General features: G+C 52.2%; 6 protein-coding genes and 3 long non-coding RNA genes across 9 annotated transcripts; 5 read left to right on the top strand and 4 right to left on the bottom strand.

Moving 5' to 3' along the window:
- Positions 1 to 11,353: 11,353 nt before the first annotated feature.
- Positions 11,354 to 12,334, top strand: LOC120412075 (olfactory receptor 14J1-like). The gene has a single exon (XM_039572406.1). The coding sequence runs from the start codon at positions 11,576 to 11,578 to the stop codon at positions 12,332 to 12,334; it is 759 nt and encodes a 252-aa protein (XP_039428340.1). The 5' UTR covers positions 11,354 to 11,575.
- A 37,738-nt stretch (positions 12,335 to 50,072) lies between these two features.
- LOC120412077 (zinc finger protein 436-like) lies at positions 50,073 to 51,986 on the bottom strand. The gene is made up of 2 exons (XM_039572408.1): positions 51,834 to 51,986; positions 50,073 to 51,647 (listed from the first exon to the last, which is right to left on the bottom strand). The coding sequence occupies exons 1-2, from the start codon at positions 51,973 to 51,975 to the stop codon at positions 50,473 to 50,475; spliced, it is 1,317 nt and encodes a 438-aa protein (XP_039428342.1). The 5' UTR covers positions 51,976 to 51,986; the 3' UTR covers positions 50,073 to 50,472.
- A 3,137-nt stretch (positions 51,987 to 55,123) lies between these two features.
- LOC120412088 lies at positions 55,124 to 57,980 on the top strand. The gene is made up of 2 exons (XR_005604750.1): positions 55,124 to 55,851; positions 57,776 to 57,980. It is a non-coding gene; the product is annotated as an uncharacterized LOC120412088 (long non-coding RNA).
- A 5,742-nt stretch (positions 57,981 to 63,722) lies between these two features.
- On the top strand, positions 63,723 to 68,011 carry LOC120412078 (zinc finger protein 664-like). The gene is made up of 3 exons (XM_039572409.1): positions 63,723 to 66,016; positions 66,308 to 66,386; positions 66,573 to 68,011. The coding sequence occupies exons 2-3, from the start codon at positions 66,335 to 66,337 to the stop codon at positions 67,742 to 67,744; spliced, it is 1,224 nt and encodes a 407-aa protein (XP_039428343.1). The 5' UTR covers positions 63,723 to 66,016; positions 66,308 to 66,334; the 3' UTR covers positions 67,745 to 68,011.
- A 1,779-nt stretch (positions 68,012 to 69,790) lies between these two features.
- Positions 69,791 to 77,191, top strand: LOC120412087. The gene is made up of 3 exons (XR_005604749.1): positions 69,791 to 70,283; positions 74,042 to 74,043; positions 76,988 to 77,191. It is a non-coding gene; the product is annotated as an uncharacterized LOC120412087 (long non-coding RNA).
- Positions 77,192 to 77,273: 82 nt separating this feature from the next.
- Positions 77,274 to 84,005, bottom strand: LOC120412089 (DLA class I histocompatibility antigen, A9/A9 alpha chain-like). The gene is made up of 4 exons (XM_039572415.1): positions 83,790 to 84,005; positions 82,491 to 82,621; positions 80,507 to 80,781; positions 77,274 to 77,495 (listed from the first exon to the last, which is right to left on the bottom strand). The coding sequence occupies exons 1-4, from the start codon at positions 84,003 to 84,005 to the stop codon at positions 77,446 to 77,448; spliced, it is 672 nt and encodes a 223-aa protein (XP_039428349.1). The 3' UTR covers positions 77,274 to 77,445.
- LOC120412082 (zinc finger protein 572-like) lies at positions 83,918 to 90,362 on the top strand. Its single transcript, XM_039572412.1, has 3 exons — positions 83,918 to 84,022; positions 88,186 to 88,264; positions 88,451 to 90,362. The coding sequence occupies exons 2-3, from the start codon at positions 88,213 to 88,215 to the stop codon at positions 89,116 to 89,118; spliced, it is 720 nt and encodes a 239-aa protein (XP_039428346.1). The 5' UTR covers positions 83,918 to 84,022; positions 88,186 to 88,212; the 3' UTR covers positions 89,119 to 90,362.
- Positions 90,363 to 100,440: 10,078 nt separating this feature from the next.
- On the bottom strand, positions 100,441 to 111,041 carry LOC120412083 (zinc finger protein 418-like). Its single transcript, XM_039572413.1, is given in 5 exon segments — positions 100,441 to 101,748; positions 101,751 to 102,422; positions 108,317 to 109,096; positions 109,684 to 109,762; positions 110,935 to 111,041. Coding segments are annotated over 4 exon segments (1,515 nt in total). The 5' UTR covers positions 109,706 to 109,762; positions 110,935 to 111,041; the 3' UTR covers positions 100,441 to 101,707.
- On the bottom strand, positions 102,503 to 105,472 carry LOC120412084. Its single transcript, XR_005604746.1, has 3 exons — positions 103,728 to 105,472; positions 102,780 to 102,858; positions 102,503 to 102,593 (listed from the first exon to the last, which is right to left on the bottom strand). It is a non-coding gene; the product is annotated as an uncharacterized LOC120412084 (long non-coding RNA).
- Positions 111,042 to 117,376: the final 6,335 nt, after the last annotated feature.

Raw genomic sequence — 117,376 nt, 5'->3', positions numbered from 1 at the left:
GGAAAGACTGTTTGGATTAATTCTGCCTCGAGTACAGACAAACCCACCCATGGGGTTGTCTTTGCTCAGGGACCTGGTTGCACATGGTGGGTAATGCAGAAAGATGGAACAACGCATTGTGTACCACAGGGAGATCTGATTGTTCGGTGAAAACAACACATAGTGTGGAATGCCTGTATACCACTGCTTGCTGAGTGTCACTGTCACTGTTTGTACACAGCTGTATATATGTATATATATGTGTGTGTATGTATTAATGTGTGTGTGTAGAGTTACAATATATTCATTTAGGCATGAGCTTGCCTCTGCGTCCTTTTTGGAGCAGTTCCCACTTTGCCCGGTCAGCTCTGGACGCAGCAGGCTGCGGGGACCAGCCTCCGGAATCTGGGAGACCAGAGGTCTGGCTCGTGGGTCCTTCTACGGGACCGCGGCAATAGAGGCAGGTGGTGGAAGAAGGAGGCAGGCTCAATTGTGGATGAAATCCGGAAGGTTTATTGTGTCTCCGAACAGGGGACCTCGCCCCCCGGGGGTGTCCAGCAATGAGCAACCCTGAACGCGCCTGCCAGGGGTTTTATGGGGGGGTGGCGACAGGGGAGGGATGACAACGGCATCGAATCAGGGAAGGAGAAGGACGGGTCTGCGGGATGAGGGACACACAAGGGAACCTATCTTGGGAAAGGAAGGGAGGGATCCTCCCCCAAGACCAATCACTCGACGCCCCTGCCAGAACTTTCTAGAAGCTTGGGAGGGGTGTCGGAGCGATTGGCAGGGGTCTGGGAGGAGACAAATAGAGAAAGCAGGGTTATGAACATGAAACCAGGAGGGTATAAACTGGGATGGTACAGTAACACAAAACCCAAAGGGGAGACCCGGACTGAACCAAACAAGACACACTCCCACATGAGCTGACAATACGGAATAAGGGGTGGAATGTCTTGGGGTGACTTTATGATGTGTATCCCCTATCGCTGCTCTATGCCCAGAAATTAATTTTGTACTTTTTTTGTGCCTTTAAACTGAGCCTGAGAGGGGGGAGAGGAAAAAACCAAGCAAACTTTTCAAAACAGTTGTTCAAGGACACAGATACATACTCCTCTGCATCCTGCTGCAGCAGCAAGAGCGGAGGAAACACCTTCTTGTTTTTCAGCCCGCTTTTGGCTCCTTTTCTCCGGAGGGAGACAGAGAGTTGAACTTTGTTTTCCTGGGACTTTGGTGTTTTCCCTTCTTCTCTTCTGGACTGTTTCAACATCAGAACACACCAGGAGAATTTTCCACCAAGGCTCTGGAGCTGGGGTCACACCGACCCAGCTCTGAGGAGGAGGAGAGAGACCACACTTACAGAAGGACTCTGAAATCTTCCCAGGTTTCTCTCCACAGTGAGGGATTTTATTATTTAGCATTATTATCCTTTCCCTGTGTGTTTGTTAAATAAATAGTTTTTTATCTCTTTCACTTTCCTCCGAGGAAATTTTTATTTTTCCCCCGAACCTGATGGGTTGTAACCTGCCTTCTATCAGAGGATATTTTACCCTCCAAATTTGTCCAAACCGGCACATAGGGAAATAGAGGGCAAGACCGAGTTGACCGCTGTACTCACCACTGAGAAGATCATATACACCTGCTATGGGTAGCAACCCCATAGGCATGGGAGGTGGGGGTATAAGTTGTACTGGACCTCTGTTACTCCTTTTTTGTCTCTTCCCTTTTGGAGCCCAAGAAGATTCATATCACAAATGCTATCAATCCCTTTACTTTGCTAACACTCAAGGCTCCTTTTTCACTGCTCACACTCATATTGACAGTTACTGTTATGACCCATCCAAATTAGAAACTTGCACGCAAGGCGGGCAAATATATTGGGTTGCAGAAAATTTAGGATTAGGTGGTCAAAGAATTATGGGAAGTGAGTGTCCAAAAGGAGAAAAATGCATTTGCTTTACATTTGCCCTAGGGGGTGGAATCCAGGTCCACGATTTTGTAAAAGAACAAATAGTATACAAAGTGACAAAACAAATACCACAATTTAACCCCAGGTCAACCCCACATGAAGATTTATACACAAAAATCAAATGACAATTAGAAAAGGAAATTGAAACCCCTAGATTGGAGAAAAGATTATTTGTAGATTTGGGAGAAAGAATAAGTAAAGAAAATGTAACTAACTGCTGGGTTTGTGGAGGGGCCTTAATGACAGAAGAATGGCCATGGGAAGGCAGTAGCCTAGGCCCTGTTGAACTCCTTAAATTGAACAGAACAAATATAAAAGGGGAAAACTGGCCAGAAGGATGGATTTTAAGTTCAGCAGTAATAGGAGAAGAGTGCCTCTGGCAAACTGGGAAAAATTTTCTGAAAAAATTAGGAAATACCCCCTGTAAAAAATATAAAGCTACTAATGGGACTTCTACATGGTGGATTCCTGAAGAACCAATGCAGTATTGGGCCCAGAAAAAACTTAAGGGGAAGAGTTGCAAATGTAATACTGAGGTTGAATTTTTCCTGTGTGAAGATGCAGGCAAAAATTCCTATTTTAATATTCCAGAGACATCCAAATTTTGGAAAAACATAAATCAACAGGGTACTGACAATTGGAAAGCACCAGACGGCCTATTTTGGATATGTGGGAAAAGAGCTTACCCAAAACTCCCCCGCAGTGGAAAGGGAGTTGTACTCTGGGAATTATACAACCAGGATTCTTTCTTTTACCAGGACCGGACAGGGATGATTTAGGGGTACCAGTTCATGAGGCCTTAAAACAAAAAACAAGGGCAGCAATTGGAGGATCTCAAAAGTGGGGAAATGAAGAATGGCCCCTGAATGAATACTGGAAAAGTATGGGCCAGCCACCTGGGCACAGGACGGGAGTTGGGGATATCGAACCCCAATTTATATGCTAAATTGTATCATAAGACTCCAAGCAGCTGTGGAAATAATAACAAATAAAACTGCCTTAGCACTGGAATTGATACCAAACCAACAAAAACAAACAAGGGCTGCAGTGTATCAGAATAGACTGGCATTGGACTACCTATTAGCAGAAGAAGGGGGCGTGTGTGGGAAATCAAATCCATCTGATTGCTGCCTGAAAATAGATGATAACGGAGATGCTGTTCTGGATATAGCTAAGGATATCCAAAAAACAGCCTGTGTCCCAGTTCAGAAATGAGAATTGATGCTAAAAGCCAGCTGGTGGGACAATTTATTGGGAACAGAATGGTGGAACAGGCTTTGCTTTTTCCTCCTATGTGCAACAGCGGGTTTATTATTTCTTCCTTGTATGATTCCCTGTTTCATTCGTCTAATCACCAGTGCGGTACAAAGAATGTCACTAGCAGCAATGCCTATGGACCCCAAACTAGCTACATCTGGATCGCACAAAAGATAATGGTGTTAAAGAAACAGAGTAAAACAAAGGATCCTGACCCCTATGAAGAGGCTAAACTGTTTCTTGAAAGGCGTGAGTGTATTAGGTTAAAAATAATTATTGCTCAAGCCAAATGGTTTAATTAAAAGAAGAGGAGGGATTGTGATAAACAGTTAAAATAGCATTGTCTTTTGCGGGCAGTGAAATGGAAGAAATATTATGTATTAGAATAGGTTAGGAAATATTATGTGAAAACATGTTAAGAATAACTTTGCTATGCAGATAGTAACTAGTTAACATTGTAACTGGGGTCAAAGTTACAAGATGCTTATATGGCTTGAGTTATAAGATACCAATATAACCTGAATCATAACTTTCTATACCTATAACCTATATAATCTGAATCATAACCTCCTATACAATGTAATAGCTAGTACAGGGTTAACTAATCGCTTAACAGTTAAATAAATGGAAACGCCAGGTGGATAATTTCAAAAATAGACAAGTTGTAGTGGTTTGGTCCAAAATACTCATTACTGTTTATCTGTTGTGAGATAAGAATTAGGAGAAATGCAAAGCAGGCAACAAACTTGAAAGCATATAAAGAAGTTTGTTAACAAACCTAAAACAAGGAAAAAAATATATATACCACCTTCAGAACTCTCCTCCTCTGCCCACCTTCCTCCCTTCTCCCACTGACAATGTAAAAAGACAACCCTTAAGATGTTCAGTCTGTTTACCACTGCCATAATAACCTTGTTCAGTCCATTTAGGAAGAGGAGTCTCTCTGCTCGCATGTGAGTCCCTTCCCCTGACTTGCAGCTTTTCCCGCAACTGCTTTCGAGGGTCCACTCTTGAAGGTTTTTGGGGTACAATTTTAAGGTTGAGCCGTTCAGAAACAAAAACCAGAGGCCCTTCTCCTTCCCTGGGAGCAAAGGGTCTTCCTCATCTTCATCTTTAGGACTATCTCTGGGAGCATCTCTAGGAGCTGAGGTTTTCTCCTTTCCCATTTGGAGCAAAAGTCCTCATCTGGTCCATCTCTCCCTGTCCAAACTTCTCATGAAATTACAGCAGCGTCAGCATCTGCCTATCTCAGCGCAGGTGCTTTTGCTTATGAGTTGAACATTCCAGCCCCCATATCTTCATGAAATTACAACGGGATACTCTGATACATCATAGCTTTCCAACAGAATTTCAGCTTTAAGCATCTCCTCTTTCTCTTCCCTCAGGTTTTCAACTCTTCACAGCAATAAAAGTGTTAATCTCACCTCGGCCTTGCAGCTGGAATGTCCCTTATCGCTGTTGGTTACCCGACCTCTGCCGGACATCAGTGCCGGTGCTGCTTTGCTGAAAATCTTGGCCGCAGTGGAAGGGGGGTGTTCCAAGCCGCTCTGGCTGCCACAGCCCTGCTGGGGGGGTCATCCTGGAGCTGTGGCCCAGCCCGGCCTGGCCCAAGCAGGGCCTGGGCCTGGCCCACTGGCCCCCACATGGGGCCTGCAGCCACCTGTCCCAGCACTGGAAACAAGAGAGAGCTTGGGGGGAGAGTTTGTCTATTCTTAAGTGTGTATCACAGAGGTGGTCACAACTTTAAGTGGCTTAAAGAATTGTCCATATTCAAACTGGCCAGCTGATAGGTTCTATCAGGTCTCAGAGGAAGCTGTAAGCACCCCTTAGCAAGGACATCCCTTCTAGGACTATGCTTGCTAACCTATGACACAAGTATAGCTAGGTAACAGAAGCAGCAGGATGTACTAATGAGAAGTTGGCAAAAGTGAGGCCAATAAATCACAAAGTAAAGAATTTGAACCAGTTGGATCCAGAAAGACGTAGGAACACCATAACTGCATCGTCCAAAGACAAAGTTGAAAAGTTTGAGATGTGAGGAAGACTCAAGCCTTCATCAAAGAAGACCCCCAGAGAACTGCACTGTTGCATAAAGGTCTTGTTGCCTTTGTAAAATTGTGGCTCAGGCCTGTTACTTTGGCTAAATAGAAAAGGACGGTGGGAAAGGGACACAGCTGAATTAAGAGTAGAAAAGCATACTGCATGACTGTTGCATGTGGTGACTGGTTAGCCGGTGGTGCAAGGGACAAAGATAACCTACTGGTAAGACAGTCCCTAGTACCAGAGATTCCTCCCCAGATTAGGGTGAGAAAAGAAGCGTCTCCCAGGATGCTCTGTTCCGCTATGTTAATGTACCCCAGTTCCACTTCCCTGGTTGGCTGTTGGCTTCTCCACCCCTTGTTACCTTATATGTTCCTGCCTTAGAAGGTTCTCCACTCCGGGTTCCCCCCATTGGCCTTTGCCCCTCCCCACTCCCCCCAGAGCTTCCCCTGTTGGCTCCCATTCCCTAGTCCCACCTTTGTACCACCCCCATGCCCTCAGGTCATTGGTCCCTGATGCTCACCTGTCTTGGTTGATGTCTGCTAAGGAAGGCAGAAGCCTCCCTTGGGAATGGCAGATGCAACCTCCTTTCCCTCGGAGTTATTGTAATTTTGAAATCAAGGGGCTTTTAGGCAAAGATGTGGGAAATAGGAATAACAGTTCTTTACTATTATATATATAACCAGTTAAACAAACAACAGTAACTATGGCAGTAACAGCAAACCATCACAAACCCAGTCCCAGCCTTCTCGGCTGTCAGGCCCTTTCCCCTCGGGTGCAGTTCCGCTCGCAGCCGGCAGGGGCGCTGGCGGCTCCCGGTGAACAGGGCAGGTGCGATGATTTCCCCGCTTGGGGAGCACGCAGCCTCTGGTGGCCTGGGATCCCGGGAAGGGATGGAAGAAAGAAGCTTCACAAACCCCTGGGCAGCTGATCCTAGTGTCCGGCCGGACCCTTAGGAACAGCAGGTTGGAACAGCAGGCTGGAATGGCAGGCTGGAATGGCAGGGATGAGCACAAATTCCCGGGTGGCAGACGCAACGTATCCAAATGGGGAACCCCTCCGGAGGTCTGGGCAGGCAGATCGAGCAGGGCTACAACATAGCGAAGGGCTCAAAGCAATGGCGGGGCAGGGCGGCCACGGCCCGGCTCCGAGTGCAGCAGGGAAGGGCAGCTTGGGATCCCGGGGCTTCTCCAGCAGAAAGGAAAAGCAGCCGAAGAAAGCAGACTCCCTCTCTGTCCGAACGCTGGAGACCAAACTGCCCACACACACCCAGGTGAAACAAAAAGAGCACCCAGCTCTTTTGTTTTTCTTAAGTACCTAGCCATTTGTCTCCCAGCAAAATGCATGGGCAAAATTCCTTTAACAGAAAAAAAACCCAGGAGAGCTCCTAAAACCCCAACATTGCCCCACTTCTGTACTTAAACCCGGACTCTCCACTGTTGTCTTTGTCCCTGGATCCCTTCACGGTGGCTTCAATAAACCTCTGTCTGTGGAACTCTACATGGAGACAATTTCCAGCTCTTTGCCATTGACTCATTTACTGGACCTATCCGTGTGTTTGTGCATGTATACGTGTGGTAGTCCTGCCGAGCGGCTTCACTTTGGAGATGTTTTGGAAGGTTGCGGCATCGTGCTCCGGCACTGCAAAGCCGAGCTCGGCTAGTGACAGTCGCGTGTTCACATTGTGGTGTGTGGTGGCTGGTTGAATTATGTTTGTCATGCTTTAAAACTATGTAAACTGATAACTAGATAAGTGCTTAAAAAGGCCAGGTTTTTGCAACAATGGGCTCTCTTTTGCACCTGCCTGGGGAATCTGCATCACTCATTATTGCAACACCTCATTATCATAATACGCATGCTCTAAAAAGGCAGATTGGGGGAGGAGCTATGTCAATTCCGCCTTTAAAAATGTAAATTAGTTCTCAGAAAAACTATGCATATGCATTGTGGTTTATTAATATGCATAATTTTAAAGCATGTGAATGGGAAATTTGCATAAGTATGTGTGCTTTTGGCTATAAGCCACGCACCCAGCACTGTGATTTTGCTTTAAGTGACCTTTGTCCACTATTGTCCCTTATTAAATTTATAAAACCCTAAAAAGAAGAGTGGGCTTCGTTTCTCACACAAGGGATGGAACAGCACACACTGCTGAAAGATTCCAGCTGCTCTCAGGGCACACAGAAAGCTGAAACTGTTAATCTTGGATATTTGGTGGTCAATGTCAGCTTTCAATAAAGGCTTTTAGGTCTGTTCATAAACTTCTTTATATTCTTTCAAGTTTGGTGCCTGCTTTGCGTTTCTCCTAATTCTTATCTCACAGAAGATAAACAGTAATGAGTATTTTAGACCAAACCACTACAATGCCTTAAATTGATATTTCCAGGGCTGGTGACAGTCTTTTAAACCCAGCCTTCTGCCTGACCTCTCTGCTGTTGTAGTTCTATGGACAGAGGTTGTTGTCTTTTACCCCTTCCCATGGGCAGGCCAGTGTTCAGCCATCTCCAGGACAGCAGGGCCCTACCCCATGTCGCTGTGACCTGGGGAGACAAAAACCCTCACTCCAAATGTCCCCCCTTACTCCTTCTTCCCAGGCATTTGGCCCTGGCAGTGGGGTTTGCTGCTGGTTGCTGCAAGAAAAAGGAGACCCCTGTGACACTGTGAAGCACATGGAACCAAGGGGCCATTGTGACACAGCAGGGCCTTGTGGAACCAAGGAGTCCAAAGGTCTCAAACATTTTCTGCATGGTTCTGCCTTAGGCAAGGGGAACCTCACTATGGCAGCTTGGGCACACCCTTGAGGAGTGTGCCTGATTGTAATGGGGAAACTCAGGAGTTTTAGATTGCTTCAGAAAAAAGAAGAAAACCCCTCTTTGCCTGCGTGCAGCCAGTTCTCCAAGCAAAGCAGGTCCCAGGTGAGTGAAGAGAGACAGGATGGGGTTGGGAATGTGGCGCAAGGTGAAATACAGATTTAAAAGAAACATATTTTAGTTATAGGCTAGATGTGTTGAAATTAGAATAAGAAGGAATTTGGGCCCAGCTAGAGTTAATTAAAATAGTTAAGAGAGCTGGACCTGAAACGGTTTTCAAGATGTTAGTAATTGATTACTAAATAATTGATGATCTGTCATTTGTATGTTTGTTTAGCTGTGCTTAGAACGAGGAACAGAAACATTGATAAATTGGTCTAGGGAACAAGGTCAATTACCAATTTTCTCCCTCTGTGAGAACATATTCAAAAGTCATGCAAGAAGAAATTTGGAGGCCACGAAAGTAATTAGGATTGTTATTACACTGAAGTAATTAGGATTGTTAGGAAAGGCGAAAAAGGTCAAAATGAGGGAGATGAGCTTACTTCATCTATCTGGGACCACTGACCCAATTTGAGACCACTGACTCAATTCAGAGCACACACTATGCATGCTTTAATAACATTTAAGCTCATTTCCATACGAAGTGGAGAATGGGAGGTGTTAAGGTTATGAATATGCATTTGTATTTTGGATATTCATAATTTTTGTAAATAAAAAGCTTTGTGTTTGCTTGTATCGGGGCTCTGCATCTTAGGGAGCTATCCCACGCAGTGCCTGGTGCCAAATAAAAGATACACTTTCTAACTATAAACTGTTAGAGAGTTTTTGTCCGTCTCAGTTGGATATCAATACTAGATTGATATTCATATTTTAAAAACTCAAAGGTTGTCCACACTGGGTCAGACCTCAAGGCACAGCTTCTCTGACCAGGCCAGACCTCCTGAGGAGAGACCCTGCATCAATACCAATCACAGAATGCTGCAATCACCTCTCCTCTAAAGAGAAATTTAGTAAAATACACCCTTTAAAATAGGAATGTGGATTTATTAGAAGCTATTCGAAATATTTCTCCATAACTGGAGTAGGAAATCTTCCTAATCAACTGCACCAGACCAGAGGGAAATCAAGGCAGAGCCAGGGTTTGTCAAGACTTGCTTGGTCCTAATGAGCCCCGTGGTGCATTTGGTGCTGAGCCCTGGAACCTCAGGGCCAGAGAGGAGATTGCACAAACCTTTCCAGGAGTCAAAGTCAGGGGAAACACCCAAAGTGTCTCAAAGTGTGGATGCTAGCAAGGGCTGGCAGAGGAATTTTCCTGTGAAAATTTCGTTCTCATGAGAGGGCAGTTAGAGAAATCCAGCTTCTCAAAGCTTCTCTGTGAAAGCTTTTGCTCTCATGAGAACTGGATGGACAACAGTTTGAGAGAATGTAAACCATTTTTACACCTGCAAGTTGTTATGAGAAATGTGAAAATTATTTTCCTTCTTTAAGAATAATATTTGGAAATGGGTGTATTACTGCTCAACCGATCACCTTGAGAGGTGGCGGGTCAATGGGCCAATCATGTAATTTCTCTTTGCGAACCATGCTATAAAAGGTACGGGTGATTAAATGAGGCCACTTCGGCCACACAAGTCTGACCTGGACTTATGTCATGATTTTCACCATCTCCATAAGGATAACAGTGACATCGAAGCATTAATGGGTCCCACTGAGGTCCATCCCTAACACATCATGGTGTCTTTGGAGGAGAGAACTGGAGGCCAGGATTGCACAAAAACCTCTCAGAGACTCAGTGTGGAAAGGAAAATCCAAAGTACCTTAAAATCCTTGAGTATCTCAGAGCATTAATGAGCCCCACTGAGTGTCAATACAAAGCTCTCAAGGGACTCGTTAAAGCAGATAATTGGAGGCCTTGATTGCACAAACCTCTCATAGTGTTGGTAACAAAAGGGGAACACCAAGTACTTAAAAAACAGAAGTACCTTGAAGCTGTAATGAGCCCCACTGAGTGTTGTTACTGACAAAGGCTCTCCAGGGACTAATGAAAGCAGATAATTGGAGGCCAGGATTGCACAAGGCTCTCAGACACTCCCAGGCAAAAGCCAAAGCCAAAGTCCTTTGGAAAACCTGCAGTCCCTGGGAGCATTAAGGAGCCCCCAGGGCCATTCCTGATCAAGGCTCCCCAGGGACTCCTTCCAGCAGATCCCTGAGGCCACTGGGATGTGGGGGGATGCTGAGGGCAGGACAAGGGGGGTGACAGTGCCCAGCCTTGCTGGGGCTGTGCCAGGAGGCCCCGGTGCCTCAGGACAAGGTGTCTCCTCCCAGCCCTTGGTGGCCCAGACGCTGCTGTGCCCCAGGGCACCAAGACTTGGCTTCTCTTTGTCCCCCCCTGTCATCCCTGCCTCCAGTTCTCTGCTCTGACTGCAGCCTGGGGACACTTTCTCAGTCGTGTCCCTCACTGGGACCCATTAACGGTATCAGGATCTTTGGAGTTTGAATCTGACTCAGAATTCTTGAGAGGTTTCTTCATCTCCCTCTCAGGGACTGATGTTCAGGGCCTCAGCACCAAAGCCCCGAGAGGGTCATTCCAGTCCTTGTGCTGTGTCTGTGCTGCTGTGGGGCTGTGGGCAAAGCAGTCCATGGGAAAGGGGAATGAGCTGAGCCTCCCTCCCTGAGATACCATCGTGGGCACACCCAGGGCTCTCCTGCTGTGTCCTTCCAAGCTCTGAGCTGCCCTCCTGGGTGCAAATCTGTGCCAGAGCCTCTCGGAGTCCCCTGAATGTCCCCCGGGGAAGTGCAGAGATGCCACAGCTGAGGAAATGCTGCTGGGTTTGCCAAGGGCAGCGTGAGTGTCCCTGGCAGAAGGGGGTGCTGAGCCCTTGCTCAGAGACCTTTAGAGAGGGTGAGACATTCAGGGATGCCTCTGCTCTGGGCAGGCTCTGGTTTATCCCAGGGTGAGCCGGGAGTGTGATTGTGCTCTGATTGCAGCCAAAGGGGCAAGCCCAGGGCAGTTGGGAACAAGCCCATGCAGCCCCTCAGCTTGCCCTGAGCCACAGGGAATCCTTTGCCTCTCACCTCTCTCAGTGGCAAACGTGGAGTGCAGCAGAAATGCTGGGGATTTCTGACCCCAGAGAATCAGGAATGATGTGTGGGTAGGAAAACATTTCCTAAAACTCACTCCTGCCATCCCTGTCCTGTGGAACGGAGAGTAAAACTGCTACCAAGCCTTTCTAGGAGGGATTGCACTGACAAATCCTGACTCTCCAGCCTTGTCCCTCTGCCACACGGCCACAAACCCAGGGCAGCGGGGCAGGGATGGCTCCTCGAGAGCCCCCACGCTCAGGCCTGGCTGCTCCTGGCACACTCAGACAGCACAAGGGGAGCTCAGGCAGGGCCCTGGGTGAAGGTTTTCCCAGAGCAGGAACAAGGGTGGGGGAGTCCCAGCAGGACAGTGTGCAGGGAATGGCACAGGTTTGGCTCCAAGCAGCCTGTCCTGACTTGTCACTGGCCTTTCTCCATGAACAGGTGCCCATGGCCAGACACAGCAATGTCCAACAGCAGCTCCATCAGCCCCTTCCTCCTGCTGCCATTGGCAGACACGCGGCAGCTGCAGCTCCTGCACTTCTGCCTCTTCCTGGGCATCTCCCTGGCTGCCCTCCTGGGCAACGGCCTCATCATCAGCGCCGGAGCCTGCGGCCAGCACCTGCACAGCCCCATGTTCTTCTTCCTGCTCAGCCTGGCCCTCACCAACCTGGGCTCCAGCTGCACCACTGTCCCCAAGGCCATGCACAATTCCCTCTGGGGCACCAGGCACATCTCCTACACAGCATGTGCTGCTCAGGTTTTCCTCTTTGTCTTTTTCGTTTCAGCAGAGCTTGCCCTCCTGACATGCTACGACCGCTACGTGTCCATCTGCAAAGCCCTGCACTACGGGACCCTCCTGGGCAGCAGAGCTTGTGCCCACATGGCAGCAGCTGCCTGGGCCCACATGGCAGCAGCTGCCTGGGCCAGTGCCTTTCTCTACGCTCTCATGCACACGGCCAATACATTTTCCCTGCCCCTGTGCCAGGGCAATGCCCTGGGCCAGTTCTTCTGTGAAATCCCACACATCCTCAAGCTCTCTTGCCCTAAATCTGACCTCAGGGAACTTGGGCTCCTTGCTGTTAGTGCAGGGTTAGCCAGCATGTCAGCCCAAGCATTACTTTCTGTTATGAAACCTGGCAATTTAGTGCAGCTTCAGGTATGCAAAATGAATGCACCCGAGGCTGAGTATTAATCAGTGGCCAAATTCAAAGCTACCTGAGATCCACTCAATAAACCTGTCGAACAGAAACAGCGTACTGAACTTCCTGCAGCACTCATTGTGCTTCAGGAGTCAATTTCCAAGGTGAATTCAACTCGGGGTCCCCCTTTTAAAATTCCAAAAAGTGAGGATAGCTGTGCTGTGGTTAGCCCTGAAGTGATACCCAGCAACTTCTGAGCATCATTCAAAGCCTTAATAGAAGCTGAGAATTGCACCTCTTAATGTTGCATTCTAATCCAGAATTCTGACTCCTAAGTATTTCCAAGGAGATGTATCTGCATCTTTCCTTGGAACTCTGGAAGCATTGAAAAAACAGGAAGCTGCACTAGATAAAGCCATAGCAAACATGGTGAAATAGGAGGGACTAAAGACTGAAAAAAAGCCCGCAAAGGGGATGGCTGGAGAGCCTGTCCACCTCAATAAATCCAACAAAGGTCTAACAAAGCAGCCAAAGCAGTGTTCATGGTTCAAAAGGAGAGGCCCTGAAAGTTCTCAGTGACTACGAGAAGCCACAACTTTCTCCAATTCAGATAGAGATGAATACTCACAAGAAGAATCCTTACAGCATGACTGGAGTCTAAGATGCCTATTGCAGCTGTGTAAAATCCACCCTGGCTGAATCCCAGGTGCTCCAAGGTAGTACAGCAGGCCTGTGTCAGGGGAGCTATGCCCTGGGGAAACATTTGACTCCCCTTTGCACTCCTGGTCAAATTCCCTAAACATATTAGAGGTTGACCATTAGCATGAAATACAGACTGGCAGTATTCTGCAACATGACCCATCCTGCCGCATCTTCTGCAGAGAATAACCCTGTTCTCTGTGTTTCTCTGCTTTCTAATTTGATTTGGAATACTCTTAACACTAGGCCTCTTTTGTCCTAAATGTTTCCAATCAAAACATTCAGGTTTATCCATCTGACCTGAATTGAAAAAAACCTGTTGCACAGGAAAAACCTGGACCCTCCCATCTGTGTTATTATCACTACTTTGTTTCATTGTTGCATTGCATTTGTGGGCTCGCTTCTTGCACTTAGGCTCTGTTACACAATCCTGCCGCGAAGCAAGTGTTAGCGTGGCAACGCTGCTCACCCCTCCGGCCAGGAGAGTGCCCGACTGGGAGATTGGCATGTCGGCCCTGGGCCAGAAGGCGTGGCCGTGCCCCACCGTACAGCCGAGGCTGCCACTGCTGCTTTCGGCCATGCCAGAGCTGGACCAGCAGGCGGGGCCGTGCCAGAGCTCGGAGCCTCGGGGGGCAGGGTGGCAGGGGGTGAAACCCTGAAGGCTGGAATTCGGGCGGCGCCCGGAGCCTGGGACCGTGCGGCTCCAGTCCACCGCCGCTTCCGCGGAGGAGTGGGGATTTCGGCAGCCGGCAGCACAGGCACAATTGGCTCCGCTCCCATCTCCCACGGCGCAGGCTCCAGGGGCGCAGACGCCAATCCCCCAGCTTCCGCCCGCACTGGCTCTGGGGCCGGGGGCGAGGCAGTGCCAGAGCCCAGAACCTCGGCGTCTAGATCAGCGGAGGCCGCAACAGGGGCTGGGTCTGCTGTCCTGCTGTATGCACCGCAGCAGCTGACTCTGACGCTTGTGCGGCCGACTCCAGCGCTGTGCATGGAATGTCCAGTACTGCAGCCGAGCCTGGCACTGGGACTAGGTGTACCGGTGCTTGTGCCAGCCCGGCAATAACTGCTGCTTCCATTTTCTCTGGCAGTGCCGCGAGTTCTGCTCTTATGTCATGAAAAACTGCTAAAATCCGTTCCCCCATAGAGACAGAAATCGGGGAACTTGGCTCCTTCGCCTGAGCCGGGAGCTCCCCAGTCATCAGCGCATGCTCATAATAGGCCAAAACTATAGAATCTTGTGCGGGACCGAAATTCACAGGATACAGGACTGCAGGGGAACGGGGAGGCATGGCCGTGCCCAGAACAGACCCGAGCAGTCCCTGTAATAGCGGCACAGGCAGCTGTAGCATGGCGGGCAGCGATGCTAAGCCCACTGAAGCCGCGCCCGGGGCTGCGGTGGGTGCTGGACCCACCTGGCAAGCGAGTGGCGGCGGATTGGCCACCGGAGCAGCGAATTCTGCTGAAACGGCCACCACTGTGACTCCTCCAGGCCCCTCCCCTCCTCCCCCCCCGCTGGACGGCGATGGTGGAGCTGAGGGCTGTGCCGATCTGGAGGGCATGGGATCTCCCAGAACAAAACACGAAAGACAGTCCGTTCCGTCCGTGGTCGGAGAATGTTCCCAGGACACAGAATTAAGCAGTCCTTTCCCTTTTCCTCCATCTGCGATAAAATTGTCAGCTCCCAGGAGCGTTATCGCAGATTTTAAGACAGAGAGTACTTCATTCACGTCTTTATGTCCCATCTTTGCAGTCCATGGTTCTGTCTCACAGCTTCAGTGAAGGAGAAGCGGCGCACGTCCCATGTCTCCATAGGTCCGATGTTCGATCAGAAGGCACCAGACCCTCTAAAGTCCAAGTGGTTGTATATGCGTCAGATGAGCACCAGATGCTTTTGGTACCCATCAGCTGCGACACCAGACCCTCTAAGGTCCGGTTTCGGTACTCACTCCGTTCCATCCAAGACCTTCTAAGTCGGTGCGGTTGCCGTACACGTCGGTTGGTCACCAGACGTGCATGTCGATCGGTCACCAGATGTAGTACACGTCACGGGTCACCAGATGTCGCTGTTATCCCCAGAGAACGGCGGAATCATGCATAGGTCTAGGTCAAATTATATGGCCAAAGCAAAGCTAAGACCTCATTTAATGAATAGCTCATCTTTTATAGTGTAGTTTGCAATGAAGAAATTACATAATTGGCTTATTCACTCTGTGGATACAAAAATGCTGTTAGCAAGAATTTTCTTGCTTCTTTCTAAGCCCATGGGATACTTTTCTCTCTCATGAAGAGATTAGCAGAAGTTCTATAAACTGTGAACACCTGTGACCTTGTAGAACTATGTTTATGGTACAGTAGAAAAATATTTTGGCAATGGATGTTTAGGATTTCTAGCCGATCCAGCCAGGGGTTGGCTGATCCTTTGTCCAATTAGACTATGAAGAAAAAAGTCTAGAAAAAAGTTTGTCAAATAATTAAATAAATCAATCTTGCTGCACAATTCCTGCCTGCTGGATCTCTCTCCTCTCCTCCCTACGGCTGCAGGATACAGTAATATTTGGTGATCCCGACGTGATCTGCACGCTGCAACATGTCCATCATGCTGCGAGCCAAACCGAATTTCTTTAGAAGTACAGTGTTCCCTTCCCCGCCCTGGACCGGGATGTCTGACAGGACTGAGAAAATGGTGAACAGCGGCTTAAAAACCGACATTGTGTTAACGGTCTGGAAAAGTGTTTTCAGTATAATGCGCACCTCCATTCCTGAAAACTCACTTTGTGAGTTATTAGACTGGGCTGCCCTGCATGGCATTTCCCTGGACAGAGACACCGCCCTGGATTTTGGGCTGTGGCAGGAGCTCAGCTGTGCTATCTGGCGCGACCTTCCATCTGAGGATCCATCAGTGCTAGAATTATTACGCACATGGCAGTTCTTATTTAACCTGCTGATAGACCTTGACTATGGCAGCATGGCTGGCTCACTTGTCTCGGTGGTGGAGCTCCCGGCATTATCCGCTGGCGCAGTGCCAGTGCTCCAACTGCCAACAGAGCTGAGACATGCAACAGAAGCAGCAGATGCGGCGGCCGTACCCCAGCCGGCAGCAGCGCTGGGCACGACAGCAGCACAGGGGCCAGCAGCGGCTCCGAACACTGCTGTGGCACAGGAGACACCTATCTGGTGCTGGAGCGGCTGCAGCACCAGAGACAGCCGGAGCAGCTCCAGCACCAGATCAGTTGAACCCAGCCGAGGTCGTGTCCCGGAAACAGGCTGCAGTTCAAACCACAGCGCAACCAGCTGCAGCCTGGCTGCCAGTTTCTCTTCTGGTCAGTCCATTCCTCCTGGCCCGCCTTTGTTCGTTCACGGTTCCTCAAAGTTGCCTTTAACTGATGATTCATTGTTGGGCAGTGAGACAGAGGAGGCTTTGGTCCCAAGTCATAAAGCAGCTGTAGCCGGGAGGCAAAAGAAAAGGCTGCTCCGGTCTCACCCCTGGACCTTCCCGGACGGCACTGTGACAGTGTGTCTGAGACACTACAACTGTTTCTGGGAGTCACTTAAGATGTGGGCTCTGGAGGAGGGGAATCAGGATTTATTAGAAACACTAGGGATGCCAAGCAGAGTTGAAGATCCTGAGAGTAATTGGGAAGCTGTTACACTGCATCCAACGGCTGTGCCAGTAGTTCAGGATAGTAGTGACACCCTGAAAGGGGAGATCCAAGCTTTCCCAAAGTATAAGATGTCTTGGTTTTGAAAGACAGGTGTCTGCTGAGGAAGGCAGGAGCCTCCCTTGAAGTGGCAGATGCAACCCCCCTTCCCTCTGAGTTATTATAATTTTGAAATCAAGGGCTTTTAGGCAAAGATATGGGAAATAGGAATAACAGTTCTTTACTATTATATATCTATATGTGTATAACCAGTCAAACAAACAACAATAACTATGGCAGTAACAGCAAACCATCACAAACCCAGTGCCAGCCTTCTCGGCTGTCAGGCCCTTTCCCCTCGGGTGCAGTTCCGCTCGCAGCCGGCAGGGGCGCTGGCGGCTCCCGGTGAGCAGGGCAGGTGCGATGGTTCCCCGCGGCTGCAGGGGGCGCTCCGGAGCGAGCTTGGGGAGCACGCGGCACTGGTGCCCTGGGATCCCGGGGAGGGATGGAACAAAGGCTTCACAAACCCCTGGGCAGCTGATCGTGGTGTCCGGCCGGAGCCTCGGGAACAGCAGGCTGGAGCGGCAGGGACGAGCACAAATCCCGGGTGGCAGATGAGATGTATCCAAACTGCAGAGCTGCAGTGGGAACCCCCCAGAGGTCTAGGCAGGCAGGATGAGCAGGGCTACAACGTAACAAAGGCTCGAAGCAACAGCGGGGGCAGGGCAGCCACGCCCGGCTCCCAGCTGGGCAGGGAAGGCAGGCTTGGGATCCTGGGGTTTCTCCGGCAGAAGGAAAAGCAGCCAAAGAAGCAGCCTCCCTCTCCGTCCACACGCCGGGGACTGACTGACCACACACCCAGGTGAAACAAAAGAGTAGCCAGATGAACCCCTCCCTTAATGGCTAGGTCTTTTGTTTTTCTGAAGTACCCAGAAATTTGTCCCCCTAGTAAGATGTATAGGGAAAATTCCTTTAACAGAAAAAACCCCAGGAGAACTCCTAAAACCCCAACAATCGGGAAACTTCCACTGGGGTGCAAGGAGGGGGAATTGCTCTCCGATGCAGTCGCTCCCCCAGAGGGTGGCACAGGTACAGGCACAGGCCTACTCAGCCACCCTAGAGACAGCACCCAGGGATCAGACAGTTTTGACATCCACACCGCAGCAGCAGTCAGACTCTAGTGGTATTTATAAGGTTCCCTTGGACGCATATGGACTCTTAGCCCAGGGATCCAGTGCGATGCTGGTGGGAAAACATGATGTTACCCATCAAGGAATCTTAGTGCACTCAGGAGTTATTGATGCTGACTTTAAAGGTCAGATTCATGCTATGGTCTCCACGCAAAAACCCCTTGTCACTATTCCTGAAAAGACCTGCCTTGCTAACTTAGTGCCTTTTAAGTCTTGTGTCCCCAGCATAGAAAAACAAATTCATGGAAATAGCGGCAGTGGATCTACAGGACTTCCGCAGGCCTTCTGGACCAAAGGCCACAGATGACATGTACCCTGATCCTGCTGAACGCCCATCGGCCCCGGATTCAGCTTCGAGGTTTGATTGGTACGGGTGCTGATGTAACTATCATCTCCTTCTCTGCACGGCCTGCCTCATGGCCTTTAGCTCCTGTGGGATCGGCCATTGCAGGAGTAAGAAGAACCACACAGAGCTATTTAAGCAAATAGCCTATGATGGTGAGGGACCCAAAAAGATGCACAGCTACAATTAGGCCTTATGATACTACCACTTCCCTTAACCTTTGGGGGCCAGATGTGTTGGGAGTTTGGGGAGTACAAATTGGGATAAAATTTTAATAGGGGTCACTGTGTGTAAGGGCGCACAGTATCCTAGAAGGAGAGATCTAAATGGCAGGTGCTGAAGGGCCATGAGTCAGGCTCTGCTCAGTTAGTTGACTTAAGGGCTGTTACCATGGCTTCTCAACGATTCTCACAGGAACCTTTGAATTTGGTTACTGACTTCTCACATAGCAGATATAACCCAACGCTCAGATTGTTCATTTCTGAAGGAGGTGAACAATGCGGCTCTGTTTTCACTGTTGCAAACCTTGTGGTCTGCAATTCAGGCTCGAGTGCATCCGCATTACATTCTGCACATTCGAAGCCACACCAGTTTACCAGGTTTTCTAACAGAAGGCAATGCCAGGGCTGACATGCTGGCCAACCCAGCGTGGGTAGGGCCTCAGCCAGACAAAATTGCACAAGCCAAGGCATCGCACGGTTTCTTCCATCAAAGTGCACATACCCTGCAGAAGCAGTTTCATTTAACGCCAACCGAGGCGCGCGACATTGTCAGCGCTTGTGCTGACTGTCACGGACTCGCTGTGCCTTTGCCAGCAGGGATAAACCCCAGAGGGCTAAAAGCCTTGCAGATTTAACAAATGGATGTAACTCACATCCCAGAATTTGGTTGGCTAAAATATGTGCACGTGTCTATTGACACTTTCTCCTCGGCTATGTGAGCTACTGCTCACACTGGAGAGAAGGGCCGTGATGTCATTGCCCATTGGAAATTGGCTTTCTCAGTCCTGGGCGTGCCAGCTTCTGTGAAAACCGATAATGGTCCTGCCTACGCCTCGGAGAAGACGCGGCAGTTTTACACCTATGGGGTGTAGACCATACCTTTGGTATCCCACATTCTCCTACTGGCCAAGCCATTTTAGAATGTGCTCATGGCACTTTGAAGCATGTTTTGGGCAAACAGAAAAGGGGAATGCATGGAGAAACCCCACAGAGCCTACTAGCAAAAGCTTTGTATACAATTAATCACCTTACAGTACCACAAAATTCAAATAATCCTGTTATTCTGAATCATTTTCTCTCATTGCAGTCTGCAGGCAACACACAACTGCCCCGGGCAAAAGTCTGGGTACGGAATTTACTCACTAACCAGTGGGAAGGGCCCGCATGAGCTTATCGTTTTGGGGTCGTGGGTATGCTTGCGTTTCCACAGATACTGGGCTACGGTGGCTACCTTCAAAATGCGTTCGCCCTGACCTACGGCACCAGAGGCAGAACAGGCAACCTCCAAATGATGACCAGAATGCCAACCATCCAAATGGCGACCAGAATGTGGATCATCAGCCTAATGACTCTTCTGATGATGACCAGGATGTCGACCATCAGGCAGATGGTCCTTCTACAAGCAGAGACTGAACTTTAAATTTCTTGTTATGGAGTCAGATAGTTAAAGCCTTAAGGACATATTTAGAATTAATAACTGATGTAGTTATTAATAGTAGGGTTGTTATCTTATAAAACAAAAAGGGGGAATTGTAGGTACAAAAATGCTGTTAGTGAGGACTTCTTGTTATTTTTCTAAGTCCGTGAGAGACTTTTCTCTCTCACAGAAGAGGTAGCAGGGAATGTAAACAACCAAGCCACCTGCAACCTTGGAAAGTCTTGTTTATGGTATAGTAGAAAATATTTTGATAATGGATGTTTTAGGATTTTGGCCAATCACCCCCAAGGGGTGGCTGGTCCTTTGTCCAATTAGACTATGAAGAAAAAAGTCTATAAAAGAGTTTGTAAAATAAATAAATCAATCTTGCTGCACAATTCCTGCCTGCTGGATCTTCTCGTCCTCCTCCTCCCTATGGCTGTGGGACACGGTGATATACTGTAGGAACCAGGCCTGCAGTAATACCCTGGGGACAAGAGGAGAAGACTGGGGACTGTCACTTCCGATGGAAGGAGAGAGAGTTCCACATTTTGACTGAGCCCCACGAGGGCCAGTACAAGGTGAGACCCCAAGCAGTGGAAGCTCAGCTCCCCATGGCAGGCACAGCCGTGGACTGGAGATCCCCACGGGCTCAGAGGACACACAGAGGTGGGGAACAGGGTAGGTTACATCCCTGTGCCATGGTGGCCCTGTCCCCAGCTCCATGTGCCTCTGCTCCCCCTCACACATGGCTGCAGGTGTCAGAGACCCCTGGACAGGGTGGGAGGGGTGTCAGAGTGGGGGGTACCTTGGAATAGCCCACGTGGGTTGTGGGGTGGGGGGCACAGGAGGGTCTGTGGGCAGGCGGGTACCTGGGTGCACGGGCCCCTGGGATCACTCTGGCCGTCCCACACTGCCCGTGGTGCCCTGCCCCCACCTGAGCATGTGGGGGCACCTGTGAGGGACAGGGGTGACTCAGAATGTCTCACAGCGGGGCCTGCTGGAACACAGGAGACCATAGTGAGGTTAGGTAGCCCCATTGATCCAAGGGGCCAGTGTGACACAGAGGAGCCTCATGGAACCCAAGGGACCAGAGAAAGGCTATGGAACCTCATGGAACCATGGCTCCACTATGACACGAGAGGGCCTAATGGAGCTCAGGAGACCACAGTGAGGTTATGGAACCTCATGGAAGAAGGGCTCCAGTATGACACAACAGGTCCTCATGGAACACAATAGTCCATGGTGAGGTTGTTAAACTTCAAGGATCCAAGACTCTAAGGTGACACTGAGTGGTCTCATGAAACACAAGAGACAAAAGTGAGGTTCTGGAACCTCATGGAACCACAGCTCAAATGTCCCACAGCAGGGCCTCATGGAAAACAGGAGACTAGAGTGAGATTTCAGAACCTCATGGAGCCGAGAGTCCAGTGTGACAGATGGACCAGATGTGTCCAGATGGACCTAATTGTACTCAGAAGACCATTCTGACAAAATGGAACTTCATGGAACCAAGGCTCTAAAGTGAAAGAGCAGGGCCTCATGGAACACAGGAGACCATAGTGAGGTTACAGAATCTTATGGAACCAAGGCTCCAGTGAGACACAGCGGGGCCTAATAAAACACTGGAATCCACTGTGACTCTATGGAATCTCATGGAACCCAGGCTTCAAAGTGACACAGTGGGGCATCATGTAACCCAAGGGACCATTGTGAGGTATTGAAACCTCAGGGAACCAAGGCTCTGATGTGACACAGCAGAGCTTAATGGAGCACAGGACACCAGAGTGAGGTCATAGAACTTCATGGGACCATGGATTCAATATTACCCCACGTGGTCTCATGGAACCCAAGAGACCATAGTGAGATATTGGAAACTAATGGAATAAAGGCTCCAGTGTGAGCGACACACTGTGACTCTATGGAATCTCATAGAACTTAGGTTCAAATGTGACACAGCGGTGCATCATGTAACCCAAGGGACAAGAGTGAAGTTATGGAACATCATGGTACCAAGACTCCAGTGTGACACAGTGGGGCCTAATGGAGCTCAGGAGACCACAGTGAGGTTTTGAACCTCATGGAACCAAGGCTCTAAAGTGACACAGTGTCACTGTTGAGACAGGCACGACACATAAAGACCCCAGAACAGTTCCAGGCAAAAAACCATTTATTCTACGAAGTCAGTGTCATTTATATGCTTTTGTATGTTTATCACTCATGTCACTTATCCATTGGTCACTTAACTACTACAACAGACTTATTGGCTATTATTTAACTGTAATAGACCATTATTGTTTCTATGAAGCATAAGCATCCTAAGCATTCTCAACATTCAGAAAAACACCAGGTGCAAGTTTGTTGCTGTTCTCTCTCTGTAGTGTTTAGATTTCTTGCTTCTGTTTCTCACAGGTACAAACAGATTGTGCTAACATCAATGTCGGAACAAGACAGGCTTGCTGACCTGCTGTTAATTCCCACAACACAGCATGGTCTCATGGAACCCAACAGACCATAGTGAGGTTCTGGAACCTCATGGAACTGCAGCTCAAATGTCTCACAGCGTGGCCTCATAGATCACAGGACACCATTGTGAAGCTATGGAACATCATGGAACCAAGAGTCCAGTGTGACAGAGAGGGGCCTAAATGAACTCAGGAGACCATTGTGATGAAATGAAACTTCATGGAACCAAGGCTCTGATGTGACACAGTGGGGCCTATAGGAGCTCAGGAGACCATAGTGAGGTCACAGAACCTCATGGAACCGCAAATCTCAAATGTCTCACAGCGGGGCAACACAGAACACAGGAGAGCATAGGAAGGCTATGGAATCTTATGGAACCAAGGCTCTGATGTGACACAGGGAGGCCTAATTGAACACAGGAGTCCATTGTGACTCTATGGAATCTCATGGAACCAAGGCTCCAGTGTGACACAGTGGGGAATCATGGAATAAAAGAAACCACAGTTAGCTTCTGGAACCCAGTGGAACCAGGGTTCTAATGTGACTCAGAGGATCCTCATGGAATCTAAGATGCCATAGTCATGGTATGGTACCTCATGGAACCAAGGATCCAGTGTGAGACAGTGTGAGGTCTGAATGCACCTCATGAGTAAATCCAGAGTGAGGTTATGGAACCTCATAACCTCAACAAAGGCTCTAAAGTGACACAGCATGGTCTCATGGAACCCAAGGGACCATAGTGAGGTTCTGGAACTTCATGGAACTGCAGCTCAAATATCTCACAGCAGGGCCTCATGGAACGCAGGAGACCATAGTGAGGTTATGGAACCTTGTGGAACCAAGGCTCCAATGTGGCACAGTGGTGCATCATGTCACCCAAGATACCATAGTGAGATTATGGAACCCATGGAACCAAGGCTCCACTACCTTACAGCAGGACCTAATGGAGCTCAGGAGACCACAGTGAGGTTATGGAACCTCATGGAACCAAAGATCTAAAGTGACACTGATGTGCTGGGCATAGGGGGGGGTGGAAAGAGCGTCACGTCCATCCCGATCGCGTCCCACCAGAGCTGCTCCAGGGGATGCCATGCGAACGAACTTGGACACACTCTGACACACCGTAGGAGGTGGATACTCACTGCCACACACACACACAGAGCCTGACAGCTTCTGCAGCATCGCCCAGGACAGAGAGGTGGGAGGGGTCCTTTGTACAGAGTTCCATACAAAGGGGTTTATTGAGGTCCCTGCCTGAAGGGATCCAGGGACAAAGAACACAGAATACTGCAAGGTCCAGGGTTTTATCTGGATCGGCACCAGGGGAGGGGCAGAACATCAGAGCCTATTCTTTGGGGACCAGGGGGTGGAGAGGGAGTGGGGTGACAGGACAGTGACCAGTGGGAAAGGCAAGGGGTGGAACAAGAGGCCCGGGAACCAGTGGGGTATCAAGGAAAGGAGAACTGTCTAGAACATGAACGTAAAAAGGGTAAAAGGGGGGTGGTCTTAGACCGCTGAGCCTGCCCACCAGTGGACCTCCACTGTTCTGAGGCTCTGTGGCTTCCTGGTCATTCCTGCAGTGGATTCAACCAATGCAACATCTCTCCCTTCTTTACTTAAAAAGAAGGCTTTTCCCACAGCCCTCAACAAAAAACTCTTAAGATAACTAAAAAGAAATAGAACCAGAAAAATGATCAAAATAACCCATAGGATAGTTTTAATATCAAGGCCACCCAACTTGACAGTCCTCACTTCCCCAGGAGTCCATCAAACCATCTGCCTACATACTTCTTTAGGTTTTTTATGTGCTCCTGCATCTTCCGGATCATCCCATGGATGCTCTGGCTGTGCGAGGAACGGTTGAAACAACAGAGTCCCTCAAACTCCTCCCAGCCGTGGCTGTGTGCCAGTAACAGGAAGTCAATTGCAGCCCTATTCTGGAGCATGGCTTGCCTGGTGGTTTCCTCGTCTTTGAGGAGCTGGCTGAGTGCACTCAATGTTAAATTGGCTTGCTTGCCAAGCCAGCACTCAAGGTGACCAATATCACCTAAGGCCTTGGCCCTATTCTTTCCATGGAAGGAATAAGGATGCCGTGGCCTTTTATGTATGAGACCAAGAGACAATTTCACTATTACAATTTTCATCCAATTGTTGAATGGATCTTTTTTTGAGGGCCAATTGATTTCTGTTACACCAATTGATAATTTGTGTTTTGTTGGGTGCTAGCAGGGTAAGCTTTCCAAGAGTGCACAGCCCTCCTTGAAGACGGAAGGGATTCCAGCCCAAACCCTGTCTCTGCAAATAAGAAACACTCCCTGGGGGAGCACTCTGGGTTTGACAGTGGACGCCAACAGTGTGGAGCTGGTGTAATTGCACCAGTAGGCAGCATCATACTCTCTTTTTGTGGGGTTGACATCTTTGGTGTAACTCATTTTGTGATGTGCTGATTTGAGCCATTCGGAGTTGGTTAATTTGTATCCAAATCGGACACAATAAGGGGATTTGGAGGACCCCAGTAAGGCCAATTCTTGGGGCTCCTCTGGTGCATGTGGCAGTATCTGCATCCACTGGTCCCAGGTGTCCACCAGGTTGGGCCTCTTAGCAGCAAAGGGGTAGTCATTGGGCTGGAGGGGGATCCCCACCAGGCAGGTGGACAATGGGTCTTCCACACCAGTCATTGAAAGGCACGTAGGGTCTTGGTTAATGGCCTTGGCCAACATGACCCAAACGTTGGCCTTTGGCTGCAGGACGATCCACGCAACGACATCTGGTGATATGATGCAGGAGATTATAATGAGGTGGAGGTAGGTCTCCATCCTGGTGGAATGGGGTTTTCTGGGCAGGCTCCTCTGTGGGATTGTAAATAAAGCAAACATAAATCAGAATCAAAAGCATTAAAAACCTTACAACTTGTTGGTTCCACTTTTAACTTTTCCTTCTTCTCCTCTCTTTCCCCCCTCTTCAAAAAAAAAGGTAAGTAAGGGGCTTAGGGTAAGTGAGGGATCATGGGGTGGGGAAACACATGAGGGAAGGCAACGAGGGCACACTGTCTGGAGGTGGCGTGAGTTAGTTGTTGCTGTGGCCTGTCTGCTTGCGCCGACGTCTCCTCCAGGCAGCACTTGTCTCATCTTGCTGTTGTGCAGTATCTTGTGTTTGTCTCTGCTCTCCTCAGGGGTTGTCGCTGATGGTCCTAGGTAAGGCTTTACATTTCTGCCCAGCAGCCACTTCAATCCTTTAGGGGTGGAAACACACACATACCCCCTTACCCAGGTAATGAGCTGGAAAGGGCCCTGGATCTGATGGCTCTCAGGGTTTTTGATCAATGCCGGTGGTTGCTCCTTTAATTTGGCTTGGGTCAAGTTAGTAAAATGCTGGAATATGGGGGGGGTTGGCTCTGAGAATGAGTTATTCAAAAAGTTTATTGTGAAAGGAGCCTTACAGAGTTTCACAATGGGAGAGTTAACCTCTGTTACTCCACATTGTTGATCAAGGACCCTCTTGATGGTTTGATGGGCCCTTTTGACAATGGACTGTCCTGAGGGGGAATGAGGAATGCCCATGGTGTGCCGGATGCCCCCATGTGCTAAAAAATTTTTGCAGTTGTTTTGAAATATAAGCAGGACCATTGTCCGTTTTAACTTATATGGGCATGTCCAGGGTGGCAAATGCAAGGAGAAAATGTTTGGTGACTTCTTTTGCCTTTTCTCCTGCATAGGCAGATGCAAACATGGCCCCTGAGAAGGTGTCGATGGAGATGTGCACATATTTAAGTCTCCTGAATTGGGGAATGTGTGTCACATCGGTTTGCCAGAGTTCACAGCTACCTACGCCTCGGGGGTTTACCCCTAAGCCTAATGATGGGACCTGGTAGCTCTGGCAGCTTGGACATGTCGCCACATTCGTCCTCGCTTGATCCCTGTGGAGATCAAACATCCTGATGAGGGCGGGAGCATTCTGGTGGAAAAATTGGTGGCTCAATTTTGCCTGTTGGAAAGTGTCAGGTACATTGGGTGTTAGTATCAGCATTGCCAGAGCCTCAGCTCTCCTGTTCCCTTCAGCGATGGGACCTGGGAGATCATTGTGTGACCGCACATGCATCACATGGAAAGGTTGCTCTTGGTGGAAAAGGAGATAGACCAGTTTAGAGCGCAACTGGTACAGCTTTGGATTTGCAACCTCCTTCAACAAGGTATGCTCCGCTCTGGCAATTACTCCAGCCACATAGGCCGAATCTGTGACCAGATTGAAGGGTGGAACCTCTCAAAAGCTCTAACCACGGCTGCCAATTCTGCAATTTGTGGTGAGCCTTCCATCACTTGGACATCAGACTCCCACACCTGAGTCCGAGGATCCCGCCAAGTCATCCTGAGCCATCGGTACAAACAGTTAGAGCCTTGAGCGGGGTTTTGCTTTGCAGTTGTTTTGGGGCCAAATTGAAAGCTGTGTTAAACAACTATGTTTGGGCTTGTGAATTGAGATTTGGCCTGGGTAGCTGTCCCAGAGCGAACTGGAGGTGCTCATTGGTCTGGAGCAAATGTTCCAAATCACCAATGGTCAATGGTACATGAATGCACGTGAAGTCGCACCCAGCAAGGGTACAGAGGTGAGCTCTGGCTCCCATAATTAAGTGAGCCATCAATTCCTGTGGCGTGGTGATGGTCTTGGATGGCTGGTGTGATGGGAAGATCCACTCTATGATCAAGAGAGGGTCTTTCTGTGATGCGTCCCTGTTGGGGTTTTAGTTTAGTCTTAGGGTTTTTTTCCCTGTTAAAGGAATTTTCTCCCATATGCATGTTGCTAGGGGACAAATAGCTGTACTTAAGAAAGACAAAAAGGGGAGTGGGGCGGGCCTGGCTACTCCTTTGTCTACACCTGGGTGTGGGGTCAGTTCGCTCTGAGCGTCCGGAGAGAGAAGCTGCAGAGAAAGGAGCTGCTGCTTCTTTCTTTTTGGCCGTTCTTTCTTCCTGCTGGAAACAACGCCGGGACCCCAAAAGCCGCTTTCCCTGCCCTGCTGGAGACCGGGCATTGGCTGCCCTGCCCCGCTGCTGCTTCGAGCTTTCGCTACGCTGTAGCCCTGCTCGCCCTGCCTGCCTGGCCCTCCGTGGGTTCTCCCATCTGGATACATCTCGCCTGCCACCCGGGATTTGCGTCCGTCCCTGCCGTTCCAGCCTGCTGTTCCGAGAGCCCGGGATCGGCTGCCCAGGGGTTTGTGAAGCCTTTGTTCCATCCTTCCCCGGGATCCCAGGGCACCAGAGCCGCGGGTTTCCCGAGCTCGCTCCGGAGCGCCCCCTGCAGCCGCGAGGGAACCATCGCACCTGCCCTGCTCACCGGGAGCCGCCAGCGCCCCTGCCGGCTGTGAGCAAAACTGCACCCGAGGGGAAATAGCCTGACAGCCGAGAAGGCTGGGACTGGGTTTGTGATTGCTGTTACTGCCATAGTTGTTGTTGTTTTTGTTTGACTGGTTATATACATATATATATATATATATAGTAAAGAACTGTTATTCCTATTTCCCACATCTTCGCCTAAAGGCTCTTGATTTCAAAATATAATAACTTGGAGGGAAAAGGGGTTATATCTGCCACTTCAAGGGGGGCCTCTGCCTTCCTTAGCAGACACCTGTCTTTCAAAACCGAGACAGTCCCACTAAAAAATAAGTCTGTGGTAATGTGGTGAGTTACCCAGGAAGATGAAAATGAAGGGTAACCTCAGGTCTGTCCAGTGGGCCTGTCGAGAGGACAGGGCGAGCTGCACCTTACCAATGGCATCCCGGGCCTCCACAGTGACGGTTTGTAATGAGTCCAGGTCCTCTCATCCCTTCAGGGGATCGAGGGAGCGAGGTCCACCGTCATAACACCCAGCAGGGGACGGACTCAGTTGATGCAACCACAGAGCTGATGGAGGTCTTGCAGGGTCCTTGGGTCATCCCAGATGGTCAGCTGCTGGGGTACAATGGTCTGTTCACTGATGTGGAGTCCCAGGTAGGTCCATGGGCAGATGTGCTGGATCTTCTCAGGATGAATCTCGAATCCTGCCTTCTCAATGGCATGGACAGTCTTTTCCAATGTCAAGTCCAGTAGGGCTTCCTCTGGTTCACAGATCAGGGTGTCATTCATATAGTGGAGGATCATCGATTTTGGAAATGCTTTCCAAACGGGGGACAGGACATGAGCAACGTACCACTGGCAGATGGTAGGAGAGCTCTTCATGCCATGTGGCAGAACTTGCCAGTGGTACTTGCGCATAGGGGCTTGCCGGTTTATAGATGGAATGCAAATGGCAAATCGGGGGGCATCACATGGGTGTAGGGGGATATTGAAAAAACAATCATTGAGGTCAATTACAGCGTACTTCCATTGCTGAGGCAGCATCGAGGGCAAGGGTAAGCCAGGTTCCAGGGGACCCATATCTTCAATGACCACATTGATTTTTCTGAAGTCATGGAGGAGCCTCCACCTGTCCCTGCCTGGCTTCTTTAGCACAAAGACAGGGGAGTTCCAAGGGCTATTAGATGGTATAAGACCCTTGGAAAGCTGCTCTTCCATGAGAGACTCGAGAGTGCTCAGTTTCTCCTGGGATAGGGGCCACTGGTCCATCCAGATGGGGGTATCCGTCTTCCAGGTGAGTTGTGGGGTGGTGCACTCCACAGTGACCCCGACTAAAAATCCCAGAATGGTGGTGGGATTTCAAGTCAAGTCCCCTATTACCTCAGGGCTGAGCCCTCTGGTATATCACCATGTCCCGCAGCCATAGGGAGGAGGAGGAGAGAAGATCCAGCAGGCAGGAATTGTGCAGCAAGATTGATTTATTTAATTATTTTACAAACTCTTTTATAGACTTTTTTCTTCATAGTTGTCGCGGGTTCGGTTTGTAACCGGGCGGAAACATCAATTTAGTGTAGCGGTTTGGTCCAAAATACTCATTACTGTTTATCTGCTGTGAGATAATGTTGCAGTGGGGATACTGCAACATGCATATATCAAACCAGGAGTCCCATGGAAAGGAAATATATAGGACAGATTCTTGATAGCTGTTTCAGAAGAGATGTTTATTTCTCCAGCCGCATGGCCGGAGCTCTGCAGAGGAACTCTCCCAGTCACAGGACCAAGGGTCCTTCTGCCCGTGCAGGGGAACACAAACCAACCAATGGGGAACGAGGCTGAGCAGGGGCAGGGAAACCCCGTGTCTGTCCCCTCAGGGCCCCTCTCCCAGGGCTACATGGCAGGGGAGGGACCCCAACAAGATAAGAATTAGGAGAAATGCAAAGCAGGCACCAAACTTGAAAGAATATAAACAAGTTTATGAACAGACCTAAAAGAGGGGAAAAAAATTATACTACCTTCAGAACTCTCCTCCTCCCCCCACCTTCTTCCCTTCTCCCACTGACAATGTGAAAAGACAAGATGTTCAGTCTGTTTACCATTTCCATAATAACCTTGTTCAGTCCATCTAGAAAGAGGAGTCTCTTCTTGTTCATGCTATGAAAACAGTATCACAACGAGACAGCCGCCTACTTCCAAATATTGTTCAGTCCATTTAGGAAGAGGAGTCTCTCTGCTCGCGATGTGAGTCCCTTCCCCTGACTTGCAGCTTTTCCCGCAACTGCTTTCATGGGTCCACTCTGGAAGTTTTATGGGGTACAATTTTAAGGTTGAGCCGTTCAGAAACAAAAGCCAGAGGCCCTTCTCCTTCCCTGGGAGCAAAGGGTCTTCCTCATCTTCATCTTTAGGACTATTTCTGGGAGCATCTCTAGGAACTGAGGTTTTCTCCTTTCCCGTTTGGAGCAAAAGTCCTCATCAGGTTCATCTCTCCCTGTCTAAACTTCTCATGAAATTACAGCTGTGTCAGCACCTGCCTATCTCAGTGCAGGTGCTTTTGCTTACGAGTTGAACACTCCACCCCCCAGATCTTCATGAAATTACAACGGGATACTCTGATATATCATAGCTTCACAACAGAGTTTCAGCTTTAAGCATCTCCTCTCTCTCTTCCCTAGGGTTTTCAGCTCTTCACAGCAATAAAAGTGTTAATCTCACCTTGGCCTTGCAGCTTTGCAGCTGGAATGTTGAATTTTTCTTATCGCAGTGGAGAGGGGGGAGAGCCAAGCCGCTCCAGCTGCCCACAGCAAGGCAGTGGGGGGGTGGTTCCATGGCTGGAACAGGTCCATCGGCTCCAGGATGGCCATGGCCCAGCCCGGCCTGGCCCAAGCAGGGCCTGGCCGGACCCGCTGGCCCCCACACGGGGCCCGCAGCCACCTGTCCCAGCTCCGGAAACGAGAGAGAGCTTGGAGGGGAAGTTTGCCTATTCTTAAATGTGGATCACAGAGGTGGTCACAACTTTAAGTGGCTTAGAGAATTGTCCATATTCAAACTGGCCAGCTGATAGGTTCTATCAGTTCCCAGAGGAAACTGTAAGCACCCCTTAGCAAGGACATCCCTTCCGGGACTATGCTTGCTAACCTATGACAATAGTCTAATTGGACAAAGGATCAGCCACCCCTTGGGGTGATTGGCTAAAATCCTAAAACATCCATTGTCAAAATATTTTTCTACTGTACTATAAACAAGACTTTTCAAGGCTGCAGGTGGCTGGGTCGTTTACATACTCTGCTACCTCTTCTGTGAGAGAGAAAAGTCTCTCACAGACTTAGAAAATAGCAAGAAGATCCTTGCTAGCAGCATTTTTGTATCTACAGTCCCCCATTGGGATAAAAGGTCCCTGCCCCACAACATAAACCCTGAATTGATGACTGTCTGGGCCCTTGATGACAATGTTATTAGTGCTCTGCATGGAAGCTGCCAACCCCCCTATCCCAGTGACCCTCCTGTTTACTGGCTTCAAGCCCCATTCGTCTGACCACTCAGCACTGGAGACCCCAGTGATATCAGCTCCAGTGTCGACCATTCCAGTCAGGGTGGCCGTGGAGTCCCCATTGCGCAGTCTGCAGTTTATAGTTGGTTTTTCCTGTCCCACTATTTCCGCCCATCATATGGACGGTGTCCTGTGGCACCGGAGATAGTCTTTTGGGATCAAAACTGCCTGTGTGACCACCTGTCTTTAGAGAGGAACCATAGCGGGTTCTGTCAGTAGACCAGAATGGTGATGTCACCATCCCTTAACCCCAGGGATGACAACTAACTCAGGTGGGCCTCACACAGAACCTCCCATCACCAAAAGGTCATAGTCAATGCCTGTAGATAAGTCAATCTTTGCAGTGATCTGCCACTGAGCCTTGGTGGTGAAGTGAATTGAAGAGGCACTCACCAGGGGAATACGCTTTCCTGCTCCCCTTCACTGTGATATCCTGGCACAGTCACACTGGATAGCAGGGCGGGGGGGGGAAACGGCTTGTAGATTTTTGTCCTCGTGCAGGGCCGTCCTGCACTCTAGCACCTGTTTCCCTGGTTTCCCTGGTGGTGCCATCAGCACTTGTGGCAGTCTGTAACGGGGGGCTTGGAAACTGGGTTAGATCTTTTGGGGTCCCAGCAGTCCTTAACAAAGTGTCCCAAGCCCCCACAATTGTAGCAGCGGGGCTTGTTCTTAAAGTCTTTGTTGATGGCCAAAGCCCCCACCACTCCTCCCATGTGTGCTGGCGAAGGTGTTGTTTCTGTGGTTGCCAGCTTTGTACAGATCTCAATCATCTGATCGAGAGTCAGTGTTGGGTCCAGCAGGAGGGCCCTTAACACCTGCTGGCAACACTCACTGGTGTTTGCTCTTGCCAAAACACAGAGCAGCTCTCACTGGGCCTCTATGTTTTCAACTTGCCTTCCCATCGACTCTTAATTGATCAATGAATTTAATGGAGGTCTCTCTTGGGGCCTGCTTAACGTGGGAGAAGCTCACCGAGGGGGTGACATCAGTGGGACTGAGCAACAATACTCGCTCAGCCATTTTCTTTAGGTCTCCCAGGATTGGCTCTGGCAATTGGAGGGCCTGGTTTTGGGGTATTTCCAGGTTACCTTCACCACAAAGGTGTTCCATAGTTAGATGGTTCCTGGTGGGATCCCTCTGATAGCATGAGAGGAGATCCCAGTGTAATCTCCTCCATGTCCTTTCCCACAGCAGGTATTCTGCTGGGGAAAGGAGACACGACATGATGGTTTTGATGTCTTGTGGAACCAGGGTGTTGGTGGTGAAGGTAGCCTGTACTAGGCTTTTAAAACAGGGGGATTCCCTCCCAAACTCCTTGCCTGCCTTGCACAGCTCCTTTAGATGTGTGTATGGGAATGGCTCCCATTGAGGGTTCCATGCCCTGTTATACAAAACTGGGGCAGCCATAAATCCCCCTTCTCCACCCACCTCCCAGTTCTTGCCACTCCTACTTCCGGCCCCAGGAGCCTGGAAACTGGAAGGGCCAGCGTGGGAACCTGGAGTGGGTTGGTTCCCAGGGGCGGGGCCACCAATGGAGGGGGCAGGAACTTGGGTGGAGCCCGTAGCCAGAAAGGGATTCCCAGAGACAGGGAGGGACCCAATGCGATTACACCCATCGTTGTCACAGGGGGCGGAGACAAGGAGGGGCTGCATATTTCAGCGGGAAAATGGGACAGGGAAGGGTACAAAATGGCGGATCTGGCACGCAGTCGGTGCCATTTTGTGGAGCCACCGGGGGGAGCACAACTGGGAAAGAAGGCATCGGCTGAAAGGTATGGGGAGAGCTCAGGGCGGCATGGCCAGTGCTGTCCTGAAAAGGGTGCTGAGGGGACCTAAAGGGGTCAGAGGGACGGTAGCCCTTCTGCACCAGGTGGTGGGCTACACCTGATCCCCCCAGAAAGGGGTTAGTGGCATGAGGGGCACAGGGAGAGGACAGAGACAGAGGGGCAACTTCAACAAAGGGACTCAAACTACCCGACGCTCCCAACTCGTTCCCTGCATCCTTCCCAGCTTTATAAATTAAAGCAAACAGAGGAAAAGACTTTCCCACCAAATCATCCCCATTTCTTTTAAAACCTGTTGACTTCTCCCCCACTTTGTCCCAGAAATCAAGCAATTTAACTGATTTAACTGACACATTAGAAAAAAAATGAAAGATCCACTGCACAAAATGTTTAAAAAGACCTTTAGAAAACTTAAATTTTCCTGCTTTAAGGGAACCCACAACTTGGATGTACACCTCCCTTTGGGGACAGGACAGCTTAGCACTCATCTTACCCAAAAAAACCCCTCACCCACTACCGAAAGGAAGGGGAAAAAAACCCTCAAAGGTGTCTCATGGAGCTCACCAAAATGCTGAGTCTCTGATTCTGAAGCTCGCACGGGAACAAAAGAAGCTCTCGGCAGGGTCCTCCAACTTCGACTGGTCCCTCTCCCCAAGAGGGGTATCAGTGGTCACTCAGAACAGGTCTGATAAAAGTTGGATCTGTCTTTGGAGGTGCAGCTGCCTCGAATGCGAATTCCTGACAGCCTCTGGCTGTCAGGTACACTTTCTGAGACTCTCCTCAGAGGTCCTGTTCAGACGCCACGTGATGCAATGCATGAGTAGGGGGGGTGGAAAGAGCGTCATGTCCGTCCTGATTGCGTCTTGGAGCAGCTCAGGGGATGCTGCACAAACGCACTCAGACACACTCTGACACACCTGTTGGGGTTTTAGGAGTTCTTCTATTTTCTTTTACTCTTAAAAGAATTTTCCCCATATATGTTGCCAGGTGGACAAATTACTGGGTGCTTAAGAAAAACAAAAGACCTGGCCACAGTGGGAGGGTTCCAGCTGGCTACACTCTTTCACCTCGGATTTTCTGGTGTAGGGTGGCAGATGCTGCAAGATTTGAACTGGAAAAAGGAGTCAGGTACAGCCCCTGGCTGGCTGGTGTTCTTGGCGTTCAGAGGGAGAGGAGGGCTACTGTCATTGTGAAGGGAGTTTCGTCGCTGCTGCAGGCTTCTGCTTTTGGCTGCCTTCCTTGTACCATGAGTGGATCTTGCTCGCTGGAGTGGCTGTTGCACTGGGACCCTAACACCCCACCTTACCAAAAGAGGGATTCCTTTCACTCAGGTGCCTCAGGGAAAAACCCCAGGATGCCAAGCCCACCTTTCCCTGCCCCGCTGGGAGCCAGGCCACAGCTGCTCTGCCTCTGCCGTTTCTTCGAGCCTTTGCTACTCTGTAGCTCCGCATGCTCTGCCTGCTGAGACCTCCTGGGGTTCCCGCTGCAGCTCCCAAGTTTGATACATCTCTCCTGCCGCCCAGGATTTGTGCTCGTCCCTGCTGTTCCAGCCTGCTGTTCCTGAGGGTCCAGCCGGGCACTGGGATCAGCTGCCCATGGGGTTTGTGAAGCCTTTGTTCCATCCCTTCCCAGAATCCCAAGCTGCCATTGCCACGTGCTCCCCGAGCTCGCTCCGGAGCGCCCCCTGCAGCCGCAGGGGAAACAATCGCACCTGCCCTGCTCACCGGGAGCCGCCAGCGCCCCTGCCGGCTGCGAGCGGAACTGCACCAAAGCAGAAAGTGCCTGCAGCCGAGAAGGCTGGCACTGGGTTTGTGGTTCTGTTTGTTACTGCCATAGTTATTGTTGTTTGTTTGCCTTGTAATACATATATATATATATATAAAAGTAAAGAACTGTTATTGCTATTCCTCATATCTTTGCCTGAAAGTCCCTTAATTTCAAAATTATAATTTGGAGGAAAGGAGTTTGCATTTTCCATTATAAGGGAGGCTCCTGCCTTCCTTGGCAGACACTTGTCTTTCAAACCAAGACAACCCCTTAGTAGGTGGATACTCGCTGCCACTCACACACACACACAGTTGGATAGCTCCTGCAGTGTTGTTGGGGACAAAGAGGCAGGAGAGGTCCTTTGTATGGAGTTCTGAGGGGTTTATTGGGGTCCCTGCTCAAAGGGAACCAGGGACAAAGAACACTGAGGGGTCCGGGATTTGATCCAGATTGGCACCGGGGGTGGGCATAACATCAAGGAACCTATCATCTGGGGGCCAGGGGGTGGAGAGGACGTGGGGTGACAGGACAGTGACCACTGGGGAAGGCGAGGGGTGAAACAAGGGAACTGGGAGCCAAGGAAAGGAGATCTAGAACATGGACTTAAAAGGGGTGAAAGGGGGTGGTCTTAGACCTCTGAGCCTGCCCACCAGCGGTCCTCCACTGTTTTGGGGTCCTGAGGCTCTCTGGCCAATCCTGTGGTGGACTCAACCACTGCAACAGATGGCGACTGGGCCCAGGTGACCACACTCCTCCCATTGGCCACACCCACCTTCAATTGGCCACACCCACCTCCTATGACCACACCCTCAATGACCACACCCACACAATGACCACATCCACAATGACTGCAGCCCCACTGACCACTCCCATTAACCACACAGATTGACCACACTCCACTGACCACACCCCCTTTATTACCACACCCTCACTGCCCAAACCCTCTCTAATGACCGCACACCCATTGAGCACCACCTTGGACCACCACGATTAACTACACCCAATTATCACACCTTACCTAATGACCACACCCACCCCAATGACCACACCCACTTGGTCCACATGCCCAATGACCACCCCCATTGACCACACCCTAAATGATCACACCCAAAAGACAACAGCCCTCCCATTCCCCATACCCCACTGATCACCCCCATTGATCACACCTCAATGTCCATACTCCAGTGACCACCCTCACTGACCACCCAGATTGACCACACCCCACTGACCACCCCCATTGACCCCAACCCAGTGACCGCACCTCTTTGTTACCACCCCCTCACTGCCCAAACCCTCCCTAATGACCACACACCCATTGACTACACCCCTCCCATTGACCACACCCCTCCCATTGACCACACTCACCCTATTGACCACACCCACTCAATGACCACACCCATCCCAATGACCACACCCCATCGACCACACTGTCTTTATATTCTCACCCTCACTGACCAAACCAACCCCACTGACCACACCCAGCACTCTGTGACCAGACCCCTCCCATTGACCACATCCACCATCAATTGACCACACCTGTGGATACAATATTGCTGCTAGCAAGAATTTTCTTGCTTCTTTCTAAGCCCATAGGATACTTTCCTCTCTCATGAAGAGATTAGCAGAAGTTCTATAAACTATGAATACCTGCGACCTTGTAGACTTATGTTTATGGTACAGTAGAAAAATATTTTGACAGTGGATGTTTAGGATTTCTAGCCAATCCAGCCAGGGGTTGGCTGATCCTTTGTCCAATTAGACTATGAAGAAAAAAGTCTAGAAAAGAGTTTCTAGAAGAATTAAATAAATCAATCTTGCTCCACAATTTGTGCCTTTTGGATCTTCTCTCCTCCTTATGGCTGCGAGATACAGTAATACACACCCACCTCAGTGACCACACCCATCCAACTGACCACCCCCTTACATTGATCACCACTACAATGACCACACCCCAATGCCCACACCCACCTCCTATGACCATCCCCTCCCCAATGACCACACCCCTTTATTACCACACCATCAATGACCACACCCTCCTTAATGGCCACTCCTACCCCAATGGCCATCATCCAACTGACCACGCCCCTTCCATTGGCCACACCGCAATGTCCACACCCCCATTGACCACACTGTAATGATCACACACACTCCATTGCCCAAACCCACTGACTACACCCCCATTATCCACACCCACCCCAATGACCACACCCCCATTGACCACGCCCCTCCCATTGACCACCCTCAATGACCACACCTTCACTGACCACACCTTCACTGACCACACTGTAATGGACACACCCACCCCACTGACCACACCCACTGACCACACTCCCATTAACCATACCCATCTCAATGACTACACCCCACTGACTACACACCTCCCATTGACCACGCCCACCAATTGACCACACACTCCCCAATGACCACACCCCTCCCATTGACAGCACCCTCAATGATCACACCCCACTGGCCACACGCCAGTGGCCACACCCTTCCTGTTTACCCCAGCCCTACCCTCCCAGCCTGTCCTCCTCCTGTCCCCTCCCTCAGATGCTCCAGACGGCTGCGAATCCCGAATTTCCCTCACCTGCCTCATCCCTTCCCCCTCTGGCCACGCCCAACATTGCTTCCGGTTTGAGGGCAACTGGGCCGGACTGACCACACTCCTCTCATTGACCACACCTGTCCAATTGACCACACCCACCTCCTATGACCACAGCCTAAATGACCACTCAGACACAATGACCACAGCCCCATTGACCACCCCCATTAACCACACACATTGACCACACCCCACTGACCATACCCCAGTATTGACCACACCCTCAATGCCCACAACTTCCCCAATGACCAAACCCTCATTGACTACACCCCTCCCACTGATCACAACTCCACTCACCACCCCCATTGACCACATCCCTATGACCACACCCAATCTCCTCACCACCATTGACCACCCTCAATTAGCACACTTCCATTGACCACACTGCAATGACCGCACCCACACTATTGACCACAGCCCGATGACCACAGCTCCATTGACCACCACCATTACCCACACACATTGACCACTTCCCACTGACCACACTCTCAATACCCACACCCACCTCAATGACCACACACCCATATTGACCACATCCACCTCATTTACCACACCCCCTGTAACGGTATCCCACAGTGGTAGGGAGAAGAGAGAGACAGCAGTCAGGAATCATGCAGCAAGATTGTTTTATTTCATTATTTTATGAACTATTTTATAGACTTTTTTCTTCATAGTCTAATTGGTCAAAGGATCAGCCACCCCTTGGGGTGATTGGCTAAAATCCTAAGACATCCGTTGCCAAAATATTTTTCTACTGTACTATAAACATAGGTTTGCAAGGTCATAAGTGCTCATAGTTTATAGAACTCTACTACTATCTTCTGTGAGAGAGAAAAATGTCGCATGGGACTGGAAAAAAGCAAGAAAAAATTCTTGCTAGCAGCATATTTGTACCCACACACACCCAATTGACCATCGCCCAATGACCACACCCCTTTATTACCACACCCTCACTGACCACACCCTCCTTAATGACCACTCCAACCCCGATGACCATACCCCATCCACCTCACCACACCCCTCCCACTGACCACACCCCCAATGACCACACCCCACTGACCACCCACATTGACCACCCTCAATGGCCACACCTCAAATGACCACACTGTAAAGACCACACCCACTCCATTGCCCACACCCATTGAGCACACCCCCATTACCCACACCCACCCCAGTGACCACACCCCTTCCATTGACCACACCCCACCAATCACAACCACATTGACCACAACCCTCCCACTGACCACATGCCATTGACCCCGTCCAAAAAACACCCCCAAAAATAATCCCAAAAAACCCAAAAATACCCTCAAAGAAACCCCAAAAATACCCCCAAAACCCACAAAAATAACCCCAACCCCCCCCAAAAATAACCCCAAAAAACCACAAAAACCCCCCAAAAAAACCCCAAAAAAATACCCCCAAAATAACCCAAAAAACCACCCCAAAATAACCCCAAAAAAAACCCCAAAATAACCCAAAAACCCACCAAAACACCCCCCAAAATCACCCAAAAAAACACCCCAAAAATGGGCAAAACCAGCCCAAAATGGCGGACGGACACTCGGGGAGGGGCCGGTGACAAAAAAACCCACAAAAAGCCCCCCAAAACCCCCCAAAATACTCCAAAAATATTCCAAAAATACCCCCCAAAAACTCCACTATGTTTATTATCACCCCCTTACTTCCCAAACCCTCCCTAATGACCACACAGCCACTGATCACACCCCTCCCAGTTTCCTCACCCACCCCACTGAGCACTCCCACTCAATGACCACACCCATCCCAAAGACCACACCCCATTGACCACACCCCCTTTATATTCACACCCTCACTGACCAAAAACAACCCAAATGACCACACCCAGCCTCATGACCACACCCAACCCCATGACCACACCCACTGAAATGACATTTATCTCAATGACCATAGCTCCACTGACCACAGCCACACATATGACCACACATTCCATGATCACACCTCCTTTTTTGCCACATCCTCACTGACCACACCCACCTCAAAGCCAACACCCCTCCCATTGACCACACCCCACTGACCACACCCCCTTTAGATTCACACCCTCACTGACCAAAACCAACCCCAATGATGACATCCAGCACTCTGTAACCAGACCTCTCCCATTGACCACACCCCTCTCATTGGCCATGCCCCACCCCATTGCCCATGCCCACAGGATGACCACACCCCCATTTACCATACGCATCCCTATGACCACACCCAACCTGATGACCACACCCAACCCAATGACCATGCCCACTCAAATGACACCTATCTAAATGACCACAGCCCCACTGACCACAGCCACACAAATGACCAGACCCTCCATGATGACACCCCCTTATTGCCACACCCTCACTGACCACACCCATCCCGAAGGCAACACCCCTCCCATTGACCACACTCCAGTGACCACACCCTTTTGTTACCACACCCTCACTGACCACACTCTTCATAATGACCACACCCACCCAGTGTGCACACCCACCCCAGTGTGCACACCCCTCCCATTAACCACTACCTCCCCAATGACCACACCCCACTGACCACACCTCATTGACCACACCCCACCAACTCCCCTCCCTCAGTGCTCTGGATGGCTCCAAATCCCGAATTTCCCTCACCTGCCTCGTCCCCTCCCCCTCCGGCCACACCCAGCACCGCTTCAGGTTTGAGGGCGACTGGGACCAAGTCACCGCACTCCTCTCATTGACCACACCCCTCCCATGGAGTACATTCACCTTCAATTGACCACACACACCTCTTATGACCACAATGACCCACCTCAATGACCAGCCCTATCCCATTGACCGCCCCCTTACATTGACCACACCACTACAATGACTACATCCCCATTAACCACACCAACCTATGACCACACCCTCAATGGCCACACCCCCACAATGACCACATCCTTAATGACCACAGACCTATTGACCACCACCACTACCCACACACATTGACCAAAACCCAATGACCACACCCCCATATTAACCACACCCCAATGACAACACTCCCTTTATTACTACATCCTCAGTGACCACACCCCCTAAATTATCACTCCCACCCTAATGATCATACCCAATCCAACTGACTAAACGCCTCCCATTGACTGCACCTCCATTGACCACACCCCCACTTACCACTCCCATATTGTCCACACTCTCCCTAATGACCACGTGCAGCCAAGTGATCGCACCCACATTGACCACCCTCAACGACTACACCTCCATTGACCATACCGTAATGACCACACCCACCCCATTGCCCACACCTACTGACCACACCCTCAATGACCACACCCACATAACGACCACACCCTCAATGACCACAGCCCTATCGACCACCCCCATTAACCACACACATTGACCACTCCCCACTGACAGCACCCCCATATTGACCACACTCTCAATGCCCACATCCACCCCAAGGGCCACACACCCATTTGACGATCCCCATTGTCCACCATCATGGACCAGCCCAATTGAACACCCTCTAAGACCACACCTCCATTGGCCACTCCCCCCATTGACCACACTGACCCCACTGACCACCCCCATTGAACACCCTCAATGACCACACCCCAATGCCCACACCCCTATTGACCACTCTCAATGGCCACACCTCCATTGACCATACAGGAATGACCACACCCACCCCACTGACCACACCCTGATGCCCACACCCCCATTGATCAGCCCCATTAACTACACGCATTGACCACCCTCTGAAGACCACACTCCCGTATTGACCACACCCACCCCAATGATGACACCCCAATACTGACCACACCCACCCCATTTACCACACCCCCTTTATTAACACTCTCACTGAGCACACCCTTGATGCCCACAGCCCCACTGACCGCCCATATTGACTACCCCCATGGACCACCCCCAATGACCACTCCCCACTGACAACACCCCCATTGAGCACCTTGATTTACCACATCCACTTGGATCACCCCAGTGACCACATCCATTGACCACACCTCCATACTGACCACATGCAGCTCCAATGACTACACTCTCATATTGTCCACACCCACCCTAATGACCATGTGCAGTATAGAATATCACATGTTCCACTTGTCAGAGGAAATAATTTCAAGAGAAGGGGCTATGTAACTAATCTGATTTATTGCTTAAAATAACAAAATGCATCAGTCGAGGCATGAGATTTTACAATACCTCCAAATAATGGCGATTAGTCACAAGATTTAAAGTTACATCATAATTTATAATTTTCTAATCCAATAGGCACTTAAAACAATACTTTATTTTGGATTTATGACCTATCACCTGGGGCACTTCTCACTGCAATGCAGCTGTGTCTTGACCAATAACTTCTCATGCCACGTACACACAGATGTCTCTATTATACCATCTACATTCTTAACCTATATAAAATCACACTATTATATTTAAAACCCTCCACCAGAACACCCAGCGTACATTTTTACTTAAAACTATCGGAACACAGGCTTGTGATCCTTTTGCTTAAGATCTATAAACCTCTGTCAATTAAGCCAGACCTAGTCTCTTCCAGGGCTGTAAATCAAAACATCCTTTAAATGCAAGAGTTTCTACTCCTGTCTCCCACAGTGCAGCCCAATGACCACACCCCAATTGACCATACCGTAATAACCACACCCCACCCCATTGCCCACACCCATTGACCACACCCCAATGCCCACACACACGTGTATCGACCACACCGCAAGGACCACCACCCTTTATTACCCCACCCTTTATTACCACACCTTCCTAAATGGCCACTCCCACCCGAATGATCATACCCCATCCAATTGACCACACCCCTCCCATTGACTGCACCCCATTGACTACACCCCAGTGCCCACACCCCATTGACCAAAACTGCATTGACCACAATGACCACACCCACTCCAATGCCCACACCCACTGACCACATCCCCATTAATCACACCCACCCCAGTGACCACACTCCCAATGGCCACACCCTCACTTACCACACCCACCAATTGACCACACACTTGCTACTGACCACACCCCTCCCATTGACTGCACCCCAATGCCCACATCCCCATTGACCACCCCGTTGACCACACCCCACTGACCATACCCTTCCTGCGTCCCCCCAGCCCCTCCTCCCCAGCCCATCCTCCTCCTATCCCATCCATTGGACACTCCGGATGGCTCCAGGTCCTGGATTTCCCTCACCTGCCTCGTCCCCTCCCCCTCCAGCCACACCCGGTACCGCTTCTGGTTCAACAGCGACCTGGCATGAGTGACCACACCCACCTTCAATTGATCACACCCACCTCATGACCACACCCATCCCATTGACCACCCCCTTATATTGACCATCTCCACCCCAATGACCACACCTCCATTAACCACACCCACCTCCTATGACCACACCCTCACTGACCACACCCACACATGACCACATCCTCAATGACCACAGTCCCATTGACCACCCCCATTAACCACACACATTGACCACACCCCCATATTGACGACAGCTCAATGACCACAACCCCTTTATTACCACACCCCCTTTATTACCACACCCTACCTGACCACACCCTCCTTAATGACCACTCCCACCCCAATGACCATACCCCATCCAACTGACCATACACCTCCCATTGACTGCACCTCCATTGACCAAACCTCACTGACCAAACCCCCTTGACTACACCCCAATGCCCACACTCCAATGACCACACCTCCATTGACCACAACCATTGACTGCACCCCACTGACCACATCCTCCCTAATGACCACATCCCCATTGACCATATCCTGATTGACCACACCCCCTTTATTACCACACTCTCACTGATCACACCCTCAGTGCCCACACCTCCACTGACTACACCCATTTACCACATCCCCTTGGACCACCCCAATGACCACATCCATTGACCACACCTCCATATTGACTACATGCAGCCCAATGACCAAACCCCATTGACCACACTGTAATGCCCATACCCACCCCATTGACCACACCCCTCCCATTTACCACACCCCTTCCACTGACCACACTCCTCCCATAGATCACGCCCTACCTGTTGGCAATTGAAGCATGGACCCAGACAGGCAGGGGATCTGAATCATTTATTCAAAGGAATGAGCTGCTTTTATACACTTTTCTAAGGTGCAGTATTTCCTTATATGGTAATCCTCACTACCCTGTGACCTATCCCGTGTTGCCACATCAGCAGCACACTTCCTTCTATGGGATGATCACTCACTGTTCACCCGTCCGTCAGCTCCCGGCAGGCTCCTCTCCATAGGGGTCTGCCATGTGGCACCTTCTCCCCACAGGGTCTGGTGGAGACAAGCTTCTCTGTGCTGCCATGTGCTCCTTTGTGCTTCCATGTGCCTCTGCAGGCAGGTCTTACAGCTCACAACCCAATTCTATCTTATTTCTCCCCATAAATCCCCCTTTTTTGTTTTATACAAGTAAGAATTATGAAACAAAACACTTCTAACATTAGAACATGTTTGGCCCACTGCCCAAACCAAATAAGCTGTTACAGTGAATAAGTTACAGTGAATAAACAGATTGAACTTTGAGGAGCAACGTAAATTTGTCTAAAACTTTTTCTATCCCTCAGAGTCTGCAACTGCTGGGAGGTCCTGTTTCACACGGAAGATTCAGAAAGTCTTTCCCAGGCAAAACTTCCAAATTTACTTTGAAAGAGGGTCCAGCTTTGAAAAGATCAAATCAACAAGTCAAAGTGACTTGATTACACTTTTAGAGCAGAAACAACTGGGTTTGATGGTATAATCTCCAGTATACCAGGGCTAGGGCTTGGCCAGAGCCTTAAACCTCGACCGAGAGGGTTTCCCTAAAATACTTATAAAATTGCCTAAAAACCTTATTAATATCAGTTAGGAACATGACTTCAGGAGAGTTTATGTTCCCCACAAGCTGATTATGAAGCTGGAGTACCCAAGGCTGGTCGGACCACTCTTGCAGGTAGCCATCTTGGACTGGAATCTGTGGAAACACAAGCATATCCTCACCCCCAGGTTATCAATGGAAAGGGGCCTTCCCATTTTCCACATTCAAGATTCTTAATGAGTACCTCAGCTTTTTTTAAGTGAGCTTGTGAACCTGAAAAAATGTCAATGCTAACATGTACGTATTTTTAAGCCTCCCAAATTCCACAACGTGGGTAACATCCATTTGCCATAGCCGGCAACAAGAGAGCCCCCAGGGGTTTATCCCCACGCCCAATGCTGGAAGTTGATATTGTTGGCAATTAGGGCATGTCACCACTACCGCTCTTGTTTGATCTCTCTTTAATCCAAATATTCTCATTAGAGCAGGAACATTCTGATGAAAGAAATGGTGGCTCAATTTAGCCTGTTCCAAGGTATTTGGTAAGTTAGGGATTTGGACAGGCATCGCCAGAGCATCTGCTCTCCGATTCCCCTCTGTGATTGGTCCAGGTAGGTCAGCATGTGATCTTACATGCAGGACATAAAAGGGGTGCTCTCGGTGGGAGACCAAGTATATTAACTGTGAGAGTAGCCCAGGTAAGTGTGGATTTGCAACCTCCTTTAATAAGGCGTGTTCTGCCCTGGCAATTATTCCAGTCATGTAAGCCGAATCTGTCACCACATTAAATGGTTACTTGAACCTCTCAAAGGCCCTGATGGCAGCTGCCAGTTGTGCCACGTGCGGAGAACCGTCCACTACTTTAACATCCCACTCTTGGGTCAGAGGATCCCGCCAAGTCATCACCGACTCCTGGGATGATCCAGAGCCATCTGTGAACACAGTCAGGGTAAAATTCCCTTTAAGGGGACTTGTCCAGGGCGAATTGGAGGTGCTCATTTTTCTGTAACAAATGTTCTAAGTCACCAATCATTAATGGAAGGTGTATGCATGTAAAATCGCATCCCGCAAGGGTACAGAGGCGAGCTCTGGCCTTGATGATCAATTGAGCCATACATTCCTGCGGCGTTGTTATGCTCTTAGATGGTTGATGTGGCAGAAAGACCCACTCTGTAATAAGAAGAGGATCCTTCTGCACCACGTCCCATTGGAAAATGAGGGAAGGGTAGTGTGGTGTCTTACACAAAATGATCAGATTATAGGGTAAGTCTGGTCTAGTCTGGTGTGCTTGCTTCAAGGCTAAGGCTAGCTGTACCTTACTGATTGCCTCCCGGGCCTCTGCGGTGACAGTCCAGGGAGAGTCAAGGTCCTCGCAGCCCCTTAGCAGCTGGAAAAAAGGTGTGAAGTCCTCCATCATGAGTCCCAGCAAAAGACGGACCCAATTGATGGACCCACAGAGTTGATGGAAATCTCTTAGGGTCCTCGGGTTGTCTCGAATGGTAATCTTCTGGGACACGACGGTCTTTTCCCCGATGCGAAGACTCAGATAGGTCAATGGGGTGGTACACTGTATCTTGTCAGGGTGTATCTCAAAGCCCTTTTCCTTGATGGCATGAATGGTGTAGTTTAATGTCTTTTTCAGTTGGTCTTCATTGGGTGCGCAGATCAAGATATCATCCATGTAGTGAAGGATGATTGCTCTAGGAAATGTTTTGCAGATTGCGGATAGGACTTCCGCTATGTACCACTGGCAGATGGTTGGGGACTTCTTCATGCCTTGCAGCAAGACTCGCCAGTGGTACCTGCGCATAGGGACTTGCCGGTTGATAGACGGGACAGAGAAGGCAAACCGGGGAGTGTCACACGGATGAAGAGGGATTCTGAAAAAACAGTCTTTAATATTGATGACAGATACTGGCCAATGCTGGAGGAGCATAGAGGGCAATGGCATGCCTGGTTGGAGGGGACCCATGTCCTCAATCACCTCATTGATTTTTCTGAGGTCATGGAGGAGCCTTCACCTGTCTTTGCCTGGTTTTTTAAGTACAAAAACAGGGGAGTTCCAAGGGCTATTCGATGGAACTATATTGCCTTTGGCCCTCCTCCACTAGGGACTCAAGGGTGCTTAATTTTTCCCGGATCAAGGGCCACTGGTCAACGCACACCGAAGTGTCGGTTTTCCAATTTAGGCGTGGGGTATCGCACCCCGCAGTGGCCCCTACTGAAAATCCCAGGGTGAGGGAATCTCAAGGCGAGTCCCCCATTGGGACAATAGGTCCCGTCCCCACAGGGTAAGGCCAGTGTCAATGATAAACGGTCCGACTGACGCAATGTATTTGCCCAGACCCTCGATAAGAATATTATCAATGCTCTGCTCAGCAGCAGCTGTCCTCCCAATGCTGGTGACTCTCCCACCTGCCAGTTTCATTCTCCATCCCTGGGGTGATTCTGTTCTAGAGACAACCGTCACATCGGCCCCCGTGTCTACCGTGCCGGACAAGCTGACGATGTCTTTGTCATTGCGCAGGCAGCAGTTGGTGGTGGGTTTGTTCCATCCCACGAGTTCCGTCCACCACACGGAAGGTGTTCTGCAGCACCTGGATAGTCCTTAGGAACGATGATAGCTTGAGCAACCACCTGTCCTTCAGCTAGGAAGAAGGGTGGGTTGCAACAAGATGCAAAAAATGTAACAGTCCCGTCCGAGTCAATTTCCTGAACACTGGGTTCAATGTAAAGTTCTTGTGGACCCCATATGGGATCAGTCATAACCAAGAGCTCTGCATTTGCTGGAACTAAAAAAGCCCGTTTGGTCACAATTTGTCTCTGAACCTGCTTTTTAAAGTGGATGGAGGAAGCACTCACCAGGGAAACCTGTCATTCTAGTTCCCACCTTTTCAAGACTTTCTCGTTGTCAAAGCTAGCAGGCTTGGGGAGCTCAGCCATTAATTTTGTGTCATCGCACGGTGCCACTCCGCACTCTGCTTCTGGTTTCCCTGGTTGTATTGTTGGTGTTGACAGTGTCTGCACGCTGAGCACTTAGAGCAGTCTGCAGGAACAGGCTCAGAAGGTTTATTAGGTGTGGGGAATTGGTGAAAACTTTGAGGCTTAGGACAGATTTTTGCAAAGTGGCCAGGGCTTCCACAATTAAAGCAATTGTGTGTGTCTCTGCAGCCCGATGGAAGGTTCCCTGGCCGGGAATTCTCCATAGCTTCCACTACACCCCCCAGCTTATTTGGATGGTGGCAGTGTCCAAAGGGACCAGCTTCATACACGCCTTGATCACGTGATCAAGGGTGGGAGGCGAGTCCAGGGGGAGCGCCCTCAACACCAATTGGCAGGCTTCACTGGCGTTTGTTTTAGCCAGAGTGCTGAGCAGCTCTTCCTGGGCCTCAATGTTGTTAACTTGCCTCACCACAGCTTCCCGGAGCCTGTTCAGAAACTTAACAAATGACACTTGGGGAGCCTGTTTGATGTGTGTAAAGCTGGCCATGGGGGTCAGGGATAAGGCCCATTCTGCTGCGATTTTTATGTCACTCAGGATCAGCTCAGGAAGGTTCACAGCCTGATCCTGGGGCTTTGAAAGCTGACCCTCGCCACACAACTGGTCCATCGTGAGATGTGCCTTAGCAGGATCCCTTTGGTATGTCAAAAGGAGATCCCTAAGCTGCTTTTTCCAAGTCCCCTCCCATAGGAGGTACTCAGCCGGGGAAAAGGATGCATGACATAATTGTTTTTATATCCTGCAAAACCAGAGCATTGGTGGTGAAGGTAGCTTGGATTAAGCCTTTTGAAGTAAGGGGACTCCCACCCAAATTCCTTGCCAGCTTTACACAGCTCCTTCAGGTGGGCATATGGAAATGGTTCCCACTGGGAATTCCCAGTCCTGTTGTACAAGACCGGGAAAGTGAAAACTGCACCTTCCCCGCCCTGGTTCCGGCCTTTGTCACTCCCACTTCTGGCCCCAGGAGCATGGGAACCAGAAGAGGTGGCATGGGAACTGGAAACTGGTAAGGGGCAGGGCTGCCAATGGAAGGGGTGGGGAGTTGGGTAGAATCCATGACCAGAAAGGGATTCTCGGTGAAAGGGGAGGGTTGTGGAACGGTTACACTCAACGATGCAAGGGGCGCAGGGGAGGGGTCCGAAGGAAGGGCACCTATCACTGCAAGGGGTGGAACAAGGGAGGAGCTGTGGTTTTCGGCGGGAATGATGGGGCAGGACGGGGACAAAATGGCGGGCCTGGCCACGAGGCCGGCGTCATTTTGTGAACAGTCTTGGGGGGACGGTGCACTCACTGTCACGGAAAGAGAACCGGGGAGACCAAGAGGAGTCAGGGAGACGGTGGCAACCCTGCACCGCAAGGTGGGCTACACCTCCTGATTCCCCCAGAAACGGGTTAAAGAGATTAGGAACATGGGGATAGGGTAGAGGCGGATGGGGAACATTCCAAAAGGGATTAGGACTTTTACAAACACCCAAGCTACTCCCCATATTTCTAACTGTAAATCGAAACCAGTAAAGGAAAAAACTTCCCCACAGAACGATCCGCGTTTCTCCCCAACACCGACAATCTCTTCCCAACTCTATCCCAAAAACTTAACATCTTAACCGACTCAATTGTCACATTTAGAAAGTATAAAAAAATCCAGTGAACAAAGTGTTTAAGAAGCCCCTTAGAAAACTTATATTTGCCCGCTTTTAGGGAACCCTCAGCTTAGAGGAATACCTCCTGTTGGGGCCGGGATAGACTCGCTCCCATCTCCCCAAAACTACCTCACCCACCACCAAAAGGAAAGGGACAAATGAACAAAATGGCCCTGCCAGGCGCTACTCACCAGTCTCAAAGCATCGGCAGGAAAAAAGGCTTTTCACAGTAGTCCTCTGGCCTAGCCGATCCTCTTTAACTCAGAGGGTTGCTGGCCATCCCTCGGAGGACGCTTAATAAAACTGAAGCGCCTACTCAGGGAAGCAGCTGACCTGAGGCGAACACTCAGCGATTTTTCGACTGCCAAGGACACACTCCACAGGAACCTTGGGGTGAGGTCCCTGTTCGGGCGCCACTATGACACACTCTGGCCTGTTGGTGTGGGGGGCCACCACGTCCTTCCTGGAGAGCGTCCTGGCTGGGGCTGCTTCCACTAGTATCCCGGATACTCAGCTTCAGCACGACAGCACCAGGCTCTGCTCACAGAAGCCTCACGCCAACATGAGCCCTGATGGATATCGAGTCACGTCGCCAGAGATAAAGAGGCGAGATAGGCCTTTTGTGTAGATTCCAATGAGGTTTATTCCAAAACACACGCAGGAGGGTCCAGTGACAAAATGGTCCTGACAGAGGAGGGTTCAAGGATTTTTTTTTTTATTTATTTTTTTTTATTTTTCGGGGTTTTGGGTGCAGGCAGAGTGCCAGAAACCAATCAGATGAGGGCTAGATGGAGGAGAGAACCTGGAGTGACAGGGGAACAACAAACCAGGGAAGGGGGGAGGCAGAAATAGGGACAGAGAACAATGGGGTGTCGAGGAGCAGAGAAACTTCCAGAACATTATACATATTAACTAGGGGGCACACATATTCAATGGGATCTACACAGAACTAGGCGGAGGGCCAACTGGCCAACCATAAAACAATTTACATACCACAGTAAAGGACTGTGGGAACTCTCCATAACCCAGGGAGAGATTCTACACTTCGGTACCAGCCCACCGTGAGTCCAATGTTGCCCTGGCCCTTCTTGGCTCCCTGGTTACCTCAGCAGCTGCTGCTACCATCATCACACCCAAAACACCCCTCAGGAACAGGGGATAACCCAAATGCCCTCAGATGTGGGGGATAACCAGAAAGGAGATTCCCCCCAGCCTCATCATCCCCAGCCTCCAGCTCTTCATTCCAAACCCCTGCCGCCCCCCCCCATTACTCACCCCCCGCCCCCCCCCCCCATGTACCTCTCACTCCATCCAGACCCTCTGAATGCCATCTAACCCCTCCAGGGGATTTTGAGGGGGCTGTAGGGTCAAGTAATTTTGGAATATGACTGAGCCATTTGGAGTGGGAACTGAACATTTTTCACTGGGATCCAGTGGTTTTGAGGTGACAGATTGATGCCTCTCATCTTCTGGAGTGCAAAGCAATGGAGAAACTCTTCCATATCCCCTCAGAACCCCCAAATCCTCCTAAACATTATCCTCCCTGGTGCCTATGGGGATTCAGAAGGATATGGAGACAACCCACCAGATGTCTTCCCAACATGGATACAGCGAATGTGGGTCCTTCGGTGGGGGATGAAGTTGGACCAGCGGACGAAGCTCTTCCCACACTCAGGGCACTCGCAGGGCTTCACTTACCGGTGCTTCTGTTGGTGTCTGGTCAAGGCTGAGCTCTGGGTGAAGCTCTTGCCACACTCAGGACACTCGTAGAGCCCCTCCCCAGTGTGGATCTTCTGGTGGCAGATGAGGTTGTATCTCTGGCTGAAGCTCTTCCCACACTCAGGACACCCATAGGGCCTCTCCCCAGTGTGGGTGAGCCTGTGCCTGATGAAGTGGGGGCTGCGTTTGAAGCCCTTCCCACATTCGGGGCAGCGGAAGGGCCTGTCCTCTGTGTGAAGCTGCTGGTGCTTGAGGAGACTGGAGCTGGTCTGAAACCTCTTCCCACACTCGGGACACTCGTAGGGCCCCTCCCCAGTGTGGATGCGCCGGTGCCTGACAAGGTGGGAGTTGCGGTTGAAGCTCTTCCTGCAGTCGGGGCAGCGGAAAGGCCGCTCCCCTGTGTGAGTCCGCTGGTGCAGGAGGAGATGAGAGCTCGTCTGAAACCTCTTCCCACACTCAGGACACTCGTAGGGCCTCTCCCCGGTGTGGCTCCTCTGGTGGATGATCAGCTCAGAGCTCTGTCTGAAGCTCTGCCCACATTCCCCACACTCATAGGGCCTCTCCCCAGTGTGGAGCCTCTGGTGGACAGTCAGGCTGGATCTGTGCCTGAAGCTCTTCCCACATTCCAGGCACTCATACGGCCTCTCCCTAGTGTGGGTTCTCTGGTGGATGATCAGGCTGGAGCTTTCTCTGAAGCTCTTCCCACATTCCCCACACTCGTAGGGCCATTCCCCAGTGTGGATCATCTGGTGGCGAAGCAGGCCAGAACTGCCTCTGAAGCTCTTCCCACATTCCTGGCAATCGTAGGGCCGTTCCCCAGTGTGGATCCTCTGGTGGAGGATCAGGTGGGAGCTCCGGCTGAAGCTCTTCCCACATTCCAAGCACTTGTGGGGCTTCTCTCCAGTTTGAAGCTGCTCATGGACCACCAGGTCTGATCTCTGGCTGGATCTCTGGTCGCCTTCCCAGCACAGGGTGGGTCTTTCCTCCTCACAGCTCCCTGGGCAGCGTTTGCAGCCTCTCCTCCTAAGGGATCTCTGGGGCTTTTCCTCCCCGTTGGATTCCTGCGCCATGGAGCCGCTCAAAACGGCCTCTCCCACCAGGTTCTGCCGCGGGGATTTGTCCTCCCTGGGCTCCATCCTCAGCTCCTTGTCTAGGGGAGGAAGGACAAGGAGAGGATGGCATTTGCCTACGTGCCACAGGGAAGGGCAAGGAGATCCCCCCAGTCCATCCCCGACAGGACGGAATTGGCAGCGGGGTTGTCCTGCAGCCGGGGGTGATGCTGGGCTGGGAGATGGAGCAGAAAAGAGGGGGAAAGGGGCAGGGACTTCCTCCTCACCTGCCTGAGGGTCCCGCGGCATCTTCCTCTTCCTCACAGCTTCCTCCTCCATTTGGCAAAGGTTTGGGAATGGGAAATCCTGGCTTGGGGAAAAACAAGGGATGAGCATGTTAAATTTGAATGTCCCCCTGCTCAATTCCATCTCTACAAGTCACCGGGCATCTGGGGTCCAGAAAAACCTCCCAAACACCAAGATTCAGCCCTGAAAAAGCCTCACAGGAGTTCCCTCTCTCTAGTCTCCCTGCTCTGGTGTTTGGATGTTCCCCCCTGTCCCAGCTGCTGGGGGTCACACTTGTCTTGGGGGGTCCCCATCTACTTGGTCCCCGCCCTCCGCAGGCTGCTGGGAGTCCAGGAATCCAAAAAGCTCCACCTTAGGCTCCCCACTTAGCGATGCTGGGGGTTATGGGGTCCAAGGGGTCCTTCTCCCCTTATTCTCTGCTTCAGGGTGCAGGGGGTCCAAGGAGTTCCCCTCCCCCTCTCCAGGCTGTTGAGGGTCCCACGAAACATGGCACTGCCCCCTCTCTGGGCTCTCCCCTCTCTGGGCTCCCCACTTTGGGGTCCTGGGGGTCACAGGGGTCTGCTCCTCCAGACTGCCAGGGCTCCCCTGGTCCTGGTACCACCCCTCTCTGCTGCCCCCACTCTGGGGGTCCTCAAGTTCCCCCCTCTAGCTTTCCCGGGGTCCCGCAGCCCCCTGGCTGCGGGCTGGAGTTGGCCGTGCCTGACCCAGGCAGACCCAACCCCCACTGCGAGGGAGACTCCACATCCCCCTGCCCGCTGCCAGAGCTCTGCTGGCACCACCACCAGGACCCCTCAAAAATACCTCCTGGGGATCCCCCCCAATGTCCCTGCAAGGAGCATTTTCTTCTCAGCTTTGGAGTTCTCCATACTCCAAACATCCCCCCCAAAAAAACCCAATCCAGGGACCACCAGGATATCTGGGCCGAGCTCCCCCTCCCCGGGCACCTGCGGGATGAGGGAGCAATGCTCCCTTGGGTGGGGGGCTGCAAATTCAGGGAGCGCTCAGCCTTGTGCTTCCTTCTCCTTTTCTTCATCCTCCCTTGTCCCTCCTCTTCATCCTCCTCCCTCTCCTCCTCACCCATCCCTCCTCCTCCATAATCCCACCTCCTTCTCCTACTTCCATCCCTTCTCCTGCTCCTTCTTCATCCCTCCTCTCCCGCCCCTCCTCCTCCTCTCCCCAGGACACCCTGGGTCCCCCATTCCCGAGCCCCTCGCAGCCCGCGGGAGCAGCGGGGATGGAGCCGGGACAGGTCGGGATGGGCAGCGCGGGGCTCTCGGCTGCTCCCACCCGCTGGGGGCGGGGCAACCCGGCCCGGGGAAAGGAGAGGGAAACTGGGAACATTGGGGGCTGCACATCCAAACTGGGCCTTACTGGGGACCCTGGGTGGGGACTTGCAGCCCTTGGGGCTCCTCTTGGAGCCTGGAGAGCCTGGAGAGGGCTGGGGGATCCCAGGAGTGGCATCACTGGCAGTCACTGCTTTGCACTCGGGTAACTGGAACCTTACTGGGGAAACTGGGTGGGACTGGGAATGACTACAAGCATGCTGAGGCCAACTGATATGTACTGGGAGTGTCTGTAACCATACTGGGATTGACTGGAACCGCACTGGGAGCAACCAGGACCATGCTGGGGAGAAATGGGACCATGCTGGGGGCTACTGGGAGCAAGTGGGAGTGACTGGGTCTGAACTGGGGACAACCGGGCACGACTGGGACCATGCTGGGAGGGACTGGGATCATATGGGGAGTGACTGGGACTATACTAGGGGCAACTGGGTTCAACTGGAACCACACTGGAAGATCATGGGAGGAGCTGTGCCCATGCTGCAGTCATACTGGGATCCTACTGGAACTGGCTGGGATCATACTGGCAGTGACTGGAATAGTACTGGGGGTATCTGAGAATGACTGCAATCATACTGGAATCAGACTGGGAGTGACTGGAAAGGTGCTGGCCGTGACTGGAACCATACTGGAGGTGACTGGGAGCAACAGAGACAACGCTGGGAACAAATGGGGTCATATTTGGAGTGACTGGATTCATACTGGGAGCAGCTGAGCCCACACTGGCAATGAGAGGGAGTCACTCTGGGCATGACTGAAATAATACGGGGAGTATCTGGGAGTGACTGGCATCATACTGGGGGTGACTGTAACCATGCTGGGGATGACTTGGTGCAACTGGGATCATACTGGAAGTGGTAGGAAGTGACTGGGATCATACTGGCATTGAGAGGGAGCAGTTGGGATCACATTTGGGGTAACTGGGATCATACTGGGAGTATGGGACAACACTTTGGAAACTGCCAGAAACTGGCACCACGCTGGAAGCAACTGAGAGTAACTGGGAAAGACTGGGATCATTCTGAGGTAACTAGAACCATACTGGGGCAACTCGGAGTGCCTGGGAATGACTACAAGCATGCTGAGGGCAACTGGGATATACTGGGAGTGTCTGTAACCATACTGGGGGTGACTGGAACCACACTGGGAACAGCTGGGATCATGCTGGGGGGAAATGAGACCATGCTGGGGGCACCTGGGAGCAACTGGATCTATGCTGGGGGCAACTGGGCGTGACTGGGACTATTCTAGGGGCAACTGGGATCATACTGGGAGGAACTGGGAACAACTGGAACTATGATGGGGGCAACTGGGATCATACTGGAATCACAGTGGGTCCATGCTGGGTGAGACTGGGATCATACTGAGGGTGACTGGAATCATACTGGGATTGACTGGGAGTGGCTGTGAGCAACTGGAATCATGCTGAAAGCAACTGGGAAGAAGTAGGAAGGACTGGGAGTGAATGGGATATACTGGGAGAGACAGGGAGTCACAGGGATCCTACTGGAGGCTACTGGGCTCATGCTGGCACTGACAGGCAGCAACTGGGAGCACACTGGGGGCCACTGGCATCATACTGGAAGTGACTGGGATCATCCTGGGATTATAGTGGGTGTCAACGGACCCTGACTGGGAGCTACTAGGCCCGTGCTGAGAGCCTACTGGGGATGCACTGGGATCAGACTGGGAGGAACTGGGAATGATAGGATGCATGCTGGTGACAACTGGGATGTACTGGCAGTGACTGGGATAAATCTGGGGGCAACTGATCCATGCTGAGGTAACTGGGAGTGCCTGGGAATGACCACAAGAATGTTCAGGGCAACTGGGATATACTGGGAGTGTCTGAGACCATGCGGGTGGTGACTGGGACCACACTGGGAGTGACTGGGAATGTGCTGGGGGAAACTGGGACCACACTGGGGGCAACTGGGGGCAACTGGGAGCAACTGGGAGTGACTGGGTGCATGCTGGGGGTGACTGGAAGCAACTGGGCTTCTGCTGTGATGAACTGGGATGATGCTGGAAGTGACTGGGATCAGACTGGCAGTGAGTGCGACTACACTGAGGCTGACTGGGAGTGGTTGTAAGCAAATGCGATCATGCTGGGAGGAACTGGGAGTGACTGGAAAAAAAGTGAGGGTGAAAGAGAGCCACTGGAACCTGTAGGGGGCAACTGGTTCATACTGGCAGTGACTGGGAGCACACTGGGGTCATATTTGGATCCTATTGGGAGTGACTGGACTAATACTGGGAGTATCTGAGAGTGACTGGGAAACGCAGCATGCATATCATCCCCCATACTGGGGGTGACAGCAACAGGGAGCATGCTGGGAGCAAATGGCATCATACTGGGACTGACTGGGTTGATCTAGGAAGCAACTGGAACCATGGTGGAGGCAACTGGGCCCATACTGGGAGTGACTGGAAATAACTGCGATTATACTGTGACCATACTGGGAGTGCTGGCATGTGACTAGGATCATACTGGAGGTTATTGGGTTCATATTGGTGTTGAAAGGGAGCAATTGGGATCACACTTTGGCTACTGGGAGCAACTGAGAGCAACTGGGATCATTCTGCAAGCAAACTGGAGTAACTGGGAAGGACTGGATGTATGCTGGAGGCAACTGGGATATACTGGGCATGACTGGTATGATACTGGGATGACAAACACCTTCCTGGGACCACTGGGAGTGTCTGGGAATGACTACGGACATGCTGAGGGCAACTGGGATATACTGGGAGTGTGTGTAACCATACTGGGGGTGGCTGAGGATACACTGGGAGCGACTGGGATTAACTGGGATTTACAGAGCCTTCCCTGGGACAGCTGGAAGTGATCCCCCCATTCCCCCGCCCTCCCTCGGGCACTGCCGCATCTCCCAACCTGCACCACTGGGATCTGCCCGGAGCAGCGCGATGGCTCCAGCGCTGGGGCTGGGGGCTCCTGGGGCGGCGAGGGGGGAGTGGGACCTTGGCCCCCCCGGGAGCCCCCTGAACCCGTTATCCTCCACAGGGACCCCCCTAAATCCCTTATTGCCTGACATCAGGACCCCTCTGCTCCCCTTTTCCTGGCTCTCCCATGTCTCCCAGCCTCAGACTTCCTGTGTTCTGGATCCTGGGATGCCCTGGAATGCCTCGGACCCCCATTCCTGCCTTTCCCAGCCCCGAGCCCCACCTTTCTGCAAAACCGGAGACCCCCTGTACTCCCCTTCCTGGATGTGGCAGGTGTCCCCCCCCATTATCCCCCTATTCTGGGAAACCCTGGACTCCCCTGTCCTGGGCACAGGTGTACTAGTTTGAAAACAAACCAGTGGGAGGCACCAAGTCAGAATAACAATTTAATGGCGAAATTAAAGAAAAGGAATAAAAGTAGAAGAAAACACTGGTTCAAACTGACAGAGTCAAGATACAACCTGACACCTTGTTAGTCAGGGGGGTGGTAGCAGTCTGGTTGAATGGTGGCTGCAGTCCTCTGAAGCAGTGATCCTGTAGAAAAAGGGTCTGCTCTTCCTCAGAAGGTCCAGTGGTGGCTGTGTAGCTCCTGTCCTCTGGAAATCCAGTGGGAAGGGTTGTCTCTGGTGTTCAGAGTCCCAGATTATATCCAGGATGGAATGCTTGGTTCCTCCCTCTGGGTGGAGCATCTCACAATGGGGTAATGAGACATGAGGCCAGGTGTTGATGAGGCTCATTAACAGAAGATAGTCCAGAGGGAGTTATCTCTGTGTCAGGCGGCAGGACAACGATGGGCCATTAACAGCAAGATAGTCTGGGGGGAGGAGGCAAGGAAACACTGCCCCACCTGATTTCAACAACTCACGAGGATGGTGATAGAATACACTGCAACCCAGGACAACAGGGGCCCCCTGGAACTCCCTTCTACCTCTCCCAGTCCCTGCACTCCCCTTTCCTTGACCCTGAGACCCCCCTGGACTCCCATTCCTGAGAACCGAGATGCCCTTTTACCCCTTTGCCTGGCACTGAGACCCCCCTGCACCCCCTTATCCGGCACCAACGCAGCCTTTTCCTGGCCACCCCCCTCTCCCAGCCCCCAGACCCACCCTTTTCCTTGACCAGGGACATTGGGATGGCCAGACCTGGGATATTTGGATAGCCAGATCCAGGATACTGGGACAACTAGACCCAGGATACTGGGACAACTAGACCCAGGATACTGGGACAGCCAGACCCAGGATATTGGGACAGCCAGACCCAGGATATTGGGACAGCCAGACCCGGAATATTGGTACAGCCAGACCTGGGATATTGGGATAGCCAGACCACAGATATTTGGACAGCCAGACCCAGGATACTGGGATAGCCCGACCTGAGACATTGGGATGGCCAGACCCGGCTCAAGGAGAGGAACCAGCACGTGGCCAACAGTGACGTGGAGACAAGGCCAGTACAACCAGAGTGGGGGGAGCTGGGGGCTGGGCTGGGATCTGTGGGAATGGGGTGGATCTCTAGGGGTGGGATCTGTGGGAGAGGGATGGGATCTGTGGGCCTGGCATAGGAATCCAGGGAGCTGCAAGGGACACGATTCCATGGGTCCGTTCTCTCCTCATTCCCAGGTCTCCCCACGGTGCAGGTGGTTTCCAGCTGTGACCTCCTGTCCAACGGAGCGTCCATGGATCCCACTGGCATGGCTACGATGGGTGGGATTTCATCTCCTTCTGTTGGGGTTTTAAGAGATCTAGTTTTTTTTCTGTTGAAGGAATTTTCCCCCATTCTGTTACTAAGACAATAAATCGCTGGGTGCTTAAGAGAAGACAAAAAGGGCTTGGCCACTCTTTTGTTTCACCTGGGTGTGGGTTCAGTTCGCTCTCAGTGTCCAGAGAGAGAAGCTGGAGAGAAAGGAGCTGCTGGTTCCTTTTTCTCGGTTGTTTTTTCTTTCTGCTGGAAACAATGCCGGGATCCCAAAGCCGCTTTCCCTGCCCTGCTGGAGGCCAGGCTGTGGCTGCCCTGCCCCGCTGCTGCTTCGAGCCTTCGCTGCATTGTAGCCATGCTCGCCCTGCCTGCCCAGACCTCGGGGGAGTTTCCCGTTTGGATACACCTCGTCTGCCATCTGGGATTTGTGCTTGTGCCTGCCATTCCAGCCTGCCGTTCCAGCCTGCTGTTCCTGAGAGTCCGGGATCGGCTGCCCAGGGGTTTGTGAAGCCTTTGTTCCATCCCTTCCTGGGATCCCAGGGCACCAGTGCCGCGTGTTTCCCGAGCTCGCTCCGGAGCGCCCCCTGCAGCCGCGAGGGAACCATCGCACCTGCCCTGCTCACCGGGAGACGCCAGCGCCCCTGCCGGCTGCGAGCGGAACTGCACCCGAGGGGAAAGGGCCTGACAGCCGAGAAGGCTGGGACTGGGTTTGTGATTGCTGTTACTGCCAGAGTTGTTGTTGTTTTGTTTGACTGGTTATATACATATATATATATATAGTAAAGAACTGTTATTCCTATTTCCCACATCTTTGCCTAAAGGCCCTTGATTTCAAAATATAATAACTCAGAGGGAAAAGGGGTTATATCTGCCACTTCAAGGGAGGCTTCTGCCTTCCTTAGCAGACACCTGTCTTTCAAAACCAAGACAGAGACAGAGGAGGCTTTGGCCCCAGGGTGTAATGCCGCTGTACCGGGCAGCGAAAGAAAAGGCTGCTCCGGTCTCGCCCCTGGACCTTCCCGGACTGCACTGTGACAGTGCATCTGACCCACTACAACCGTTTCTGGGAGTCACTTAAGATGCAGGCTCTGGAGGAAGGCGATTGGGATTTATTGGAAACACTGGGGATGCCATGCAGAGTTGAAGATCCTGAGAGTAATCGGGAAGCTGTTACACTGCATCCACAGGCTGCACCAGTAGTTCAGGATGGTAGTGACACCCTGAAAGGGGAGATCCGAGCTTTCCCAGTGTATAAGGCTCTCCCAAATTCAGGCCAGCATGATAAGCATGAGGTAATTGCCTGGAAGGTTGCACAGGGTCTGCAATCCAAGGTTACACAACATGGGCTAGGTTCTGCTGAGGTTATGCAAATGATAAGGGTGATAAACATGGATTTGCTTGCTCCATTTGATATCAGGCACAAAATTCAAATAATCCTGTTATTCTGAATCATTTTCTCTCATTGCAGTCTGCAGGCAACACACAACTGCCCCGGGCAAAAGTCTGGGTACGGAATTTACTCACTAACCAGTGGGAAGGCCCGCATGAGCTTATCGTTTGGGGTCGTGGGTATGCTTGCGTTTCCACAGATACTGGGCTACGGTGGCTACCTTTCAACGTGTTCACCCTGACCTGCGGCACCAGAGGCAGAACAGGCAACCTCCAAATGATGACCAGAACGCCAACCATCCAAATGGTGACCAGAACGTAGATCATCAGCCTAATGACTCTTCTGACGATGATCAGGATGTCAACCATCAGGCAGATGGTCCTTCCACAAGCAGAGACTGAACTTTAAATTTCTTGTTATGGAGTCAGATAGTTAAAGCCCTGTAGTGGCTTGGTCTAAAATACTCATTACTGTTTATCTTCTGTGAGATAAGAATTAGGAGAAATGCAAAGCAGGCACCAAACTTGAAAGAATATAAAGAAGTTTATTAACAGACCTAAAAGAGGCGAAAAAAAAAATTATACCACCTTCAGAACTCTCCTCCTCCCCCCACCTTCCTCCCTTCTCCCACTGACAATGTAAAAAGACAACCCTTAAGATGTTCAGTCTGTTTATCACTTCCATAATAACCTTGTTCAGTCCATTTGGAAAGAAAGTCTCTTGTTGCTCGTGCTATGAAAACAGCATCACAACGAGACAGCTGCCCACTTCCAAATATTGTTCAGTCCATTTAGGAAGAGGTCTCTCTGCTGGCATGTGAGTCCCTTCCCCCGACTTGCAGCTTTTAGAGGTCACACACAGATAGCAATTGGTTTTCCCGCAACTGCTTTCGTGGGTCCACTCTTGAAGGTTTTTGGGGTATAATTTTAAGGTTGAGCCGTTCAGAAACAAAAACAGAGGCCCTTCTCCTTCCCCTGGAGCAAAGGGTCTTCCTCATCTTCATCGTTAAGACTATCTCTGGGAGCATCTCTAGGAACTGAGGTTTCTCCTTTCCCGTTTGGAGCAAAAGTCATCTGGTCCATCTCTCCCTGTCCAAACTTCTCATGAAATTACAGCTGCATCAGCATCTGCCTATCTCAGCGCAGGTGCTTTCGCTTACAAGTTCAGCACTCCACCCCCCATATCTTTCTGAAATTACGACGGGATACTCTGATATATCAGAGCTTCACAACAGAATTTCAGCTTTAAACATCTCCTCTCTCTCTTCCCTCAGGTTTTCAGCTCTTCACAGCAATAAAAGTGTTACTCTCACCTCGGCCTTGCAGCTGGAATGTGGCTTATTGCTGTTGGTCACCTGACCTCTGCCGGACAGTGGTGCCGCTCTGCTGAAATCTTGGCCGCAGTGGAGGGGGGTGGTTCCAAGCCGCTCTGGCTGCCCACAGCCCTGCTGGGGGGGTCATCCTGGAGCCGTGGCCCGGCCTGGCCTGGCCCAAGCAGGGCCTGGGCCTGGCCCACTGGGCCCCGCTCGGGCCCCGCAGCCACCTGCCCCAGAGCCGGAAATGAGAGAGAGCTTAGGGGGGAGTTTGTCTGTTCTTAAGTGTGGATCACAGAGGCGGTCACAACTTTAAGTGGCTTAAAGAATTGTCCATATTCAAACTGGCCAGCTGATAGGTTCTATCAGGTCCCAGAGGAAACTGTAAGCACCCCTTAGCAAGGACATCCCTTCTGCGACTATGCTTGCTAACCTATGACAAGCCCTTAAGGCTATATTTAGAATCTATAACTGATGTAAATTTCTATTTAGGATTAATACCTTGTAGAATTGTTACCTTAAAAAACAAAAAAAGGGGGATTGTGGATAAAAATATGCAGCTAGCAAGAATTTTTCTTGCTTCTTTCCAGTCTCATGAGATATTTTTCTCTCTCATGGAAGATATTAGTAGAGGTCTATAAGCTATGAACTCCTACGACCTTGCAAAACTTTGTTTATAGTACAGTAGAAAAATATTTTGACAATGGATGTTTTAGGATTTTAGCTGATCACCCCAAGGGGTGGTTGATCCTTTGACCAATTAGACTATGAATAAAAAAGTCTATAAAAGAGTTTGTAAAATAATTAAATAAGGGACTCTTGCTGCACAATGCCTGCTTGCTGGATCTCTCCTCTCCTCCCTACCACTGTGGGACACCGTGATAAGCCATAGAGGTGACTGCTGCGAAAAGCTGCTGGAAGCTTTCACCGTGTCCGACAGAGCCAATCCCTGATGGCTCTGAAAATGGACATGCTGCTGGCCAAAACTGGGCCAATGAGAGAGGCTGGTGACACCTCTGTGATAACAGATTTAAGAAGAAAATCACAACAAAGTGGGCATGCACAGTTTTTTCCTAGCCAGAGAAGAGGAGGAGGTGAGAACATGTGAGGGAAACCACATGGAGACACCAGAGTCAGTGGAGAAGGAGGGGCAGGAGGTGCTCCAAGTGCTGGAGCCGAGATTCTTCTGCAGGCTGTGGTGAAGACAATGGTGAAGAAGCTGTGCCCCTGCAGCCGATTGGGACCCATGGGGGATGCAGAGATCCACCTGCAGCCCATGGGAATCCAAGGGAGATGGAGAGATCCACCCACAGCCTCTGGAGATCCATGGGGGATGCAGAGATCCATCCACAGCCCATGGAGGAGGTGCCCATGCCAGTGCACGTGGATGCCTGAAGGTGGCTGTGCTCCAGTGGGTGACCCAGTGAAGAGAGGGGGCCCTGCTCCCAAGCTGGAGCAGCCTGTCCTTGGAGGACTGAACCCCATGGAAGAGTGACCAACACCGCAGCAGTTTTGGGAGGAGCGTGTGCCCATGGGAGGGACTCACGCTGCAGCAGGTTTGGCAGGACTGCTGCCCGTTAGAGTGGACCCATGCTGAACAAGTTCATGGAGAACTGTTTCCTGTGGGAGGGACTCCAGGGTGCAGCCGGGGAACGACTCCTCTCCCTGAGGAGAGGAAGGAAACCTCAGGTGACAAACTGAGCAAACCCCCAACGCCCTTTCCCCTGCGCTGTCGGTGGGAAGGAAGGAGGGCTTGGGGAAAAAAGGTGTTAATTTAAGGGCTCATTTTACTTCTCATTATCCTGCTCTGATTTTGTCAGTAATAAACTCACTTTGTACCTCTAAGCTGAGCCTGTTTTGCCCTTGGAGTGTTTTCTCCCAGCCCTTCATTACATTGTTCTCTCCTCTGCCCAGCTGTGGCAGGGGAGGGTCAGTGAGTGACTCTCATGGGTGCCTGGAGCAGGGCCAGTGCCCAACCATGACAGGCACTCATGGCCCTGCTGTGCCCAGAGCCCTGGGTGGGACCTGGATTGACTCCAGGTTTATTCCAAACCCAGGGAAAGGGTTGTTTACCATGACAAAATCTGGCCTGAAAGCGTCCCACCGTGTGCAGTTCCCATTGCTCCAGGATCCCGTTAAAACTCATCCCTGGGCTGGAAAACCCTTTCCAGGCATTAATTGTTCCCAGTATCCAAGTTGACCCTGGCCTGGCACAGCTGGAGGCCGTTCCCTCTCATCCCATCCCTCATTCCCTGGGAGCAGAGCCCAATCCCAGCTGGCTCCAACCTTTCCAGGTTCCAGCCAGGAACTCTCCCGTGGGTGCTGGGGCTGAGCTGTCGCTGCTCCCAGGGCACATCCTGGGACTGAGGTGGAAAATACATCAATGGCTCAGAGAGAGGAGAAAGGAAATCTGGAGACTGTGCTCTTGTGCCTTACAAATTTATTGGAAAACGGAAAAATTCTTCAGGAATTTGAACTCTTTTCTATTCAACCTATTGTGTATTCATGTTTTTATATCCTATACTGCAATATAAATATACAATTTGTGTAGCAATGGGGAACAAAGACAACAGACTCCCTTGTATGTCCCAAGAAGATCTGTTTATTGACAAAAATCACCCCCTCTTTACACCCTTAATCTCAACTGAACACAACCAAAATCAAACCAAACTTAACAGCAGAAGGGCACAGTCATGACACACATGGACAGTGCCTCTTTCAAGGGCCAAAAAGCCATTTATTAAACAAAGCAGCCCCTTTTATACACCTTTTGTATGTTCTCATTCGTGTTACAGATTCATTGGCTGCTAAACTATTACAATAGACACATTGGCTATTACTAACTACAACATACTACCATTGGCTACCAATGGCAAAAGCATTCAAGCATTCCGAAAAACAACAGGTGCAGATATGTTGCTGTTTTTCTCCTTCTATTGTTTAACTTTCATGCTTCTGTTGACACTACATTCTCATGGGTAAAAATTAATTGTTTTTCTTCTCACGGACTTTTCTCATGGTCCTTCTCTAGCACGAGTAATAGGCCTGAGAAATAATTTTAAAAAGGCAAAAAGGCCTTCAATTTATAAGGTTTTACTTAAATGTGACAGATCCAGTTGCTCCCAGGTGCCCCCAGCATGGTCCCAGTTGTCCCCAGCATGGTCCCAGCTGTTCCCAGTGTGGTTCCAGTCACCCCCAGTATGGTTACAGACACTCCCAGTATATCCCAGTTGCCCTCAGCATGCTTGTAGTCATTCCCAGGCACTCCCAGTTGCCCCAGTAAGGTTCCAGTTACCTCAGAATGATCCCAGTCTTTCCCAGTTACTCCCAGTTGCTTCCAGCATGATCCCAGTTTCTGGCAGTTTCCCAAAGTGTTGTCCCAGTTGCTCCCAGTATGAATCCAGTTGCCCCAGTTGTGGTCTCAGTCCCCTCAGCATGGTTCCTGCACCTTCCAGTTGATCCCAGCTGCTCCCAATGTGTCCACATTTTCCTCCCAACATGGGCCCAGGAGCTCCCAGTAACCCCCAGTCAGGTTCCATTCACACCTGCTGTAATCCCAGTGGCTCCCAGGATGATCCCAGTAGGACCCGTAGTCACTGCCAGTATGGTCCAGTCACTTCCAGTATGGTCCCAGTGTCCCCAAATGTGATCCCAACTGCTCCCTCTCAATGCCAGTATGATCCCAGTTGCACCCAGTCACCCCCAGTATGGTTACAGTCACCCCCAGTATGACACCAGTCACTCCCAGATACTCCTTGTATTATTCCAGTCATGCCCAGAGTGACTCCCTCTCACTGCCAGTGTGGGCCCAGTTGCTCCCAGTATGAATCCAGTCACTCCAAATATGATCCCATTTGTTCCCAGCATGGTCTCTGTTGCTCTCAGTCACCTCCAGTATGGTTCCAGTCACGGCCAGCACCTTTCCAGTCACTCCCAGTCTGATTCCAGTATGATTGCAGTCACTCTCAGATACCCCCAGTACTATTCCAGTCACTGCCAGTATGATCCCAGCCAGTTCCAGTAGGATCCCAGTATGACTGCGGCATGGGCACAGCTCCTCCCATGATCTTCCAGTGTGGTTCCAGTTGAACCCAGTTGCCCCTAGTATAGTCCCAGTCACTCCCCATATGATCCCAGTGTCTCCCAGCATGGTCCCAGTCATGCCCAGTTGCCCCCAGTTCAGACCCAGTCACTCCCACTTGCTCCCAGTAGCCCCCAGCATGGTCCCATTTCTCCCCAGCATGGTCCTGGTTGCTCCCAGTGTGGTCCCAGTAAATCCCAGTATGGTTACGGATACTCCCAGTATATCCCAGTTGGCCTCAGCATGCTTGTAGTCATTCCCAGTCCCAGCCCAGTTGCCCCAGTAAGGTTCCAGTTACCCCAGTACAAAGCAGTGACTGCCAGTGATGCCACTCTTGGGATCCCCCAGCCCTCTCTGCGTTCCCCCTCCCGGCTCTCCAGGCTCCCGAGAGGAGCCCCAAGGGCTGCAAGTCCCCACCCAGGGTCCCCAGCAAGGCCCAGTTTGGATGTGCAGCCGCCAGTGTTCCCAGTTTCCCTCTCCTTTCCCCGGGCCGGGATCCCCCGCCCCCAGCGGGTGGGAGCAGTCGAGAGCCCCGCGCTGCCCATCCCGACCTGTCCCGGCTCCATCCCCGCTGCTCCCGCGGGCTGCGAGGGACTTGGGAACGGGGGACCCAGGGTGTGGCTGGTCCTGGGGTGAGGAGGAGGAGGGATTGGGGAGGAGGAATGAAGAAGGAGAGCAAGAAGGGATGGGAGTGGGAGAAGGAGGTGGGAGGAGGAAGAGGTGGGACAAGGGAGGATCAAGTAAAGGGGAAGGAAGAACGAGGTTGAGTGCTCCCTGAATTTGCAGCCCCCCACCCGTGGGAGCATTGCCCCCCCATCTCGCAGGTGCCTGGGAAGGGGGAGCTCAGCCCAGATATCCTGGGGGGTCCCTGGATTGGGTTTTTTTGGGAGGAGCGGATGTTTGGAGTATGAAGAACTCCAAAGCTGAGCCGCAAATGCCCCTTGCAGGGACATTGGGGGTCCCCAGGAGGTGTTTTTGAGTGGTCTTGGTGGTGGTACCAGCAGAGCCCTGGCAGCGGGCAGGGGGTTGGGTCTGCCCCGGGTCAGGCACGGCCAATTCCCATCCAGCGCCAGGGGGCTGCAGGACCCCCCAGGAGAGGCAGAGGGGGAACTTCGGGAGCCCCCAGAGATGGGAGAGCAGAGAGAGGCAGTACCTGGACCAGAGGAGCCCCGGCAGTCTGGAGGAGCGAACCCCTGTGACCCCCAGGGCCCCAAAGTAGGGAACCCAGAGAGGGGGGAGTGCTGCCAGTCACGGGACCCTCAACAGCCTGGAGAGGGGGAGGGGGGACTCCTTGGACCCCCTGCACCCCGAAGCAGAGAATAAGGGGAGAAGGATCCCTCGGACCCCATAACCCCCAGCATCCCTAAGTGGGGAGACCAAAGGTGAGAGCTTTTTGGATTCTTGGATTCCCAGCAGCCTGGGGAGGCCAGGGACCAAGTAGATGGGGGACCCCAAGACAAGCGTGACCCCTGGCAGCTGGGACAGGGGGGAATCCCCAAATATCAGAGTGGTGGGACTAGAGAGGGGGAACTCCTGTGAGGCTTTTTCAGGGCTGAATGTTGGTGTTTGGGAGGTTTTTCTGGACCCCAGATTCCCGGTGACTTGTAGAGATGGACTTGGGCAGGGGGACATTCAAACTTAACATGCTCATCCCTTGTTTTTCCCCAAACCAGGATTTCCCATTCCCAAACCTTTGCCAAATGGAGAAGGGGACTGTGAGGAAGAGGAAGATGCCCCGGAACACCCAGGCAGGTGAGGAGGAAGTCCCTGCCCGTTTCCCCCTCTCTCCTGCTCCATCTCCCAGCCCAGCATCGCCCCCGGCTGCAGGACAACCCCGCTGCCGACGCCGTCCTGCCGGGCACGGACTGGGGGGATCTCCTTCCCCTTCCCTGTGGCACAGAGGCAAATCCCATCCTCTCTTTGTCCTTCCTCCCCCAGACAAGGAGAGGACAGAGCCCAGGGAGGACAAATCCCCACAGCAGAACCTGGTGGAAGAGGCCGTTTTGAGCGGCTCCATGGCGCAGGAATCCAATGGGGAGGAAAAGCCCCAGAGATCCCTTAGGAGGAGGGGCTGCAAACGCAGCCCAGGGAGCTGTGAGGAGGAAAGACCCACCCTGTGCCAGGAAAGCGGCCAGACATCCAGCCAGAGATCAGACCTGGTGGTCCATGAGCAGCTTCAAACTGAGGAGAAGCCCCATAAGTGCTTGGAATGTGGGAAGAGCTTCAGCCGGAGCTCCCACCTGATCCTCCACCAGAGGATCCACACTGGGGAACGTCCCTATGAGTGTGGTGAATGTGGGAAGAGCTTCAGCACGAGCTCCAGCCTGATCCGCCACCAGATGATCCACACCGGGGAACGGCCCTACGAGTGTGGGGAATGTGGGAAAAGCTTCAGCCACAGCTCCAGCCTGATCATCCACCAGAGGAGCCACACTGGGGAGAGGCCCTACAAGTGCCTGGAGTGTGGGAAGAGCTTCAGGCACAGATACAGCCTGACTCTCCACCAGAGGTTCCACACTGGGGAGAGGCTCTATGAGTGTGGGGAATGTGGGCAGAGCTTCAGACAGAGCTCTGAGCTGATCATCCACCAGAGGAGCCACACCGGGGAGAGGCCCTACGAGTGTCCTGAGTGTGGGAAGAGGTTTCATACCAGCTCCCATCTCCTCCTTCACCAGCGGACGCACACGGGGGAACGGCCCTATGAGTGTCCTGCGTGTGGGAAGGGCTTCAGAGACAGCTCTGACCTTATCTACCACCAGAAGATCCACACTGGGCAGAGGCCTTATGAGTGTCCCGAATGTGGGAAGAGGTTTCAGATGAGCTCCGAGCTCCTCAAGCACCAGCGGATTCACACAGAGGAGCGACTGTTCCACTGCCCCGACTGTGGGCAGGGATTCAACACCAACGCCCACCTCATCAGGCACCAGCGCATCCATACCGGGGAGAGGCCCTACGAGTGTCCTGAGTGTGGGAAGAGCTTCACCGAGAGATACAAACTTATCTACCACCAGAAGATCCACACCGGGGAGAGGCCCTACAAGTGTCCTGAGTGTGGGAAGAGCTTCATCCAGAGCTCTCACTTGAACAGACACCAATGGAGCCACCGGTAAGTAAAGCCCTGCAAGTGCCCCGAGTGTGGGAAGAGCTTCGTCCGCTGGTCCAACTTCATCCCCCACCGAAGGACTCACATTCCCTCTATCCATGTTGGGAAGACACCTGGCTGGTTGTCTCCATATCCTTCTGAATCTCCACAGTCACCAGGGAGGATGATATTTTGGAGGTTCTGAGGGGAGATGGTGTTGGAGAGGATGAAAGTTTGGTAAGAAAGTTTCACAGATATGTAGGCTTGGCAGAAAGATCTCTGAATGTAGAAACTGGGGATGAGATAGAAATGAAAGCAAGTTTTGCTATAGAGTAAAAGATGTTTTGCTGAAACACTAACCACTGAATAACTGAGAAGGCAAAGGTTGGAGATGAGTTGGAAGGAGATTTTTATGATTAGGACAAAGGTATGTGACTACAAACAAAGACATGTTTTTCACCAAGTAAATAAGTCTCAAGAAGAGCATAAGTAAATAGAAAACATATCTTTACAAAAAAGAGAGATATGGCAGGCAAACAAGAAATGTCGATTTAGCAAGAAGAGAGGTCAGAGAATTTCCCATTGTAAGCTTAAATTGTTACTTACTTACTCTTGTGATTGGATAATAATGACTATAATATGGTGATGGTAGTAGCTATGATAGGCTATAGGCAAATGTAGAGGTATTGTGTGTGGTGCTTATTGGTTGTTATGTATTAAGCTACTCAGCAAAGAAAAGTATCTGATGCTTTCTAACTTGAACAGAAAGTGGCTTCAGGTATGCCTACAGCTGGAGCTGGCAGCTGTAGGGCTGGCTCTGGATACCCACTCCCTGAAACGCTGTAACTTTGCCTATGCAATAAACAGCTTTCAAGAGAGCCACCTGAAGTCCAGACATCCTTCATGAACCTTTCTTGAATAAGATGGAAGAGTTTTCTCCATCTCTTTGCACTCCAGAAGATGAGAGGCCTCGATCTGTCACCTCAAAACCAGTGAATCCCACTAAAAAATGTTAAGCTCCCACTCCAAATGGCTCAGTCACATTCCAAAAGTACTTGACCCTACAGCCCCCTCAAAATCCCCAGGAGGGGCTGGATGGGCATTCAGAGGGTCTGGACAGAGTGGGAGGTACACTGGGGGGGTGGCCAGTGGGAGGGGGGCAGGGGTTTGGAATGAAGAGCTGAAGGCTGGGGATGATGAGGCTGGGGGGAATCTCCTTTCTGGGTATCCCCCACATCTGAGGGCATTTGGTTTATCCCCTGTTCCTGAGGAGGGGATACAGGGAGACAAGGGATGACACGTGGCTCTGGCACTTGGAGTGGACACCACAGGGAGGGACATGGGGAGCCCATTTTGGGGAAGATCCTGCTGCTTTCTGCCAATTTTGGGGGCTAGAAATGGCTTTTGGAGTTTTTCTGCTAATTTCAGGAAACTGAGGTGACACCCCCTCCTCATTCTGTGACTGTGAGGAGACCCCATTTTGGGGAGGATCCTGCTGCTTTCCCCCAACCTGGGGCAGGGATATAAATGGCTTGTGGGCTCCGTGCCTCATTTTGGGGGTTGGGGTGACCCCACGGTTCCACCGGTGTCTGAGGGAGGGTTATAACTCTCAGTTTTGGTGGTTATAAGCAGCTTGTGGGGGTCCCACGTTTGAGGGAGGCCCCCAGCCCCCACCCCAAAGCAGCCTTTGGCCAATCAGGGCATGCAGCGATGATGACTCAGCAGTTGCCATGGAGATGTGCAGGTGCCAGAGACCACAACACTTTTAAGCCAATCAGAAAATGCACAAAACAATTTTTACTCAGTCAGAGCTTTTCTCACCGATGACTCCTGCATTGGTTTGGCACAGCCTGGTTTTTGGTGGCGGGGGGGCCACAGAGGTGGCTCCTGTGAGATGCTGCTGGAAGCTTCCACCATGTCCAGCAGCGCCAATCCCCGATGGCTCTGAAGATGGACATGCTGCTGGCCAAAACTGGGCCAATGAGAGAGGCTGGTAATGCCTCTGGGATAACAGATTTAAGAAGAAAACCAAAACAAAGTCACAGTTTTGGCTTCTGGTCAGAGAAGAGGAGGAGGTGAGTATGTGTGAGGGAAACAACATGGAGGGACCAAGGTCAGTGGAGAAGGTGGGGGAGGAGGTGCTCCTGATATGCAGAAAAGACTCCACTACTGGAATTAGAAGTAAAGTAGGTATGTTTATTCCAGCGCTGGGACGCATGGGGGATAGTTCCTCCAAAGTCACACATGCCGACAGCTGCATTCAGCTTGGTATATATCAGGTTACAAGTTCCATATTCATTGAGTTTCCCAATACATCTATACATATTCATTACCTAGCCCCGCCTAGCCTCGCCTCATATTACAGTGATCCCAAAAGCCATTTACATCCGTGTTGTGCTTGCGCAGTGTTGTCTGGTGGTCATAGGCAGGGGTCTCTGGGTTGAAATAAGAGTCTTCCTCAGATGAAGTAAAGGGTCTTCCTCATCCTGAACTTTTCACCTTGCTTCCATGTGCATGCTCTTTATGTCCCTGGCCCAAGTCTAAACTTCAAGACTGGTTTGAGTTAGGTTAAAAACAGGATCTTTGGTCAAGATTCCTTCCCTTTATCAATAGTCCACTATCTTCTCATCTTGCTTTGGTAGGCACAATAAGTGTTGAGCAAGCTGTATGCATTGCTTTTAACAAAAAACTTCTTAGTAAATCATTTAACCTCTGCTTCCCCATCCCCCCTGATTCAGTTCCCCCTTTGCTATATAGTAAATTCTTTTACTAATACATGAATTCTTTTGCTAATAATGATTTTTTTTTTATGATAAGCATCCCTCAATGCCTTTCCATGTGCATTTGACAAAGTAGTTAAAACTGATAACCTTTTTAGTACTCTATAGTTCCAAACAAGCAACATAATAGACAACACAAGGCAGGCACTAACCAAAAGTAATAAGACAATTATGGGGTGACATTACATATTTAGAATGCCAGTTGCGGTAGGTGACCACCCAAAAAGCGAGTCCCACCAGTTATGACTTGTATCTTGTTTTACTCTTTGCAAGATTCTGCTTATTTCTTGTGTTTCATGGTGGATGGTGACTAAGGTCTTTTTCCTGTTTCTTTGGATTTCTCTTAAAATCTCAATTAGGTCTTGATGTTTCATTAATTGCTTTATTAATGTGAGGTCCATCCCAATAGGTGTCAGTAGCAATTTATGGTATATGGTGTAGTTAGACCTTATCAATTGATGAGACACAACCAGTGCTAAATACAAAAAGTCACACCTAACAATCTTGGTAAAATCACAAATACAAAAATTAGAGTGATTCCTGGCAGCTACATTTATATTATTGTCATCTATCATCATAAAAGTGTGGATAGTTCTTAAGCACACACAACCTTGACCAATATATACAAGTATGGGGTATGCCCAGCCACTGCCCTGGAGGGACGTCTGCTGAGATAAGGAGATCGCCTAAACCTCCCAGCAGAACGTCCCTGGAAAGGGAACTACTCTTCAGTTATGGCGAGAAGAAGACAAACCCAGAATCCTCTGGGAGACCCTATGCAGATCCTTTGTAGCCCATTGGCCTTTACCCTCTGACACCCACCCCTGTACCCCTATAAAGCTAGCCCCTGCCCCTGCAAGGGCAGAGAGAGAGCCCGTCCCTGGCCTCCCCTTCGCTGGAGTACAGAACAATAAAGCTACCTTCGTGCGGAACAGCTACACGGGCCTCTTGTCTCTCTCCCTGGTCTGGCTGCCTGGGAGGCTGCCCTGCAGAGCTGAGCTGAAATCACGAGCTGACAATCACTAAAGAGCTGACAGCTTCTGCACGGGCCCTCCTAGCTAGCAGCTGAGGGAAGACACTGGGCCTCGGGAAGGCAATTCCTTTTGGGACCATCTCTCTGGACTGGTCACAGCTTCCTCAGTCAGAGCTACTGACCCCACACCAGCTGTCATAACTGGTGCCCGAGCAGCCATTGTACCCCAGACCTCCAAGGGACTCCTGGCCTGAGCTGCGTCTTGACCACGCCAAGACAGAACCAGCCGTTCATGTGCTGATCCTCTGAAAAAAGGACCTATGTTGTAGCAGGGCCTTTTGGAGGTGGACAGTTTGAGACCCTTGCCTCTCTCATCTGGGACAGAAATCCCTGAGGATCGAACTGGCCAGACCACACCCCCAGCAGACTTTTTTTTGGACTTCAACAGGAGACAGCCCCACCAGAAGACGGGATTTGTAAGTTTAAAATCGGGCTCTCCTCTCTTTCTTGCGCGCAATACTTTTAAGTTTTTTTTTTCTCTTTTTCTGCTGAGGGAGGAACTTAAATGGGAAATAGGCAAGCTAAACCCAGCCTTTCCCAATCTGAGAGAGACCTAGACCCCTTTCTTCTAACCCTTCTCTTAAAATCCAACTTTAAATTCTCTAAAGGTGTTCTTTCTAAGAAAAATCTCAAATCTTTCACTAATTGGATATCTTGAAATTTTCCTGATGCCACCACAGACTCTGTCCTTTCTGATCCGTTCTGGGCCAAAGTGGGGAAGAAACTCTATTCCTCTCAAGCCACGGGAAACCTCTCTGTTTCCAAATTCATTCCTTTATTTCATTTAATGGTTAAAACGTGTCGTGCGACTAACCCACCTCAGCCAAACCCGTTCTCTGCCCTTCCCCCCTCCCACCCTGTGGATAATTTAGGATAGAGGGGGGGGAAATGTAGGAGATTAGGGTGGAGATTTGTGAGCAGAACGATCCCCGATCCCTAAGCGACTGATTTGTGTGAGTAAACCCTGGAAACTTTGGATTCCTCTTCTTGGTTTTGTTTTGCTATTCCATATCTAAACTATGGAGGAACTGTGGGAAGACTCTTGGCTCTCAGAGCCGCATATGGACATTTATCTTAAACTTAAAATGATTCTTGAACAACGATTTGTAAATTTTAGCTTGATTCAAGCTCAAAAAGAACTGAAACACTTCCTGGCATGGTTGTTTAAGAACTTTTTCTATGTTTCTTGGGATTTAATTCTTACGAAGGACTTTTGGAAGGCCGTTTGGACCCAGTTAAATTTTGAGTCAAAATATATGCCGATGGAAGAATATTTTCATTAATATTATTTAGTTACCGAGACTGTTGAGCAATGTCAGCTGTGTCCTGGCGAAGGGAAGCCTGGCTCAGGGACCGTGCGACCCAGGCCACGTGCACCGAGTGCTCTGTGAGCAGCAGCGAGGCAGTTCCCGCGTGCGGGCAGAGCCAAGCGAGCCGCAGTGTCGGCAGCGGAGCGAGGCGTGGCGGGACCCGGCGGTGCCCGCCCGGCCCTGCGCAGCGCGTGGTGGAGCGAGCCCCGGGAACGTCCGACCGAGAGGGGCGGCACATGGGCGGTGGCTGGCGGTGGTGGCGGTGGAGTGGAGCCGCGCCCAGCCGAAACGCGCGCTGGAGCAGGGCGCGGGGGGGTCGTCGCTTGGGGGCCCGGCCGAGACGTGGGTACAGCGCCCGGCAGCAGCAGCGAAGCTGCGACCAGAGGAGGCGACGCACGGAGAACGGAGCGGCCCGGCCCGGCCCACGCAGCCCCGAACGCGACCCTGGGAAGACCGCGCAAGCCCCAGCAGCTCTGACAATTCCAACTCGGGAGCGACCGAAAGAGAGAGCAAAGATGCAGCGAGACAGAAAACAGCAGCCACTCGAAAAAAGGAAAAAATCATAGTAGCTAAGATCTTAGGGATAGTAAAATGGTATAATGTTAAGCAAAATTATGGTTTTATAACAAGGTGTGACAACCAGCAAGACATATTCGTGCATAGAACTGCTATTAAAAAGAATAACCCTGAAAAATGCATCCCAAGCTTGGGAGATGGAGAGGTGGTGGAATTCAAAACTGTACTAGGGAGAAAAGGGTTACAAGCATCGCAGGTCACTGGGCCTGATGGTGTTCCTGTAAAAGGCAGTATCTATGCAAAAAATCGTAGTCATGTTAGACAGTATCTCCATTGTAAGTCCCCCCTACAGTCTCCCTTTCCTAATCCCACCTTTCCCTTTTACCCTATGTCCTATTACCCCCAGTGTATTCCCAATCCGTTTTTTCATCCATGGTTTCCCTCACAAAACCATGCTTTTGCCAATTGTTTCCCCAAAAATCCCTTTCCAATGCTGAGGGGGGGATGAAAAGGGGGAGGGAAGAAATTAAACCCTCTCCTGCCTCAGTTTCCCCACAAAGCATGCCCGGAGAGTTCTGTCTCCCTTCTGTCAGCCCTAAGATGTTCCACAGAATCTGTTTAGACATTTAAAGGCTCAGGAGGGTGGCTTGTTTTGTTTTGAAACTGTTCTTGTTATGTTTATCCAGTTGTTTTCATTCTCCTTTTATTAAAATAAAACGGGTGAGGTGTTGGGGTCTCCTCCCCCGCTGTGTAGCCCTGGGAGAGGGGCCCTGAGGGCACAGACACGGGGTTTCCCTGCCCCTGCTCAGCCTCGTTCCCATTGGTTGGTTTGTGTTCCCCTGCGCGGGCAGAAGGACCCTTGGTCCCGTGACTGGAACAGTTCCTCGGCAGAGCCATGGCCATGCGGCTGGAGAAATAAACGTCTCTGAAACAGCTATCAAGAATCTGTCTGTCCACATATATTTCCTTTCCATGGGACTCCTGGTTTGATATATGCATGTTGCAGTATCCCCACTGCAACATCTGGCCGGACCCTCAGGAACAGCAGGCTGGAATGGCAGCAGGCTGGAATGGCAGGGACGAGCACAAATCCCAGATGGCAGATGAGGTGTATCCAAACGGGAAACTCCCCCGAGGTCTGGGCAGGCAGGGCGAGCACGGCTACAACGTAGCGAAGGCTTGAAGCAACAGCAGGGCAGGGCGCCCACAGCCCAGCTCCCAGCTGGGCAGGGAAGGTGGGCTTTGGGATCCCGGGGCTTCTCCAGCAGAAGGAAAAGCGGCTGAAGAAAGCAGCCTCCCTCTCTGTCCGAACGCCTAGACCGATTCCCCCACACACTCGGGTGAAAACAAAAGAGTAGCCAGATGTGCCCCATTCTGTAGCCAGCTCTTTTGGTTTTTTAAGTACCCAGCCATTTTCTCCCCCAGCAACAGGTATGGGCAAAATTCCTTTAACAGAAGAAAAACCAGGAGAGCTCCTAAAACCTCAACACTGGCAGAAGAACAGTGCCATCTCCTCTTACAAATTTTACACTGTATTAGTACCTACGCAACATGCCACCCTCTTGCTGAACAAAAAATTCTAATGCATCCACAAAAACAAGTTATTCCATTGTTGCAATGACTGCCACTGACCACTGCCCAGGCTAGCCCTTGCAGTGTGCAACAGGAGTGGGGAGCAGCTGGAGGCTCTTGGCTTTAAAGCTGCTCCTCAGGAGTTCAGCTCTGCTCAGGGGAGCTGAAACTCCAGGCACAGTGGCTGTCAGCAGTCCGGATGAGGGAGAGGATAAAAAGTAGCAGGGAGGCTTGCCACAGGGGGTAATCTAAGTTTATTGGAGGCAACTCACAGGAGACAAGCCCAGAACAGCTCCGGGGAACATCTTATAAAGGGAGGTGTTACAATGGGGATGGCTTAACAGGGGACCAATAGAAATCTCTAAGGGAGGGATATGAACGAGGATAGACATTTCCCTGGGCCAATAGCCTCAAGGGGAGGAGGGAAAGGGATCACATGCCCCAATGGGGCCTCAAGGTTTAGGGGATTTCCAAAGGGGGAGGTAACCAAAGGGGTAGGGTCCCGGGGGATTGATGAGGACCATATAAGGGTAAACTGGGAGGTTTCAGGTGATGGACACTGAACCTTCAGGAACAACAGGAGGGGTTTGGGTGATTGATAGGGAAAGAGCTAGAACAAGGGGAGGAGAACAACCATGTAGGGAGCACCGGGGGAGCGGCTTGGGTCTGGGGCAAACCAACTGGGAATAGGAGTGGGGAAGGTAGGGATGAACCATCGGGGTACAGAAAACATATATAAAAATACAATAAAGGTATCGCATCACCACATTCCATGTATTCTTTCAAAACCTAAATCCTCTGCCACTGGTTGTTCTCAGTCTAAAGTTACTAATCTTCCTGCTGAGGTTCTGTATATTCCCTCTAAAGGAACTCGTTTGCCTCTCCTCTCCATCCAATGTTTTATCGGATTTACAAATTCCCAAGAATCAAGACCAAACCACTGAGGGAGAGGGGTTCTTCTAACCTCTTGCCTAGCAACAATTCTAATTCTATTAGCACAAAAATCAATAATCTAGCATCGCTCCAAACAAATGTTTCAATACAACATGCTCAAACAACACACGGCAACATACACATCTCCGATCTACAAACAAATAGGCGAGCTAATATAAAAGCAGTCCAATAACAACCAATATCCAAAAGACATATAAGCAACACAACACTCAAACCAGCTACTAGTAGCCAAAATATTCATAACACTCACTTGTAATAACTTCAGGGTCCTGCTTATATTTTCCCCAATACAGTCATCAACAAGTTCTGGCGGAATCACCCGATCTGCTCTCAGGATCGCTAGCAGCCGCTGTATCGGTTGGCGATTCTTCTTGCCGGCTCCCATAGCCGGGTGCCTTTCCCAGCTCCCGTAGCTGGCTGCTTGCAAGCCTCACCTTTACCCACACGGGACTACGCTGTGCACGGGACGTCTCCTCGCATCTTACCAGGAGCCCTGGCCACGCGTACGACTTACAGGCATCCTAAATCCAGAACACACTGTTTATCCGCACTCCCAGCAGGTTGTTTGCCCCACAGTGAGCGAGCTGAGGGGCGGAGTTCCTCCAGGAAAGCCCTGGGGCACGCCTCGGACGTTCACTCCTCAGCCAATCCTGCAGCCGGACAGAGTTCCTCCCGCCGGCTCGCCAAAATGATGAGTGGAGAAGACTCCACTACTGGAATAAGTAGTAAAGTAGGTATGTTTATTCCAGCGCTGGGACGCATGGGGATAATTCCTCCAAAGTCATGCGTGCCGACAGCTGCATTCAGCTTGGTATTTATCGGGTTACAAGTTCCATATTCATTGAGTTTCCCAATACACCTATACATATTCACTACCTAGCCCCGCCTAGCCTCGCTTTGTATTACAATGAGCCCAAAAGTCATTTATGTCTGCGCTGCACTTGTGCAGTGTTGTCTGGTGGTTGTGGGCAGGGGTCTCCGGAATGAAATAAGAGTCTTCCTCAGATGAAGTAAAGGGTCTTCCTCATCCTGAACTTTTCACCTTGCTTCCATGTGCATGCTCTTTATGTCCCTGGCCCAAGTCTAAACTTCAAGACTGGTTTGAGTTAGGTTAAAAACAGGATCTTTGGTCAAGATTCCTTCCCTCTATCAATAGTCTCATATCTTCTCATCCTGTTTTGGTAGGCACAATAAGTGTTGAGCAAGCGGTATGCATTGCTTCTAACAAACAACGTCTTAGCAAATCATTTAACCTCTGCCTCCCCATCCCCCCTGATTTCCTCCAGGCTCCGGCGCTGAGATTCCTCTGCAGGCCGTGGTGATGAGCATGGTGAAGCAGCCCCTGGGGATCCACGGGGGATGCAGTAATCAACCCACAGCCCAGGGCGGAGGTGCTCACACCGGAGTAGGTGGATACCTGGAGGAGGCTGTGATCCAGCGAAAGCCCCAGTGGAGAGAGGGGGTGTCGTGTTCCACTGTGGGGAACTGTGAGGAGTTCTTTTAAAAATGGATGGTCGGGAAGGGAATGGAACCAAACAAGGCAAATATTGTCACTGAGAACCGTTTATAGACAACAAAAGGAGAAGGAAAAGGAGCTGCCTGAGCAGAAGATGGCTAGAAGAGACAGAAAAGAAGAAAGGAAAATGGAAAAAGAGTGGGGGAGAGGGGAGAGAGGGGACAGAGAGAAAAAGAGGGTGTTGAGCAGCAGCAAGTCAGGGCAGTGCTGTTGGCGCCCAGGTGGGGGGCCGTGCACGCTGCCTGCCTGTGGCCGGGCCGGGTCCGACCGAGCCCGCGCAGCTCCTGGAGGGGGGCAGCTGCACAGGCACGGCTCCCGCGGCAACGGCCCTGGACACGCGGTGAGGGGGTGCTCGGACAGGAGGACCAGGAGCCTGGACAGGGTCGCAGTGAGTGCCGGGATTGGCGCGGCAGGGGGGGCAGTGATGGCTGGATCAGGGCGGCAGGGCGGGATTCAGGCCGCCCAGGGAGGAAGGCAGGGCGAAGCAGCGAGGCAGCGCTCATGGGACACAGGAAAGCAGGACATGTGTGAGGGCAGCAGAGCCAGAAGGCAGGCTCGGGCCAGGATGTTATAAACAGTGAAGGGAGATGTTGGTTTTCGTATTTGGAGTTACTGATTCAAGGGGTTAAAGAGTTAATTACCAAGTTTAATACTGTTAAAGTTCTCTGATTTCAGGTTGGAAAATGACTGGGAGTTGAGAGTGATGGTTAGAGTTAGATTGTATGTTAGGATGCTTTAGTGTTCAGTATGTTTTTACTGTTGAATTGTCAATGATTAAAATAAAACAAAATGGCTGATGGGAATAACTTTCCGGAATCTTCTTGGGGGTGGGGAGTGTGCAAGTGCCAGTCAAAACCACCAGAATGTGTCACTCAGGCTGGGGCCCCTCCTTTAGGCAACAACTGGGCATGCTCCAGAGGGATGAGCTGGCCCCTATGGGCAGGCATGAGGGAGGGACCAAACCAACCCGGCCCCTGACTGGACAAATGTGTCCAGATACCCTGATTGACACTGGGAGGGGAGAACAGGCCTTGCACAAGCCCCGAGGGTTGTGCCTTTGGCTAACCCACATAGCCAAATGCCAAATACTGCTCTCCTTTGTTTTGTAGGCAGGCAGCTTCCCACTTGGGGTCTGTAGTTGTCAATTATTAAATTTTTGTTAATAAAACCCTTTCAACTTTTGAATTGGCTCATTGTTTTTCACACAGGCAGCGGGCAGTAGCGAGGCCTCCCGAGCAAGCAGCAGTGAGCCCTGACGCAGTTGGGTTTTATACTCCCCCGGCCCCTCCCAAAGGCTGCCTGAGGACAGGGAACCATTGGCCCAGTCCAACTTTCCTGGGCCGTCCATTGGTGGAGACCTCTCCGCGACCTGACTGGAGAAGCCCCTCCACAGTGTCTCCTACTGCCTTCCTCGTGTGGGGTGTTGCCAGGCCAAGGCTCCCCAGAGATGAGGCTTCCCCCACTCGTGGCTGCCTCCTGCAAGTGGCAGGTGTACGCTCCCTGCCCCCGCATGCCTCTGAAAACCCTGACAGCCAGAGTTGAGGCAACCTAAAATGGCTGAACTCAAACTGAATTGGCTCCTCACAGAGGGCCCTGCTCCCAGGCTGGAGCAGCCTGGCCTTGGAGGATTGCACCCTGGAACCTTACAGGAGCTTACTGGTGGCTGTGACTGGGAATGACTATGAGCAAGCTGAGGGCAACTGGGCTATACTGGGAGTGTCTGTAACCACACTGGGGATAACTGGGAACACACTGAGAGCGACTGAGAGTGACTAGGTCTACACTGGGGGCAACTGGAATAGACTGGGACCATGCTGAGGGAGACTGGGATCCTACCGGACACATACTGGGATCATACACGGAATGACTGGCTCTGTGCTAGGGGCAACTGGGAGCAACTGGGATCATACTGGAAGTGACTAGGAGCATCCTGAGGGCAACTGGGATATACAGGGAGTGACTGGAATCATGCTGGAAGCTACTGGGAGTGACCGGGATCATAGAGGAACCATAAAGGAAGTTACTGGAATAATACTAGGAGTATCTGGGAGTGACTGGGATCATACTGGGAGTTACTGGGACTATGCTGGGAGCAAATGGCATTGTACTGAGGGTGACTGGATTCATACTGGAATCATACTGGGGAGGACTGGAGCCACAGTGGGAATGACTGGGATCATACTGGGAGAAACTGGGACTTTACTGGGAGTGCTGGGAACTATACTAAGGGTGAATGGGAACACCTGGGACCATGCTGGGATCATAGTGGGAGTGACCAGGGTCATACTGGGATCATACTGAGTGTAACTGAAAATGACTGGGATCATACTGGGGAGTGAGCTGGAACCATACTGGGGTGACTGGGAGCCACAGGGCTCATGCTGGGAGTTACCTGGGCCCCCGGGTGGAACTGGGGGAACTGGCCCAGCTGGGGCTCAGGGTTGTTCTCCCCCAGGGCTGCTGCCACCCCCGGCCCCACAGAGCCGAGGGACACGGGACAGCCGAGGGACAGGGGACAGCCGAGGGACACGGGACAGCCAGGGAACACGGCCTGGCCCAGGGACACTGTGCTCCAGCACTCTGGGCTGTTGTGGCCGGGGCGTTGCCCTTGGGCTCCCAGGACAGGCAGAGGGGGCAGAATCCCCTCCAGGAGCTGTTGTTGGCTCGAAGCTTTGGTGTTGGACATTCCCGCGGAGCCACCTGCAGTGGCCGGAGCCCGGGCGGTGCCCGGTGCCACCAAAGCCGCTCCGTCAGTGCCCTCCTGCCCCGGGCAGGGCAGAGAACACCGAAGGAAAGGCCCGAGCTCGGCTCGGGGCAGGGAGAGGGCACTCCCCTGGCGCTGCCAGGGGCACCACAGACCCGGCCTGGGGAAAAGATTGGGATTTATGTCCCACTGAATTGCAGCAGGGATTTGATTGGACATAAATTCCAGTCATTTCCCCATGGAATTCCCATGGCAGTGGGCTGGGGGGGAGATCCGTCCATGGAATTCCCACCTGACTGGGATGAGAGTGAGATCCATCCATGGAAATTCCATGGGAATTCCTGCATTCCCAGGTCCACCCTTCCTGAATCCCACATTCCCATAGGAATTCCCCTCCACACCCACCTTTGTGCTCCAGAGCCTCCCAGCCACATCTGATGTATTTTGGGAGCTCTTCCACACAGGTGTGTCCCAGGTAATGCTTCATCTGCTCTGCCAGGATCCCTTTGGATTCCCAGCACCTCTGGGGGATCCGGGTGGCACCGTCGGACACCGCAAAGCTCCCGGATCCCAGCTGGAAGGAGATGAAATCCCACCCGTCGTAGCCGTGCCGCTGGGATCCATGGACGCTCCGTTGGACAGGAGGTCGCAGCTGGAAACCACCTGCACCGTGGGGAGACCTGGGAACGAGGAGAGAACGGACCCATGGAGTCGTGTCCCAGCCCCACGGAGCCCCTTGCAGCTCCCTGGATTCCTATGCCAGGCACGCAGATCCCATGCCACTCCCACAGATCCCATTCCCACAGATCCCAGCCCAGCCCCCGGCTCCCCCCACTCCCCCCGCTCTGGTTGTACCGGCCCCGTCTCCAGGTCACTGTCGGCCACGTGCCGGTTCCTCTCCTTGAGCTGGGTCTGGCTATCCCAGTATCCCAGGTCTGGCTATCCCAGTATCCTGGGTCTGGCTATCCCAGTAACCCGGGTCTGGCTATCCCAGTATCCTGGGTCTGGCTATCCCAGTATCCCAGGTCTGGCTATCCCAATATCCCGGCTCGGCTCCCGCTCCCATCCCCGTGCCTGCAGCTCCATCCGGCCCCGCTCGCTGTGGCAGCGCTCGGAGGGGGTCCCGTCCACGTCCCCGTGATCAGGGACTGGGGGACCCCCGGGCCGGGCCCTGACAGCGCCACTTCCAGGTACTGCAGGGAGTGGAGAACTGGGGGGACACAGAGATCTGGGGGGTGGGAGTTTGGGGATCCAGGGGGTCCACAGGTCAAGGAGAGGAGGGACTTGAAGAGCTGGGAGAGCTGGGAAAGAGGGTCAAGTGCTCAGAGTCAAGGAAAGGGGATGCAGGGACTGGGAGAGGTGGGATGGGGTGTCCAGGGAATTCTGTGCCCAGGAAAGGGGATGCCAGGGGCCCTCAGTGTGAGGGAAGGAGGGTCTGGGGGCTGGGAAATACAGGAATGGGGGCCCAGGGGTCCCAGGGTCAGGGAAAATGGTGGGTCTGGGGGCTGGGAGAGGCAGGGTGGCCAGGAAAAGGTTGTGTTGGTGCCGGATAAGGGGGCGCAGGGAGGTCCCAGCGCCAGGGAAATGGGTAAAAGGGCATCCTGGTTCTCAGGCATGGGGGTCCAGGGCAGTCTCAGGGTCAAGGAAAGGGGAGTGCAGGGACTGGGAGAGGTACAAGGGAGTTCCAGGGGGTCCCTGTGCCCAGGAAAGGGGAGTCCGCAGTTTCCCAGAAAAGGGGGGTGACAGGGTGGGGACACCCGGCATGTCCGGGAAGGGGAGTTCAGGCGGTCTCCGGTTTTGCAGAAAGGTGGGGCTGGTGGCTGGGAAAGGCAGGAATGGGGGTCCAAGGAGCTCCACAGTGTCCCAGCACCAAGAACACGGGAGTTTGGGATGGTGGGAGACATGGGATGGCCGTAAAAAGGGGAGCAGGGGGGTCCTGATGTCCGGCAATAGGGGATTCAGGGTGGTCCCTATGGAGGATAAGGCAGTTAAGGGGGGTCCCATTCCCGGGAATGGGGGTTATGGGGGTCCCGTTCCCAGGAATGGCTGTTCAGGGGGGTCCCAGGGGGTGCCGAGGTCCCACTCCCTCCTCGCCACCGCAGGAGCCCCCAGCCCCAGCGCTGGAGCCATCAAACTGCTCTGGGCAGATCCCGGCAGTGCAGGTTGGGAGAAGTGGCCGTGCCTGAGGGAGGGCGGGGGAACGGGGGGATCACTTCCAGCTGTCCCAGGGAAGGCTCTGTAAATCCCAGTTAATCCCAGTCGCTCCCAGTGTGTTCCCAGCCACCCCCAGTATGGTTACACACACTCCCAGTATATCCCAGCATGTTCGCAGCCATTCCCAGATGCTCCCAGTGGCCCCAGTAAGGTGTTTATTATCCCAGTATCATACCATTCACACCCAGTATAGCCCAGTTGCCTCCAGCATGCACCCAGTCCTTCCCAGTTACTCCAGTTTGCTTGCAGCATGATCCCAGTTTCTCTCAGTTGCTCCCAGTAGCCAAAAGTGTGACCCCAGTTGCTCTATTTCAACACCAAAATGATCCCAGTCACCTCCAGTATGATCCCAGTCACATGCCAGCACTCCCAGTATGGTCCCAGTTTCATCCCAGTTATTTCCAGTACTCCCAGTATGGACCCAGTTGCCTCCACCATGGTTCCAGTTGCTTCTTAGATCAACCCAGTCAGTCCCAGTATGATGCAATATGCTCCCAGTTGCCTCCACCATGGTTCCAGTAGCTTCCTAGATCAACCCAGTCAGTCCCAGAATGATGCCATTTGCTCCCAGTTGCTCCCAGTCACCCCCAGTATGGGGGATGATATGCATGCTGTGTTCCCAGTCACTCTCAGATACTCCCAGTATTAGTCCAGTCACTCCCAATAGGATCCAAATATGACCCCAGTGTGCTCCCAGTCACTGCCAGTATGAACCAGTTGCCCCCCACAGATTCCAGTGGCTCTCTTTCACCCTCACTTTTTTTCCAGTCACTCCCAGTTACTCCAAATTCCTCCCAGTAGCTTCCAGCATGATCCCATTTGCTCACAACCCCTCCCAGTCAGCCTCAGTGTAGTCGCACTCACTGCCAGTCTGATCCCAGTCACCTCCAGCATTATCCCAGTTCATCACAGTAGAAGCCCAGTTGCTTCCAATCACCCCCAGCATGCACCCAGTCACTCCCAGTTGCTCCTAGCATGATCCCAGTTGCTCCCAGCTGCTCCCAGTCACCCTCAGCATGATTCCAGTCACTCCCAGTGTATCCCATTTGCTCCCAGCATGGTCTCAATTGTCCCCCGCAGGTGTCCCAGTATGATCCCCGTATGATTCCAGTCTCCCTCAGTGTGATTGCAGACTCCCCTGGCATGGGCCCAGCTACTCCCAGTATGATGTCAGTACGATCCCAGTACAGCCCAGTCACTGCCAGTATGATGTCAGTACGATCCCAGTACAAAGCAGTCACTGCCAGTGATGCCACTCCTGGGATCCCCCAGCTCTCTCTGCGTTCCCCCTCCCGGCTCTCCAGGCTCCGAGAGGAGCCCCAATGGCTGCAAGTCCCCACCCAGGGTCCCCAGCAAGGCCCAGTTTGGATGTGCAGCCCCCAATGTTCCCAGTTTCCCTCTCCTTTCCCCGGGCCGGGATCCCCCGCCCCCAGCGGGTGGGAGCAGCCGAGAGCCCCGCGCTGCCCATCCCGACCTGTCCCGGCTCCATCCCCGCTGCTCCCGCGGGCTGCGAGGGGCTCGGCAACGGGGGAGGGGGAAGGGGAGGAGGAGGAGGCGGAGGTGGGATTGGGGAGAGGCGGGAGGAGGAGGAGGAGGAGGGAGGAAGAGGCGGAGCGGCAGCGGGAAGCTGGAGGAGAGGAGGAAGCGCTCGGCTCCAGCGCTCGCTGAACTCGCAGCCCCCCGGGACCATCGCCCCCCGTCCCGCAGGTGCCCGGGGAGGGGGAGCTCGCCCCAAATGTCCCGGGGGGTCCCTGGGTTTGGGGTTTTTTGGGGGGATGTTTGGAGCTTGCGGGACTCCAAAGCCGAGCCGCAGATGCCCTCGGGGGGACATCGTGGGGTCCCGGGAGGTGTTTTTGGGGGTGGCGGTGGCGGTGGCGGCAGAGCCCCGGCGGGGGCGGGGGGATGCGGGTCCCCCCGCGGTGGGGGTTGGGCTTCCCGGGCCGGGCCCTCCGAGCTCTGCCGGGGCCCCGTGGGGACCGCGCGGGGGCGGGGGGACCCCGGTTTTGGGGAGCCCCGGGAGCCGCGGCTTCCCTAAGCGGGACCCCGGAGAGAGGAGAGCCCCAGAAGCCCAAAGCGGGGAGCCCGAGAGGGGGGACCCCTGGGATTGGCGGGACCCCGGCGGGGGGGTCTGGGGGCTGCAGGGGCGGCACGGCCGGGAAAGGGGCTCGGGGGTCCCGGGGCCGGGAAATGGCTGCTCCCAGTATGAGCCCAGTTCCCTCCCCGAGTGGTTCCAGTTTCCTCATCAGTCCCAGTATGAGCCCAGTCAGTCCCAGTATGATCCTGGTCACTTCCCCTCACTCCCTGTAGGATCTCTTGCTCCCAGTATGAACCCAGTCACTCCCAGTCATTCCCCGTTATGATGCAATTTGCCCCCAGCATGGTCCCAGTTGCTCCCAGTTCCTCTCACTTCTGTCCAGTGTGTTCCCAGTTCCCCATTTGCACTTAGCATAGTCCCAGTCACTCCCAGTATGATGCCAGTCTCTCCCAGCAGGGCCCCAGTCACTCACATTTGCCCCCAGTATGGTCCCAGTTGCCCCCAGCACATTCCCAGTCACTCCCAGTGTGGTCCCAGTCACCACCCGCATGGTCTCAGACACTCCCAGTATATCCCAGTTGCCCTGAACATTCTTGTGGTCATTCCCAGGCACTCCCAGTTACCTCAGCATGGTTCAGCTGCTCCCAGTATTATCCCAGTCACTGCCCGTGCATTCCAGTTGTCACCAGCATGCATCCTATCATTCCCAGTTACTCCCAGTCTGATCCCAGTGTATCCCCAGTAGGTTCTCAGTATGGGCCTGGTAGCTCCCAGTAACGCCCAGTCAGGGTCCATTGACACCCACTATAATCCCAGTATGATCCCAGTCACTTCCAGTATGATGCCAGTGGCCCCCAGTGTGCTCCCAGTTGTTGCCTGCCAGTGCCAGCATGAGCCCAGTAGCCTCCAGTAGAATCCCTGTGACTCCCTGTCTCTCCCAGTATATCCCAGTCACCCCCAGCATGCTCCCAGTCCTTCCCACTTCTTCCCAGTTGCTTTCAGCATGATTCCAGTTGCTCACAGCCACTCCCAGTCAATCCCAGTATGATTCCAGTCACCCTCAGTATGATCCCAGTCTCACCCAGCATGGACCCACTGTGATTCCAGTATGATCCCAGTTGCCCCCAGCATAGTTCCAGTTGTTCCCGGTTCCTCCCAGTATGATCCCAGTTGCCCCTAGAATAGTCCCAGTCACGCCCAGTTGCCCCCAGCATAGATCCAGTTGCTCCCAGGTGCCTCCAGCATAGTCCCAGTTGTCCCCAGCATGGTCCCAGCTGTTCCCAGTGTGTTTCCAGTAAGCCCCAGTATGGTTACAGACACTCCCAGTATATCCCAGTTGGCCTCAGCATGCTTGTAGTCATTCCCAGGCACTCCCAGTTGCCCCAGTAAGGTTCCAGTTACCTCAGAACGATCCCAGTCTTTCCCAGTTACTTCCAGGGTCTTCCAGCATGATCCCAGTTTCTGTCAGTTTCCCAAAGTGTAGTCCCAGTTGCTCCCAGTATGATGCCAGTTGTGGTCTCAGTCCCCTCAGCATGGTTCCAGTACCTTCCAGCTGATCCCAGCTGCTCCCAATGTGTCCACATTTTCCTCCCAACATGGGCCCAGTAGCTCTCAGTAACCCCAGTCAGGATCTGTTCACACGTGCTGTAATTCCAGTGGCTCCCAGCATGATCCCAGTAGGACCCGTAGTCACTGTCAGTCTGGTTCCAGTCTTTCCCAGTATGATCCCAGTTGCCCTAAACATGATCCCAACGGCTCCCTCTCAATGCCAGTATGATCCCAGATACTTCCTGCCACTTCCAGTATGATCCCAGTTGCACCTAGTGACCCCCAGTATGATCCCAGTTGCACTCAGTCCCCCTCCAGTATGGTTACAGTCACCCCCAGTATGACACCAGTCACTCCCAGATACTCCCAGTATTATTTTAGTCATGCCCAGAGTGACTCCCTCTCACTGCCAGTGTGGGCCCAGTTGCTCCCAGTATGAATCCAGTCACTCCCAGTTACTCCAAATATGATCCCATTTGTTCCCAGCATGGTCTCTGTTGCTCTCAGTCACCTCCAGTATGGTTCCAGTCACGGCCAGCACCTTTCCGGTCACTCCCAGTCTGATTCCAGTATGATTGCAGTCACTCTCAGATACCCCCAGTACTATTCCAGTCACTGCCAGTATGATCCCAGCCAGTTCCAGTAGGATCCCAGTATGACTGCGGCATGGGCACAGCTGCTCCCATGATCTTCCAGTGTGGTTCCAGTTGAACCCATTTGCCCCCAGTTCAGACCCAGTCACTCCCACTTGCTCCCAGTAGCCCCCAGCATGGTCCATTTCTCCCCAGCATAGCCCTGGTTGTTCCCATTGTGGTTCCAGACAATCCCCGTATGGTTCCAGATGATCCCATTATATCCCAGTTGGCCTCAGCATGCTTGTAGTCATTCCCAGTCCCATCCAGTTTCCCCAGTAAGGTTCCAGTTACCCCAGTACAAAGCAGTCACTGCCAGTGATGCCACTCCTGGGATCCCCCAGCCCTATCTGCGTTCCCCCTCCCGGCTCTCCAGGCTCCGAGAGGAGCCCCAAGGGCTGCAAGTCCCCACCCAGGGTCCCCAGCAAGGCCCAGTTTGGATGTGCAGCCCCCAATGTTCCCAGTTTCCCTCTCCTTTCCCCGGGCCGGGTTCCCCCGCCCCCAGCGGGTGGGAGCAGCCGAGAGCCCCGCGCTGCCCATCCCGACCTGTCCCGGCTCCATCCCCGCTGCTCCCGCGGGCTGCGAGGGGCTCGGGAACGGGGGACCCAGTGTGTCGCTGGTCCTGGGGGAAAGAGAAGGAGGGATGGGAGAGGAGGAGCGAGAGGAGGAAGAAGAGCAGGGACAAGGGAGGATCAAGAAAAGGAGAAGGAAGAATGAAGTTTAGCGCTCTCAGAATTTGCAGCCCTCGACCTGTGGGAGCATCACCCCCCCATCCCGCAGGTGCATGGGGAGGGGGAGCTCAGCCCAAATATCCTGGGGCATCCCTGGGTTGGGTTTTTTTGGGGGGGGATGTTTGGAGAATGAAGAAATCCAAAGCTGAGCACACAATGTCCCTTGCAGGGACATTGGGGGGTCCCCAGGAGGTGTTTTTGGGGGGTCCTGGTGGTGGTGCCAGCAGAGCTCTGGCAGCGGGCAGGGGGATGTGGGGTCCCTCCCGCAGTGGTGGTTGGGTCTGCCCCGGGTCAGGCATGGCCAACTCCAGCCCAGAGCCAGGGGGCTGCGGGACCCCCCGGGAGAGCCGGAGCGGGCAACCTGGGGACCCCCAGAGATGGGAGAGCAGAGAGGGGCAGTACCGGGACCATGGGAGCCCCGGCAGTCTGGAGGAGCGAACCCCTGTGACCCCCAGGACCCCAAAGTGGGGAGCCCAGAGAGGGGGGGGGCGCCGCCATTCGCGGGACCCTCAACAGCCTGGAGAGGGGGAGGGGGGGCTCCTTGGACCCCCTGCACCCCGAAGCAGAGAATAAGGGGAGAAGGATCCCTTGGACCCCATAATCCCCAGCATCCCTAAGTGGGGAGCCCAAGGTGGAGCTTTTTGGATTCCTGGACTCCCAGCAGCCTGGGGAGGGCAGGGACCAAGTAGATGGGGAACCCCCAAGACAAGTGTGACCCCCAGCAGCTGGGACAGGGGGGATCCCCCGAACACCAGAGTGGGGAGACTAGAGAGAGGGAACTCCTGTGAGGCTTTTTCAGGGCTGAATCTTGGTGTTTGGGAGGTTTTTCTGGACCCCAGATGCCCAGTTACTTGTAGAGATGGACTTGGGCAGGGGGACATTCAGATTCAACGTGCTCACGCCTTGTTTTTCCCTCCAAACCAGGATTTCCCATTCCCAACCCTTGGCCAGATGGAGGAGGAGGCTGTGAGGAAGAGGAAGATGCCCTGGAACACCCAGGCAGGTGAGGAGGAAGTCCCTGCCCCTTTCCCCCTCTCTCCTGCTCCATCTCCCAGCCCAGCATCGCCCCCGGCTGCAGGACAACCCCGCTGCCGACGCCGTCCTGCTGGGCACGGACTGGGGGGATCTCCTTCCCCTTCCCTGTGGCACGGAGGCAAATGCCATCCTCTCCTTGTCCTTCCTCCCCCAGATAAGGAGAGGACGGAGCCCAGGGAGGACAAATCCCCACGGCAGAACCTGGTGGAAGAGGCCGTTTTGAGCGGCTCCACGGTGCAGGAATCCAATGGGGAGGAAAAGCCCCAGAGATCCGGCGGGAGGAGGGGCTGCAAACGCTGCCCAGGGAGCTGTGAGGAGGAAAGACCCACCCTGTGCCAGGAAGGCGGCTGGAGATCCAACCAGAGCTCAAACCTGGTGGTCCATGAGCAGCTTCAAACTGGGGAGAAGCCCCACAAGTGCTTGGAATGTGGGAAGAGCTTCAGCTGGAGATCCCACCTGATCCGCCACCAGATGATCCACACTGGGGAACAGCCCTACGAGTGTGGGGAATGTGGGAAGAGCTTCAGCCAGAGCTCCAACCTGATTGTCCACCAGAGAAGCCACACTGGGGAGAGGCCCTACGAGTGTCCCGAGTGTGAGAAGAGGTTTCAGACCACCTCCGAGCTCCTCAAGCACCAGCGGACTCACACAGATGAGAGGCCCTTCCGCTGCCGTGACTGTGGGAAGGGCTTCAACCGCAACTCCCACCTCATCAGGCACCGGCACATCCACACTGGGAAGAGGCTCTACAAGTGTCCTGAGTGTGGCAAGAGCTTCACACAGAGCTCTAACTTGACCAGACACCAACAGAGGCACTGGTAAGTGAAGCCCTGCGAGTGCCCCGACTGCAGAAGAGCTTCGTGCACTGCTCCAACTTCATCCCCCACTGAAGGACCCACATTCCCTGTATCCATGTTGGGAAGACACCTGGCTGGTTGTCTCCATATCCTTCTGGATCCCCATAGGCACCAGGGATGATGATGTTTGGGAGGATTTGGGGGTTCTCAGGGGAGACGGAAGAGTTTTCTCCATCACTTTGTACTCCAGAAGATGAGAGGCCCTGATCTGTCACCTCAAAACCCCTGAATCCCAGTGAAAAATGTTCAGTTCCCACTCCAAATGGCTCAGTCACATTTCAAAAGTACTTGACCCTACAGCCCCCTCAAAATCCCCAGGAGGGGCTGGATGGGCATTCAGAGGGTCTGGACGGAGTGGGAGGTACGTTGTGGAGGGGTGGGCAATGGGAGAGGGGCAGGGGTTTGGAATGAAGAGCTGGAGGCTGGGGATGATGAGGCTGGGGGGAATCTCCTTTCTGGGTATCCCCCACATCTGAGGGCATTTGGTTTATCCCCAGTTCCTGAGGGGTTTTTTGGGTACCCCCCGATCCTGAGGAGGGGATACAGGGAGACAAGGGATGACATGTGGCTCCGACACTTGGAGTGGGCACCACAGGGAGGGACACGGGGAGCCCATTTAGGGGAAGATCCTGCTGCTTTCTGCCAATTTTGGGGGCTAGAAATGGCTTTTGGAGTTTTTCTGCTAATTTCAGGAAACTGAGGTGACACCCCTTCCTCATTTTGTGATGGTGAGGAGACCCCATTTTGGGGAGGATCCTGCTGCTTTCCCCCAACCTGGGGCAGGGATATAAATGGCTTGTGGGCCCCGTGCCTCATTTTCGGGGGTTGGGGTGACCCCACGGTTCCACCGGTGTCTGAGGGAGGGCTATAACTCTCAGTTTTGGTGGTTATAAGCAGCTTGTGGGGGTCCCACATTTGTCAGAGGCTCCCAGCCCCCACCCCAAAGCAGCCTTTGGCCAATCAGGGCATGCGGCAGTGATGACTCAGCAGTTGCCATGGAGATGTGCAGGTGCCAGAGACCACAACACTTTTAAGCCAATCAGAAAATGCACAAAACAATTTTTACTCAGTCAGAGCTTTTCTCACCGATGACTCCTGTACTGGTTTTGTACAGCCTTGTTTTTGGTGGTGAGGGGGCCACAGAGGTGGCTCCTGTGAGATGCTGCTGGAAGCTTCCACCATGTCCAGCAGCGCCAATCCCCGATGGCTCTGAAGATGGACATGCTGCTGGCCAAAACTGGGCCAATGAGAGAGGCTGGTAATGCCTCTGGGATAACAGATTTAAGAAGAAAATCAAAACAAAGTCACAGTTTTGGCTTCTGGTCAGAGAAGAGGAGGAGGTGAGTATGTGTGAGGGAAACAACATGGAAGGACCAAGGTCAGTGGAGAAGGTGGGGGAGGAGGTGCTCCAGGTGCCAGAGCTGAGATTCCTCTGCAGGCTGTGGTGAAGAGCATGGGGAAGCAGCCCCTGGGCATCCACGGGGGATGCAGAGATCCACCCACAGCCTGGGGGGAAGGTGCTCACACCGGAGCAGGTGGATGCCTGGAGGAGGCTGTGATCCAGTGAAAGACCCAGTGGAGAGAGGGCCCTGCTCCCAGCCTGGAGCAGCCTGGCCTTGGAGGACTGCACCCTGTGGAAGACAGACCCACGGCGCAGCAGTTTTGGGAGGACTGTGTGCCCGTGGGAGGGGCTCACGCTGCAGCAGGTACAGTGTGGCTGCTGCTCATGACAGTGGGCCCATGGTGGAGAAGTTCACGGAGAACTGTCTCCCGTCGGAGGGAGCCCACGGCCTCACAGGGGAAGGAGTCCTCTCCCGGAGCAGCAGAAGGAAGTCTCGGTGATGAACTGACCAAACCCCCGTGCCCTGTCTCCCTGCGCTGTCGGTGGGAAGGAGGGAGGGGCTGGGGGGAAAGGTGTTTTAAGGGCTTATTTTACTTCTCATTATCCTACTCTGATTCTGTTAGTAATCAATTCACTTTGCAACTTTAAATTGAGCCTGTTTCACCCTTGAAGTGTTTTCACCCAGTCCTCACCTCACTCATGAACCCTTCATTAATTTTTTTTCCCTTTTTCCTCCTCCGCCCAGCTGTGGCAAGGGGGGTGGTGAGCGAGCGACTCTTTTGGGTTCCTGGCGTTGGGCCAGTGTCAAACCAGGACACCATTGTGACACTTCAAGGCATCATGGAACCAAGGGGCCATTGTGACACTGTGGAGCCCCATGGAAGCAAGGGTCCCTTTTGACACAGTTACCAAAAATCAGTTAAAATATAAACCCCCTCCTTAACACCAAGGTAGCATTTAGAAGCAGCATTCTTTATTTGGCTGGATGCACAAGGGGATAGTTCTTCCAGAATACCGTGCATGGTGAGTACTGGAGAGTTCCTGTTTATAGACTGTATTTTGCATACATATTCAGTGATTGTCCCAGAATAAACATTCATATGATAATCATTTCCCTGAAATCCTTAACATATTTTCCTTCCCCTTTAAGCATCTGTTCTTCTGCCCTGGGGGTCTCTTTGGGGGTCCCTGGTGGTCGCTGACCCCAAAGCCAGCCCTGACTGCCCGGTGAACTGGTGAAAGTTGGCACACCTGGGCTGGTTGCTGCCTACAGAATCAGCCTTGTGCGGTTCCATGGCCAGTGGCTTTTGGAGAAGAAGCATTGCATGAACCCACCAGGTGCAAACGGTTTTTCATCTGGAAAATTTTCCCCCCTTGGAGGGTTGTGAAACTTCACTTCCCTTCAAGCCTTCGTAAGCCTCACTCTGCTCCTTTACTCACATCCCACGAGTTCCTCAGTTGCTTTCACAACCATGTTCTTTACACAGCTTAAAACAAGTGTCATACTCACAATTATTGCTATGATCCCAAATATACCTTGCAAAAGTGAGGCAAACCAAGCATATAGAATCCAAGTCCTTTAAATATTTTATTCAACCTGTTACTTTCTAATCCTGCCCTTAATTCCCTGCTGGATGATTTTATCCTCTCTACCCAATCATCCAACCCAGCATCACATTTGGAATGTGCACACAACAAGTGCTGCTGTTTCAGTTCAAGAATCCACATACTCCCTGTCCATGTAGCAGCAATAGGGCTAAAGCCAATCTGCTCTGGAAGGTCATTTTAGCTGTGGCTGGCAATTGTTCCTTTAGTTCAGCAAACCCCAAAGGAGCTGCATTCACTAAAGTTTCCATCTGCAGAGCCCAATGGTGTGTGGCTGCTCTGTTCCTAAATGCAGATCTTTGTGGAGCAGTGGTGGATTCTAAAATCCATCCCGCTGTAGTTCCCGCACTGGGATGTTTCCAAGTTCCATCCCCTTTAACCTTTCCCCACAGTCGGGTTCCCAGTGGTGACTCCTTGCACGAGGGACGGAACATTCATACCCCCAGTGTCCATGGTGCTCCTGATTCTCCCAGGGGCAAACGTGTGCTCCAAATTCCATCACTTCCCACCCATCCTGGGGCTCCTAAGGATCTGACCGTGTCCTGCTGACACTCTGTGCCTCTCCAAGGCTCGTTGTTTGTTGGCTGAGCCCAGGTGTCCCTGAGAAAGGCAGAATCATTTCTACAAACACAGCCCAGCCTCAGAGCCTGGGCCACAGCCAGGAGCCGCTGGATCTCAGCATTCCAAACAGCTCAAGTGTCTGTCCCAGGGCAATCCCACTTTTCCTTTGTCCTGGGATCCTTTGGCCTTGACCTTGTTAAATCAGGATATTTTGTACCCATCTGTAAGGGGTCCTGTGGGAGGCCTGGGCTCCCTTCCCAGCCCAAACACCACTGAACTGGCTGGAAACATTCCCATTGTCCTGTCTGAGGGTGATTCCATACTGCTGGAATTTGACAGCCCCAGGGGGTATCAGTGCAATCTGTCAGATGATAAATATTTCCAGCGATTATTTCCAGATCCAGTTTTGAGATATTACAATTCTCAAGAGTACCATTCTTATGTGTCCATGGCAAGGAATATTCTCCTTCCATCCCTGTCCAGGTGCCCTGGGTGCTATTTCCTTCCCACCCATGTTCCCAGATTTTTGTCAAATTGCTGACTGAAGCTCCCCACAGAACTGGATTTTCTGCAGAAGTTGGTGTTGGCAAACAAGCTGTTAGAGAAGTTATATTCGCTAATCTGTCAAAATCTTGCAGTTATTTGAAAACCACATTTCTCTTCCCAGAGATTAACAACATCGTTTCTGTTATTATTATAATAAATATGCATTAATCATCATCTTCACTGATATCTGGCAAATAGTATCACTCTAGAAAATCATATTCTATACCCAAAACAATCAATAGGATTTATGTCTCGTAGCAGTAAAACAGCAACACAAATTACTCCCCAAGAACTAAAAATAAAAACCTAAGGGGTATCAGTCAGTTTTCTTTCCACTGTGTTTAATGTGTGGGTGCTGGTTTTACCCGCGTGTGATGAATCCAGGGTTCGATTCCTGCCACCCTGAGTGCAGTGTAGGTTACCAAGAGGACTTGGAAAGGTCCTTTCCACTTTTCCTTCAAGGGTTCAGGGTTCCAAGTCTTCACATACAGAAAAACCCCAGGCTGGAATGGATGAACAGGGCATCCAAAGCAACTGGTCCTGACAGGGTTATAAACAGAGTCCAGCAAGAGTTTTTCCTAAAGCAACCAAGTATAGATTTAAATGTTTCTCCCTTTGAATGGGTTTCTCCTGGAACTGATGGTGTTTGGTATGACCGTTCCTACAGCAATTCATGGGGACTTATTTTGGTTTGTGATTGGCTGAATTCTGACTCACAAAAGAGCCAGAGGAAGGGTCTGTGCCCATTTTAAAGAGGTTTCTTGGCACATTTTACTCATTTGTCTCTTCAAAGTCTGATTCATCCTTTCCACTTTCCCACTCACCTCTGGTCACCAAGGGCTGTGTCAGTCCCGTTTTATACCCAGGGTTTTGCTCAGCTGGGGCACCAAGTCTGCTATAAAATGGGGGCCTCTCTCTGAAGATAGCCCAAGTGGCCCCCAAATCTCAGTATGATTTCTTTAAGCATAATTTGTACCACTTCCCTGGATTTATTGGTGTGGCAGGGAAAGGCCTCTGGCCATCCCGAAAATGGATCTGCCAATAGCAAAAGATACCGGTCCCCATTTTGTCTGGGTAACACAGAGAAATCGATTTGCCAATGACTTCCAAGAGAATTTCCCCGTTTAACTATTCCAGAAGGTGGTGATGCCTTAGGTTTTAACTTTTATATTTTTCAAATCCTGCGCTGCCTAGTGTGTAACTCTGAAGTTTCATGTGGCCTGTTAGCTGCTGTTCACTCATGCTGGTTAGACATAACAAACCTCTCTAGGTTTCCACCTCAAGGACACCAGCCCCCAAAATGTGTAAACTAAAAAGCCTCTGAAAGGGGACAAACCTATGGTAATTACATCATGAACTGAGGTTATAATTGGACAATTAACCCTTATATGCACATGAACCAAACTTGTAAAAGTGTGAAGAACTCATGACCTCTGGGGTCCATCTTGGGTGTGGCCTTTTGACTCCCCAGCGGGTACCTTGAAGGCCCTTCAAATAAATACCGACCTTTATTCCCTTATTCTTGTCTGGTCTCTGTTTATAGGTGGCCACCCCAGGCAGCAGTGGCCTTTTCTTATTTTTGGGATTGTTTTTTAAACAAATTAAACATTTCACTGTTACCAGCAATTTCAGTCATTCCCACTCTAAGCACAGAATTTCAGAGATTAGATATCATAGCCTCAGTTCCTCAACGGGTTTTGGTGTGGGTTTTTTCCTTTCTTCTCTTCATTACAAAAGGTAATCCCTCCATCTCTCTGATTCTTAGCGGCTTTTTAATATATTTGCTACACTTTGATTTTTGCAGGGTTCCACTCCCCTCCCACTCGGTTTGGGGGTCTCACCCCATCTTTTACCCCCCCTTCTCCCCTTTCCGATCTACCAGCCCCACCCCCTGCACCCCCTACTCACTCTGGAGCTCTGCGCCCGTGGCTGGGGGTGCTCCCAGCACCACCAGTGCCACCAGTGCAGCCCCAGCTGCCTGCACACGCCCCATCCCCAGCGCCAGGTGGTGCCGACAGACCCAAAGCATCCACGCTGTGCCCTGAGGAGGTCCCCAAAGTGGCCCCGCGCCACAAGGCATTGGGAGCACCAGTCTGCCTGGAAACTGGGGAGCTGTCGGGGTTTGACAGTGGCCCAATGCCAGGCACCCACCAGAGCTGCTCGCTCACCCTCCCCTGCCACAGCTGGGCAGAGGAGGGAAAAAAATTAACGAAGGGTTCATGCGCTGAGATAAGGACTGGGAGAAACACTTCAAAGGCTAAACAGGCTCAATTTAAAGTTGCAAAGTGAATTGATTGCTAACAGAATCAGAGTAGGATAATGAGAAGTAAAATAAGCCCTTAGAACACCTTCCCCCCCAGCCCCTCCCTCCTTCCCACCAACAGAGCAGGGAGACAGGACCAGGGGGTTTGGTCAGTTCATCACCGAGACTTCCTTCTGCTGCTCTGGGAGAGGAGTCCATCCCCTGTGAGGCCGTGGGGTCCCAAGATCTGTCTTGGTTTGAAAGACAGATGTCTGGCAAGGAAGGCAGGAGCATCCCTTGAAATGAAAAAAAAAAATGCAACCCCCCTACCCTCCAAATTACTATAATTTTGAAATTAAGGGGCTTTCAGGTAAAGGTATGAGGAACAGGAATAACAGTTCTTTACTATTATATATGTATATAACCAGTCAAACAAACAACAACAACTCTGGCAGTAACAGCAAACACAAACCCAGTCCCAGCCTTCTCGGCTGTCAGGCCCTTTCCCCCGGTGCAGTTCCGCTCGCAGCCGGCAGGGGCGCTGGCGGCTCCCGGTGAGCAGGGCAGGTGCGATGGTTCCCCCGCGGCTGCAGGGGGCGCTCCGGAGCGAGCTCGGGGAGCACGCGGCACTGGTGCCCTGGGATCCCGGGAAGGGATGGGACAAAGGCTTCACAAACCCCTGGGCAGCCGATCCCGGTGTCCGGCCGGACCCTCAGAAACAGCAGGCTGGAACGGCAGGGACGAGTACAAATCCCAGGTGGCAGACGAGATGGATCAAACTCTGGAGCTGCAGTGGAACCCCCGGAGGTCTTGGCAGGCAGGGCATGCGTGGCTACAGAATAGCGAAGGCTCCAACGCAACAGTGGGGACAGGGCGGCTGCAGCCCGGCTCCCAGCAGGGCAGGGAAAGGTGGGCTTGGGATCCCGGGGTTTCTCCGGTAGAAGGAAGGCAGCCAAAAAAAACAGAAGCTGGCAGTGCTTCTGCAGAATTCCTTCCAGCCTCTCCATCAGAACGCCAAGAAAGCAAACAGCTCACAAGCCCAGGTGAAAAGAGAGTAGCCCGTTGGACCCCTTCCCTCAGTTGCCAGGTCTTTTGTTTCTCCCAAGCACCCAGCAATTTGCCACCCTGGCAACATATATGGGAAAAATTCCTCAAGAGAAAAAAGAAAACAGAAGGGGAACTCCCCAAAACCCCAACATTATCCACCCGGAATTTTTCCCATACTAACATGTTACATCAAACTTAACCGTTTTAACCATATAAATACATGCATCACCCAAATTATATACATATACATATATACATGCAGATACTGATAGGAGTACAAAGCCATGGGTAGTTCACCCTAAAACAAGGTCCCCTTGAGGTAAGCATCGGGTCTCTCCATCCTTTTGCATCACTCACCAGGTGCAACCTGGTCCCTGAGCAAAAACAACCCCACGGATGGATTTGTCTTTGCTCGAGGCAGAATTAACCCAAACAGTTTTTCCAAAGCATACCACTCGTGTGCCACTGGAACCTTATCCCTGTCTGTTGTTTGTAGGGGTTCAGATTGGGCAGGGCCTGCTTGGCTGGTGGAGCCTCAGGTGTTAATTAACCAGGGGGCTCTTGCTAAATGCACCTACCAGTTTTTGAAAGTCCCCCCACCCAGTGCTTTCAAGGTGGTTTTAAGCAGTCCATTACACCGCTCAACCTTCCCAGCTGCTGGTGCATGGTAAGGGATGTGGTACACCCACTCTATGCCATGTTCTCTAGCCCAGGTGTTGATAAGGCTGTTCTTGAAATGAGTCCCATTGTCAGACTCGATTCTCTCAGGGGTGCCATGCCTCCAAAGGACTTGCTTTTCAAGGCCCAGGATGGTGTTCCGGGCAGTAGCATGAGGCACAGGGTAGGTCTCCAGCCATCCAGTGGTGGCTTCTACCATTGTGAGCACACAGCGCTTGCCTTGGTGGGTTTGAGGCAGTGTGATGTAATCAATCTGCCAGGCCTCCCCATACTTGTATTTGGACCATCGCCCACCGTACCACAGGGGCTTCACCCGCTTGGCCTGCTTGATCGCAGCGCATGTCTCACAGTCATGGATCACCTGGGAGATACTGCCCATGGTTAGATCCACCCCTCGATCTCGTGCCCACTTATAGGTGGCATCTCTGCCTTGATGGCCTGAGGCATCATGGGCCCATCGAGCTAGGAACAACTCTCCTTTATGTTGCCAATCCAAGTCTATCTGGGACACCTCTATTTTTGCAGCCTGATCTACCTGTTTGTTGTAACAATGTTCTTCATCAGCCCAACTCTTGGGGACATGGGCATCTACATGACGGACTTTCGCAGGTAGCTTCTCTACCCGAGTGGCAATGCCTTTCCACTCCTCAGCAGCCCAGACTGGTTTTCCTCTATGCTGCCAGTGGGCCTTCTTCCACATAGTGCTGCCTAACAAGGTTCCTATATCCAGCACAAAAAAATTAAGTTACCCAGGAACTGTTATTCCTTTTTCACCCCTTTCTCTTAATGCCCTCAGGCCCCAAATTGGGCACTATGATCTGTCTGGGTTTCAAAGACAGGTGTCTGCCAAGAAAGGCAGGAGTCTCCTTTGAAATGAAAAAATGCAACTCCCTTCCCTCCGAATTATTATAATTTTGAAATTAAGGGGCTTTCAGGCAAAGATATGAGGAACAGCAATAACAGTTCTTTAATATTATATATATATGTTATAAATGTATTGTGATGTTGGCTTTTTGCATGTTAAATAATTGTTATTAATGTATTGTGATGTTGGCTTTTTGTATGTTCCTTAATGTTAGAAAAACTTTTCCTAGGTTCTGTAATGTAATACATGATATAGAATGTCTATTGTTTATGTAGTCAATTTAGAAAAGATAGGCAGAGAAAGTCTTCACATTTCTGGAGTATCTTATCAGAGAAGAAAAACCAGAAACCAGAGAGAGAAGAATTTATGGAGGGAGCAGAGATGGAATGGAGCCAAGGAGGAAGATAAGGCTGATGGGATGATACACAGAAACTCCAAAGACTTTATGAATCATGCGTGATTGTGATGAATATGCAATAAGAGATGTACTTTTAAAGACGATCTTTTGGATGTAGAGGTGTGCCTTTGGATCTCTGCCAAAGCACCCGGCTGTAATGCCCTTTTTGCTGTTGTCTCCTAATTGTCCCTTTTATTAAACTTTTCTTAAAATTTTACTAAGAGTGAACCTCGTTTTTCACATATATAACAAGTCAAACAAACAACATCTATGGCAGTAACAGTAAACAGAACCACAAACCCAGTGCCAGCCTTCTCAGCTGTCTGGCCCTTTCCCCTTTGGTGCAGTTACGGCTGCAGCCCAGCTCCCAGCGGGGCAGGGAAAGGCGGGCTTGGGATCTTGGGGTTTCTCCAGTAGAAGGAAGGCAGCTGAAAAAACCCAGCAGCCTGCAGTGCTCATGAATTCTTTCCAGCCTCTCTCTCTGTCCAAATGCGGAGAACTAGCTTCCCGCAAGCCCAGGTGAAAAAGAGTAGCCCCTGGGACCCCTCCCTCAATGGCCAAGTCTTTTGTTTCTCCCAAGCACCCAGCAATTTGTCAGCTCGGAAACATATATGGGGAAAATTCCTCAAGGGAAAAAAGAAAACAGAAGGGGAGCTCCCAAAACCCCAACAAAGAGTGAAACAGGCTCAACTTAAATCAGAGGAGGATAATGAGAAATAAAATAAGCCCTTAGAACACTTCCCCCTCCCCCCCCAACTCCTCCCTCCTTCCCACCGACAGCGCAGGGAAACAGGGTACAGGGGTTTGGTCCTTCCTCTGTGAGGTTGTGGGCTCCCTCCCACGGGAGACAGTTCTCCGTGAACTTCTCCAGCATGGGCCCACTGTCACAAGCAGCAGCCACACCGCACCTGCTGCAGTGTGAAGCCCTCCCACGGGCACAGAGTCCTCCCAAAACTGCTGCGCCGTGGGTCTGTCTTCCACAGGGTGCAGTCCGCCAAGTCTGGGAGCAGGGCCCTCTCTCTCTCCACTGGGTGTTTCGCTGGATCACAGCCAGGCATCCACCTGCTCTGGCACGGGCACCTCCCCTCACGGGTGAGGGTGGATCTCTGCATCCCCTGTGGATCCCCAGGGGCTCCTTCACCACAGCCTGCAGAGGAATCTCAGCTCTGGCACCTGGAGCACCTCCTCCCCCACCTTCTCCACTGACCTTGGTCCCTCCATGTTGTTTCCCTCACACATTCTCACCTCCTCCTCTTCTCTGACCAGAAGCCAAAACTGTGACTTTGTTTTGATTTTCTTCTTAAATCTGTTATCCCAGAGGCATTACCAGCCTCTCTCATTGGCCCAGTTTTGGCCAGCAGCATGTCCATCTTCAGAGCCATCGGGGATTGGCGCTGCTGGACATGGTGGAAGCTTCCAGCAGCATCTCACAGGAGTCACCTCTGTGGCCCCCTCACCACCAAAAACAAGGCTGTACAAAACCAGTACAGGAGTCATCGGTGAGAAAAGCTCTGAGTAAAAATTGTTTTGTGCATTTTCTGATTGGTTTAAAAGTGTTATGGTCTCTGGCACCTGCACATCTCCACGTCTTGGGGTGACCTTATGATGTGTATCCCCCATCAGAGGATATATTTCTAAATTTGGCCAAACCAGAACACCATAGCAACTGCTGAGTCATCACCGCCGCACGCTCCTATTGGCCAAAGGCTGCTTTGGGGTGGGAGCTGGTGGCCTCCCTCAAACGTGGGACCCCCACAAGCTGCTTATAACCACCAAAACTGGGAGTTATAGCCCTCCCTCAGACACCGGTGGAACCATGGGGTCACCCCAACCCCCCAAAATGAGGCATGGGGCCCACAAGCCATTTATATCCCTGCCCCAGGTTGGTGGAAAGCAGCAGGATCCTCCCCAAAACGGCGTCTCCTCACTGTCAGAAAATGAGGAGGAAGTGTCACCTCAGCTTCCTGAATTAGCGGTGTGATAAACGAGATAGTCCAATCAAAATTAATAAAGAAATAAAATTTATTATTCGGCCGAAATATCAGTCTCAAAAGCCAAGATCGAGAAAAGTAGCACCGAACCCAGGATCGGAGCTGGGTGAACATGCATAGATCTGACCTCTATCACATCAGACCTCCCAAGTTCATGCCAGCTGCCTTGTCCGGGTTATTTTTATACGATTTTTGGGGAGTGTTCAAGTCCAGTCCATTCTTCTCGTTCTTTAACATATTCATTAAGTTCTTCTTTCACAGTGCAAGGCTGGACAAAGGATCTTCTAGATGTGATGAATTTCCACTCTTCGGTGATGAATTTGTCTGTCTTCGATTCCTGGAACCCTCAATGGAGTTCCCGGAATGTCCAATTCCTTATCGGCTGAGGTGTAGATACCAGAAGATAGTGATCAAGTCATCATAGTGTTAATGTCCCGGTGATAAGATCCTACCCCACCTGGGGTGGAATCCTCACTTATTGATTACTTCTGTGGTGAAAGAACTTCCTTTTCAACTGCTCCAGTGTTGTAAAATTTTCCTCTCAGCCAGGCTGGTGGGGGGCTTTGAAGCTCTGGCTCTGTATAGTTTTATTACAGTTCATTTTTATACGTAACAGCACGAATTACAGACTTCATTTATAACAGCGGGAAAACTCCAAAAGCCATTTCTAGCCCCCAAAATTGTCAGAAAGCAGCAGGACCTTCCCCTAAATGGGCTCCCCATGTCCCTCCCTGTGGTGCCCACTCCAAGTGTCGGAGCCACATGTCATCCCTTGTCTCCCTGTATCCCCTCCTCAGGATCGGGGGGTACCCAAAAAACCCCTCAGGAACTGGGGATAAACCAAATGCCCTCAGATGTGGGGGATACCACACAGAAAGGAGATTCCCCCCGGCCTTCAGCTCTTCATTCCAAACCCCTGCCCCCCTCCCATTGCCCATCCCCCACCATGTACCTCCCACTCCATCCAGACCCTCTGAATGCCCATCCAGCCCCTCCTGAAGATTATGAGGGGGCTGTAGGGTCAAGTACTTTTGGAATGTGACTGAGCCATTTGGAGTGGGAACTGAACAGTTTTCAGTGGAATTCGGTGGTTGTGAGGTGACAGATCAAGGCCTCTCATCTTCTGGAGTGCAAAGCAATTGAGAAAACTCCTCCATCTCCCCTCAGAACCCCCAAATCCTCCCAAATATCATCATCCCTGGTGCCTATGGGGATTCAGAAGGATATGGAGACAACCAGCCAGGTGGCTTCCCAACATGGATACAGGGAATGTGGGTCCTTCAGTGGAGGATGAAGTTGGAGCAGCGGACGAAGCTCTTCTGCAGTCGGGGCACTCGCAGGGCTTCACTTACTGGTGCTTCTGTTGGTGTCTGGTCAAGTTAGAGCTCTGTGTGAAGCTCTTGCCACACTTGGGACACTCATAGGGCCTCTCCCCGGTGTGGATGCGCTGGTGGCTGACAAGAATGGAGTTGTATTTGAAGCCCTTCCTGCAGTCGGGACAGCGGAAGGGTCTCTCCTCTGTGTGAATCCGCTGGTGCAGGAGGAGATGGCCGCTGGTCGTAAACCTCTTCCCACACTCAGTACACTCATAGGGCCTCTCCCCAGTGTGGGTCCTCTGGTGGCGGATCAGGCTGGAGCCGTGGCTGAAGCTTTTCCCACATTCCCGACACTCATAGGGCCTCTCCCCGGTGTGGATCATCTGGTGGAGGATCAGGTTGAAGCTCCGGCTGAAGCACTTCCCACACTCCCCACACTTGTAGGGCCTCTCCCCAGTGTGGATCATCTGGTGGCGGATCAGCTCAGAGCTGTCTCTGAAGCTCTTCCCACATTCCCCACACTCGTAGGGCCGTTCCCCAGTGTGGATCATCTGGTGGCGGATCAGGTGAGATCTCCAGCTGAAGCTCTTCCCACATTCCAAGCACTTGTGGGGCTTCTCCCTGGTTTGAAGATGCTCATGAACCACCAGGTCTGAGCTCTGGCTGGATCTCCGGCCGCCTTCCTCCTTGGACCTCCCTGGGCTGCGTTTGCAGCCCCTCCTCCCGCCGGATCTCTGGGGCTTTTCCTCCCCGTTGGATTCCTGCACCATGGAGCCGCTCAAAACGGCCTCTTCCACCAGGTTCTGCTGTGGGGATTTGTCCTCCCTGGGCTCCATCCTCAGCTCCTTGTCTGGGGGAGGAAGGACAAGGAGAGGATGGCATTTGCCTCTGTGCCAGAGGGAAGGGGAAGGAGATCCCCCCAGTCTGTCCCCGGCAGGACGGCGTCGGCAGCGGGGTTGTCCTGCAGCCAGGGGCGATGCTGGGCTGGGAGATGGAGCAGGAGAGAGGGGGAAAGGGGCAGGGACTTCCTCCTCACCTGCCTGGGGGTCCTGCGGCATCTTCCTCTTCCTCACAGCCTCCTCCTCCATCTGGCCAAGGGTTGGGAATGGGAAATCCTGGTTTGGGGAAAAACAAGGGAGAAGCACGTTGAGTCTGAATGTCCCCCTGCCCAAGTCCATCTCTACAAGTCACCGGGCATCTGGGGTCCAGAAAAACCTCCCAAACACCAACATTCAGCCCTGAAAAAGCCTCACAGGAATTCCACCTCTCTAGTCCCACCACTCTGATGTTGGGGGGTTCCCCCCGTCCCAGCTGCTGGGGATCACGCTTCTATTGGGGTCCCCCATCTACTTGGTCCCTGCCCTCCCCAGGCTGCTGGGAGTCCAGGAATCCAAAAAGCTCCACCTTTGGTCTCCCCACTTAGGGATGCTGGGGGTTATGGGGTCCAAGGGATCCTTCTCCCCTTATTCTCTGCTTCGGGGTGCAGGGGGTCCAAGGAGTCCCCCCTCCCCCTCTCCAGGCTGTTGAGGGTCCCGTGACTGGCAGCACTCCCCCCTCTCTGGGCTCCCCACTTTGGGGTCCTGGGGGTCACAGGGGTTCGCTCCTCCAGACTGCCGGGGCTCCCATGGTCCCGGTACTGCCCCTCTCTGCTCTCCCATCTCTGGGGGTCCTCAAGTTCCCCCCTTCGGCTCTCCTGGGGGGTCCCGCAGCCCCCTGGTTCCAGGCTGGAGTTGGCCATGCCTGACCTGGGCAGACCCAACCACCACCGCGGGAGGGACCCCACATCCCCCTGCCCGCTGCCAGAGCTCTGCTGGCACCACCACCAGGACCCCCCAAAAACACCTCCTGGGGACCCCCCAATGTCCCTGCAAGGGGCATTGTGTGCTCAGCTTTGGAGTTCTCCATACTCCAAACTTCTCCCCCAAAAAAACCCAACCCAGGGACGCCCCAGGATATCTGGGCTGAGCTCCCCCTCCCCGGGCACCTGCGGGATGGGGGGCGATACTCCCACGGGTGGGGGGCTGTGAATTCAGGGAGTGCTCGACCTCATGCTTCCTTCTCCTTTTCTTCATCCTCCCTTGTCCCACCTCTTCCTCCTCCTCCCGCCCCAGGACCAGTGACACCCTGGGTCCCCCGTTCCCGAGCCCCTCGCAGCCCGCGGGAGCAGCGGGGATGGAGCCGGGACAGGTCGGGATGGGCAGCGCGGGGCTCTCGGCTGCTCCCACCCGCTGGGGGCGGGGGAACCCGGCCCGGGGAAAGGAGAGGGAAACTGGGAAAACTGGGGGCTGCACATCCAAACTGGGCCTTGCTGGGGACCCTGGGTGGGGACTTGCAGCCCTTGGGGCTCCTCTGGGGAGCCTGGAGAGCCGGGAGGGGGGAACGCAGAGAGGGCTGGGGGATCCCAGGAGTGGCACCACTGGCAGTCACTGCTTTGTACTGGGGTAACTGGAACCTTACTGGGGACACTGGGTGGGACTGGGAATGACTACAAGCATGCTGAGGCCAACTGGGATATACTGGGAGTGTCAGTAACCATACTGGGATTTACTGGGACCACACTGGGAGCAACCAGGACCATGCTGGGGAGAAATGGGACCATGCTGGGGGCTACTGGGAGCAAGTGGGAGCAACTGGGTCTGAACTGGGGGCAACTGGGCACGACTGGGACAATGCTGGGAGGGACTGGGATCATATGGGGAGAGACAGGGACTATACTAGGGGCAACTGGGTTCATCTGGAACCACACTGGAAGATCATGGGAGGAGCTGTGCCCATGCCGCAGTCATACTGGGATCCTACTGGAACTGGAACTGGCTGGGATCATACTGGCAGTGACTGGAATAGTACTGGGGGTATCGGAGAGTGACTGCGATCATACTGGAATCAGACTGGGAGTGACTGGAAAGGTGCTGGCCATGACTGGAACGGTGCTGGCCATGACTGGAACCATACTGGAGGTGACTGGGAGCAACAGAGACCACACAGGGAGCAAATGGGATCATATTTGGAGTAACTGGGAGCAACTGGGCCCACACTGGCAGTGAGAGGGAGTCACTCTGGGCATGACTGAAATAATAATGGGAGTATCTGGGAGTGACTGGGGACATACTGGGGGTGACTGGGTGCAACTGGGATCATACTGGAAGTGGCAGGAAGTGACTGGGATCATACTGGCATTGAGAGGGAGCAGTTGGGATCACATTTGGGGTAACTGGGATCATACTGGGAGAGACTGGAACCAGACTGACAGTGACTATGGGTCCTACTGGGATCCTTCTGAGGTAACTAGAACCTTACTGGGCAACTGGGAGTGCCTGGGAATGACTACAAGCATGCTGAGGCCAACTGGGTTATACTGGGAGTGTCTGTAACCACACTGGGGCTTACTGGAAACACACTGGGAACAGCTGGGACCATGCTGGGAATAACTGGGACTACGCTGGAGGCACCTGGGAGCAACTGGATCTATGCTGGGGGCAACTGGGCGTGACTGGGACTATTCTAGGGGCAACTGGGATCATACTGGGAGGAACCGGGAACACCTGGAACTATGCTGGAGGCAAGTGGGATCATACTGGAATTACGGTGGGAGCAGCTGGGTGAGACTGGGATCATACTGAGGGTGACTGGAATCATCCTGGGTTTGACTGGGAATGGCTGTGAGCAACTGCAATCATGCTGAAAGCAACTGGGAAGAAGTAGGAAGGACTGGGAGCATGCTGGGGGTGACTGGGTGCATGCTGACGGGAACTGGGATGTACTGGGAGTGTCTGTAACCATACTGGGGGTGACTGGGAACACACGGAGAGCAACTGGGACTAACTTGAATCAGGGGGATGGGGAAGCAGAGGTTAAATGATTTGCTAAGAAGTTGTTTGTTAGAAGCAATGCATACAGCTTGCCCAACACTTATTGTGCCTACCAAAACAGGATGAGAAGATATGAGACTATTGATAAGGCAAAGGAATCTTGACCAAAGATCCTAGTTTTAATCTAAAACTAACTCAAACCAGTCTTGAAGTTTGGACTTAGGCCAGGGACATAAAGAGCATGCGCAGGGAGGAAAGGTGAAAAGTTCAGGATGAGGAAGACCCTTTACTTCATCTGAGGAAGACTCTTATTTCATCTTAGAGACCCCTGCCCACAACCACCAGACAACACTGCGCAAGCACAACGCGGATGTAAATGGCTTTTGGGCTCATTGTAATACAAAGCGAGGCTAGGCAATGAATATGTATAGACATATTGGGAAACTCAATGAATATGGAACTTGTAACCCGATAAATACCAAGCTGAATGCAGCTGTCGGCACGCATGACTTTGGAGGAGCTATCACCCATGTGTCCCAGCGCTGGAATAAACATACCTACTTTACTACTTATTCCAGTAGTGGAGTCTTTTCTGCTCATCACCAGTCTCTCTCAGTATATCCCAGTTGCCTCCAGCATGCACCCGTCATTCGCAGTTGCTCCCAGTAGCCCTCAGTGCAGTCCCAGTCGCTCCCAGTATTTCCATGTCCGTGCTCCCAGCGCTGCTCCCAGCCCTGATCCGTGGGGATGGGAATGTCCCGCTCCCTTCCCGGGGCAGGCTCACACCTGAGCCAGGTGTGCAGGGCAGGACCTTGCCCTGAGCCCAAGCCCTGTCCCCCCTGCAGGATCTGCTTCCCATCAGCCTCTTCCTCCTGCGGCCCCAAGCCCAGCTCGGTGCTGAACGAAGGGCGCTGGGCCGGGGTCATCCCCCAGCAGGGGCTGTGCACCCCCTCTGCCCCCTCCCCAAATTCCCTCCCGGGGCAGCAGGGGCTGGCTCAGGAGCCCTGTGGGCAGGGAAAAGGGGGTGACACCGGGATGGGGGGGGCACACACGCTCTGGGGGGACACACACAGCCCCTGGGGACCCCCCTCACCTTCTCCTGCAGTGCCAGGAGGATGAACCCCAACATGGAGCCCCCAACCCCCATCGGCAGCATCTTGGGGGGTGGGGTCTGGTGGCAGCTTTGGGGATCTGGGGGGGAGGTCACAACTGCCCTAAAACCCCCTCCCAGCCCCACAGCCACTCCCAGACCCCTCAAACCACCCCACAGCTCCCAGCCAGGACTCCCCCAACCACTCCCTGCAATAGAAATGGCCCCAAAAGCCACAAAATCCCCTTCCCATCTCCCCCAACACCCACCCAAATTCTCTCCAAGCCACACAGCCCTGCCAACACCCCAAAACTCCCTCACAGACCCTGCCAAACCCCTTCCCAGCACCACAAATGCACCCAAGAGCCGCAAAAGCTCCTCCCAGTCCTCCCAGGAGCCACTAAAACCCCTCCCAGCCCCCATGGCACTGACCAGGACAGGCTGGTGGACAGGAACATCCCCAGCCGGGAGCAGCTCAGGCACTTCAGCAGCGATTTGGGCACTTTGTGGGGGACACCCTGGATGGGCAGACCCAGGCCAGGGACTGGGACAGACAACCGGAATTCCTGGAGAGCAGATGGGCTCAGGCGGAAACGTTCTGCCGGAACAACTCTAATCATGGCCCCATCTGCCTGGTTGGGCTGCTCCACAACACCCAAATCCTCCCAAAAAATCCTGTGAACCAACCCCAAATTCACCCCCAAATCCCAGTAAAATGGTGCAGTTTCAGATCTCTTTAATTTTTTTACTTTTACCTCAGTTCTGGGTGTTTCAGTGGGATAGACATGGAAATTACTTAGGTTGGAAAAGATGTCCAAGATCATCCAGCATTGCTTGATGCCACGAGAAGAAACAACTGGACAGACCAGGTGACATTTTTTAGGGTGTAAAGTTAAAAAATCACCTCTTCCCAATGAATTTCCAATGTCGATCTGAGTCCCAATGGATGTTCCTGCCCCTGCCTTCGTCCAGGTGCCTACGGGGTGTGGAGGGCTGGGAGCCCTTGCCACAAGAGCCTCTGCTCTCCCTTGGAGAAGAGAGGCCTGAGGGCAAGACAATCTTCCCCAGAGATAAGCAACCTTCCTCTAGGTCGTGGTGACAAAGTGAACCACCCCCAGTATGCCTTGTTTCTATATGGTAATACCCAGTACCCAGTTGGCTAGTTGGTTTCTACCCCACCCCCTGCCTACCCCATATAACCTCTGCCCCCTAGCCCTGATGTAGGGAGGCTTGTCCCTGGCCTTCCCTTCACAGGGACTGCTGGACAACAAAGGCTACCTCTGTGGAACTGCTGTACATGGCTCCTGTCTCTCTATCCCCGAGTTCGCCTTGGGTGATTTTACAAAGAGCTGAATCACAAGAGCTGGAATCACTTGTAGCTGAGAAATTGCTACACTTGCTGAAATCACTTGTTGCCCAGGGAAGGCGGCCACTGCCCCTGGAAGAGTTGTTCCTTGCAGGACACTCTTTCTAGGAAGGTCGTGGCACACCGGGTTGTTCACCCCTGGCCTCCTTTGGAAGAAACAACAGGAGGAGGATCCAGGAGGATCTAGAGACCACCAGCCAGGCGTTTTCCCAACATGGATCACCGGCAATGTGGGTCACCAGGGCTCTTCCCAATTTGGGTTCCCTGATGAAGGATGAAGTTGGAGCAGCAGGAAAAGCTCCTCCCGCAGTCAGGGCACTCACAGGGCTTTGCTTACCAGTGCCGCCGTTGGTGTTGGGTCAAGGCTGAGCTATGCCTGAAGCTCTTCCCACACTCAGGACATTCATAGGGCCTCTCCCCGGTGTGGATGCGCCGGTGGATGATGAGGTGGGAATTGTCCTTGAAGCCCTTCCTGCAGTCGGGGCAGCGGAAGGGTCTCTCCTCTGTGTGTATACGCTGATGCTTGAGGAGATCTGAGCTGGTCTGAAACCTCTTCCCACACTCGGGACACTCATAGGGCCTCTCCCCAGTGTGGATCTTCTGGTGGGAGATGAGGCTGGACCTCTGGCTGAAGCTCTTCCCACATTCCAAGCACATGTACGGGCGTTCCCCTGTGTGAAGGCGCTGGTGGACCACTAGGTCAGAGCTCTGGCTGAAGCTCTTCCCACATTCCCCGCACTCGTAGGGCCGTTCCCCAGTGTGGATCATCTGGTGGCGGATCAGGTGAGATCTCCAGCTGAAGCTCTTCCCACATTCCAAGCACTTGTGGGGCTTCTCCCTGTCATGAAGTTGCTCATGGACCACCAGGTCTGAGCTCTGGCTGGATCTCCGGCCACCTTCCCAGCACAGGGTGAGTCTTTCCTCCTCAGAGCTCCCTGGGCTGCGTTTGCAGCCCCTCCTCATGGGGGACCTCCAGGGCTTTTCCTCCCCGTTGGATTCCTGCGCCGTGGAGCTGCTCCTGCTGGCCTCTTCCACCAGGTTCTGCCGTGGGGATTTGTCCTCTTTGGTCCCTGTGTGCAGCTCATCCCCTGGGGGAGGAGGGAAGAAGGAGGGGAAGGGAAAAAGAGAGGAAGGAAGAAAGAGAGGAAGAAGAAGGAATGAGCGAGTCAAAGGAACAAGGAGAGGAGGGATAGAGGAGACAAAGGAAGGAAGAAGGAGCAGGAAGAGGTAGAGGAAAGAAGTGAGGAAGGCAGAAGAAGGAAGAAGGGGAGGAATGAAAAAGGAGGACGAAGGAAAAGAGAGAACAAAGAGAAGGAAGAAGGGGAAGGAGAAATGAGAGGAAGAAATGAGGAAAAGGAAGTCAGAGGAAGGAGGATGAAGAAAAAGGAGGAAGGAGAGACAGGAAAGAGAAGGAACCAGGAGAAGGAACAAGGAGAGGAAGGAAAAAGCAGAAGAAAGGGGAGGGAGAAACACGAAGAAGGGAGAAGGAAGAAAGAAGGAGATGACGGAGATTTGCCTCTGTGACAGAGGAAGGAGGACGACACCCCCCCCCCCCCGCCCAGTCCGTGCCCGGCAGGACGGCGTCGGCAGCGGGGCTGTCCTGCAGCCGGGGGCGATGCTGGGCTGGGAGATGGAGCAGGAGAGAGGGGGAAAGGGGCACTGACTTCCTCCTCACCTGCCTGGGGCTCCTGGGGCATCTTCCTCTTCCTCACAGCCTCCTCCTCCCTTTGGCAAAGGTTTGGGAATGAGAAATCCTGGTTTGGAGGGAAAAAACAAGATGTGAGTGTGCTGGATTGGAGATTCCTCCTGCCCAAGTCCATCTCTAGAAGTCACTGGGCATCCTCTATAAAAGCCTCCAAAACACTAAGACACAGCCCCCAAAACCCCAATATTCAGCCAAAAAACCCTCTAAAATAGGAAGTTCAGCTCCAAAAACTACAAACCACCAAGATTTAGCTCAAAAAACAACCAAAATACCAAGGTTCACCCTCCAAAAACTTCAAAAGATCAACATTCTTCGAAAGAAAAATCTCCCAGGAGTTCCCCCTCTCTGGTCTCTCCACTTCGGTGTTTCAGTGGTCCCGCTTATCCCAGGCTGCTGGGGGTCCTCCGTTTATTGGAGATCCCCACTCTGGGATGCCAAGCGTCCTGAGAATCCCAGAGGTCTCCCCGATTTGGGAGTTCTGGTGGTCGCTCTTCTCTGGGCTGCTGAGGGTCCAGTGGGTCCCCCCTGCCTCTCCGTGGTCCCCCTGCTTAGGGATACCGGGGGTTTTGGGAGTCCTGGGAGTGTTTTCTCCCCTGACTCTCTGCTTCAAGATGCTGGGGGTTCCAGAGCTCCCCGCACTCTGGGTTTCCCACTTTGGTGTTCCTTGGGGGAGCCCTCTCCAACCTACCCCCTTCCCCTGGCTGCCGGCGGTGCCCCCTCTCTGGGTACTCCGCTTCTGGCTCCCGAGCGTACCCCTTCTCCAGGCTTCTCCGTCTCCCTGCTCGACCCCCTCCAGGCTGCTGGGGGTCCCCCAGCTCCGGTATCGCCCCTCTCCGGTCTCCCCTCTCTGGGGCTCCCCCCACACACCTCGGCTCTTCCGAAGGGCCCCCAAAACCGGTGTCCCACCCCCCCGCCAGTACCGGGCGATCGCCACGAGGGCGGGCTGACAATGGAGGCGGCGGGACCTGACCAGGAAGCCCAACCCCCACTGCGGCTCCGGGAACGCGGTACCCCCTCGCCCACCGCCGGGGCTCTGCCGGCAGCCGCCACCGGGACCACGCCAAAAACGCCACCTCCCGGAGACCCTTCAATATCCCCCCAAGGCGCATTTCCGGCTCAGCTTTGGAATCCCGGAAGATCCAAAGATGAAAAGATCCCAGAAAAACTCTCCCAGGAAACCCCCCCCATGATATTTGCGGCGAGCTCCCGCTCCCCGGTCACCTGCGGGATGCGGAGGGGAGAACCGACGCTCCCAGGGCGGGGGTGCTGCAGTTACAAAGAGCTGTGCACTCGTGGCTCCTCCTCTTCCTGTCCCTGATCCTGCTCCTCCTCCTCTCTCTCGTCTTCCCCTCCTCCTCCTCTGACTACTTCTTTTGCTGCTGAATCCTTGCTGCTCCTCCTCGTCCTTCATCCGTCCTCCCCCTGCTTCTCCTTCTTCATCCCTTCTTCTTCTCTTTCTCCTCCTCTTCCCGGCGCCCTGGCTGTGCGTACAGACTGGGAAAGGAGAGTCTGGAGAGCAGCTGCGGGAAGGGAGCCGGGGGTCCTGATCGATGCCCAGTTGGATCTGAGTCAGCAGTGCCCTGGCAGCCAGGAGGGCCATCCGTGTGCTGGGCGCATCAGGCCCAGCATCGCCAGCCGGGCCAGGGACGGCACTCACGGACAAAACAGTCTGGTGGGGATAGGAATTGAATTAATTAGCTATCAAAATTATAGCAGGATAATGAGAAGTAAAATAGATCTTATAAACACCTTCCCCGACCCCCTCCCTCCTTCCCGGCCTCTCCCTCCTCCTTCCAGTGGCACAGGGAGACGGGAATGGGGGTCACGGTCAGTTCATCACACCTTGTTCCTGCTGCTGCTCAGGGAGAGGAGTTGGGAGTCCTTCCCCTGCATCAGCGTGGGTCCCCCACAAATCCTTCCAGCAAAGCTGCTCCAGCATGGGCTCCTCTCCCCAGGGATCCACAGGGATCCCAGCACAGGCTTCCCACGGGCTCACATCCTTTTCGGGCATCCCCCTGCTCCAGCGTGGGCGCCTCCAGGGGCTGCAGGGGAATCTCAGCTCTGGCACCTGGAGCAGCTCCTGCCCCTCCTTCTGCACTGCCCTGGGTGTCTGCAGAGCTGTTCCTCTCACATGTTCTCACTCTGCTCTTCTCTGGATCCACTTCCATCTGCCCAAGAACTTTTTCCTTCTTGAATCCATTATCCCTGAGGTGTCACTGCCATCTCTGTTTGACTCACCCTTGGCCAGTGGTGTGTCCGTCCTGGAGCCAGCTGGTGTTGGCTCTGCTGGACACAGGAAAGCTTCTGGCAACTTCTTGCAGAAGCCATCCCTGTAGCTCCCCCACCAGCAAAACCTGGCCGCACAAACCCAATACAGGCACTAATGAAAGAGCCGTGAAAGCCCCTTGCTTTCCCTTTGGGAACCATTGGTCAGGCCACCCCTCACTTCACAGGTCCTACCTGGCCTGCCCCATTTGTCCCACAGGACAGAAAGAAAAGAGAGATGAGAAAAGCAGGAGGAAGGAGAGATGGAGGTAGAGAAAGAGCCAGAAAATGGGGTCCAGGGAACAAGAGAGGGATGGGGAGATGCACTGGGATGGTGAGAGAGACAGAGAAGTGGAGAGGGGTATCTGTGGTTACTCTGGGCCCTGCTTTTTGCACAGATGGCAAATGGGAACCTGGTGGCACCAAATTCTGCTGGTGGGCTCCTGAAGTGGATGTCAGTGCCTTTCCTTGGGTAGTACAACACCTGGGCCCATTGTTGCTGTGCAGGTGATGGCTGCCCAAAGGAAGGAAAGGCCAGCAACAGCTTTCTGTCCTGGCACCTTTTGTGTGGGAGCAATCCCTGGGCTTACTCGATTTTGAGAGCTGGGCTCAGGAGGAGGCTGAGCAATCTCAATAACCCACCATCAGAATTTGGAGCCTGGCTCCCTGGTCAACCGCAGAGCTGGGGCATCCCCATGTACAGGAGACACTCCAGGAATGCCCTCCATTCCCCTGCCTCCTGACTGGGCCCCAGTCACTGCTTACCTTGTGCAGGTAGAGGAAGGATGATGAGCCCCAGCATGAATCCCCCCACCCCTGTTGCCATCTTAACTGCAGCTCCACCCCGAGCACCCCAGGGAACTGTTGGGAGAGGTACAGAGGATGTCATGGGACCCCCCTTCACATCTCACTCCCTCTTTTCCACCTTTCTCCTATGCCTTTTCCATAGCACCTCCAATCCCCAGCTGCACCCTGAACTCCATTTGAGGTCCCAGCCCCCTCCCATTCCCCACACTGTGTGTCTGAGCTCACCTAAGAGCTGGATGTGCTCCCAGCACCACCGGTACCACCAGTACCACGTATGGCCTCAGCTCCCAGGAAATGGAAGACAAGGAGGTGATTGGTGGCAGCCAACATGGCTTTACAAAGGGGAAATCATGCCTGACAAATTTGGTGACCTTCTATGGCAGGGCTACAGCATTGGTGGATGGGGCAGAGCAACTGATGTTATCTGTCTAAACTTATGCGAAGCTTTGGACACTGTCCCTCACGACATCATTGTCTCCAAAGTGGAGAGACATGGATTTGATGAATGGAGCACTTGGTGGATAAAGAACAGTCGGGATGGCTGAATGCAAAGAGTTGTGGTCAATGTCTCATTGTCCACGTGGAGACCAGTGACGAGTGGGGTCCATACTGGGGCCAACACTGTTCAGCATCTTTGTCAGTGACATGGACAGAGGGATTGAGGCACCTGCAGCATGTTTGCTGATGACACCAAGTTGTGTGGTGCATTGCACACTGGAGGGAAAGGCTGGGCCATCCAGAGGGACCTTGACAGGCATGAGAGGTGGGGCTCATGAAACCCTCATGAAGTCCAACAAAGTGAAGTTCAAGGCCCTACACTATAGTCATGGCAGTCCCAGACACACCAACAGGCTGGGTGGAGAAATGATCAAGAGTGGCCCTGCGGAGAAAGACTTTGGGGTGATGGTAGATAAAAAACTCACCAGGTGCTGGTAGTGAGCACTCCCAGCCCAGAAAACAGCGGAGTCTTGGGCTGCATCCAAAGGAGTGTGGCCAGCAGATTGAGAGAGGTGATTCTGCCCCTCTACTCTGCCTTTGTGAGACCCCACCTGAAGTCCTGCGCACAGGTTTGGTGTCTCCAACATAAGAAGGACTTAGAACCATCAGAGAAAGTCCCGAGGAGGTCATGAAGTTGATAAGAGAACTGGAGCATCTTCTCTATGGAGACAGGCTGAGAGAGCTGAGGCTGTTCAGTCTGAAGAAGACCAGGGGGTGTGGAGACGTCAGAGCACCTGTGCTAGTTCTGGCTGGGGTGGAGTTACTTTCCTTTGCACAGGCAGTGGGGGAGTTGTGTTTGGGGTTGTGCTGAGCACAGGGCTGAGAACACAGACATGGGCTTGTTCTTGCTGAGCTCAGCCAGAGCCAAGGCCTTTCCTGCCCCTCCTACAGCCTCAGTAGGGAGGGGGTGGGCGTGCATGGGAAGTTGGGAGGGCTCACAGCTGGGACAGGTGACCCTGACTGACCCAAGGGATACTCCAGACCTTATGGCATCATGCTCAGGATATAAAGGGGGGGGAAGAGGGAGGGAGGTGGGGACATTTGCAGTGGTGGCGTTTGCCTTTCCAAGCCACTGTTCTGTGGGATGGGGCCCTGCTGTCCTGGAGGTGATAAGCACCTGCCTGCCCACTGGAAGCAGTGAATGAATTCCTTCTTTTGCTTTGCTTATGTGATGGTTTTTACTTTCTGTATTAAACTGTCTTAATCTCAACCGACAGATTTTCCAGCTTTTACCCTTCCAATTCTCTCCCTGATCCTGCTGGGAGAAGAGTGAGCAAGTGTCCTGGGTTGCAGTGTATTCTATTACCATCCTCATGAGCTGTTGAAATCAGGTGGGGCAGTGTTTCCTTGCCTCCTCCCCCCAGACTATTTTTCTGTTAATGGCCCATCATTGTCCTGCCACATGACTCAGAGATAACTCCCTCTGGACCATCTTCTGTTAATGAGCCTAATCAACACTTGGCCTCATGACTCATTACCCCATTGTGAGATGCTCCACCCAGAGGGAGGAACCAAGCATTCCATCCTGGATATAATCTGAGACTCTGAACACCAGAGACACCGGCTTCCCACTGGATTTCCAGAGGACAGGAGCTACACAGCCACCACTGGACCTTCTGAGGAAGAGCAGACCCTTTTTCTACAGGATCACCACTTCAGAGGACTGCAGCCACCATTCTACCAGGCTGCTACGACCCCCCTGATTAACAGGGTGTCAGGTTGTATCCTGACTCTGTCAGTTTAACCCAGTGTTTTCTGCCTTTATTTTTGGGGTTTTTTTTCCTCCTTTTATTTCCCTATTAAATTGTTATTCTGACTTGGTGTCTCCCACTAGTTTGTTTTCAAACTAGTACATATTTTTGGTGCCCAGTGTGGAGCTCGACTGCTGAGAAAATCAGAATTACCATTTTGTATTGTAGAAGCCACCTACTCACTATGATGTTCAACATTCTTACATGGGTCTTGTACCTAGCTCTCTATATTTTTCCACACATGGGGAACAATCTGCTGATTGTAATGCTCCTGTGTAGACCAGGGTATGGTATAAAATTTGCTTTATTAGTCTATTATTATACTGCATTATAACCTCCGAGACAATGAACATAATTCGGAATATATACTCAACTTTGTCTGCTTGTCCTACTCTAGGCTGCTACATCTGGGGCCACAACAATCATACCCAGCCCCTGGGGGGAGGATTAAAGAATGATTTTTTTCTAGCCTTTCAGGCCTGACACAGCAGTTTTTGAAAATATTGAGTTCCCTGTGGACGTTAAGGATGGCATAATCTTCTTGTCAGTTCTTTTTTCTTTTTTCTCTATGACCTGCACTGTGTACACCATGCTTAGAATCAGAGCTATGGCACAGCATCCTCAGGATGAGAGGGAAAAAAAGAGCAGAGCAACAAGCACCATGTCTACACAGACTGTCTCAAAGAAGAAAGGAACCAAAAGCATAGTGACAGCATCCATCTCTACGCAGACTGTCACAGGAGAAAGAAACCAAACACAAGACAGCAGTGTCCATGTCTACGCAGACTGACACAGAGGAGAAAGAAACCAAAGGTGCTATAAACGTCTCTACACAAACTGTCACTGAACCAGAACAGCCTAAACCAATTGCAGTTGCCCCCGTTCAGAAGAAGAAATCAAAAAGCAAATCAGTCCGCATAGTGACTGACAAGGATGCAGCAGGACCTTCGCACCCAGCAGAAGAGGCAGAGCCAGAGATCATCACTCGGTCGCTATCCCTGGGTGAGCTGCGAGACCTGCGGAGGGAATTCACCCGCCAGACAAACGAGTCTATCCTGACCTGGCTGCTCCACATCTGGGACGCTGCAGCCAATGACACCATTCTGGACGGAAGTGAGGCCAGGCAACTGGGATCTCTGTCCCAGGATGTGGTCATTGACCAGGGGATCGGGAGAACCCAAGAAGCTCTCAGCCTCTGGCGGCGACTGCTTACAAGTGTAAGGGACAGGTACCTTTGTAAAGAAGACATCCAGGTGCACCAAGGAAAATGGAGCACAATGGAACAAGGTATCCGGTGCCTGAGGGAATTGGCTGTGCTGGAGATCATTTTCTCAGAAGACGAGAGATTTCCTAAGAGCCCAGATGGTGTCCAGTGCACGTCACAGATGTGGTTGAGGTTCGCACGCCTTGGACCAGAGATATACTCCTGTTACCTGGCAACGCTGCAATGGAGGGAAGGCGAGGACAGGGTGGGCGTCTTGGTGAACAAACTGAGGATTTACGAGGACACCGTCACAGCCGCGTTTCGCACCCATGTCTCATCCGTGGAAACAAGTCTTTTGGCTGAGCAAGTCCGGAGCTTGATTGAAGAAGGCCATCAGAAATTGAAAAAGGAACTTAAGGAAGAGATTTACCACATATCGCCAGAACCAACAAGAGTCTCTTCCATTAGGAGCAGGCGTCCCCCAACCAGGGAGAGAGGATACACCCCACAAGGTAATCTCTGGTTTTTCCTTCAGGAACATGGAGAAGAGTAAGTGGGATGGAAAACCCACCTCCTCCTTAGCAGCCTGGGTACGTGAACTAAAAAGAGGGACAACTATCACAAGAAGCTCATCTGGAGTCAACGCTGCTCCGGTGTCTCGCGCACAGAACTCCAGACGGTGTAGGAATGATAATATGACCAATCCTCTTAAAGGGACTTCGGGAGCATATTCACCAGATGGAAGCAATGTGTACCATGACCAGGAATAGAGGGGCCCTGCCTCTAGCCAGATAGAGGAAAGGGACAATCAGGTCTTTTGGACTGTGTGGATCCAATGGCCTGGCACATTTGACCCACAAAGATACACGGCTTTGGTTGACACCGGCGCTCAATGTACTCTGATGCCATTAAGGTATGTGGGAGTAGAACCCATTTCTATTTCTGGGGTGACAGGAGGATCCCAGCAGCTGACTGTACTGGAAGCTGAAGTGAGTTTAACTGGGAAGGAGTGGCAGAAACACCCCATCGTGACTGGCCCAGAGGCCCCGTGCATTCTCGGCATAGACTATCTCAGAAATGGATATTTCAAGGACCCAAAAGGACATCGTTGGGCTTTTGGGATAGCTGCTGTGGAGAC

This window comes from Corvus cornix, unplaced genomic scaffold (genome assembly GCF_000738735.6).
Source record: "Corvus cornix cornix isolate S_Up_H32 unplaced genomic scaffold, ASM73873v5 scaffold10, whole genome shotgun sequence".
NCBI lineage: Eukaryota > Metazoa > Chordata > Aves > Passeriformes > Corvidae > Corvus > Corvus cornix.
The sequence above is the reverse complement of the archived record's forward strand: the minus strand, read 5'-3'. Positions and strand labels throughout refer to the sequence as shown.

What these genes read in the sequence shown, in the direction of transcription:
- LOC120412077 (XM_039572408.1), bottom strand. Translation starts at nt 51,975, where the DNA reads ATGGAATTGAGCAGGGGGACATTCAAATTTAACATGCTCATCCCTTGT. An exon ending in GCCGCGGGACCCTCAGGCAG is followed by an intron (nt 51,648 to 51,833) that starts GTGAGGAGGAAG and finishes TTCCTCCCCTAG; the next exon opens with ACAAGGAGCTGAGGATGGAG.
- LOC120412089 (XM_039572415.1), bottom strand. Translation starts at nt 84,005, where the DNA reads ATGGTCCCGGGGGGCTGCGAGTTCAGCGAGCGCTGGAGCCGAGCGCTT. An exon ending in CGGGGATGGAGCCGGGACAG is followed by an intron (nt 82,622 to 83,789) that starts GTCGGGATGGGC and finishes GTGTTGAAATAG; the next exon opens with AGCAACTGGGGTCACACTTT. An exon ending in GGAGGCTCTGGAGCACAAAG is followed by an intron (nt 77,496 to 80,506) that starts GTGGGTGTGGAG and finishes TGTCTCTTCTAG; the next exon opens with CCATCTTCTGCTCAGGCAGC.
- LOC120412075 (XM_039572406.1), top strand. Translation starts at nt 11,576, where the DNA reads ATGAACAGGTGCCCATGGCCAGACACAGCAATGTCCAACAGCAGCTCC.
- LOC120412078 (XM_039572409.1), top strand. Translation starts at nt 66,335, where the DNA reads ATGGAGAAGGGGACTGTGAGGAAGAGGAAGATGCCCCGGAACACCCAG. An exon ending in GCCCCGGAACACCCAGGCAG is followed by an intron (nt 66,387 to 66,572) that starts GTGAGGAGGAAG and finishes TTCCTCCCCCAG; the next exon opens with ACAAGGAGAGGACAGAGCCC.
- LOC120412082 (XM_039572412.1), top strand. Translation starts at nt 88,213, where the DNA reads ATGGAGGAGGAGGCTGTGAGGAAGAGGAAGATGCCCTGGAACACCCAG. An exon ending in GCCCTGGAACACCCAGGCAG is followed by an intron (nt 88,265 to 88,450) that starts GTGAGGAGGAAG and finishes TTCCTCCCCCAG; the next exon opens with ATAAGGAGAGGACGGAGCCC.